We start from the raw sequence: 144,179 nt of genomic DNA, 5'->3' as shown, positions 1-144,179 counted from the left end.
CACACAGACAGACATGCACATACTACTACTTTTTTTAGGTATATACATAAACACGCAATACAGCCAAATTGCTCCACGACATTTATTTTTGTGGAAAGCCAGTGCAGGCCTGAGCGGCGGTCATATTTTGTACTGCCATGCGGTACATCTAGTTATATAGGTCACACATATTTTAAATTACGTAAAGTATCTTTGTAGGTTTAAACATGCACAAACAGCTGAATCTGTGCAAGCTCTTTTCTTAACTGATTTTTATAACATATATAAGATCTCATTCATGATCTTAAAAAAACACACTTGAGTTTGATGTTAATTATCAATAATTAAATACCCCAAATAATCAAAAAATCTGAACTGATTAATTAATTACACAGTTAAAGTGAATGCTGTTGATTAAACATAATTCATTCTCAGCTGGTAACTGTACTTTTGCAACATGGAGTCTATTTGAAATTGTGGTTGCATATTATACATGTAAAATACAGTCTATTTGACTGTGACTTTGAATTCAGTAAAAAACATATCTTATTCATTATTTTATTTATTTTTTTATTCCATAACATTCTCTTTTAAAGAACATTAATGCATCAAACTAGATCTATAGTTCCCTTTCGTCAGCAGGGAACTCCGACGCCTCGTCGGGGGAGTTCCCCTGACGAATTGGGATCACGCTAGGGAGACCAATTGCCTTCGAGTGAATTAAAACGAGCCAATGAACATTGGCATGCAACATTTGCATTCCGCAGCCCGCCTACCAGCGCGGGTATAAAGCCCGGAAGCAAACATTGCATCATCGCTTATTGCTTCGGAGCCGACCGTTTGTGTCCTCTTTGAGTGAATGAGCTTAAGATTGTATCTTTCTTACGCTCTACGAGTCTGCTGTTTCAGGAGGGGATCTTTCTGTGTTGGTGAGACGGCGCTTCAGCGACCACGCGATTCCTGTCTGCCGGCTGCGTCTACACTGTTAATTCAAAAGCTGTTTTCACAGCTGGTAAACGGTTGAGTGCGCACAGCGGGCTTGCAGTTTCCCCGCTGTGTCGCCGCGTTGGATCCCTGTGTGCTTCAGCACAATAAAGAGAGTACTTTCTTCCTGAAAGAGCAACACGAGTGAAGATCGCGTCCTTTTCAGGATGACGTTTCACTCGTGTGTTTCTGGATGCGATCGTTTCCTGTCCTCATTGACGGCCACGACCGCTGTTTCACATGCCTATTCGGTGTGTTGAAGCTGCGTTCGTGGGTGGTTCATGCTCTCTCATGAGTGCATGACCACGTCGGCACGTTGTTCGTCTCCCCTTTTTAAAGGATCGAGCCGTTCAATGTGCCGTGTGCCGTCGAGCGCCGGCTGACAGCGCGGGTTGTCACGGCAACTCAGCGCGCGTCATTCGGCGCTCTAGATGCGCGGCCGAGACTCGTGTGCCTCTACGAGGTTGAGTCCCATTTGCTTGTTCCCCAATTTAGTTCCTTTTCTAAAAAGAGGACTACTTTGGTTAATGAGCATTTGGTGGTCTGAGGGTTACAGTACGGAATGTCTCGCCAGGTGAAAGATCCTCACGAGCTTCCTACTCCTCTAGCGCATCGCAAACATGCTGAGACTGTGTTCGTGGGTGGTTTATGCTTTCTTATGAGAGCATGACCACGTCGGCACGTTGTTCGCCTTGCCTGCAGGCTTGAGCGCTCAGCGTGCCGTGTGTCATCAAGGCGATGGCCACGTTCACTGTCTTGCATGCCTGGTTGACGGCCATGATCACTGTTTCACATGCCTAATCAGTGTGTTGAGACTGTGTTTGTGGGTGGTTATGTTCTCTCATGAGTGCATAACCACGTCGGCACGTTGTTCGTCTCCCCTTTCTCGTAAAGGCTTGAGCCGCTCAGCATGCCGTGTGCCGTCGAGGCTTTCGGATGGGATTCTGGTCTTTCTCATGAGGGACCAAGCATTTCATTCGGGGCCCCAGGGGAGGGCAGATGTCGATTGCTACATCGGAGAGAGGGCTGTTATACTCTGAAAATAATGCTGAGTTCCTTCTATAATGGTGTGTTCTCATGCTGAAGATTCAGACTTGACAGCCACACTTTCCTGGGCTATTCTAAAGTGCCTGGATGTGTGTGAAAAATTTTGGCAGTATGGAAGCTTTTTGGTGCCAATATGGCAAGCCAAACATGCCTAAATCTGCAGAAGTTTTTCCTCTCTCACTACCCCTGCACTTTCACTGCACGTGGGTAGTTCTGACTCGGGGTGGAGCTGCGCTTAGTGACTGACCGTGATTAGTCACAACGCTGGCCCTCGGTCAGACGATGTCCACACTTGTGGTCCAGGAGCGCCTCAAAACCAGCCCGCTCAGAGTTGTTTCCCCCTAGCAAAAGGAAGGGAAATAACTCTGAGAGAAGCGACCAGAGTATGTGACATTCTGCTCTTCGAGAGTGCGTGTCATCACCACTCCTTCCCCCGGGAGAGGGCCGGGTGGAGAATTTTGTTTCTGTTCCGCTGCTGGTCATCCAGTCAGTGGTACCCAAAGTTTGAGCAGTCCACTTCCTCTAAGTCGCTCACGGGCCCCAGCGCTCAGATGGCAGTGAGGGCTTCGGCCTCGTCACTCTCGTCTCTCGCTGGGTGAGGCGGAAACCAGGACTCGATGCCCCCGGGCCTCGCTCCTCGTTTCCCCTCACGGTCGAGACTGGCAGTAAAATAAGACCAGTCTCCTCCGTCTGAGAGGGTCAGAATGGCAGTGTGCGCCGCCCCCGAGCTGCGCCGCTCTCGTTCCCCTCTCCCCAGCTCTCAGATAGCAGTGGCGCCACCTCGGTCACGCCGCTCCTGTCTGTCGCTGGACCGGCACAGTGCTCAGATGACAGTGATGCCGCCTCGGCCTCATCGCTCTCATCTCCCACTGGCCAGGGAGGTGCGGATACTTGGACTCGATCCCCACGGGCGTCGTTCCTCGTCTCCCCTCCCTCCTTCGCCTCCGGGCAACGAACAGCTGAACGCCTCCGGGCCTTCCCTGTCGATTGCCCCCTCGTGGAAGCAGGTTGGTGTCGTATGCCACGCCCAGACTCCACTTCTGGCCGCCTCAGGGCCTCCGGAGTCGAGTCCCTGCCTCCACCTCGCTGCCCCTCCGCGGGTACGCCGGTCGTGCGGGTGGGCTCGTTGCGCCGGTTTCTCGGAGCCTGGTTAGAGCTCCCGAGTCCGTCGCGCTGGCTCATCCGCACCATCCGGCTCGGCTATGCAATTCAATTTGCACGCCGGCCCCCCAAGTTCAGGGGCATCCACTTCACCCATGTGCGTACAGTGGATGCTCCGGTCTTGCGGAAAGAGATCGATGTCCTGCTGGCGAAGGACGCGATCGAGCCGGTCCCTCCAGCCGATATGAGGTCAGGGTTTTACAGCCCTTACTTCATTGTACCCAAGAAAGGCGGTGGGTTACGGCCAATCCTGGATCTGCGAGTATTGAATCGGGCCCTGCACAAGCTCCCGTTCAAGATGCTCACGCAGAAACGCATTTTCGAATGCATCCGTCCCCAGGATTGGTTTGCAGCGATCGACCTGAAGGACGTGTACTTTCATGTCTCGATTCTTCCCCGACACAGACCATTTCTTCGGTTTGCTTTCGAGGGTCGAGCATATCAGTACAAGGTCCTACCCTTCGGGCTGGCCCTGTCGCCCCGTGTCTTCACGAAAGTCGTGGAGGCGGCCATTGTTCCCATGAGAGAGCAAGGCGTTCGCATTCTCAACTATCTCGACGACTGGCTCATTCTAGCTCACTCGCGAGATGTGTTGTGCGATCACAGGGACATGGTGCTCCGTCACCTCAGTCAGTTGGGGCTTCAGGTCAACTGGGAGAAGAGCAAACTCTGCCCCGTGCAGAGGATCTCTTATCTCGGTATGGAGCTGGACTCGGTCGCTCAGACTGCGCGCCTCACAGAGGAGCGCGTCCAGTCGGTGCTCACCTGCCTCAAGTCCTTTCGAGGCAGGACAGCGGTCCCACTGAAACAGTTTCAGAGGCTCCTGGGGCATATGGCAGCCGCAGCCGCAGTAACGCCGCTCGGCCTGTTGCATATGAGACCGCTCCAGCACTGGCTTCACGATCGAGTCCCGAGGTGGGCGTGGCAGAGCGGCACGTTCCGGGTCAAAGTCACCCCGAACTGTCGCCAAACCTTCAACCCTTGGTCGGATCCTGGGTTTCTACGGGCCGGAGTGCCCCTAGTCCAGGTTTCCAGGCATGCTGTGGTTTTCACAGATGCTTCTGCCAAGGGCTGGGGGGCCACGTACAAAGGGCATGCAGTCTTGGGTCTGTGGACGGGGCCCCAGCTGCATTGGCACATCAACTGCCTAGAGTTGCAAGCAGTACGCTTAGCCTTGTGTCGCCTCAAGGGCCTTCTCAAACACAAGCACGTACTGGTCCGTACGGACAGCACTGCGACCGTTGCGTACATCAACCGACAAGGTGGTCTGCGCTCCCGTCGTATGTCGCGACTCGCCTCCCACCTCCTCCTATGGAGTCAGAAGCATCTGAGGTCGCTTCGTGCCGTTCATGTCCCTGGGGAGTTCAATCATGTGGCCGACGAGCTTTCACGTCAGCCTCCCCTTCCGGGAGAATGGCGACTCCATCCCCAGGTGGTCCAGCTGATTTGGCGAGTCTTCGGAGCCGCACAGGTAGACCTGTTTGCCTCTCCGGACACGACCCATTGCCAGTGGTATTACTCCCTGACCGAGGGAACTCTCGGTACGGATGCTCTGGCACACAGCTGGCCCCGGGACTTACGCAAATATGCGTTTCCCCCAGTGAGCCTTCTTGCACAGACTCTGTGCAAGGTCAGGGAGGACGAGGAGCAGGTCCTTTTGGTGGCCCCGTATTGGCCAACCCGGACTTGGTTCCCAGAACTCATGCTCCTCGCGACAGCCCCTCCTTGGCCGATTCCTCTGAGGAACGATCTACTTTCTCAGAGACGGGGCACTCTATGGCACCCGCGCCCAGACCTCTGGAAACTCCATGTCTGGTCCCTGGACGGGACGCGGAGGTTCTAGATGGCCTGCCACAGGCAGTGGTAGATACTATCTCTTCAGCTAGAGCCCCCTCTACGAGGCGCCTCTATGCTCTGAAGTGGAACCTGTTCGTCGGCTGGTGTTCTTCCCACGGGGAGAACCCACGAACTTGCCCGATCAGAGTCGTGCTCTCCTTCCTACAAGACGGGTTGGAGCGAAGGCTGTCTCCCTCCACCCTCAAAGTGTATGTTGCCGCAATAGCCGTACATCACGATGTAGTTGAAGGTAAGTCCGTGGGGAAGCACGACCTGGTCATCAGATTCCTCAAGGGTACTAGGAGGCTAAATCCACCTCGCAATTTGCACCCTGTACCCTCTTGGGACCTAGCTTTAGTGCTTAGAGCACTCCAAGGTCCTCCTTTTGAGCCTTTGACGACAGTGGAGCTTAATATCCTGTCCATCAAGACAGCGCTCCTGTTAGCATTGGCTTCCTTCAAGAGGGTAGGGGATCTGCAGGCTTTTTCGGTCGACGAATCGTGCCTAGAGTTCGGGCCTGGCCTTTCTCATGTTATATTGAGACCCCGGCTCGGATATGTGCCCAAGGTTCCTACCACTCCTTTTGTGGACCAGGTAGTGAACCTGCAAGCGCTGCCCCAGGAGGAGGCAGACCCAGCCCTAGCTTTTCTCTGTCCCGTCCGGGCCCTCCGGGTTTATATAGACAGAACGCAAAGCTTCAGGACCTCAGATCAGCTCTTTGTTTGTTACGGAGGCCAGCAGAAGGGGAAGGCTGTCTCCAAGCAGAGGTTAGCCCACTGGCTAGTGGACGCTATCACCAGGGCTTATGAGTCCCAAGGTGAGCCCTGCCCGCCCAGGTTGCGAGCTCACTCCACTAGGGGTGTTGCCGCTTCCTGGGCTCTGGCACAAGGCGCCTCGCTAACAGACATTTGTAGAGCTGCGGGCTGGGCGACACCGAACACGTTCGCTAGGTTTTATAGCCTACGTGTGGAACCGGTTTCCTCCCGAGTACTCGCTACGGCCAGTAATTAGAGGGAATAGGTGTGTCGGCTTGCGACGCCATTCCGTGAGCGGATACGTGCGTCTTTTTGCTCCGTTGGTTACCCAACAAACGGCTAACCTTGTGAGTTCCTCCATCACCCCTCCGGTGCCAGGCGTTGCGGACCGCCCGGCACCAGGTCTGCTACCTTCAGTAAGGAGTTGCTAGTAGACTGGGTGCTTTTCCAGTGGTCCCTGCGGTGACCCATGATTGCCACGTGCAGTTCAGCCGTGTCTTCCCCTTGACAGACTCATTCTGTCGTCCCTGTTGAGTACGCTCCACACTCCTCCGGACTGGGACTACCTTCAAGGACTGCCATATGTTTCACTACCCTACGTGGTTAGTACATGTGTGTATTTGAGGGCCTTCCTCTAGGCTGCCTCAGCTTCCGCAGCGTTCCCCCCCATTATTATTTTCCTTGGGGACGGGCACGCTTTCCCAGTGTTATCCAATATCCACTGATTGGGTCTTGTGGAACAGCAGTGTGATTCCCTAGCTAGCTCCCGCAAAATTTCTGGAAACTGCTGCAGGGCTGTAGCTTAGCTGGGCGCTGGAAGGGGCCAGCACCATGGCGTTTTGGTAGGGATCCCAATTCGTCAGGGGAACTCCCCCGACGAGGCGTCGGAGTTCCCTGCTGACGAAAGGGAACGTCTCGGTTACGTATGGTAACCCTCGTTCCCTGAGTCCAGGGAACGGAGACGCCTCGTCCCGTCGCCATGTTGCTGTACCTTCGCGGAGGGCTGGACACTGTTCGGCTCCTCAGCGAAAAGCGATGATGCAATGTTTGCTTCCGGGCTTTATACCCGCGCTGGTAGGCGGGCTGCGGAATGCAAATGTTGCATGCCAATGTTCATTGGCTCGTTTTAATTCACTCGAAGGCAATTGGTCTCCCTAGCGTGATCCCAATTCGTCAGGGGAACTCCCCCGACGAGGCGTCTCCGTTCCCTGGACTCAGGGAACGAGGGTTACCATACGTAACCGAGACGTTTTCAGTTGGACGTAACAGTGAGATCATTAGGAGCCAACTTGGCCTGACAAACATGTTGTGTTCTTGGCGGCTAGTCTCTGAAATTATATGATGTGCGTTTACACTGACAATGACATAAGGAAAATCAGATAAGAAACAGTTACATAACTTCCTGTGTATTATGTGTCCTGTACCTTCAAAAACATTCTCTGTGAGCAGTTTATCTTCCCATCTTATTAATACTATCATTCAGACACATTTATCAGCCACTAAATTCTTACTCTTTCCTTAGTATTTTTCTCCTTTTTGAATTTTATTCAGCTGCTTGATGTTAATTTGCCTTCCAGGTACAAGAAATGCAAAATTATAAAGCATTAACTGAATAGGAGCACATCTTTCACAGCATTAAAGAGAGTACAATACCACAGGATTCAATGTTGAACTATATTATTATATTAAAGGGGACCTATTATGCCCCATTTCACAAGATGTAAAATAAGTCTCTGATGTCAGGACACTCTGAAAATGTCAAACTCCCAGTAGCAGCGTTCAGTTCGAACTGAAGTCTGACAATAACGCCTACCGAGCCAGAGAATATTATGCTATAGAACAGGTGAGTAAAATGTGTTTTCTTTACCAAGAAAGTGGCAAGATGAAAACCACAATTTTCTGTTTGAAACTTTCACATAGCATCTTTAAGTTATAATAACTTAAAAAATTCAAATCCAGATTTTGTTTTTCAAAGATTTATTATAAAAACTGTTTATTTTGCAATAATCCCCAAAATGCAATAAATTCATGACACTTTTTTTTTCAAAATGCAGTTAATCCATTGAATCAATATAAAATCAATATTATTTGTCATATTTTAACTGTTGAAAATACACAACAAAGTAAGTTATTCCACATGGCAGCCTCTGAACTTGGTCAATACTAATCTTATAGGCTACAGGTAATGGACTAAAAATACATTAAATCAGCCATGGCTAGGAAATACCTCCTGAACTTTTTTTGATGATGATCAGATGTAAAATGGCTTGGTCCTGCTCGGTTTTCGTTGACTTTGAGTAAAACAATTGAAAGTTTTTCAAAAGATCCCCATGGGTCAATTTGTCAGCGTGAAAGAAGTTTGATGCTGTCATGTGAGAACAAGCAACAGTCGGCATTTTTCCTCCATTTTCTTAATGGAATGCTCCATTTTCCTCCATTTTCTCCTCACGTAAATGATTACATTTCGATGGCTTACGTTTCTTCCCCACCCAGAAATCACCACAGGGTCATCAATGCCGTCAAAATGATTCAGTTTTTTTTTGTTTGTTTGTTGATCACGAGGTACAAAGTAGATAAGGAAAACTAGGATGCCGGTATACAAAGAAAGAAAAGAAAAGAAAGGGAGAAAACATGACAGAATAAAGGTCCTTGCCTTAACACGGCGGATATCACATTTTACGTAAAATTAAAAATTGACTCTTCATTACCAACCAGATACAATGCTGATTTTTGCAGGAACTTTTAAAACGTTTAAATGGCGTTTATCGCGTTTTGCAACCAAACTCTTCAGGTATAGTTTAGTTTAATTACAGTTATAACTTATGCTGTCATCTTGTCAGTATGCTAATGCATATGGGAAAATACAATACAGGTTTTGCTAAAAAGTTGTTACTCAGATGGATCAGTAACAACTTATGCTGTCATCCTGTTACATCCAACAACAGAACACCAGGATTGCTACGAGACATTGTTGTCGCAACAGCTGATCAAGCGCGGAGAAAATGGTGGATAGCATACAACTTGCTGAGGGCAGAAACTATGGTAATGCAGGACTGTCAGTCAGCAGCTGTGGGCGGGGCTGAGCAGTATGATGTCACACTGCGTAGAAAATCAAACCGGAATGGCAACGTTCACACACTGCCAACACACATTTATGTCCAAACTGAACTGGTTATTATATCATTATGTTTTCATAATACATAACAAACTCTGTTATCACAAAATATCAAGGTAGAAAGATAACATCTGACTCATGCTCTATTCGATACTTTCAGTTCATTCATCCATAACAACATTTCATAACAGCTGGCACAATTATTCTTTTATGGATTTTTTTTCAGTGGTTTCCAAACCACTGAACCGAGTCAAGCTCATTTTTAATTCACAAAAACACATTTGGTAATGTATACTGTCGAATGTATGACGTGATAATCACAGTTACAACAATTACCACTGGGGAATTTTAAGCTCACACATGCAATTACTGTCAGTGTCACAAATTGACAGTTCAGTCACTGCACGGATACTTCAGATGAACTGTAATTTAACAGGCATCGACTCCATGTATTCATGGACTGAGAAAAAAAAAGCTATTATTTTTCTAATGTTAACAGAAAAGTACACGACACGTCCAATACACTGACACAAGTGCAGAAGCCCTTAGAATGGTAAACATACTAAGACCAAAGAAATGGACAGAAGCAAAACCAAACAACTTCCTACAAGCAATTTAAAACGTCTAATCCTCATTATGCATCAGCATTCTAAGCAATAACACAAGATCATACTTTAAACACCTAGTTTGATTCAAACTTTCCTCCTGACTACACGATAATTGCAAGCCACGCTGTGGTGACTCAGTTGCTGTAGCAACACTCCATTAATCGCATGTGCAAGAAGTTGTTTGTTGGTGGAGGAGCTGCCATCTCTCCTCTCTTTTGTGCTTGTTGTTTTGCATTGGTGTTGTTCTCCTGCAATTAGTATAGAGCTGATTATGATCATACTGATAATGATATGTGGGCCTCGGATCAAGAACAAGGGTGTGGAGATGTTCTTTTGTAAGCACTGTAGTATGCTTTACTACAATTTAATTACATCTAAAATATACTTAGTACAAAATGAATTGTTTCAAAATAGCACACTTCAAGTTAACTAATTATTAACACACTTATACTGATAAGTATACTTAGCATATTTTGTTTTTCACCAGGGTTAAGACAACCAACCAACCTTCAACCAGGTGGTAGTAGCTACTAATAATTGATAGCCTAGGTAACTTATATGTTTAAAGAACCTATGGAATTATAAGTACAGTTGTTGTTGTTGTTTTACCCTTCTGAAAGAACACAAACATTTAAACCAGCCTGGCCAAGCTCTGTTTAGCTGGATGGTCAGCTGGTCTCCCTGCTTGAACAGTTTAAAAGTGGCTAAAACCCATCCAAAACCAGCCAACAGACCCACATAGCTTAGTTGGTTAGGAGAGAATCGGCTTAGGCTGGTTTAAGATGTGTTTTAGTTTGTTTGCAAAGGCATCAATTGTGTGTGGCAACACAAACAAACACAAGCTAAACTATAATCCTTAAGGCGAAACGACTAGCTGGCATCACAACTCAGCTCTGATTGATTGATCCGTGATTTTTTCTTCTAATATATTTTTTATATGCATGAATAACGTGAACAGTTTTGTCGGTATTGAATTGTATTGGAAATGTCTGTGTTCTTTCATCTTGATGAAAAAGTGAAAATCATTTCATTATTAGCAAACAAAGAACGCAAAAGCGTCTGCTTACGTCAGGGATGCGCAGCTTCGGTCCTGGAGGGCCACTGTCCTGCAGAGTTTAGCTCCAACCCTGAAAAAAACTCACCTGTCTGTAGCTTTCTAGTTATACCCTGATTAACATGTTCATGTGTGTTTTATTAGGGTTGAGGCTAAACTGTACATTCTCGTCAACAGACAAGACGACTTTTACCGCCACGTCACAATGGTGCAAGCCATCAAAGACCCATGTAGACTAACCACCCGGACTAGAGTTGCTCTCCAATACTTCCCACTCCAGCAGCGGCACCAAGAACCTGTGCTGCACAACGTCTGAATCATAGCTACTGTACCTGATTTTCTTACATTATTCACTGTAATTTCTTTTGTCCGTTTTCCTGGAAAAGAAGGACTGTAATTATAATTGTGTGCATATGCTAAATGGAAATGTGTCATTATTATCAGCTAAATGTCATAATTACTCAGCATTCTTTCCATCTATTATGTGTATCTCTGTCCATTACATTTTTGTAAAATTATTTATTTACTTATCCATTTGTTGTGTCCAAATGGCCTGAAAATGCATGACCATGATTTCCCATGCCATTAGCAGAGCTGCATGTTTGACTGTTCAGGTGATGCTGTGCCCTAAAACACTGCATCTCAGAGCCAGGCTCATGACAGGTGCTCCTATGACAATGATGTACAACAGCACCCTGGTGAAGAGAAGGGCCATAAAAATGTTTTAGGTAATGCATATATTCCCAGAGGCCTAAATCACCAAGACTTAATCATGCACATGCAGGCTCCTAAAGAGAGAAAAGAGGAAAGGAAAAAATGAATAACAAACAAACAATAAAATAGAAGTGAATGCCTTGACATTAAATTTCATCAAAGTAAATGTCGAAGCAACATGCGCAAGCTTATTTTTTGCCAAGGGTTTATTCATGATGTTTCACAATGAATTTCAGATTAATCTGTTCACAAATCAGTCCATCCTTTACTTTTAAAAAATAAAAGTAACAAAAACTTAAAAAAAAAATCAATATAAAGACAGTAAGGATAATTACTTAATAATTTAAGCACAGTTAACATCAAAGAACTGTTTTGAAAATATAGGTTGAATTTGGCAATGGTCAGAATAAAAATGTATTTGCTTTTACTTTTTAGTGTATCGTTTAATTTATATTCTAGTCTTGGTCAAGACCCACTGGAGTGCCTCTCAGTGCTCTGATAAGAATCTCACATGAACACCACACTTCAGCATTTTCAGATAATTTGCTCACGGACTCCAGCTTTTGCCTGAGAGAGTGGACACAGAGTAGCTCAAACGCACACTAATCTGTTATCACGAATCAAACAGCAACTCCTGCTAATGAAGTGTCAGTCCATTCAGAAAGACCTGACTCCAGTCCAGTCAAAATAGACATTGAAAATGTAGTAAATCCTTCTCTACAAGATTTTACTACAAGATAGGGACAAGTCTTGCAGTACCACTGATCAAAGAGTATGTTTTGGAATAAAAACATCACTGGCTGAAATGAAATGGCTTCAATTTTTCATCTTAGGGTGCATGATTTCCATAGGAAAGAAAAACAAATGAGATTCCTTTTATATTTAAATGATTTCTCCAACAGCAATATGATTAAAAAGAGAGCATTTTGCAGCTCACATTTTTTCCTCTGAGAAAAAGTCCCTTCACATCGCATATCGCTCTGATTCAATAATAAGTTACCAAAATGTCAAAAGTCCAAGAAAGCTAAAGTGTAGTCAGAATGTTGTTGAAATTCTAAAAAAAAAAAAAAAAAAAAAAATTCTAAAAAACTAAAATATTGTAATAACTACCTAAAACTAGATGTACCGCATCGCGGTACAAAATATGACCGCCGCTCAGGCCTGCACTGGCTTTCCACAAAAATAAATGACGTGGAGTAATTTGGCTGTATTGCGTGTTTATGTATATACCTAAAAAAAGTAGTAGTATGTGCATGTGTGTGTGTGTGTGTGTGTGTGTGTGTGTGTGTGTGTGTGTGTGTGTGTGTGTGTGTGTGTGTGTGTGTGTGTGTGTGTGTATGTGTGTGTGTATGTGTGTGTGTATGTGTGTGTGTTTGTGTATGTGTGTGTCTGTGTGTGTGTGTGTGTGTGTGTGTGTGTGTCTGTGCGTGTATGTATGTGTGCGTACATGTGTGCGCGTGTGTGTTTGTGTGTCTGTGCATGTGGATTTGTATGTGTGTGTATGGGTGTGTGTCTGTGCGTGTGGATGTCAGTGTGTGTGCATGCTTGCGTTTGTTTGTATTCCTGCATGTGTGTGTGTGACAGTATCATCCTAAACCAGCAACCCTTCGCTCAACAGCACCATCTACAGGCCGATGAGTGTACAGTCACTAAATGTGCACATAAATGAATTTATTTTATACCCCCCCATGGATGAAATTCTACGAAACTTAGCAGAGGATACCCCCAGAGGATGTCAAGTTAATCATACACATGAAATATGGTGCAGTTCTGAACATCTCCACTGAAGATAGGGGCGATTAAAGCAGAATAATATTGCATTTTCATTTTTTATGGGAGGGGCGCAAATCACAAATGAGTGATTATGGGCTAGGTTGATGTGGGCCCTTAAGAGCAACATACCATAAAAATTTCCCGAGTGGCCCCCGGGGACCAAACGAAATTTTTCCGTAGAAGTGTAGTGGGGCTACATGCCCACCAAATTTCATGTTCCCCGGTGCTTCGGTGTCCCTGGTATCGTTGACGAAAAATTTACGGGGGCCCCAGCGCAGGGGGGGAAGTGGCCCCCGGGGACCAAACGAAATTTTTCCGTAAAAGTATAGTAGACCAACATACCATAAAAATGTCTTCATCCTCGGTGCCACGGTTCGGGTAGTTATTTAGGAAAAACTGCATTTTTTTGGGTTTGGGGGAGCCCAGCGCGGGGGGGGAGTGGCCCCCGGGGACCAAACGAAATTTTTCCGTAGAAGTGTAGTGGGGCTACATGCCCACCAAATTTCATGTTCCCCGGTGTTTCGGGGTCCCTGGTATCGTTGACGAAAAATTTACGGGGGCCCCAGCGTGGGGGGGGGGGAGTGGCCCCCGGGGACCAAACGAAATTTTTCCCTAAAAGTCTAGTAGACCAACATACCATAAAAATTTCTTCATACTCGGTGCCACGGTTCAGGTAGTTATTTAGGAAAAACTGCATTTTTTTGGTTTTGGGGGGGCCCAGCGCGGGGGGGGAGTGGCCCCCGGGGACCAAACAAAATTTTTCCGTAGAAGTCTAGTGGGGCTACATGCCCACCAAATTTCATGTTCCCCGGTGCTTCGGTGTCCCTGGTATCGTTGACGAAAAATTTACGGGGGCCCCAGCGCGGGGGGGGAGTGGCCCCCGGGGACCAAACGAAATTTTTCCGTAAAAGTCTAGTAGACCAACATACCATAAAAATTTCTTCATCCTCGGTGCCACGGTTCAGGTAGTTATTTAGGAAAAACTGCATTTTTTTGGGTTTGGGGGTGCCCAGCGCGGGGGGGGAGTGGCCCCCGGGGACCAAACGAAATTTTTCCGTAGAAGTATAGTGGGGCTACATGCCCACCAAATTTCATGTTCCCCGGTGTTTCGGTGTCCCTGGTATCGTTGACGAAAAATTTACGGGGGCCCCAGCGCGGGGGGGGAAGTGGCCCCCGGGGACCAAACGAAATTTTTCCTTAGAAGTCTAGTGGGGCTACATGCCCACCAAATTTCATGTTCCCCGGTGCTTCGGTGTCCCTGGTATTGTTGACGAAAAATTTACGGGGGCCCCAGCGCGGGGGGGGGAGGGGCCCCCGGGGACCAAACGAAATTTTTCCGTAAAAGTCTAGTAGACCAACATACCATAAAAATTTCTTCATCCTCGGTGCCACGGTTCAGGTAGTTATTTAGGAAAAACTGCATTTTTTTGGGTTTGGGGGTGCCCAGCGCGGGGGGGGGGGGTGGCCCCCAGGGACCAAACGAAATTTTTCCGTAGAAGTGTAGTGGGGCTACATGCCCACCAAATTTCATGTTCCCCGGTGTTTCGGTGTCCCTGGTCTCGTTGACGAAAAATTTACGGGGGCCCCAGCGCTGGGGGGGAAGTGGCCCCCGGGGACCAAACGAAATTTTTCCTTAGAAGTCTAGTGGGGCTACATGCCCACCAAATTTCATGTTCCCCGGTGCTTCGGTGTCCCTGGTATCGTTGACGAAAAATTTACGGGGGCCCCAGCGCGGGGGGGGGGAGGGGCCCCCGGGGACCAAACGAAATTTTTCCGTAAAAGTCTAGTAGACCAACATACCATAAAAATTTCTTCATCCTCGGTGCCACGGTTCAGGTAGTTATTTAGGAAAAACTGCATTTTTTTGGGTTTGGGGGTGCCCAGCGCGGGGGGGGGGGGTGGCCCCCAGGGACCAAACGAAATTTTTCCGTAGAAGTGTAGTGGGGCTACATGCCCACCAAATTTCATGTTCCCCGGTGTTTCGGTGTCCCTGGTCTCGTTGACGAAAAATTTACGGGGGCCCCAGCGCTGGGGGGGAAGTGGCCCCCGGGGACCAAACGAAATTTTTCCCTAAAAGTCTAGTAGACCAACATACTATAAAAATTTCTTCATCCTCGGTGCCACGGTTCAGGTAGTTATTTAGGAAAAACTGCATTTTTTTGGTTTTGGGGGGGCCCAGCGCGGGGGGGCAGTGGCCCCCGGGGACCAAACAAAATTTTTCCTTAGAAGTCTAGTGGGGCTACATGCCCACCAAATTTCATGTTCCCCGGTGCTTCGGTGTCCCTGGTATCGTTGACGAAAAATTCAGTAAGGTGACGAAAAAAAAAAAAAAAACTTTGACAATCCCTATATGACCGCTTTCGCTAGCTACGCTAGCGGCGGTCATAATAATAAACACGTTTGGAGAAACTGTATTTGAAGAGTAGGCTAGTGTCACTTTTATGAAAAGCGCGGGACTTATGACCTGTAGCCATAATAGCCAGCCACTAGGGGGCTCACTTTGACTGAATGTCATGTCATCACTCTCATCACGAAACTCTACAGTTTCTCCAAACGTGTTTATTATTTTAGGTAGTTATTATCGTTATATTATAGTTATTATTATGAAATGGTTTTTATTCGTTATTTGACACTATAAACCATGCTATAAACACAGACTGACCACCTCGAGCTTTTATTTTGGCACTTCCTGCTACCGGCATTTTGAATTTGCATATTAGTTAAATATTTAGTTTCACCCGAAACATTTAGATTCAACATTTAGATTTAGATTTAACATTTAGATTTAGATTCAACATTTAGATTTAGATTTAGATACAACATTTAGATTTAGATTTAGATTTAACATTTAGATTTAGATTTAACATTTAGATTTAATATTCAGATTTAGATTTAACATTTAGATTTAACATTTAGATTTAGATTCAGATTTATATTTAACATTTAGATTTAACATTTAACATTTAGGTGCATTTAATATTTAGATTTAACTATTTAAAATATCTGTAAGTTGACAAATATTGTTGTAAATGTGGTAAAAAGTGACCGTCAAAAATTCATACCAGTTTTTTAAACATTGTTTGAAGCTAAATGTGACAAAATGTTGCTGTTATTTTCAGCGTGAGCCGCTTTACAAACGGCGCCCCATAGTACACGACTAATGGACCTGGCTATGCTTTAGGACTGTTGAATGAAATGGAAGTAATCAAACCCCAATGTGCAGCAGATTTATTTTAACTGTATACAGATATAAAGTAATTATATTTATTATTATTTTATTAGGCTATTATCCACATTTTGAGTTAAAGTCAGCCTCTCTCCAGGTATTAGGAACAAAATGACTAACTGCCAGATCAGGTAGGCCTAGTTCTAGAGAACGGATCATGGAAGAGTTCGGTATGATCTCAGTAATCAGAGTAGATTGCTGGAGTTATTTCACTGGTTCACCCAGAACATACAAAATGGCATTTGATGGGAAAAGACAACCACATGAATTTTTTTATGTGTGTACCTATGTGATATTTATACAACTGGCTGGGTTTTCTTTTTTAAAAAATGAATACTGCACGCCATCTAGTGGTAACACTTGATTAGTTATTGGAGCACAGCAAATGTTTGTGTTGTTGATGGTCTGTTTGGATGGTCTGTTTTGTTGATGGTTTGTCTTAATAAGGCTACATTACTTTTACAGAGGTTTACTTTGACTTGTTTTTACTTAATTTGACTTTTTGAAAGGAATTGAAAGAATAAAATATAAAATGTATTTAGCAAGGATGCTTGGAAATGATTAAAAGTGTCAGTAAAGGCATTTATAATCTTACAAAAAGACTTCTGTGCAAAAATGCATCACAGTTTATACATTTTGATCAAATAAATTACAAAAAGTCAGTTTGCACTTTTGATGAGCACAAAAACAAACCAATTACTCTCCATTGTAATCGTTTTAATTTATCCAGATGGGCCTTGTGTCTAATTTATTTTATCCATTTACTTGATCTCAATACAAATGAGAAAACAAGAGACCTTGAGGAAGAACCTTTGTTTGACTACTGCAAACAGATTTTACATGCAATGAACTGAAGTTGAAGTCCTTCTGTTTTTTTCTTTGTCCTCCTGTTTCCTCATACCAGGTGAATTCAAGAACTTCCCAGTTCAATCCATAAAACTTAATCTAATGGTGCTTTATCAATACATGTAGACCTAATACGTATCTTACTTTGTTATTTATTTTTACAAAGAAAAATACTGCTAGCTGCAAGCAGAAACTGTTAGCTGTAGTCATCTCCGATCTGAACTTGTGACTTTTGGTATCAGATGTATGTCAAACTCATGCAATAGTAGTTCTTTTCAAACAAGGACTGCACATATTTGTTCACTGGACAAGACATGCAGGTGTATGTCTGTAAGAAATGTTGAGAACTGCAGTTTTGTGAAATGATTAATCACAGACCTTCCACTGCCAGTATGTTTGTATGTGGGCTATAAAGACTTTTTCTAATAAAATGTTTCGGGAAATGTGTCTGTATCAGGAAATTATTACAGGAAATGTTAAATAGTAACTCAAGGGATAATGCCCACTGCTGTGGACAAGCTGACTCATTTCACGCGCATGTGTTTCTTGGAAGTGAAGCCAGACAATACAAAAACACAGATGACACTTTATAGACAACCACAAATCACTGAAACTCTGCTGATGACTGTGTGTGTTGATACTGCATTAAAGATTGAACAACTTGAGGAGAAAGCGAGCACTTCATCATGGTGAGTGAATATTAATGCAAAATGCCTTATGTTGAAAACATTCAAAATGTATAGGTTAATGATTTAGACTTACAAAAAAGAACCAGGAAATGATTTTTTTTTTTTATGGTACAGTATACCATAATATCATGGTAAAACATGACACAATGGCAATGCTGCCATAGTTTTTGGACAGCTCATCGGCTCGTCTTTCTGTTTGCCTCAAATTTGATTATGCTATAGGCTATTCTGAGAATATTAGTGATTTAGTCCACGACCAAATCTGAAAAAAATTGTTCTGATTCACTTGTAATGATGTTTTTCATTTATTAGTGTTAAACTTTTTAAAGTGACTGTTTTCCTGAAAAGTAGGCTATTGCAAATTTTTTACATTTAATTATATATCTCGTTCATTAAGAAACATGTTGTTCAGTTCGTCACGTGAATCGGTTGTGTAAATGATTCACTGAGTCATTTTTAACAAGCAAAAGGCCATTCAACTTCGTCGAGTAAGTGAATGAATCTGAACAAATCTTTTTGGTGAATGGATTCAAAAGATTATATCTATACATTTAATACAAGATAATAGAAAAACAGTCACCTCTGTGTATTTGTTTTTGAAAAGCAACAGAAAGCAATGGCAGGCCTGGAACTGAATTCAACTGACTGTCCTCCCATTGATGACTACATAAAGAGTTATTATCTGCCAGTGATGTATAGCATCATTTCTGTATTTGGATTTATGGGAAACTTCCTGGCATTAATCATTTACCTGGCAAAGCTCCGACCCTGGAAGAGCAGCAGCATTATAATGGTGAACCTGGCAGTAGCTGATCTGCTGTATGCTTTGAGTTTACCTATGCTGGTCCAATTTTACATTACCGGAAACTGGATCTTAGGGGAGTTCATGTGTCGTTTCATTCGCTTCTGCTTCTACTATAACCTCTACGGCAGCATCCTCTTCCTCACCTGCCTCAGCATCTTCCGTTACGTCGCAGTTGTGCATCCATTGAAGGCTGCTGAGATCCGGAGGAAAAGATGGGGCATCTTGGCTTGTCTGGCTGTCTGGGCCGTTTCGCTGGTGGAGATCGGCCCAATGTTGGAGATGATTACTTTACGGCAAAAAAACAACATGACGCAATGCGTTGACTTCGCCAGTAATGATCCATTGGTGGTATGGTGGTACGGTTGGATACTTACGATGCTTGGATATGTGTTGCCATTACTGGTGGTGTGCTGGAGCTACACTCACATTGCAGGTGCTCTGGGAAGCAGCATATCCAGAAACAGGCCGAGTCGTTCCCGAGTTCGCATGCTTACCATTCTGATTCTGGTGGTGTTTGTGGTGTGCTTCTTGCCATATCATATCATGCGTGTACTGAGGGTGGATAGCCTGCGCAGCGCTGGTGTGTCGTGCATGCAGAGAAGAGGCATCCATGCAGCCTACATCTTGTCAAGACCCCTGGCGGGCCTCAACACCTTCTTCAACCTAGCGCTTTATACACTGGCAGGAGACAGGTTTCAACAGGCTCTCTGGAGTTTTGTGCACAGGGAACGTACGAGCAGCACCATATCTGTGATCCACACACCAAACAACATGTCAAAGACAGACCTCTTGAGGATCTGATACACTGTGTCCTACATATTGTATGCTATACATTAGGTGTGTGTGTGTGCTGTATTTACACACACTATGTATTTACACACACTATGTTTCAAAAGTTTGGGTTCAGTAATTTCCCATTACGTCTTCACTGTCACATGTTCCTTCAGAAATCATTCTAACATGCTGATTTGGTGCTTAAGAAACATTTCTTGACATTATTAATATTTTTGTTAAAAATGTAATGCATTTTTTTTCAAGATTCTTTGAAAAAATACAAAGCTCAAAACACCAGCATTTATTTGAAATATATTTTGTAACATAAATGATTTTTTCTGTCACTTTTGATCAATTCCATCCTTCCTAAAAAAAATTTTTTTATCTTACTGACCCCAAACTTTTGAACAGTAAGTGTATATATGTTTATTAGCATCTTAGTACATAGACTTGAACAACATTTTAAATAGTGGGTAATAGTGTTTTAACTATATTACAGCTTCTTTGTGTATCTTGTGATGTAAATATTAAGAAATGTTTAAATGAACATATACACTGTATATATTACTGTCAAACAATAAGGTAACATGTATGCAAAAACCTATTTATTAAAATTTACACTTTTTGATTTTTTGATTTTTGGTATGAGGTTCAAACTCAACAATATAAGGACACAAAATATGTGAACTATAATACGACAGATACACATAATATAGAAATTATTCTGGGTCATTTGGGTCAGATGCTTTCTATTAATTAAAAAAGTTTCTCCACTCGTCCATGAGCATTCATCCACTCTTGCTGGGAAATCTCCACTGACAAACACTCACATAAAACAAAACATCCTTGAATGACTAATAATCTTCACAGACAAGGAAACACAACAGTATTTATAGGCAGCTATTTGGCTCCCAGAAGTATGTCAGTTCAGTAGGCATGAGATTTGCAATAAGGAACTGTAAGCCTAACATTTCTTTCAGTTCAATCAAAACATTGCTCTCTGTTTTCTTCAGTTGTGTTGCTCCATTATGATGTCTATAAGGATTGTCATAACTAACTCTTAAATGAGCTAAACATTTTTTTTTTTTTCATTTTTCCAATGCCAAATACAGTAGACTCCATCAGAACACAGACAGAAGACATCATACTGTAAAAGAACAACTAGTGTGCATATGTCTAGTACTACTTTCTTTCATAAACTACTGTTTTATAAACATTGTGAATTTGGACATTCTACTTTTTTTCTTACTATTTTTACTATTACTATTTTTTCTTAAAAGTAGGAAAGTAAACATATTCGGAAGCAGCCTATCACTTGTAACCCATGCAGAAAGGGACACTGAACTAAACTTTTATAAAAGATTTGATTCACAAAGATGAAGAAAATTTGTTCCACTGTTATCACAGTAAATCAAACTAACAAAACAAACCTCTGCACCAAAACACACGAACACAAATGCCAGGTGTCACTAAAACTGTCACTAAAAAGACACTAAAAAACCTGTGTTCTGAATATATATTTCTGACAGTTAGCCTACCTAACAATTAGATGACACCATTTCTATTAAACATTTTGAAGGCACACAGAAGATATGTCACTGCAGACCATGAGAGAAAAATGGTTTTCAGGAGACCGGTGGATGAATCAGGCATTGTCTAATAATATGACATCTTTTCATTCTGCCAAATTACATGAAATGCCTCATTTCCTAGTGCAGGTGAAAAATCATGACCTTTCTTTAGGACTAGGTCACCCCAACTCTTTCTTTTAAAGGTGCACTCAGTTTCTCAGTTGCCGATTTCATTTTAAAAATAGGCCTAAAATTTGTATTGGTCAAAAAAGATTGTGTATTTTAAGTTTATGCAGTGTTAAATTAGATAAACCCACATTTTATGAGTAATCAATGCAGAAATGCACTTTTAAAGGGTTCAAGCACAGTAGTCTTCATTATAACATTGGTGGAGCATCTCTGCCCTCTAGTGGTTGAATCACAAAGACAGAGAATATGGCACCTTTGAGATTTTACCCACAGTTGCCCCAACATGTATTTAAATGCCACACTTTCTATGAAACACATTTACATTACAATATATACAAAATATCACACAAAATGGCACCTGCAACCAAATTATGCCAGAGTTAAAACTTCACTGAAAATCTTATTGTGCTTCAGCCCCGGGTCAATATAATTATGCATTTGAGAAAAATATGATATATTTATCTGAGCATCACTGTTAAATAAGGGGTCATAAGGGGTTATTTTTAATATCATATTGCACTTAAGTGAACAAAGCAATTAAAATACATTGCAACACTGATATTTCAGAACACACACACATACACACAAAAACTTGCATTGGTATGCAAACCTCTTTTGGCCACACAATAAAGGCTAAGATAATAAAACAAAAAATACAAATAGCAGCACAGATTCAAGTTTTTAAAAAATAAATATGGAACAGCATATACAAAGAAAACAAAACATTCCACTTTACAGTCTTTTTCTCTCTTTTTTGGTCTAAAATCATATATTTCTGGTAATGCATTCCAAAACTTTAAATTGTAAATGTTGCATTCCTATGTTCTCCATAACCACAATGAGCAATACAGACAGTTTATTTGCTTTTATGTATAGAAAAATAAAAAAAATGTGAATGTGTTTACATCTTTTATTCATTTGCACACAGCATCTGTGGATATATATTTTAAAAGGTGCTACAAAGTACAGACCAGAAAAGTTTTTTTTTTTTTTCTTACTGCCAGTGGTTCAAGGATTTAAAGAGCATTTCATTCCAGGTGACTTGGAAGTTCTGGCTTCAGAAATATTCTCCCAGACAGTAAAAGTTTTAATGAGGACTACAGAAATGTGTGAAACAGCACCAGGGACGAAACAAATACTGACCCATTGATTTAATCTTCCTGAAACTCTTTCGCAGCATAATGCAGTTCCATACTGGATTTATCTATTGTACAAACATTCCCAAAATCTTTATATTGCTCCATTCCAAGTCAAACATGAGCTGAAGTATTATAACCATCATAATTAGACAAGCAATTGAAGTATGAACAAATGGGTGCAATTTTGTGACTTTTTTTTTGTGATGTGATTTTTATTTCACCATTAGCCTAAAAATGTGATGTGTTTTCACATTTCATCTGTTCATTCATATTTGCATGGCCTCTCATGTTATTAGCATTGTGTTTTTAAGTTAATTTTCCCTTTTAACACACAATCTCAATCTCAAAAAGAGTTTTAAAACAATTAATTAATCTGAAAATCATTAAGCTGAAGTCCACTTCTTACAGTTATGGCTTAGGGAACAGGATGGGTTTATTTAGTTTTGTTCACACTTTTATTTGCAATTATAAAACATGGAGAATACCACTCTCACTGTCTTTTTTTGTATAAAAAACAGTTGTGCAACTCATTCTCAAATAAATCATGTGACAAGAAAGAAAACAATGAAGGAAATATATATTTTTAAATATCTTAAACATTTCTCTGCTCCTATGTCACAGATGAGGCTCTTGTTGTGGTGGTGTCTGCTAACCCTGAATTGCAAAACATATCATTGAGAAACTACCAGAGACGACAGATTCTCAGTACAGACTGTCTCCGTGCTGTAAGTTTGATTCTTGAAAAAAAGAAAAGAACAAAAAAGAGAGCTCAGAGAATGTCTTCTGAGAATATCTACTGGCAACAGGCCTGGGCATTAACAACTTGTCTGCATTTTTTTCCCATTTACTATCTCTAGCTGTTTTTGAATGCAAGAACACAGTTTGAGTGTACACCCCTCACACTGTAGTGTTGTACCTATATAATACTCTGTTGGTGTAGGGTTTGTTCCTTCACGACAATGTTGCTTGGCGAATAAGCACAGATCCACCTTTTCAGCTTTAGGATTGCAGTCTATGTACATTGCAGTCTTGATTTCAAATTGCAAAAGAATCGGACGAAATCTTGAGAAACCACACTGTAAAAAAAAATTCTCAGTCAGTATTTTTGTCATGTTTTACAATTAAAATATTTAGACTCTCAAAACAAAACAAAAATGCAAAAAGTGTTTGCTTACTGTAATGAATAAATATGAAAATGTTAGTTGCTAAAAAGCTGCTGCATTTCATTGGCTCTGGGCTTGTACTCTGCACAATGACAGTAAGTTGAACCTATAACCAACACTACCGTTGAAAAGTTTGGGGAAAGTACGATTTTGAATTAATTTTTTTAAAGAAACTTTTATTCAACAAGTACATAATTCATTGATCAAAAGTGAGAGTAAACATTTATAATGTTACAAAAGCAAATGGCTTCCTATTCATCACAGAATCTATCATGTTTTTGTTTTGTTTTTTCGAAATTAAACATTTAAATAATTACATCAATCCTTCTTTCAAAATGCGTTTTTGTCTTACCCTGACTCACTATGGTAAGCCTGTTATATAAGTGTTTCTATTTTAGACCGGGCGGAATGGTTTTCGCAGGAAATTGTGTACGTAGATAGAGAAAAGTTTCTCCAGCTATGGTGTGAGAGTGGCATAGGTAAGTTGTCGCAACGAGCGTGAAAGGGTGACATGGACAAAGCTAAATCTCCAACTTCCGGGGAAACACCCTTTAAAAAAAAAAAAAAAAAAACACAGAACAGAGAGTCGACAGCTGGCAAAAAGAGAACGTTCGTCATAAAACGAGAATCAAGACTGGCTTGGCTTTTGGAGATGACCTGGGGATTTTACAGTAAATGCTGTAAAAATTACTCAACAGGCGAGTTATAAGAGCCAGAGCCGAAGCACAACCAAAACAATGTTCTTTTGCAAAATACATGCGGTTAAAGGGATAGTTCACCCAAAAGTGAAAATTAACCCATGATTTACTCACACTGAAGTCATTCTAGGTGTATATGACATTCTTCTTTCAGACAAATACAATCAGAGTTATATTAAAAAAATGTCCTTGCTCTTCCAATCTTTATAATGGCAATGAATGGCTATTTCTGTTTTGAAGCCCATCAAAGTGCATCTATCCATCATAAAAGTGCTCCACATGGCTCCGGGGGGTTAATAAAGGCCTTCTGAAGCATGCGTTTGTGTAAGGAAAATACCTATATTTAAAACTTTATCAATTATAATCACTAGCTTCCGATAGACGTCCGTAAGCATCGATTTACGATGGAAGACTAACCCCTGACCCGACGTACAACGTAATGACGAACGTGAAAGCTCAGAGGAAGAGCAAAACAAAACACCAGTCGCATATTAGAAAATTTGAAGAGGAATGTCAGAGGATTTCTATATAGTAGAAGAGGAGCTTCAGTTTGTTGCACTGCCCTATTTGTTTAAACCGGGAGAGGCGTCTAAGCTTACGATACTTCTACATCCTACGTCATATATGCGTCACGGGTTACTCTTGTGGTGCAAGTCGACTTGCGTAGTATGCAGTACGTCTGGCGGAAGCTAGTTATTTTAGATTATAGTTATAAATATGGGTATTTTTATAACAAAAACCCATGGCTTCGAAGGCCTTTATGAACCGGAGCCGTGTGGAGCACTTTTATGATGGACAGATGCACTTTTATGGACTTCAAAACAGAAACGGCAATTCACTGCTATTATAAGGCTTGGAAGAGCCAGGACATTTTTTTTTTATAACTATCATATACACCTATAGGATGACTTGATGGTGAGTAAATCACAGGCTAATTTTAATTTTTGGGTGAACTATCCCTTTACTATGTGTGTATATATATATATATATATATATATATATATTTATATTAAAAATCTTACCAACCCCAAACTTTTGAATGGCAAATTTAGATTTTTTTTTTTTTATTCAGCTGTGCCATCACAGGAATAAATTACATTTTAAAATATATTAAAATAGACAACAATTGCAGGTATGTATCTTCAAATTAAAGTTTTCTCAACCAATTTTTGCTTTGTCGATTTAAGCATAAATTATCACTCAATTTTATTTGATTCTATGCTAAAAACTAGAAAATTGATTAATTCTAAATATATTCTTTAAAAAGAACTCTTTAGATAATATTTACTATATAACACAAGACAAAAATACTGCTCAAGGCAATGATTTTTTTGCAGTGCAACAGGCTTCACGATAAAAGAAACTCATTTGAATGCAAAGTTCAAAATGTGACCTACTCTTCCTCAAGTGGTCCATTATGTATTAGCCAATGTAGTGCATGTTTTCAAGAGATATCACCAACGGACCACTTGGCTGGCATAGTCCTCAGTTGTGGTGACCTGAGGTTGGTTTTCCCCACTGGGCTGTTTGCTCTGGTTGACTCGGCGCTCCCTAAGCCAGCGTCTCTCTACCCGCCTCTTCAATCTCTCCTCCTGCCGCTCACGTTGGCGGATGAACTGGTATCTCTGCAGGAAGAGGTCCTTGGCAAACTCGTACAACTGCATATCCAGGAAATTCAGTTGCTCTATGCGGCTTCGCATGTCATCGCGCAGCTCCACGTTGGCGGCGCGGGTGCTGTTGATCTGTGTAAAGGCTGAAATGAACCGCAGACGGAAAGTGCGCTCGAACAGGTACTGCGTCTTGCGCTGGAACTCCGTCAGGCCATAGAAGGCCATGTTCTTCAGGTTACTCTTAGCGCTGGCCAAGAGAATGGGGTTCCGTTCGCTCTCGTTCATGGTGGAGAGGTTGTAGCAGCCCACCAGGCTGAGATCGGCCAGCATGCGCACCTGCCGGTTGTTGGCCAGGTTTGAAGGGCAGTCCATGAACTCGTTTAAAGTGACCCCTGACCAGTCGTCTCCGTTATAACAGGTGGGCAGCTCGTCCTGTGTGGGAGAGCGGCCATCACACATATGAAGGGAAGTCTTCCAGGTGGCACCGCGCTGCACGTGCTTCCATTCGCTCAGGTAACGTGACACAGGGTCTCGCAGCATGGTGATATAGTAGAAGTTCCTGGAATGATAATCACAACGTTACTTCAATAAAGTTAAGTTTATTTTCTCTTTTACAATTTAATTTGTAATTAATGTTGTAGAAAATGGCATTAAAGTCTCTGAGTAATGTTAAAGGTGCAGTCTGTAACAATGTCGAAATAGGTAGCCTACTGCAGTCCAAATTCAAAATATCGGAGATCATTGTTTCTCCCGCCACCTGCTCCTCCTCAGACTCCTCAGACTGGACGGTGCTCACACAGGTTGCCAGTTTGAGCACACGCAACAGGAACGAGCGCAAATGAAATTGTCAAATTGGCAAACAGTCACACAGACCAAAACAAAAACAAACATTCCAGCCTGGAAAGGCACATTTCAAAGTAAAATAACTGCTGTAGAAGTGTTTTTCAGAGAAACGAGTATGTGAACTTATAGTATGTTTCCTCAATATATGCAAACATATTATGGTATTTGTATGCTTTAGTTGAGTGAAAAAAGTTACACACAGCACCTTTAACTTAACTACAGGTTAGGCCTCAGGCATACACTTGGATCATTGTGGTATTTCAAGTCCTTTTAGCAACTTGCTAGCAATTTATGTTGTTGAACAAAAGTTTCTTCAAGTACCATAAAAAACAGACTTTGTGTTACTCATTACTGAAAACTAAAATAGAAAAATGAGTATTAAAAAAACTACTCTAAAAACCCACAGGAAATTCCAGTGGTTATCAATAGAGAATTAGCCTTTCTGGTAAGCAAATTATAGCATAAGGAATAAATAGCTCTATTCTGCAGAGCTTTGTGTGTTATTATTTTTAATGAAAATGATAAAACGTTATCAACCTGTCATCTAACCTCAACATTTCAGTCATGCAATGTAGGCTAATCCGATAGCATTTTCAGCACAGAGCGGCTGCAAAATGGAATATATTCTTTTTACACGCATCACTGCATCTCTTACAGAGAAAGACCATCTTCTCAATCCTTGTAAGCCAGTGGACAGCCACAGAAGAGTGAAAAAAAAATTAAACATGTCTCAATTAATTCGTTTTCAGCAGTGCAGCGTGGAGGACATTTGTAGGTTAAATAGTGATATACAGAATAAATTACTTCAAATTTAAGAAAGAAAAACAATGTGAATACACTACTCACACTATTTATACAACAAAAAGGCATAAGTATGCAAATTAGGACATACATAATAGCTTATCCTACTATTTTAGCATAGCACAAAATATTCCATTCCCAACCCATTTTACGGGGACCACAATTGGCCAGATAGGCAACAACTTAACGGACGTACCCACAACTTATTCATTTGTACCCTTCATTTTAGGAAAATTGTGGCAACGTTTTAGTTTAGTTAAATCATGGCCACGATTTAAATAAAATGAGGGAGCAAGTTAGTACAATGTGGGCACAATTTAACAAGAACAAGGAAACAAATTAATAAAATGTAGCCATGAATATAAAAGTTGAGTGAACATTCTTAATTTGGTTTTCACAGACACATTCTGGGGACAATTGAGACTTATATTACATCTTGTAAAAAGGGGCATAACAGGTGCCCTTTAAAGATTATGAAGACAACTTTCTTTATTTGGAATAACATCCACAGTGAATCATTCACAATACACCATGAAAGTGCATTAAAAAGTAAATAGGGTCAATTTTTATTTGTTTGATTTATCTAGGCTAAATGTAAAAATTTCTATTAAAGGTCTATTAAAGTCATCATATACTCACCCTCATGTTGTTTCAAACCTGTATGAATTTCTTTCTTCTGCTGAACAGAAAGGAAGATATTTAGAAGAATGTCAGTAACCAGACAGTTTCTGGTACCATTGACTTCCATAGTAGGAAAAAATATATACAATGGAAGTCAATGGCACCAGAAACTGTCTGGTTACTGCCATTCTTCTAAATATCTTCCTTTCTGTTCAGCAGAAGAGAGAAATTCATACAGGTTTGAAACAACATGAGGGTGAGTATATGATGACAGAATTTCCATTTTAAAGTGGAGTATCCCTTTAACAGAAGTTACAGCTGTATTTGATGCTGTAAAGAACAGACAAAGGTATAGCCAAAGATTCAGTAAATTAGATCACAACTGTAATATTTTGCGCTTACATTTGAAAAACACGTGAGGGAACAGATGCCACCAAAGTGTTATTAGCAGCAGGCCGATGCGTTAATGAAGAGAGATGAACTAGGCACAGTCATGGTCTGATGGAGAATGGGACTGAAGCAGGTGGCAACTGCCTCTGTGCTGGGATGAATAGTGAATGAGGCAGTTCTGATGTTCCCCCAGAGATGACAGACGCCTGGGATAGAGAACGCAGCTTCTCTCTCACCTTCTCTGAGCTTTCAAGGGCTTTTGACTGAAGTACTACTGACCAGATAGTTTGTGTTTTCTAGTAATCTGGAACTCATTTAATACCCGTCCATGTCAGTCAATGATCTGCAAGATTTATATTACAGTTTACAGTTTTCTGTAGGTTCCAAAACAAAATCACCTAGCAACCATATCTTAAAATCCCTGGTAATAGCACTAAATTTGGCACACATTTGGCACACCAAGTCAAAACCAAATATCTATAGGAAAAATATATTCAACTTTTTTTCCCCATGATACCACAATTTTTTGATTAACATTAATGAAACAGACCGCCTATATATTAAGACCTACTGTTCCACACGTATATAATATAATGTTATACATCAGATGTTTTCCCCAACAGTTAACCAAACGTTCACTTAAGACATAAAAGATGATGTCTGTGTATACTCGCCAGGACAGATCTTTTGAAATACTGTAATTCTGTGTAGGCTATATGTGTATATCTGGATCGTCAGTTCGGACAGTCAGTTTTGTTTACATCAGCATGAGTTTGAAAATCACATTTCATTGGTTCAGACTCATGCCATCAAGAATTCGATATGAATATTCACAAAGTTGGAATGCTGCGCTTTAAATCGATACCAAACTTGTGCTGCAGAGGGGAAGTGCCAGTTGTCGAGCAAGCAGAGAAGTTGTTTTAGTTAAGGATAACGGTAACACTTTACAATAAGGTTCATTAGTTAACAATCTTAGTTAACATGAACTAACAATGAACAATACTTCTTCAGCATTTATTAATCTTATTTAATATTAATCTCAACATTTACTAATATATTATTAAAATCAAAGGTTGTATTTGTTAACATTAGTTAATGTGTGAACGTCTCTGTTACACATGGCGACCGAGTCGATTTCCATACCGAGAAAAGAGATCCTCTGCATGGGGGAGAGTTTGCTCTTTTCCCAGTTGACCTGAAGGCCCAGGCGGGCTAGGTGCCGGAGCACCAGGTCCATGTGTTCACAAACCTGGTCTCGAGAGTGAGCTAGGATCAGCCAGTCGTTGAGATAGTTCAGGATGCAAACCCTGTGTTGCCGTAGTGGCACAAGGGCTGCCTCGACGACTTTCGCGAAGACACGCGGAGAAGGCTAGCCCGAATGGGAGAACCGCATACTGATATGCCCGCCCCTCGAAGCAAACCAAAGGAACGGTCTGTGTCGAGGCAGAATGGAGACATGGAAGTAGGCGTCCTTCAGGTCGATCGCTGCAAACCAATCCAAGGGACGAACGCATTCGAAAAGGCGTTTCGCTGTTAACATCCCGAACGGAAGCCTGTGAAGGGATCGGTTCAGGATGGGCAGGTCCAGGATGGCCATAACCCACCAGTTTTCTTGGGTACAATGAAGTAGGGGCTGTAGAACCCGGACTTCATTTCGGCTGGAGGGACAGTCTCGATCGCACCCTTCGCCAGTAGGGTGGCGATCTCCGTACGCATGATCTGGGCGTTGGGATGCTCTAGCCAGGCTCCCATGAGAACTGTACCAGCGGAGTCACACAAACCACGGTGTGGGGACACAGTCATAAGCCGCATCCTGACAGAGGAGGCCAGGGAAGGACCAGCATTCCACGGGGGCCTGCTCTGACAGGGGTCTGGCGACAGAGGGGGACGAGAGTGGTGAGGCAATCCATGGCCTCTTGGGGCTTGGAGGAAGGGGCATCAGTTCTTAGAAGACAAAATATTCTCCCCTGGCCCTCCACCGGGGGAAGGAGTGGTCCTGCTACCAGCTCCTGAGAAGAACTGAGCCCTAACTCCAAGCTGCCCATCTCAGGAGTGCAGCTGCTTAGCCTGGCATTTGGCCGGCTTAGGGGTGGAGATGGGTGGTGCCACCCTCCTGTGACTTCCTCCTGCTCGGGGCTGGTGAAGGCTCGAGGGGAGGAGCTGCAGGGAGGCAGCCTCGGCGGGAAGCAGACTAAGGAAACCGCACGTACGGATGACCGTCGGTGCAGAAGTGCCTCAGTATGCTACTGGGGGTTCGAAGACTGTTCTTTGGCACACTCCAACCGATGCTTTCAGCTGCCCGGGAAAGCATGGCCGTTAGCTCTGTATCTGACTCGGCTAATGCTGGCACTCCCGAGGGAGGCAACGCAGTCGAATTCTCATTCCAGTGGAATTGAGCCCGTCTTGTGATGCTGTGAGTGACATGACATCATCCGCCGGAGCCCCGAATGAAAACACTGGGTCTCCGAGAGGAACCAGGCACAAACGGAAGCTCCACGGTTTGCGATGTGGAGGGGTGCGTGGCCCAAGGAATGACTCGTCGGTTATTGTGCACACCGTAACCCTCAGATCACCCTGGCCACCTGCCAAAGTATCCCCTCTCAAGGAAGAGACAGATTGGGGTGTGGAAGAGGGGACTCTACCCACACGGAGATCGAGTCTCGATCTAAACACCGCGATGGTCATGTTCCCGGAATAAAAACATGACTCATCCACGAGTGCTACCAAGCGTGATTAAGCCCAACACGCCAAACAGCGCTCGTGATCGTTAGGGCAGATGGATCACGCGTCCACATCCAGAAAACACACGGGCGAACCGTCTTGAAAAAGATGTGCCGCTCTTTTAGAGAGAGATAAAAGCTCAGAAGAGTGCTGAAGCGCCCAGGGAGAAGCACACACACTGTCGGCAGATCACTGCACAGATCAGCAGCAGGCAATGTGATCTTGCTGGAACATGCCGTTGCACCAACACAATGGAGAGCAGCTCGTCTCGTAGAGTAAAGATAATTCAGAATGGCTTGTGGGAGTGAAGAAAACTTTTGGCTCTGAAGCGAAAACATAACTACATGTTGCCAGTGTACTTCCTTATATACCCACGAGGGTGCTATGCAAATTCTGCAGACCCATGGCATTTTCTTGCCATTGGCTTGTTTTGTATACTCGAAGGTGAGAGGCTTTCTAAGCGAAACCCCATTCGTCGTCACGACGTAACTCGTAGTGACCACGAAAGGGAACTAACTCACATGAACAAACAATGAACGGCTGTATTTTTATAAACTAATATTAACAAAGATTAATAAATACTGTAACAAATGTATTGCTCATTGTTAGTACATGTTAGGTAATACATTAACTAATGTTAACTAATGAACCTTATTGTAAAGTGTTACCACAATAACAACTGATTTAGCCCATTTGAGGAGTTTAAATGTCTGTGTGAACCGGAAGTTGTGATTTTACACGAGTATTGTGACGTATTTTGGAATGAAATGCTGAATAGAAGGCAAGCTTGATTTTATGTTCACAATTTTTTTACCGTCAATCTCACATCCAGAGAGGAGCACATTTTTTTATTTTGACTAAATAGTACGAAGACCTTTTTTTTTTCTGTGGATAGATTTTCATGTGGGTTAGTGTTGAAACCAATTTTGATTTAATTCAGACTTTATTGGTGAAATATGTAATTTCTTAGCTACCCCTTCTTCCCTGTTTCTTCTTTTGTTCAGACAAACAGGAAAACTCACACCGTTGGTGGAACCAGTTGACATGCCGCACCATGCAAAAAATAAACAAGTTCTTATTTGTAAATTAATCTGGATTGGAGAAATTATACTTAAAAGAAAGATATTAGATGCATCCGTTTTAAATTCATATGTGAGAATACATTAAACTATAAAGAATGGTGAGGAAGTATACATAGAAGTGTTGCTCGTATTTGTAACTGTATCAGTGGAAAATCAGTAGCTAGCATTACACGATGATGTTGTTGTGTGGGAGAGGAGACGTATCAGGGTTTAGCACACACACATAAAGTATAGAGGGGTGTCGGGCTTTAGGGAGTGATTAGAACCCTGCCAGCAGCAGCTGTATTCAGCTCGTCTTTCAGAGTGGGTGGAGTGCAGACACTCCCTCATTAGCCTGTCCCAGGGACACAAGCACATGCAGGAAGTGGTGTCAGAACAAGCCGACTGCAAAAAAGGTCATAGTGAGCGCCATCAGTGTCACAGTATATTAGCCTCAAACGGCTCCAGCCTGGCCCTTTACCTCAGCCAATCAAAGCCCAGGCGCAATTGTGGTGAGCCGTGCTTATTACTTTCTGCTCGATAATACGCATTTGAGTCATAGCCCACAAACATTCCACGAAGCACCCATTTCTGCCCATAAAATGTAACTGAATAACTGGGAAATGTCTTCGAATATACTGCCTGTCTCTCTTGACTTATAGTAGGAATAATTGAAAAAAAAAAAAGTGATATTAATTTAAAATTAAATAAATAACTGACACTTATGTTGTCACTGTATTACAGCCAAACAAAATTATCATATTACAGAAATGTTAGGAAAATACTTTTAATTCAAATAATTATTAATCATTTAAATGTATATGTATAGCACTTTTCACATTAAACATTAATATTAAATAATATATTTAAATATATATATATAAAATATAAAAAAAATATATATATATTAAATCCCCTTGAGATCCTCGGAACCAAGTTTGACCCCCCTGCACTAATAGTTTTTAAATCTCCTTTATGAATACATGTTGGATGCATATGGACTCTTTCATTATACACTATACCGTTCAAAGGTTTGTGGTCATTAAGATTTTTCTTTAAGTCCCTATGAAATCAAAATTGAAGTTTTTTGGCTTTTAGTATGAATATGCTAGTTTTACTGTTATCTATAAGCTAGTGTGCTCAAAACCAATGATAAAATTCACATATAAAAGATATAAGCATTCAAAACGTACAGTCTCTCGCTTCCGCCGATATGGATCAATGCTTTTGATGACATCACTCTGCACTTCAGCTTCTCATCAGATTCTCTGTCCAATCAAATGCTCTAAAGCATCCCACCTCCAAACAGACGCTAAAGCTACGGTTAAAATCGGCCAGTTGTTCACACATTTACTATTTTCTACATGGTGAAGGGCATATGGAACAATTCAGACAGTGTAAATGTTTTCTTTACTTTTAAGAAATAAAAGTTTTATTTCTTAAAAATGTTTAAACAATACTGTATGTAAATGTAAAAACAAAAACAAATCTTGACTTTTCTGGAAGAAACAAAAGTCATTCAGGTTTAGAATTAACATGAGGTTATATAGTTTTGAGTGAATTATTTCTTTAAGGAAAGTTTGCAGCAAACAAGTAAAAATAGCCCAGTCGTTCATCTAAAGTAGACCCAGTCAAATGTGTTTAGAGATTACTTGAGGTTTACCAAATGTCTGAAATCAGAAGCCGAGTGAAGCTCTTTAAATCCAGGGAGAGCAATCGTGGAGTGGAAAAATGTGTCTCAATAACACTCGGTTGTCAATTGACTAGAGGCGACCTGCCAAACACAGCTCAGCACAGCAGATTTCAGAGTGCAGTAACTACAGGAAGCATGACAACAGGTGAGACTGAAGAGATGAAATGTCACAGAGCATTAATGAGTGACTCCTATGAGGATCTGCAAATAGACACGCAATGTTCAAACTAATGTGGACCCTTGGTTTAAAATGAAAACACCAAAAGTGCTACACATGGGGAAAAATAACATCATTAATATCTCAATTGTCTCCTATACAGTACTGAGATTAAACTGAGAGCAAATGGAGCGTTTCGCTTGCATCTTCTGCCTCTCAGATTGTTCTATGCACCATCATTTTAAAGCTTTATATTGTAATTAAATAACTCAATTAAATCTCCTGAACTATGAAAGAGCAAGTCTTATACTACTTAACTGTGCAATCAACCAAATAAAGTACAGCACCAAACAGGAACAAAAAAGTACTTTCAAATAGCATTTTGCTAACTGAAACAGTCCAGATAGAGATCTCCATTCTCTAGCTGTGTCAGTTTCCGAACTATGTGTTTTAAAAGCCTGTAATTAGCCACAATGGTGCAATCACGCTCTGCTATTGTCTATCCAATTACATGCTACCAAAGAGAGCCGAATATATGTAGCCAAACTATATGCTTAATACTAACAGAGGGTTTAACTTTCTCTTTTGACCTGGCAAACGCCTGCTGATGAGGGAAATGGATTGAAAAAGCCCAGTCTTTTGTCTGTTGCTTGAAGTGTTGTGACTTTTTAAGTGGCCATTTCAGCTAAGAGAGAGAGAGAAAAATACCATTTTCTTTAGTTTTCCTTACAAGAGGCATTTCGTAGCTTATTACTTTTTGTATGATACAGCAGTTTGATTCAGCTGCAAAGCACCTGTTTCTCTGCAGTAAAATCTCCTCAAACTCAGATGTGCACATCTTTTTATGTCTGGCCTTGCTGCATCAGATGCAGTGAAGTTCACAGCCATCACACACATATGAACACAAGCAGAACACAAAAATACACACACAAAACATCTGTAGGGCCTAAATAGGGTGAGGTTTCAAAGAGCAATGTATCCTACCAAAAACTGACTATTTTCACTTTTTGTACTGTTGAATTATTGAAAATGCATGTGCACAAAAGGTGGTAATATTATGGTCATGGCTTGGAGCAGACTGGTCATTACACTTTGGGTATAGGAAATTGGCTTAATAATTCAAGGGTCTGTCTTATTCTTTATTAATGTTATGATGAAAACTAATATGTTGGCCAATATCATAAATCAATGCAGTTTTTATATAAACATATTCAATGTTTTACATGCTGCAAATCAGACATCAAAATAGTAGAGTACAATGGACAAACACAAAGTTCTGTCATGAAACTGTAGATGGCGCAGGCTGATAGGTCCTTAACTCAATTTGCTTTCAATCACATAATTCTCTATAGGGCACAGCTGATTGGTTCCTGCTGTATCAGTAGGCAATGAACTCACGTGCTCAACCTTCAAATGCTTTGTCAGCGTTTGCTATAGCAGTTTGCAGCACGCTTTCAGAAGCCTTACCCAGCTCCACCTGTATAGATCTGCTACAGGTATTCATGTATGCTATTGTGCAGCAACAGTCTTGCAAAAAAAAAATTAGTATATATATATATATATATATATATATACAATGTTTCAAATATGCTGTATTTTGCAGTCAAAACCTTTGAACCTTTGAACACAGTTTGTCCAAAGACTTTTCAGTCGATTGTCTGTTGACAAAAGTATCTGACACATCCGTTGCAATTGTGACAGTAAAGATTTTTGCTTAGGGTGATGTGTCTTCTCCAGTCACCTAGGAAAGCTGATGTTTTTACAGTGCACACAGAGACAGCATTATGATTGAGGCTGAGAACGCACTCAGCACCTCTGTTGACTTTTGCCCTTTCCTCATTCAGTTTTCTTCCTGTGTCTCACAGCCATCAGTTATCCCGTGGGACCTCAGACCTTTCCTCTAAAGGTTGCTGGATTAATCACGCCTCTGATTCTGCTGTATTACGCACAAATCTGAACCCCCTCCACTTCTATCTCTTTTCCTCCGCTCTGCATCCATCTATCACTTATTCTGCCACTGTCCCCGTCTCCGGTTCTTTTGCCTTAATTATTGGTATCAGATATGACATTTTGTCTCAGTACAAGGATATTTTCTGTGAAATTATATTGGACCTGAGGATAAACCTACGGATAAGGAGGATATTTCAGTGCTGTCTGAGGCAAAGAACAGAGGATAATAACTTTACTGAAAATAAAAAATGACTTTCCTTGTAAATAAACTTGAGCTCAGATCTGTATCAGTAATGAAGACAAGCAGAAAAAGATATGCATTTTCACGACAAAAAATAATAATAATCTGTAGGCTATATCCATTTTGTCAGTGATATCTTTCCTGTCTCCTTTTCAGGTTTGAAGACCAAAAGAACTAGGAAAAGTAAAAAAAAAAACACTTATTGTGTTGGGTTTGTATTCAATAGATATTGAACAATCTATCAATTCTGCAGGTCAGTATGGAAACTCATCATGCAAAAAGTTCTGCAGACTGTTTCAAAATCGGAAGGCCTGCCATTAACAAAGTTCCCTTAAAAGTCTGCATGAAACAGAAATTGTGATAGTCTTTTATTCCCTATTGTGACATATCCGAGTGAAACAGCTTCTCGAACAAGAAAAAAATGTATAAGGCGTGACTTAATATTGTCCATTGAAAATTGATTGGATGGTTGAATGGTTGTGGTTTGTTACTGCTGTGATCTCATGTGACTGACAGGTTATCCCGCCTTCGCGCCAGTAAACATGTCATCAGAGAACAGATTTCGTTGCAAGAGGCTGGGGAAATTATTTTTATCAAAGATTACAAGGGAATAAAATAATTTAAAAAAATGTGCATGGATAAATTATTCATAATAAATAATGCATTAAAAACAATTCATGGTGACTTTAACCATTCTTTAATTCATATTTTAGCTCAGTTATGTTTTCAGATATCAATAGAGTATCTGTATCTGTTTATCAAATCAAAGCAAAAAAAAGGAGACAAAAAAAATTGTTTTCTGTTATCTTTTATATTTCACTACCAACAAAATGGCCCAAAAGCATAAAAAATAGGAAATGGGAACACTAAATTATCTTTAAATCATAGTATAAACAAATATAGTAAAAATATTTAATAAAATATTTCTTGTACACCACCAAGCTACAAACATCTGACTGAAGAAATTTCCCAGATAACTTAAAGGGATACTCCACCGTTTTTTCATATTAAACTATGTTATTCCCTTAACTAAGACGAGTTGATACATACCTCTCTCGTCTCAGTGCGTGCACTCAATCGCTCTGGCGCGTGGTGACATTTTGAAAGCCCTTAGCTTAGCCCAGTTCATTCATCAGGGACCAAACAGAGATGAAGCTAGAAGCGACCAAACACCTCCACGGTTTCCCTATTTAAATACAGTTACACGAGTAGTTACACGACCAAGTATGGTGACACAAAATAAAACGTGGTGCTTTTCTAAGCCGATTCGAAGTGCTCCCAAGTGCTATTCCACCATACATTATAGTTATCCTTTTTAGCTTAGAAAAGCGCCACGTTTTATTTTGTGTCACCATACTTGGTCGTGTAACTGTATTTAAATAGGGAAAACGTGGAGGTGTATGGTCGCTTCTAGCTTCATCTCTGTTTGGATCCTAATGAATGAACTGGGCTAAGCTAAGTGCTATCAAAGTGTCGCCGCGCGCCAGAGCGATTGAGTGCACGCACTGAGACGAGAGAGGTATGTATCAACTCGTCTTAGTTAAGGGAATAACATAGTTTAATATGAAAAAACGGTGGAGTATCCCTTTAAGATAGCTTCCACAACTACAAAAAAGAATAATTTCCAGTCCAGTTTGTCAACTATACATCTTTGTGCTTTGCCTTCGTCAAATGGTTTAGGGCTGTTGAATTTTCATTGTTCTTCTAAATGTTGTGTTAAGCAGTCAAAAGGTTTTTATTCGGTAGATCTGCGCTTGCCTCTGGTGGATCCTCAGGCCGAACAGCAGCTGTAATCCCAATACAGTTCCCCAGCACTCCTTCCCTCCGGCCAGAAACTGCATTAACATCTACAGTACATGCTCAGCGAAGTTCAAATGATGAAGAAAACATAGTCCGAAGCAAACGAGGGCATACGAGGTATAGAGTCAACATAACATGGCCATTGTAACCCATTTGACTTACACAATGTGACATATTTAGTGAAACACGATATACAACAACAAAAAATGACTGCATCATGAAAATTTATATAACGTGGTCAGAGGGGATTGATGACATCAGCCGAAACAGAAAATAGTTTAAGAGGAAGAGCAAGTTATATCTAAATAAAGATTTTTTACTACAAAAACAAAGATTTTTTTTCTTTAGCATAACATGCAGCACAATCGCCCTCAACACAATCAAGACATGAAAATGATTTTTAGACTTAAGTGTAAGGATGATGGATACAAGGGGTAAGGCAAAAGTAATGCATATTAAAGAAGTCATTGCACTTAAGATTTCACATTCTGCAGTGACATTATAATAGACATGCTGCCCTAACAGCAGAAATGACATTCACAATCCTGTCTCAATATCATTAGTGCTCTTTCTGGAACGCAGATACAAAGGGAACCATATAAAAAAGAAATCTGACAGCATTTTTCCTTTCACAATAAAGTTTGTATATATTGTAATGTCTCCTAAAAGCTCCAATTAACAGTTTCAGGAAATCTTGACAAAACGGTTCTTCTTTTAGTGCATTTGAATTATGTTTATAATATATGGTTACTGCTGAGAGCTTCTATCAGGTTTTACTGGGATAAAGTGAATATATATACTAAAAGTTTGGGGTAAGTAAGATATTTTTTAAGAAAATAATACTTTTATTTATCAAGGATGCATTAAATTGGTCAAAAGTGATTTCTATTTCAAATAAATGCTGTACTTTTAAACTTTCTATTCATCAAAGAATCCTGAAAAAAGGCATCATGGATGTATCACAAAAATATTAAGCAGCATAACTGTTTTCAACATTAATAATAATAAGCAGGACCATGTGATACTGAAGTAATGGCTGCTGAAAAAGACCTGTTTTGCCATCGCAGGGGTAAACATTTGAAAAGATATTACACTGTGTTAGGTAAGTTATTCTAAATTACTTTCTCTAAAAAAGTATTGCATTACTTATTACTATAATTACTTTCTAAATCCCATATCAACCACGACCAGTTGAACATTACAAGGATAGACATCAAACTGCTCTTTTAATTCTTCCAAATAAATAATATAAAATTGCATAAATTATTCTTGAACTGATCAAAGTATTTAAAGGAAGAAGGCCACATTAAAAACATCCATTTTAACATGAAATTACATTTTGATGTTAAATCCACTATTGTTCAAAAAAGAATTGTTCAATCTATACAGTATTTAATGCAATTACATCAGAAGTAACTATATAAAATTACAGAAAAATTAAGAAAATTCCTTACTTTGCTTTTTAACATAGAAAACAGTTATTTTTAAATTGTAATATTGCATTAGAGACTTCTATCAAAAACATAAAAAGATAAATAAATAAAAAATCTTACCCCAAGACCCCAAACTTTTGAACATGTAATAATAAATATGTATGTTAGGCAATGATCATATTTTAATCTTTGTGCAAATAATTCTATGAAATCATCCAATTAAGTATGTGAGTTTATGATGAGAGGATCTAATATGAAGGATACCCCTTATCCATCATATTACATCAGAACTGCATCATGTGTGCATATGTTGGCCAAGATATAGTTCTGGCAGGTCACATTAGTCAGGCTTGCATCAGCTGACTCTCAGCTGATCCACGTCTACATTAGGAATATACGTATCACAGCATCCCCATATATATATATATATATATAAGGTCCATTAAGTATTATCAGTAACAGGTACATTTATCAAAGAAATATTCTGTTTTTATTTGAAATATTGTTTTATTAGGCTGCCAACTTACCCCAGTTATCAGGGAATTGTTTATTACACTATTTCAAAAGCAATTTAGCCCTACCATTAAATTCTCATAAATGTCTTGAAAAACCAAATGGTATTTAATAACCAAAAGAGAGTTACATTTTGCTATTAAACTTTCAAACTGACTGAAGGTGTTTTATTTTCTTCTCGTACTTATCCTCTTTATTGCAGTTTAAAAAGGCATAACAAATCTAATGAGCCATCTGGCAAATGGAAAATGACACATACATGAGAAAAATGGAATCTGTGCCCATCTGCAAAATAAAGGTTGATCCCATGATGCAGTCCCTAAGTAAAAGTTTCCCAAAATAAAAATACTCTGATAAACTACAGACACTTAAAATATTTTGTTACGTACAGTAACAAAGTAAAAAATACTTTGTAATTGTTCACCACTGCTAAATATTCAACATTTTAATTAGTCATCTGTACATCTTTGCTACTTAAATCATGACACAAGTCAGATGGAACTAACCTGACACATTCAGATCGACTGAATTGTGGATACAAATGTACTCAACATGCGCTCATCAGTTTCTTCTCTATAGTCTTACACTGAAACAGTAATGCGCTCGTTTCTGCTGCTCTGCAATCTTCTCCCGTTGTCGCTCTTGACAGAATGGAGTGAGAGCCTGGAAACATGCATTATTTGTAACGGATATCATTCCCTAATGGTGCCTGTACTCCCTCTGGCAGACCATAATGGACCGTTTTCCAGACTCTCTGAATCTCCTTCTGTCTCTTTGATAGTGACGGAATGGGGACGGCATGTCACCTGGGAAGAAACAAGAGGAACGAGGGGTCCTTCATTTAATTGTCAGGAAGCTGGCATTAAGGTTAGTTGACATGGTGCGCATACTGAAAATGGCACTCGCTGGCAGTTACAATGCAGCAAGAAAAACCTGCCCTTCGGCCCAAGAGCATCACGACAACCGCATCACTGTTCAGAGCACATAAAGGTGGACCGGCTGAAAAAAAACAACCTAAATATGTCTAAGCTTGCTATTCTTAGCGGATATCCTAGTCTGTTATGGTTTGATGGTTTTTGGGCACTAGACCAGCTGGTTGACCAACTTCCACCAGCCGGACCATCAAGACCACAGCAGGGCTGAAAGTCCATGTTCTTTGACTCATCCTGCCTATTTAAGTCATAATTAAAGAAATAGTTCCGTTAAAATGTTTAAATTGTGTCATTAGTTACTCATCCATGTCATCTCAAACCTATATGACTTTCTTCTTACAAAAGTAGATATTAAAGTAAACAATAAAGTAATGCATACAATAAAAGTAAACAGGGCCCAATCAATGTTGTTTTGAACCCCTGTTTTCATATGTACAAAAACCTTTGAAATCTTGGTGAGCAAAAAATGACAGATTTTTGTATTTTTCGGTAAATGTCACTTTAAAGTGTCTTTTAAAGCAATTAGGGCTGCACAATATATCGAAATATTGGGGTCATGAACAAAAGAAAAAGAGAAAATCACTCACTGCTCTTGGCTGAATAACTTTTGTAGCTTTAATAAGAATCAGTATATATTTAATTAATACGGTGAAAACTAAGAAGTGTTTTATTTTTACATTTTGATTATTCAGTTTCTGTTGTTAAATAAACCTAATGTAGGCCTACCTGAAACCCTAAACCCTGTGGTTTACACTGATGTTAAAATAACACTTCTTATGCTTCAGTAAAACACTGCTGTTCACTTTCAGGTGTAGGGATGGTTTCTTGTCACAAAAATAATGTGAAACATGTATGTAGGTTATATAATTTTAAATATATTTGAAAGATAATTTAAGTTTATTTTACACACTTTAAGCATTATCATATCGCATATCGAATATCGCATTATTTAATGAGTTATCGCATTTTCTTCAATATCGTGCAGCCCTAAAAGCAATTGCATGTTTGTCAGCGAAGACGGTTCAGGTTTGTATTCTCCAAATCGTAGGAGCACAGAGAAAATAAGACAATGTGAATGCCTTCAGTACATACATACAGTATTGTGCTTCCTTTGAGAGGAAATAACAAGTCTGCTTTTGTGTGAAACACAGGAAAGCACTCAATACGGTGATGACATACTTTTGGTTCTGGAGGCTCTCAACACCACCAATCCGTTTTTAGAGACTCAAATCATCTCGAGTTTTCAAAAGAACTGGAAATGGATCAGACATAAATCAAGTCAAGTGGGTCCTTGTTTGTATTACCATTACCCAATTAGCACATTACATGTTAATTGTGAGGGGTGTCACACCCAGTTCCAGTTGTAATAATCCACCAAATCAAGTTCCTTAATCTACTTTGATCCACCATGAATGAAAAACAGGCATTTCTGTCATCACTACCGAGTAGTATAAAATAATTTAGATACAAAAAACTGTGCATATTACTTATAAATGGCGGAATAAGTCCCGCCTTCAAACTAAAAGAGCCAAAGTCATCGCGTCACTGCAGCTGCCGTAAGTCAATGGGTGCTTCTCATTTCTAATGTGTGCATCCTCATTTCCTTTCCTCGCTTCCTCTCCTTGCGTCTTAGCTCCACCCCCTTAGGATGCGAGGGAAGGCTGCAAGGAAAGAAAATGAGGATGTAGGAATCGAAGGAAAGCTTATTTGTATATTGGAATATTCTAGATCAATCAAGCGTCACTTCATAGCGTCATCAGCTGCGCTCAGAGGATCTGCCCTTATGCTGTTACGGTTTGGATATTTAAGAAATTCTTAATAAATAATAATAACACAAGATGTTGAAATATGAGAGATGTGTGGTTTATTTAAACTGCAAAGGAAAGGAAAAGCATAAATGAAAATCATTGTGACAGATGTGAAGGGAGAGGAAATTTTATACGTGCATCAGGTTTGTATGTGCAACTTTGATCGGTTTCCGGGTCACAGGCTGGAGGACGGTGAATAAGGAAGATCAATTTGAGTATTTAGAAGCACCCAGTGTTTTGAGACGCTAGCTTAGGCCTGCACATGCACATTTGTTGTTTTACAATAAATTTTAACATGAATAAAACAAAACATAGTGAAAACACAAAATAAAACATAAAGAAATAATGCATGAAGCTTTTTTTAAAAGCAGAGGGTCTGTTCTTTCTTCTGATATTTTGCATGTTCAAATATTTATACAACAAAATATTCTGGTGGCCATGAAGTTTTTGTGAAAATGATCAAAAATGCTAGCGGTGGCTGGCAACTTTTTTTATAAACCGCTGGCGGGGAAAGAGTTAATCAAATTTTATGTCTCCCCATTGTTTAAAGAGATAGTTCACCCAAAAATGAAAATTCTGTCAGTAATTACTCACCCTCATGTTGTTCCAACCCCGTAAGACCTTCGTTCATCTTCGGAACACAAATTAAGATATTTTTGATTAAATCTGAGCGCTGTCTCACTTCTCTGGGGGACTGAAACTTGCTGGCCCAGAAAAGTTATTAAAGAGATCGTTAATATAGTCCAAGTGACTACAGTGGCTTAATCTTAAGTTTATCAAGCGACAAGAATACTTTGTGTGCGCTAAAACAAACAAAAATAACGACTTTATTCCACTTTTTTATTTCCTTCTCTCTGGGCGTCGAGTCTTGGCCGACGCTGGTAATGTGTGTGATACGTGGTGACGTGCAACAGACGTATAAAAATGTAATAAAAAATATTTTAATTTGTGTTCCGAAGATGAACGAAGGACTTACGGAGTTGGAACAACATGAGGGTGAGTAATTACTGACAGAATTTTCATTTTTGGGTAAACTATCCCTTTAAGACATCATTATGACCTTAAATCACAGCTGATATTTGCGCATTTTACCAGAAAAGACTGTCCGTTTTAAATGTGTATATCTGATTAAGGTTGATTTTGTTGAATTTTAGACTAGCATATAGAAAGAAAATAATCATATTTAGACACCTCAAAGCTAACAGACATGGAACATCCACAAGAATTACAATTTTAATTTCATAGGGTTCTTAATGATGTCTCAAACCCATTCTTTGTTGTGCGGAAACATGAATGTAATGACCTCACTGATCATAGGTCCACTGAGGTCAAGGCAGGAAAATTAATTTGGCACATTTCACAGAGCAGCAGGTACTTCCTCTGATTAAGTTTAGCTTCTCTCAGCATCACCAAAAAGCCAAGTATTTGCAAGCATTGTATTTGAAGCATTCCTTCTGCGCGAGAATCAATATCTTTGCTCAGAGAGAGAGAGAGAGAGAGAGAGAAAAGGATTAAAGAGGTTTAATCTGAGATCTGCGGCTCAGCCGCATGTCTCTGTTTCCTGCCAAATCTGTGGAACAGCAGAGCGCATGGAAGGGGCTAATCTCCATCCTACCGTTAGGGAGGGGGTGTCTGTGCGTGTGGCTTTATTATAGCTACAGTTTGGGATTCCTCAGAAGTTGGGTAAATCTGACCAAACCTCTATCTTTGACATCTTTAATTGAAAAAAAATTAAGAAAGAAAGAAAGAAAGTATATGTCACATTGGGTGGCTGTAATGAAAGCGCACGATGATGAAGATATTCAAACAGACTTTTAATCTAAGAATCAAAACAATAAACAGGAGAATTACTCAACCCAACCACGTTCACATTGACATTAAACAATCCCATGAATGTCTGGGTTACTAATGTAACCCCCGTTCCCTGAAGGAGGGAACAGAGATGTTACGTCGGACTGATGTCATGGGGTCATGACACCTCCAAGTGGTTACTAAACAAGCCAATGAACATTGGTCAGTGAGATTTGCATGCCGAGTCACACCCACCCGGCATACGGGTATAAATAAGATTTATACGGGTACTTCATTCATGTTTTGCTGAGGAGCCGAGACAGGAGACATTCAGCGGTGGTTCAGGGCTGTGGCTGGGGGGACGTAACATCTCTGTTCCCTCCTTCATGGAACAGGGGTTACATTAACAACCTAGACCAGGGGTGCCCAATCCTGCTCAATATTTTTACACACTGACAAGTTTTGCTAGCTAAACAAAACGAAAACTTGCTGCATCTAATTCTGTTTTTAAGAATTTGTTTACGTTTGGTATTGTAGTGTTACTAACTGTACTGTAAAGTTTTCTCAGTGGTAAATAACACATGATGTATTGCTGTAACGTTGTCTCCAGCCTTCTTGGCTGTGCATGTGCGGAGGGTGGGACGTATGCTTTTACTGCTATCAGGCTAAAGTTAGCATTTTACCAGATATACTACAGCACCTTTAAGTGTAACGGTATCAAACTTTGAGTACACAACTAGTTTATGTCCGGATCGAATTCAGAACGATGATCAAAACATAGATGGAATAGTTTGAGTCCATCAACACCAAGGGGGTAATCCATCAGCCGGGAAACCGAAGCTTCCCCGGGGGCCGCCATTGATTAGTGGACCCCAGGGTTGCCAACTCTCACGCATCTGGCGTGACAGTCACGCATTCAGCCTCAATCTCACGCTCTCACGCTTAACAAAGAAATCTCACGCTAAATAAGACATTCTTCTGTGCTGTATTTTTTTTCACTCATGTGCACTAAATTTCAGAATTACTAAAACAATTCAGGCTCTTAACTACTGGATGGACCACTATTTATGGCGCAAATTAGTTAAAATCTCCCGGAATCTAGAGCGAGCACGCATGCGAGACAGAAGCCGTTTCTCAATATGCGTTCTTGTCTGTACTTGTGTTCTTGTGGACTTGTGAAACGTCATCAGTCGCTGCCCTAGTACTGTGCCAATTCAAAGTTCACATCTAGCCAAATCCAGTTCGAATCCCCGGATGTGTTCTTGATCTGCCCCTTTTACCAAGGATGCATCAAGAGGAGACTTGTGCGGACTTGACAAGCCAGGTATCCCAGAATGCATCTCACACCACCAACCAGCAAGCGTCAATAGCAGAGGAGAAACCCCGCGTAATTTAAAAATACTGCTATAAATGTGTCACGAAATGTAGTTTTAAGACTATTTCCGGCCGAGAATGTAGTTGTTTAAAGCTCAAATCTTTGGTTTATTTATAAAGATAGCGCCTATTTGAAAATTTGATCTGACGTTTTCAGAGTTGTGAGAACCAGGCAATCGGACGCTCGGCGCTCGAACCCCGCCGAGAACAGCCTTTCCTCGGCTAGTGCTGCTGACTTGCCGTTGGCTCGGATGTCTCTAGTCTAGTGGTATAACCTTTGCCTCGACGTCCTCCCGATTGCCCGCGAGCTTCTCCTCCTGTCCATACGGTAATTTCCTACTGTGCGACAGAGAGTCGCGTGGCTGTGACGCAATCGTTAGCCTACTTTTACAAAAACTGCTTCTACAGGGCCATAACGTAAGCTACAAGGTAATGGAGCCTTTTATACATTTTCGTGTTTCTTTAGAAATAAATAATGGACAAATGGAGTCTTTAAACACCTCAGATGTGAAGTTATTCACTGTCAAAGTGACGCCAAAAGGAATGGGAGTCAATGGGATGCTAACTGCAGGTGGGGGTCCGCTAGCCAATGGCGGCGCCCGGGGGTACCTTCAAAATAATACAAATCCCTGCCCCCCCTGTGCGGTGCGAAAAAAATCGTGTCCGTTGGCCATCCAGATGAGTTCAAAAAATTGAACTCTTGCGAAAGGCTACGGACGGTTTCTATCCGAAAATCCCAAAGGAAGTTAGCGTTGCTATGGTACTGATAAACAAACCTGGATTCTTAACTTTTAATAAAATAAATAATGATTTTATAACGATTAGATGTCATGTCATTTTTTTATTTTCATGATGTTTTAACGTTATTAGGGCAGTTAATACAATTAAATAATTCAATATTTAAATATACTCGCTTCGAGGCTTCCGCCCACTGATCTATATAATGACATATATATATATATATATATATATATATATATATATATATATATATATATATATATATATATATATATATATATATATATATATATATATATCCGCTGGGGGCGTATTGCGTATTACGGAGCTGATTTCAACTGCCAGTGAAGGCGGCGTTAACCGTAGCGCACGCACGGCGTACGGCAGCGTTGAGCATTGTAGCCAATCACTGACATGTCTGTTGAACGCATTGGCCAATCAGAGGCGTTTAAATGAGTCGCTGTCCTGAAGATGTGTTTTGCGCGAGCTCACCGAGTTCAACACTTTCGCAAACCTGTCATTATTATTGCCTATAAACTTAAGATGCAAATAAAAGATTCACTGCAATGTATTTGATATTCTTGATGCTGTTCTGATGCGCTCCATTACGCACCGCTCTGTTTGGTGTTAGGATGACTAGCGGTCATCAGCGGTCTAGCTCTTCAATGTCAGAATGATTAAAGAAGTGAACGAATGCCTGGCAAAATGTAAGTGGAAAACATTTAATATTTGACTGTTTTACAATAGAAATGTTCAACTACCGACAGTATCCGGTGACGCGAATTACTCAACTTTTTTATTTATTTACTAAATTTAGCCTTTTTGAATTGAAAATATGCTTTAATTTCTTTGATTCATTTAGAGAGAATGCATGCATAATTAAAAATAAAATATTATTTGCAAATAGTTACAATTATTTCACTAATACAATAAGCTTTTTTTTTTCTTTATTCCCTTAAATCGCTTTTATAGTTAATTATTTTAAATAAAAATACCCAAAAAATTTTGGGTTGGATTAACCCCCCCCCCCCCCCCCCCACCCCCCGAGCTAAACTTAAAAGTTGGCAACCCTGGGACCCCCACATGCTGTTAGCATTCCATTAACTCCCATTCATTTTGGCGTCACTTTGACAGTGAATAACTTTACATCTGAGGTGTTTAAAGAGTCCATTTGTGCATTATTTATTGCTAAAGAAACACGAAAATGTATAAAAGGCTCCATTACCTTGTATCTTGCGTTAACTTATATGCTGTTCAATGTTTGATTATTTGTGTTATTTTACATTTGCATAAGCAATCTTCTAATACTTGTTTCCACTTCTCCACTTGTGTTTTGATCTGGAGATTCTGTACTATTTCAGAGGATGCATAATAGCGCCACCTACCGTATAACAGTGAAAACCATGGATAGCTGCAAAAGTCAGTCAATGGCGGGGAAAGAGTAGATTTGAAGTCAATTTTTATGTACACTACACGTGGACACAAAAATTCAGATACTCAGAATTAGGAACATATCTGTTTTCTTTATAAATCAATATTTTCAAACAATGCAAGTCAATAAGACAGTATGTAAAATTATGTGAAAAAAAGTATTTAATAGGCTACTCAATCAAAAGAGTAAACACAACTCTATGCCAAGTATACTTAGGATACTTAATTATACTTTTAAGTATATCTCGATCAAAAGATTGAGTACAAGAGAATAGGCCAAATATACATAGACTTTTCTTTCAGTATAAGTCAAGTACTTAATTTTAAGTATATTTCTGAGAAGGACATAAAGTACAGTATATTTCTGAGAAGTACTGTAGACTGAAGTAGTAGTAATACAATGAAAGAATAAACTTCTTTTTCGTAAGGGTGAACAAACAGATTGATTCCTGAATATAATTTCATTTTATTACACTTTATTCATTGGAAACAGCCTTTAGTGCTAGTGGTGATACTTTTGATTACTCTTTACATCTGATATGATAACCACATACAGTATTTATAATTCATAAGTCCCCATTCTCTGACATGCACATGTAACCCCTCTCCGTGCGGGTCTCGAACCCGGGTCTCCGGCATGAGAGTCAGCCGCTCTAACAAGGAGGCTAAAGACTGCAGCCTCTAGAGTCTGTCGCTAGAGCGCCTATTGAGATCAGAGGAGTGAGGTTTATTCGCACAGCAACTACTAGCTGGCCTCCGTTACACACACTTTCAGCATTTTATTATAGATGATATGCAGCTCATGTTTTCCAACAAACTCACATTTGTAGTCCAAACAAAGAAAAGTTGAATTGTATGTCCTTCCCAGAAGGAAGCCTCAAGCAAATGTGGTAAAACCCAACTTTCTCTGCTCATAATTTCAAGTTGCTACCCTCTCTCTGACCCTTATAATTAAATGGGCACTCAGGTAGTTACTTGCATAACCAAAATGCTCCGCACAAAAAAAACATCAACAAAAAAAAAACAAATCCACCCAACATAATAATAATTAGCAGAATATAACTTCAGGGCTATAAAAAGAGATGTTCACATGTAGCTGTCAAAACCATGCAGAAAAATAATGTTCCTAACAGTACACACCCACTTCCTCAATCTCCCTGCTGAAAATAACAGCTTAAACCAGCCCAAGATATAGTTAGCTGGTCTCCAAGCCAGGCAAAGCTGGTCTGGCTGGCCCCGTTGGTGGGTTTTAGAGAGGTTTTGAGCAATTGTCAGCTGATCAGACAGACTATCTTAAACTAACAGATAAACAGAAGAACAACCTTTAGTAGTTACAAAGTGAAAACAACATACATCTCCCATCTGGGCTTAGACTCAAAATTCCTATGGCAAGAAAAAAAATATATACAAAAAAAGAGTTTGTTCCAATGGAAACCATCTCTTTCAACCATTTCTTTTTCACTTAAGACTCTCAAACATCATTAAAAATTTAGTGAAGGTTTTATTATATCCATGTGAGAACATTTCTGATGGCAGGACAAATGGATTTGGAATTTGGTATAAAAATTGGTGAGAAAAAATATTTCTGGTGTTTAAACTACAAACTAAACATATTTGTGTAGGATACGCCAAAAGTTAAAATGTGCCTCTGTTAAAGTTGCCGACCCTGCATGAGTGAATTCCAAAAGACCTCAAACAAGTGAAACATGCTCTCAGAGATAAAGAGTCCTAGACTGTGGCTCACAACACAAGTCATTGATAATGAGATGCTATGTTAAACACTGCAGTTATTGATGTTGTGTGGAGCTGTTGGGATTCAGGGATAAGCGATTTGTCCCCGCGAGCTTGTCGCCCTGACTGCACACACAGAATACAAAAGGCATGAGTGGGGCCAAAAATCTGATTGTGACAAATGAAGGCGGTTTCAGGGTGTTCGCTGACTTTCCCTTTGGAGCACTCAGATGTGCCCGGGCTGGCCCTTGCTGTATGCTCTCTGAATGACGATCTGCATCTGTATGGCTGAATTCAAATGAAGAAACAACTTCTTAAATGGCTGAGCGGATCTATGCCCACCCTGTTGATTAGATCTCTGTATTAGAGCTGCATGATAAAAACAAAACTTGATATGGCTTAGAGTGATTATCTAATCGCTGTGATTTAATAAATATATGCACTGCATGTTTTAAAGTAAAGCGCAGCACTGTGTTCTTTTACACGTAAGCAGCTCATGATACTGCGTTTTCAGTGTCTCAGAGCGTTCGCAGTAAATGCTGCTCTACAAACTAATTTCTTCATCTAGTTTGGGTTTGCTCAACATGCATTTGCGAACGCAACAGGCAATCATCTTCCCAAATCTGTAATGAGAAGAGCTTATAAATGAGCTGTTGTCTAAGAGAAGCCTTTAAGGGTTATGCGATTTTCCATCAAACTAAAACCTTGATGGTTTAATGTTTGAAAATGAAGAAATTAAGACAGCCATAGATATTAGTAGCATAATTTTACAGTATGTACTGTAGAGTTATATTATTATTTTTAGTACTCACTGTAAAAAATATTTTTGCAATTTAGTTATTTCAACTTATTTTTGTGAGTAGAGATAACTAGATTGTCCAGACAACAAAAAATTGTAAGTTTTCTTGTCCTCAACTAGACTGAAAGTTGAATGAACGACTTAAATTGTTATTTTAACTCAAAAATGTATGTTTAAACAACTGCACTAGATTTTCTGTTGAATTAACAAGTATAATTGTTATTTTAACTTATAAATGTAAGTTGAAACAACTGCACAAAATTTTCTGCTGGTTTTACTTCAATTATACTCTAATGCTTTATTAGAAGTAAATTTGTAAACTAAACTTAGTAAACTAAACTTAATTTATCTATATATCTTGCTGTCTGGTAGACTGCATAAAAACCTAAACTTCAATTTTATTAGTGTGTACATTAAAAACATTACACTGTAAACCCCAATGTTGTCGTTAATAAAGAAATCAAGTTGTCATAACTTAACATTACTTACAAGTTTTTGCATCAAAAATTAAACATTTGATTTTAATGTACTCATCTGGCAGCAAAAATCTTTCAGATTAAGATTTTAAGTGTTATGCACTCAAAATGTCAAGTAATTTAAATGATTCCCTATGTGTCTGTTTAATATGATTGTGCCTGAAATTCTGCCTTGACAACACGCTGATTGGTCGATGCACAAGGCAGTAGTTTTTTTGTTAATCGTGAATTTGCTGATGCAGGCAGCAGGCCAGAGGCACTGACACTGCATAAAAACAGTAATTTCGGGGTTAAAACGGAGCCGGCCCGTCCATCACGTAGCCTACGGACATTTCAGGCTTCGCATTTGGAACTGAATCACACAAGACCATAGACAGTATATAAACACAAGACCATGACGCAGGCTGTAAATGGAATCTTTTTTTGAACCGACTCTCGAGCCTCTTCTCCCCCTCCCCCGCTGACTCACTGCAGTTCTTGCGCGCGCAGCCGCAGAGAGCGTCCGGTATTTTCTGAGAAAACGTATGGTAAGTGTGAATTCATAAAACTATTTTAAATAACATGTTTGCCAGAACATAACGTCAACATTTGTTCAATGTTCTAACGTTTTTATTTTTACTGTATTTTCTAGACCGACATTGTTTTCGAGCCGTTAATTCCCGCTCCTGCTCCATTCAAATCTTGCGCGCTGATAACGTCCGGTATTTTCTGTGAGATTTACATCAGACGAAGGTAAGTTTGAATTCATAAAATCATTGTAAATAACATGTTTACCATAAAACAACGGCAAAGTTTTTCAATGCCATATTTTATCTGAACCGTATTTTATAGCCCACTGCCTTCGTTACTGCGTACGCTGACATCGTCCAGTGTTTTCAGACGTTTAGCCTATATCAGACGAGGGTAAGTGCAAATTCATGAAACCTTTTTAAATAGAGTATTTACCAAAACATAAGATTTGGTGTTGATTTAAATTGAGTGTGTTTATGTTGTAAAATAAGTCTAGCTATCTTAGTTAGTCTAACTTAGTTAGGTACGTTAACTGCTAACTGATGTTACTTAACTTAGCATCTGCAACTGTAACTACACACATTTCTAAGTTAGTCATTAGTTAAATATTCACGTTTATTAATTAATTAACTGTTAATTAATTAGCTAGTGTGCTTGAGTTGTTAACGTATTCTCCTTTGACAAATTAGTAGACACTTTCTTCTCAACTGTCCTCAGAGGCTTCAGAAACAGCACTGAAGGAAGCTGACTTTTGATTGATGTGAGGCAGACAAGGCCGAAAAGGTTTTAGCTATGTGCTTAAAAATATATCATATTTGTTAAAGTGCAGTGTATCACTCCATTTGTTTGTTTTAATGTTCTAGTAAGTGTAGAAATCTACCATCATGTACTTAGTTTTATTATGATGTAATGTACTGTGCAAGTTATATATATGATTGTTTTCAGGCCAGTTGGTAAATGCTGCCATTCTTCTCAAATACTGCTGCTCTTCAAAGAACAGAGTCATTCATCAGGTAACACACACAAAAATAGTTTTTGTTTGAATACCATTTAGTTTCCCAAGTTATCTTGTATTTTATTTAGTTAATGAAACGGCAAGAAAGCACTTTGACTTGCTTTATTTCCATTCTTGTTGCTGTCCAACTAATAAAATTGCTTTGTATTGTTACATTTTTATTATTATATCACTCTAACCTGTTATTTACAATTATGAGCACAGATTAATTAAATTACACTAAAAAATTCGCCTTTGGCTAAGCCACACCCTAGAATGTAGATTGACCAATCACAGCGCAGCCAAGAACGAGCTCCGACAGAGGTCCGACACTTTTTCACAAAAGTGCTTGTGTGTGCTCTAAGGTAAATTTTGCTTTTAACCTTACTGTGAAGTTATACTAGTTAGACAGTTTTAAGCTGTTTGTTTTAGCTAACTTTGTTATTCAAGATACGTTGTTATTCAAGATAGGATAACGTTAACGTTATGTGTTTGTATCTTGAATAACAAAGTTAGCTAACATCCAGCCGCTAGTTAAAACATACAATCCTTACTTAACTTACGTGATAACTAAACTATCGCTAAGCTTGCTTGCTACTAGGACCTTGATTCTTCATTAATTAGGTAGAGAACCGAAATCATAACCTAAAACTGTTTAACTAGTATAGTTAAAAGCAAAATTTACCTTAGAGCACACAAAAGTGCGCTTGTTGATCCTTGAGGGGTTTAGCTGACTGTGAGGACGTCCACACACACAGTTTAATCCAAAAACGACACTTGTCAGGATTTGACTTCGGTTTTGGGAAGGGAAAAAAACGGACACCCCCCTCCAACCTCTCTGGGAAACGCGTATCTGTGTTACAAATGCCCCAGGCAGTGCCAGGCACAACGTTTAACCATATTTTTGATAAAACTACGACGGTAATAGCCTGCCGAGACCAAAAATATGAGACGCCTGCGTTAAAGTCAATGGAGCGCTGTGAAAAAGTGTCGGACCTCTGTCGGAGTTCGTTCTTGGCTGCGCTGTGATTGGTCAATCTACATTCTAGGGTGTGGCTTAGCCAAAGGCGAATTGTCTAGCAGTTTTTATTCATGGTCAGATTCAATCCATCATGGATGGATTTGAGCACATAGACGATTCACTGATTTTTTTACTTCCTTGTGTTCAAGCTTCAGTCAAGTTGATTAAAAGCTGCTTGTTCACCAACCGGACCAAACAGGATTTTTTCTTTTACCTCAGTTTCATCTCAGTTGCAGAGCTCTACCAGATATAGGTAAGTCTTCACCACAATCTTTGAATTAAAAAAAAAGTTATTGTCAAATTGAATCGTTATGGGTGATATAAATAGCAAGTAATACGTCTGTGGTTTGAAATGTCACGGTTTTCATTATTACTATTCAGTGTTTGGATTTTGCCTCGCGCCATTTCAATGCGCTTTTGTTCATGTTTTAAGAAATCTTGATAATAGGGTGAATTATTCACAATGTTGTCACAAATTTAAAGGGGTCATATAATGCCATTTTTGCACAAGCTAATATGAGTCTTTTTTTCTTTCTTTTTTACCTCAGTCACTTCAATTCAACTCAGTTGCAGAGCGCCAGATATACGTAAGTTTTGACCACAATCTTTGAATTACAAAAGTAAATGTCATATTGAATCGAAATGGGTGATGTACAATTAATACGTCTGTGGTTTGAATGTTTTCATTATTTCTATTCGTAGTTTGGATCTTGCGCCATGTCATCACGCTTTGTTCATGTTTTAAGAAATCTTGATAATAGGGTGAATTAGTCATGATATTGTCACAAATTTAAGATTATTGAGTGTATTTCAAATCAGAGTGTTTTGCACATAGAAGATTCGCTCATTGTATTTCCTCGTGTTGACTCACAGGTTCCGTCAAGTTGACTAAAAGCTTGTTCACCAACCGGATTTATTACCTCAGTCACTACATAAGTTGCAGAGCACCAGATACAGGTGAGTTTTCACTGCAATCTTTGGCAATCATTAAAATTAACTATCAATTTGAATTGATGTGTGTAAAATAAGTAACTTATTATATCTGTACTTATAAATGTTACTGTTTTTATTGATATTGGAAATGGTTGTGGCGCTCTCGTGAACTCATTTTGAGGCCCACACAGAAGAAAAAGAATAGTTGAAAAAAGTATTTTTTCTTTTCTTTTTTTTACGAAGTATTCTCGTTGCTTGATAAACTTAAGGTTGAGCCACTGTAGTCACTTGGACTATTGTAACAATGTTTTTACAATTTATTCTGGGCTGGCAGATATCGATTACCCAGCAGTCTATGAAGGAGTGAGCCAGTTCTCAGATTTCATCAAAAATATCTTAATTTGTGTTCCGAAGATGAACGAAAGTCTTACAGGGTTGGAACAACACCTTTAATGCTTTTCATAGTTTCTTTTTGAAAGGAATGTTGTGAACAGGATGTTTCATGTGTTGGTATGTTGTGGGAGTGGCATTTTAGAGTGTTTAGTTTAATTGTTGAATTTGTTGAAGCTTGAGAGCATAAATAATTGGTAACTTAGTTGATATTAAAATGGCATTTAAGCCAATTCATAGGTCTTTAATGTGTTAAACAATGTTTAAACGGTATCTTTTGGAACAAAGGATGTTTCTATATTGAATGCTGTGGGTTGATCTTGTTTAATGTAACAGATTAATCCACAAGACATGCATTGAGACAGGTGTAAAACACCTTTTCACAAGGTTGTTTTCTGCAATTTCATTGCAGTTCATTGCAAAAAAAATTGAATTGTATATAACACCTGATGTACTTGTTACATCATAAGAAGAATGGCATCTACGCTAATGTTAGTCTTTTTGTTTATTCCAAGGTTTACTGAAGTCAGCCGGATCCGGGCCGTATCCAGATCAGGTGGTGGACCTGCACCTGGACACGTCCACAACGCATCCCTGAAGTGCCAGCCTCATCAGCCCTGTGAAGGCCTCATCGACACTACAGCCATCAGCACTGATCCTCAACAAACTCGTCTCCATACCGGCGTGACTCTGACTTCCAGTCAGATGAAACTGGATAATATTCTGAATGTTCTGATCCAATCTGACTTCTGACCTGTAATGCTGCCTGAATCATAATCATACACTGTTCGTTCTTTGCCCAGAGGTGAACTGAGTGACTGAGCCTGGGTTCTCCCAAGGGTTTTTTTCTCCATTCTGTCACCTGATGGAGTTTTGGTTCCTTGCTACTGTTGCCTTGGCTTTTGGCTTGCTTAGTTAGGGACATTTAATATTCAACAATATTATTGATTTGCCTTACTTAAGGTGAAAGATGACGCAATTTTCTCCTAGAAACAAACTTTGTTGTATTATTTTCATGTTATCACTGTGCTGCTTTGATACAATCTGTATTGTAAAAAGTGCTATATAAATAAAGGTGACTTAACTAATTAACTTATTGTAAATTGTATCAGTGATCGTCAATTTTACATATTTTTTTTAAATCAAATGTATTTTACAAATTAATGTTCTAGTAGTAATTCATTATTTGGTACTGCTGCAGTTTTTAAAACACCACTTTAGTTGGCTGAACTTATTGGGTGTAGTTTAGAAAACTAATCTTTAGTTTGCTGAACTTATTGGGTGTAGTTTAGAAAACTTAACTTTAGTTGACTGAACTTATTGGGTGTAGTTTAGAAAACTAATCTTTAGTTTGCTGAACTTATTGGATGTAGTTTAGAAAACTTAGCTTTAGTTGACTGAACTTAAATTCAAAGTTTACTTAACTAAATTAAATCAGTTCATTGTACTTTATAACTTGTCAGGTAAACTAATCCAAATTTGTCAGGTACACTTTTATAAATAAGTTAGTAAAACTCAAAAAAATCCATGCAAAAAGATAACAAAAAATAATGAGTTAAGTCAACAAAAGATTTTTTTACATACTTTTATACATTTAGCTGACGCTTTTAACCAAAGCGACTTACAATTGCTATACATGTCAGAGGTCGCACGCCTCTGGAGCAACTAGGGGTTAAGTGTCTTGCTCAGGGACACATTGGTGTCTCACAGTGGATTTGAACCCAGGTCTCTCACACCAAAGGCATGTGTCTTATCCACTGCACCATCATATTATTTTTAATTGTAATATTATTTTACTTTAATTAGGGCCCGAGCACCGATGGTGAGAGGACCCTATTGTTTTTGCTCCGTTTATTATTATTCTTCTTCTTCTCCAAAGTGAATCGCTTTTTAGAGGGCCTAAACATGCTCGAAAACTCATGAAACTTTGCACACGCTTCAGAAGTGGTGAAAATTTACGTGTGATATGGTTTTCAGAATTGGGGGGGGCAAATTCGGTAAATTATTGCCCCCACATTTTGCCCCGGCTCCTGGTTTCACGTACAGGTATGAAATTTGGTACATACATGTAATGACCCAATACCTACAGAAAAGTCTCTTGGAGCATAGCCCTAAACACAACAGGAAGTGAGCTATTTTGAACTTCCTCCTAGATTTTGGGCATTTTTCGTAATTTCCTGATGTTGTACTTTAACGAACTCCTCCTACAGATTTGATCTGATCCTCTTCAAATTTGGTGAGTGTAATCTTAAGGCCTTTGTGACGTTAAATTGCGAAGATCTAGAGTTTTCGTCGAAGGGTGTGCCCTCGGCGGCCTGACAAACGTTCACCCAATTTCGGCCTTCTGGTGATATATGCATGATCAGATAAGTTCAATATTAATGTTGAATGCAGTTCCGATGTTGCTAGGCAACCACAGACAGCCTGCAGTAACTCAGCCATACAATTTCCAATCTGTCCCAAACTTCACATGTTTGATAAGAGTCCTGTCCTGAACACATGACCATGCTCATATTTGGTTATAGCAATAGCGCCACCTGCTGGTAGCAGGAAGTGTGGCAAATACAAAACATGCTCGAAAAATCATGAAACTTTGCACACGCCTCAGAAGTGGTGAAAATTTACGTGTGATATGGTTTTCAGAATTGGGGGGGGCAAATTCGGTAAATTATTGCCCCCACATTTTGCCCCGGCTCCTGGTTTCACGTACAGGTATGAAATTTGGTACATGCATGTATTGACCCAATACCTACAGAAAAGTCTCTTGGAGCATAGCCCTAAACACAACAGGAAGTGATCTATTTTGAACTTCCTCCTAGATTTTGGACATTTTTCGTAATTTCCCGATGTTGTACTTTAACGTACTCCTCCTACAGTTTTGATCTGATCCTCTTCAAATTTGGTGAGTGTAATCTTAAGGCATTTCCTAAAGGCGCCGGGTGGCGGTGGCAGGGGTGCGAGGGCCCTTTTCATCGCTGCTTGCAGCTTTAATTATTATATTACATTTATTATTATTATTAGTATATAGTCTTATTTGATAAATAATCACAAAATCTCTGGCCAAATTGTGCAGTCATTGAGACCGAGAAAAAAAATAAAATATTATTTTTTAATTTTAAAGGGCACCTATTATGCAAAATTCACTTTTACATGGTGTTTGAACATAAATGTGTGTTGGCAGTGTGTGAGCAAAACCACCCTAGAATGATAAAAATCCACCCAGTAGTTTTTTTACTATCTCAATAAATCATAAGCACTGTCTCAGAACACCCCGTTCTAGATTTCTCTCACTGTGACATAGAAATGAGCTAAGCCCCACCGACGTGATTTGATTGACATCTGGTTTTGGCATAGACCCCGCCCTCGGTGATCTGCATCCTCCATCAACGACAGCCGGTAATGTCTCCTAAGAAGTGTAGGTGTTCTGTTGTGGGATGTAAGAATGGACATACTAGGCTTCACTGACATCAGAGCCACCGAAAACGCAGCGGATGGATTTTATTTATGAAGAAAAGGCACCACTTAAACTTCCTAAATACGAGATTCATTTTCTGACTGACTGTTTATAGTGAACGAGGGTCAAAGTTAATCCTCAAGTGTGGATCGTTGCCTACAGTTCGCGATCCAATATCACCTCCAGAAGTAAGTGTATTTTATGATTTTTGAGCAAATAGTCATTTCAATCGATGTCAGCCAGTTCAACAACAAATGCGTCTAAAGCTATTTATTGTCGTCGTCAACTCGTCATAGGATGTCTCAACAAACAACGTCAGACAGTTTTATGTCACATAGGCATTTTTTTGCAGCATTTACTAATGTAAATAAATTAAGGTCTGCTCTATCTCCATAGACAGTAGGCTATATAAACGTCTATCTCCCTCCCCTTAATAAATTAATAAATAAATCGTTTGTACTTAGCAAACGTTATCACAGTAGTGTGTGTGTGTGTGTGTGTGTGTGTGTGTGTGTGTAACGTTACTAGTTTCAAAAAATTGCGCGAACGTTATCACAGTTCGTGTGTGTGTGTGTGTGTGTGTGTGTGTGTGTGTTGCACATCCATAATGGCAAAGGGGACGCGATTAAAACTTTGTAAGTACATAAATGTATCAAATAACCATTCCGAGACGTTTAGTCCATTCTCATTCGTGTTTATTCTGTGCCGGACTCTCTTCATCATCTAGGTCCAGTGTTGCCAACTATTTTCAATGGAAAGTAGCTAACGCCTCCCCTAAAAGTAGCTAAATGTCGCTAAATGACGTAATACGTCAATTAGCATATTTATGACGTCATCGCGGCGTACTTGCGTTCTGCCTGCCTAATGTTTTTTCTCATTAAAATCATGCTCACATACTGTATTTTAATATAATATAATATAATATAATATAATATAATATAATATAATATAATATAATATAATATAGGCTATAGCCGAATGTCCAATAAAGCTGTTCTCATTTACTTTTTTTTTTTTTTTTTTTGTCAGACAATAGAACGAGTAGCTATTGAATGACTGTTTTTTTTATATATGTGTAAAATTATCTGAATTGAGAGAGTTCGGGAACTGGGTGAACTAAAGCACTGTGATAGTGAGTAATACAAGTAATAAGCACAAGAAAAGAAAGGAAAATAAAATGGTCAAACTAAATTCTTTAACTATAAAACAAAAGATAAGTGATAAGTCCGTCCGTGGAAACAACACTGCTCATTCACGTCTGTTAGCTGCCGTGCTGCTGCCCTCAGCCATTCACAGAACAGGGAAGACGCAGAGAGAGGTGTGTGACGGCAAGGAGAAAGCAAATCTCGCGCTCGCAGGACTCATGCTGGCAACATTTGGAGGTTACTGAGGTTTGTTCAAAAAGTAGCTAGATTAGTCGCTAGTCGCTTTTTTGAAAAATTGTCGCTGACGGGGTCTGAAAAGTCGCTAAAAATAGCGACAAAGGCGCTAAGTTGGCAACACTGTCTAGGTCCAGCAGCAGGGCGGGGATATGCAGCTCATTTACATTTAAAGTGGTAGGCGCCAAAACAGCTCTTTTTAAAACAGGCCCCAAAAATGACATTTTCAAATGGTTATAATAAATTAACTGTGGGGTATTTTGTGCTGAAACTTCACAAATGCATTCTGGGGACACCCAAGACCAATATTACATCTTCTAAAAAGGGGCATAATAGGTGCCCTTTAATAATTCTTTTTTTTTGGGCAATCACTAATTTGATCAGAAAGCTGATAGCAGATTTTTCCCCAAATCATGCAGTCCTACACTGTATAATGATACATTAAATGGTTACAGGATTGATTGCATGGTTGAGATATGATACGATTCTTTGTAAAGATAAAATGTAAACAAAACAAAAGGGATTTACTAAATCACTGTAAAAAACAAAATCCTAAACCAAGTTAAACCCCACCCCCACCCCACCCCACCCACATGACACATGCCAACACACAACCCCTAAAATAAACACGTCTTCCTCACTGTCCTCTCCTCCGTGAGCAGAACTTTCAGTGGCAGCCTGCAGGAGGAAATGATGTCTGTGCAGCTCGACTGTGTCCTTGAGCCATACTGGATCTGACTCCTCTGAGCCTAATTACCTCAGAACATCCCATGCTGCAGAGCACTTCTTTAACCGCCCTCTCCTCTGTCTTTCTCCTATAGCACTCTCTGTTTTGCTTTGCTATTATTTTCTTGTCTTGACTAAGCTATTGTAATCTGTTCCTATGGGAGAGGTAAATGTTGTTTATCACCACTGCGCAAATCCACAGCCGCACAAATGAATGTTTTGTGAAAGGACTTATTTTGTGAAAGTTTACATATTAATAACCTCCACATCTGAGCTGTCTGTTTATCTTTTGCTTTGTTTCTTTTTGTGTCGTGACTTGTGCGCGTTTCCCGTCTATTTACTATTTTTAATTAAACAAATGTCCAGTTTTCATCGAAGACATATAAATTTGGCAAAATGTGCAGTATGGAGCAGAGCACATTGCAAGGAATACTGTCTCCCTCAATGCACTGCGCTTAACTTGACCATTTCCAGAGTGAAAAATAAACTAAAGTAACCCACCATGATTTTTACCATTATTCTTCAGGACACATTATGCGATCAGACTGCTAGTTGCAAAGTTTTAAATTTTTTAAATGTATTTTTTTTTTATCCACAATCAGCATCTTCATTTCTGAGATGATAACAGTGCCACTCACAGAAATAAACTAAACAAACAGTTTTTTAAGGTTTTTTCTTTGTGCAAAACTTTTTTAACGAGAAAAACTTTACTGAGTGCACCTTTATTTAGGAAATGATTGTGTTAAATTAAGGCTCTGGAGACAAATCTTGTGATCCAGTAAACAAAACCCTAGCAGGAACAATGTATATACCCTATTCAGCTGTTAAGTATAATTAAAAACTTTATTAATAGTGGGATTACTGCGGAAGCTTCAGCAGACCTAATTACAATTCTTGTAACCCCAAATGAGTTTATCGTCCCTGACACAATTCAGTACACCGTCAACAGTTCATTCAGGGAGCCAAACATTTACTCCCTGATGCAATGGAGTTGCTCCTTTTCTTCACAATGATGCAAAACTTCATACAAATTAGCAGCAATGCAGTAACTAACTACCAGTGGGAGTGCATTTTTGGGTGAACTTTGAAATGGATGTATGACACAATTTAAAACTATGACTTTTTTTCTATTTTAATATATTTTAAATCAATGTAATTAAATCCTGCTAAGGCAAAGCTGAATTTTTTTAAACAACCCACAACTTTTCAAACAGTACATATAAATGCTCAAAGGCAAGTGATGTGAGCATCAGACAAAACCAGATATCTCTGGAAAACCCTACCTGAGCCACATGCAGACACCAGTTTCAGCCCACGCTGCCATGTATTAAGAATTAATACGGCTCATCTGTCTATTGATTTGCTGGCCGTAAATTACTGGTCCAGCTTTGATGTCATTCTAATGCCACTGTATGAAAGATTCCAGATAAAATTATGGAAGCTTTAGTACATAAGCTCGTTATTTCAGGGGATTACTGAGACCGAAGCTGTACGATCGTTTTCATTCTCTGTTGCAAAAACTGGATTACCTCTCTACGATTCTCCCCCCTTGCCTGGCAAAATCTAGAACTCATATTTGATTTCCTATTGCGGTCGTGAACTCTCTTCAGTCTACAAAAAAGAGAAAGCTGAAGCGTGCGTGTGAGTGAAACTAGGATTTCCCAACTAACAAATAACACAAACAACTTCTTCATCATAATTAAAAAATCATGTCAGAATATTTACCACCAGTTATATCACAGATATGTACTTAAGAAGTGACATTGTTTTCTTGTGAATAATGAAACACCTTCCTCATCTGATGTTGTTGATTTACAAGACGTGGATTTAAAGAGGCTATCATGAAATTTTTTGTATTCTGGAAAAGATAATGACATGCCCAATTCCACACAATCTAACACACATTTTTCAGTCCTCTTCCTTTTTCAAAGATCAGCCTTAATGGTTGTCAAAGTATGAATCATTAACTCTAGCCGCCTCACATTTTAATTAGTTAGTTCCAATTAATGATGAAACAGCCCAGTCTCACAAGGGAAACTTTGCTGTAGGGATATTTAACTGCAAACCCGTCAAAACGACACTTGTATTTGGATGTATTGGATAAAATTGATTGTACAAAACATCGTTTTACTGTTAATTTAATTTTAGTGTAATAAAAAAAAGTACACTCAAAGTAGGACAAAGCACATAAACTTAGTTGCTCATCATAATTCCAAAACAAAAATCCCTTTTTTGGGAAAAGTTCCAACATTCCATCAAACTCTGAACGTTCACTTTTTAGGAGTCGTTAAAAGGATCAACTTTGCCACTCAGCTGATGTGTTGAAATGCAGAAGTGTGAACGCAGAATGCATAAATATACATAATTTGCAGCTCATCTGTATATTTGTGTACAGTGATGACAGAGGATGGTGCGCTGCATGCAAGTAAGGTTTGACGGCCTTGGGCAGTGCAGAGAACTGTGACGCCGATCCCCTCTCCTGTGAGCGGGAGATAATCCTGATGCATGCTGGAGACCTGGATGATTCCACAGCCCTGCAGAGCTGGACCGCAGCCCAAACACAAACTCACACTCAAACACACCATCAAGAATGCAAATAAATACACAGCTAAACTGTACACACAGTTTTTCACCTGCATGCTCACACCAATAAAAAATAAATCACATAAACAAACAAAATGGTCCCACAAGCACACAATCTTGCACTTCACTAATCATGCCATAAGGGTAAAATACTCGCCATTTGAGTGGGAATATAACACCGCTGTCTGTGCATCTGCCATGTGTTTCCATTGCCGCCACATGAGGTGTGATTCTCATGAGAGAGATTTGTGTGTGTGGGAAGCCGAGAGCCAACAGTGATGGTTCCTCCTTACCTCATTACACAAAAACAACATCTCAGCTAACAGTCAGCAAGACAACAATGCCACTGCTGATATATTCTCCTATTTTCAGCTCTAACCTGCATCCCTCGTTCCTTCATATATTTATTTCCATTTTATGGCCTAGGTGACATTTACTTTCCAGCTCCTGCCTGGTATGATTGTGATTTGTGTGTAATTATAGAAAATATGTGGGCCGAAATTGGTCTTTTCCACAAAAGTAACTTAAAACGGGAGATCTTTCTCTGATATTAATAGTTTAATCTGATTACTTCCCTCGAATGTTCCGGTAATTGGTTTGAAACGTAATATCTTGCATCAAATTGATCCGTGCTCAGTCCCCATGATGATGCTCTCCAGAAATTGTGTGTCAGTGCTGTCCTCAAAAAACATAATCAATACCAGAGAGGAATTTAATCCATCGATCTATAAAACATCTTGAGCAGGGCTGGAATCTATAGTCCTTCAGTTACGTTAGAGGTTATACCACAGAACGGTCCCAAACCGCTAAAATGAATGCCAGTGAACAAGGACCAGAACAATCAACTGCATCAATCAACCAATTAAGTAATCAATCAACCTGTTACATATCCGAGGCAAAAGAAATTAAATCGTCACACTGCAACAACCAGGCAAACTATTCGCCAGTGGTCGTGAATGTGATTGTTTCCTCAGGACAAACGTGACTGGATGGATGCAATAAGAAACAGTAACCATAGAAACTGAAGAAATGCTCTGTAAAATGCTAATTACTAACTGGCACCTGGGTTTGGCTGATCTATGATTTATCTCTAATTAACATTGTTCAGAAGTCAAAAAAGCTGGGGCGTCCTATTCAGGAAGTGTCTCACTAATTTTCAATTAATTTTCATTTACACGACAACGGTATTTTGGGGGCCTGAAAAGACAAGCTTTTAAAAACAGGCTTCAAAGTGCAAGGTTTAAAAATGATACCGTTAGGGCCGGTACATAGTCAACGCATCGGTACGCATACGCGTCCACAAGGCTACACGTCGCTACGCTTCGGCCGCCATTAGCCTATGCGTCGATGCGTAGCCAAATGTGTCGTCCTAGTTTTTGATACGCGACGCGCCGATGCACGCAATACTATGCGTCGTCGGCGGGGGCGACATTGCAAGTATTGTACATTAATTCAAGTATATTATGTTTACAGAAGAAGGTTTGAATACAATGGGGGGCGAAGAGAAAAAATTATGCGAGCTTATGCGCATACATCTCGTCTACAATGTGTGTGTGTGATTTTGGTTGGGTGACAGTTGTAGGTTACAGTTTGACAAAAGCACAATGTTGTGTTTTACATAAATATAAGTAGGCTAAACACTTTGCAGTTTTAATGATGTCCAGTATGAACAAAATGTGCGCGCACACACACACACACACACACACATATTCCAGCATTGCAATCTTGACATCGGAGCCTGTTATTAAACTGCGTCCAAAACGCAAATAGAGCATCGAATTCGCGTTTATCGCGTCTAGTTCGACGTTTGGACATTTTGAATCCATTCGCGCGTCCAAAGCGAAAGCGAGCGTTTGAAGCGAAATAGACGTGCGTTCAGAACTATGACTCTACTACCCCCCTGAGCGGTGTATTGCATTTCATGTCGACTGTTTTGACTATGAAAGGGAGCGCGTCGCGGCCTTATCGTCTGCACGTAAACAAAAATGCAAATTTGTGAAAACGGTGACATGCGCGTTTTTCTTGACAAAGTGACATCCAACTACTAGCCTGGCATGCATAGCACTGCATTTTTAGTTGGATCCGTGTGAAGGGGGATCGTTTTGATAATGTTGTCGTCTGTACGCAAAAAAAGCAGTTACTTTAGTACATCAGTCTTGTGTAGCCTAAACTTACCTTTAGTGTCCCATTTGATAATTTTAGAAACAATCCAATGGGGAGATTTACTAAAAATGAATCACACCCACTATTATAGTGATGGGAATATATATTTATTCATGGTGATTGTTTGTAAACCATGTTTGGACTGTTTTTTCGGTTATTATATTTAATATGTATTGTGCACATTATGTTTTTGATGTTTCTATATTGTTATTTTACTCTACGTGACCTTGTAAATTTACACTTATAATAAAGTGTTTGAATTGTATTGAACTGAATTGAATTGGGAAGATCAGATCATTTTCCATGAACAAATCTTTATTCAATTCATTTCTTTGATCAGAATTAAATTACAATGTTACATTTTCAATAGCTCAAATTCCCCCAAACAAGTCTATGCATGTCAGCTTTGATCATATTAGGAAATAATGATAATTCCAGCCAAAGACAAAAATATCAATAATTAATTCACGACTCAACTGTGTCTTCTTGTCTGAGTCATTTGTTCATTTGTACTGTAATTTGACAACCAGATGCATGTACAAGAAATATAAATGATCAGTTCACCTCTAGAGTCGTGACTTCTATCCTAGTGAATCATTCTTTTAATATGTGACAGCTGCATTGGCTCTGATAAGGAGAATGTATTATAGTTGACCAGAATGTCTTGGAGCTTGTTTTCCTCAACTTGAACTTGCCTCAAAGGGATAGTTCACCCAAAAATGAAAATTCTGTCAGTAATTACTCACCCTCTTGTTGTGTTCCAATCTTCGGAACACAAATTAAGATATTTTTGATGAAATCTGAGAGGTGGCTCACTCCATCATAGGCTGCTAGGGAATCGATATCTGCCATCCCAGAAAAGTTAGTAAAGACATTGTTAAAATAGTCCAAGTGACTACAGTGGCTCAACCTTAAGTTTATCAAGTGACGAGAATACTTTTTGTGCGAAAAACAAAACAAAAATAACGACTTTATTCAACTATTAATTTTCTTGGTTGAGCCACTGTAGTCACTTGGACTATTTTAACCATGTCTTTACTAACTTTTCTGTGTTCCGAAGATGAACGAAAGTCTTACTATTCGCCTGATTCCAAAGAGATGTAAATCAGGTAACTCAAATGTTTTAGGAGGTGTTTTATGAATAAGGTGCCGTCCATAAAGAGCTTAATTTTTACATATTAAAAAAGTATGACATGTATGACAGTTACTTTACAAAACAGCTTTGGAAACACAAACGACCATTGTAATAAATATGTAAGCATGCAATTTGGAAGATAATCTGCTTTTTCTACAAATACAACCAAGTGCCCAATAAACCTAATACAGATGCAATACAAGCTAGTTAAAATAAACCAGGCACAATATAACATTTTTAATGCTGAAATAGGTGAATTAAGACTTTTTAAAGATAGATTATGAAAGATTTTTGTTTTGCATGTCACTAACTCGTGTTTTGAAAGTTGAGTTTTATCTTTGTGTGTCCTCAATCATTAAATATTAAAGTTTTTGTTTTGAGCCAAATTAACCTGCCAAGTGTAAGCCATCACACCAGATGGACACAGACGGATCCTGCAGCGTTTGGTGCATCTGCTCAATTGAGCTTCAGACGGAACGTCACACTGAGGTCGTTCATTACTCACACTCGTCACTCATGTATCCAGAACCCAGATTTAGACTGCTTGTTTGGCCCGAGATGACAGATCTGACGTACATAGGCAGATGACTGGCCATAAAATTGGAGAAACTGGACAACTCTCCACATGTCTGTCCCTCAACATGGCTAGGCCTTAACAAACGTTCTTCATGTTCATTTTCACAAGCTGTCAAGAACGCTGAGGGGAGCAACAGTACCTCTCTCATAGCAAAATGTTGATGTGAACCATGAGTCCCTGCTTGTCTGAAGCCGTGTTACACCTATCAGATGTGAAAACTTAAGCATGTGAAGAGTAGAACTTGCTCAAGCAGAACGTCTGCAGGCATTACTCCTGTAAAAGCTGATGAGCTAGTGCTGATTAAAAACCTTTGCTATGTTTAAAAATCTGGAAATAAATTAGTTCATAAAGGGAGAGAATGAATCATCATCATCGCTCCCTTTCTCTTCCACTTATCATACCAGATAACATGACATGACAAACGACACGAAAAAACAAAGCAACAAGTGATAAAAGCTTTCTGTTCCATGTTTCTGTTTCTTCATGTAATCCCAGATGGACTCGATGATGATGAGATCAGATCATACCGGCTGTTTTCAGACTGGAGCTGTTTGGGGGGAAAAATCTCGCAACAAGCGATCTCATGTAATGCATATGTAAAATAATGCAACCATCAACATTAACGGCATATAAATCAAAACTGCCTAATGTTACTGAATGAAATGTGTACAACTGGCAACTTTTTGGTTTTTTAAACGCTGGCTGGGAAAGAGTTTAAAAAAATGTGAACGTTATTTCACAAATAATATATATTGTTTAAATTGTTAATGCCTTTAGTTATCATTTTGGAATAAATAAAAAAAAAGTTTTTTTATAAATACAACGTTACATAGTGTAAAATACGAAATCAACACTGCACACCACTGAGGATTATAAATATAACACACATAACTGCTTGCAATTAAGTAATCCAAAGGGATAAATTATACATGTATATATGGGCAGGATAAATGAGCTGACTTGCGCTGAGAGGAACTGTCATAATTACTGTCCTCATCAGTGCAGGATATTGATCACAAGTTGTGAAGAGAAGCTTCAGCATTGCATTTTGCAGATTAGTTAATTATATCTAATGCATTAAAGGGGCCATATCACACTTTTAAGGACCCATATAAGAGCAAAAAATAAATAAAATAGGACTGCATTCAATGAGACCATCACCTAATTGAGGTACTACTACTAACTCTGGCCTAATCAGACTTTGCATATTTCTAATAGTGCATGCTAACAATATACATGTGAGCTCCTGAAGCTTTACATTTTTCATATTAAGCAGGGCTAAGCATTAATGACATTTTAATTTTATGATTTTTCTTGATACATTACACTGAAGCAAACTTAAAAAAAAGTGAGGTGGGGGAGCATCAATTCAAACACCGGAGATGCAATACAATTTTAATCTCCCATCAATTATCACCATCCAATTTTCATCTCTGACACTGTACAGATTCACAGTCTCAGCTGCTTTATGAAATGTTTTAATTATGTTGCATCTATGTATTTATGCTGTTATTTGTAACTCATATATTTTCAATTTCAGCTGTTTTATAATCATTTCCCCCCGCTATACGCAAGACTAAAGAGGAAATTGCATTTTTAATGCCTGTGAAGGCCAAGTCTTAATATTAATGTAGAGGAGAATAGACATATGAGATTGAAAATAAGGTCTTTGTGGAGATGCTGCTGCCGCAGAAGACATTAAAACTTCATCAAACACTCAAGTGGAGAGGATAGACTTCTTGCAGGTTTGTTGTGATGTCTTCTGAAAACTCAATGTCTCTAATGATCTTAACAGACATGACAGGTTGTGATATATAAATGCATGTGATCCTAAGCATTTATCGGTAAGATAAACATTCCTCTGAAGGAATGTGTCACGGTTGATGGATTCATTGACCTCTCCCTGTGTGTGTGTGCTTGTGGGGGTGTCTGCTGATTGTGGCTGATCAGCTCATTAGCGCCAGCTGTGACTCGTCAGCTCGGCTATTTAATGTCTGTGTATTCCATCCTGTGTTGTCAAATCGTTTTTGGTTTTCCTATGGTCAAGTCCTGTCCCGTCTGTGTTCCTTGGATACTACTCTTCGTTCTCTACTGGTTCTCTACTAGTTCTCGGTTCCTGGCTTCCTGAGGAGGAACAGATGATGGCCACGGGTCGTGCGGTACAGGCCTTAGTAGCGCAGGTGTCCGAACTCACCGACCAACTCCTACAAATGAGAGCTCCCACTGCGCCAGCCCCGCAGCCAGTTCCCCCTACTCCCACGAACACCGGCCATCAGCATGAGCCGCGCCTTCCCACACCTGAATTCTACACGGGTGAGCCCAACTGTGGAACATTTTTGATTAAGTGTTCTTTATGTTTTTCTCTCCAGCCATTAACGTTTTCCACAGTTAGCATTGGAGGAATGGCGTCATTGGCTAGAGGGTTTGGGGGTACCTTTAATCGTTTGGACCGATCATAAGAATTTGAATATAATCAGGTCAGCTAAACAACTCAACTCCAGGCAGGCTCAGTGGGCACTTTTTGAGTTTTCCCTTTCTTATCGTCCGGGTTCCAAAACATCAAACCCGAGTCTGGTGTTTTTGACCATTCCAAACGACCCGTCCACTCCCGAGTGCATTATACCTGAGAGACTCATTGTCTCCACACTCACATGGGAGATCGAGTCGAAGGTCCGCACCGCCTTAGAAGGGGTAATGCCTCCGCCCGAGTGTCCACCAGGTCATTTATTTGTGCGGGAGGGATCATGGTCCAACGTCATTCGGTCATTCGACCCCGAGATGGGTTTATCCAACCGCTGTCTGTCCCTTCGAGACCCTGGTCCCACATCGCGCTCGATTTTGTTACTGCCCTCCCACCCTCCCAGGGTAATACGGTCGTTTTGACCGTAGTGGACCGGTTCTCAAAGGTGGCTCACTTTATTCCCTTGCCCAAATTACCTTCTGCCAAGGAGACAGCGGTTGCTGTCATGAACCACGTCTTTCGTTTACATGGCCTCCCAATGGACGTGGTCTCTGACAGGGGGCCCCAATTTATTTCCAAATTTTGGAAGGAGTTTTGTCGCTTACTGGGGGTGAGTGTCAGTCTGTCTTCGGGGTTTCATCCTCAGAGCAACGGCCAGACTGAGCGGGCCAACCTAGACTTGTTGCGATGTTGCGATATTTGGTTCCCCATTATCCTTCCTCATGGAGCCAGAAACTCTCATGGGTTGAGTACGCACATAACTCGTTACCAGTGTAATCTGCGGGCCTCTTTCCATTTGAGTGTAGTTTAGGGTACCAGCCACCCATTTTTTCCAGTCTGGAATCTGAAGTCGCGGCCCCCTCTCCCCATGCCTTTGTCCAGAGGTGCCGCCACACTTGAAGAAGAGCCTGTGTGACTCTCCTCCAGGTAGGAGCGCGCACTAAGGCTCAGGCCGATCGCCACTGGTCGAAGCCTCCCATCTGCGTGTGGGTTTCTTCCAAGAACATTCCTCTCTGCTCCGTCTGTAACAAATTAGCTCCCAAATTCATCGGCCCATTCACTGTCACCAAGATTCTTAGTCCGGTGGCAGTCCGCCTTAAACTTCTCTGAGTCTGTTTCCTGCCATCCTACTGATCTGACTCTTTCTATCATTGTTTATTCAATGTTCACTCGCTACTGAATCTGCCTCTACTTCCTGACACAATGTTACAATTTCCAATCAGGTTTTTCAGAGAACAATTTCAAAAGCCCTTTAAATTGCCTTTACTGGTGCTTGGCAGTATATTGTCTACATACTTATCGTCAGTGTTTTATTCCTCAAATATTTCACCAGAGAGCCACTCTATTCTACAAAACTGTCTTCAAGAAATGAACAGCAAATGGATGAAAAGTGTTAAAAAGAAGATGGTTTTATTTCCTGAGAGGAAGCTAGATTTGCTGAATTTGTCTGGTGGCTTGGTGGTCTTCGAGCAAGGAATGTTCCCGGCCAACAAAAATAGTGTCAGAGAAAGTTCATCCAGCCATGAAATTGATTCTGTAATAACAAACAAGGGGGATCTGTTTCTCTCTACTGTTAATCAAATCATTTCAGAGATGATGAAAGTAAAATCATTAGCTTCCAGCAATACATTTCATTCACTACCAACCTGTTGTCCCATTAACCCTGAAAACTGTTCAATAGCTAATTAAGGCAATTACTCTTGAGCATGACACAGCACTTAATCATGAGTGACGGAACCATCTATATCGGTGGCTTCATTATCGTCGTTAGCTTTCAGTTGGAGCCACAATACAAAGACTATGAAAAAACGAAGAGAAATGAATCCTTCTTAGCTTTAGGCCAAACAAGCAGTAGATGAAATTTTGGAACGTATCTGAATATGCATCCAATAAGATGTAACCTAATTTTCTAGCTGCCAGTGTATAATCTGAACATAATTACTTTAAATTCCTCAACTGGGACATCAAGAGCTGTATTTGCAAAGAAAATGCATCTAAATCAAGTTCAAACATCCCTCTCCTTGGTCCTGAAGAATCTGATGCCGTCTTTGTATCTTTCTACTATCTTACTATCTAGTATGCCTGCTGTGGTCTGACACCTATATGGTCAGCACTTCCTCTGAGAGCACAGTGTGACAGACACCACTCAGGGAGGCCCTGTTACAAACCATTCACAGTAAGAGTATTGATTTTTTTCTTCTCTCCCTCTGTCTCATCAAGTCGTTCTCGCCATGACTTGAACTCAGCATTGCCCTTTATACAACAGCCCAGTGCACAACAAACCAAATGTGTGCTACAATACCAGTACAATATATATTTTTAAATACCAGTGCTAACCAGCAAGTACTTTTGTTTTTTGCTCATTTTAATGCTATAACTGGGTTGACAAATTTCTCGATTTTAAACGATCTTCATTGGTTTTGACGAACCAATTGATCTTTCTGTTTATGCGGTTTTCAATTGAAGCGTAAACAAAACTTCACTAAACATTATTTGTACCGCACCTCCCATCCACTAATCGCAATTAGCTTTGTGCTTTGTACTTGAAAACCCTGCTGAAATATCATTGTCATAAATTCAATGCTGTTCCAGATTATAGTGCTGGATATTGCTGGTCAAGCTGAAAGACCAGCATAGTCATGCAGGGTTTGATTGTGAGTAGGCCTGTTGTCTGTAAGCAAGCAGTGTTTTGAGGACAAATATTGTTTTTGCTAGCACATTTCTCTGTTTAACACATTAATGATGTAAAGGAAAAACAATATAAGATTAAAACATGATTTATCGTAATATGATTATAACTTTGTAATTTCTTTTGTTCCCCCTCTTTTGAAAGTAGAACTGAATATTTTAATTGTTTTAGCTATGATTGTATTAATAATCAATGTCATCTGAATTTTAAATAAAGAAAAAATTCAAACTGGTAAAACATTTCAAAGGATTTGTCTCCTGTTTCAAAGTATCTGAACACAAATCAGGTAAAAAGAGTGTACATTGCAAAAAAATAAAAAAATAAATAATTTTTATATAGAGATATATATGGCAAAAGATAAATGCCAAATAAAGCGATAGTCATAAGCAGTTTGTTCAATAAAAGGGGTATGAGAAGAGCTCATTCAATAGGCTACAGTTAATTACAACAATGAAAGTTCAAAATTTTAAGTTTGACCACTCACATCACATGTATCAAAATCCAGCTGTCATTCAAGATTCCAAAAAGTGCACATAGTAAAAGGTATGTAATTACATTCAGGAGAATTACATCAACAGTGACAGCATGCACTTTCAACAATAATTTGTGAAATAATTAATTTAACCAATGTCAACGGCCAAGTGCCCAACTTAAAGGGAACACTAATCTCACTAATGGTGACTATAATGACTTGAATTGTGCATGTACCATAAGAAATCAAGACAAACTGGTTTGTAATAAGTGAACATATTATTTCAGTTTTTTGGAGTTGTTTAAGCATCCTCTGGTGAGATAATGATTTTATTTCAATTCAATTATCAATTGTATAGTGAATCTACTTTATTTCACTATCTGCAACACCAGCAAGTACCTTTCCATAGATTAGTACCAGAAACATTGAGGATTTTGCTGTGTACAAGTAAACTATTAAATTATTTATTCAAATTAATTGGGAATTCACTAAGAAATATGATATGTAATTTAACATGTACGGTATGTAACTTTTGTTGTGGTCTTGTTGAGATTATTCCAGCACTCAAAAGACAACATATGCTTGTCCAACAGCACACCCGCTTCCCATGTTAGGGACCAGCAAACCAGCAACCAGTACCCCATGCTGGTCCCAGCATGCAAAACATACCTTTGGTGACTAGCAATGCTGGATTCAGCAGGAAATGTCTCAGCTGTCAATTTGATCACAAAATTCAAACAATAAATGTTGTTTTGGTGCTCATTAATGTGGTGGGACAGATTTCAATAAGGAATTGGAGTAGAAACATGTATATCATTAAAAAGTATAAAAACTGCTGTTGCATAAAACTCTTAATTAATTTTATAGTAATGTGCCAAGTGAAAGGGTTCCCTGTATAGATTTCAGCATTAGTTGAGAGATTTTGTTCCTTGAAAAAAATTACCATGTATTGTACCTGATATATATCCAAAAGAATCAATATCAAATCAAGATTGGAATCATATCAAGAGCTCGTGAATGAAAATCAAAATTTTTGCCAATACTTGAAGTACCTTGGACCAACATGCAAATATAAATATCATTCAGTACTACATAGTGTCATGGGTGGTTGCAGGAAGGCAGACGAGGATATATTTTCCAAAACAAAGGTTTAATGTAATCAAACACAAGACAGCAGAACAGGTAGGTTAACAGGTTAACAGAACTTAAATACAAACACAGATTACACTGATTAAAAGAACACAGGTGATACAGATGACGATGATAGACTAAACAGGAGATACAACTGAACTGATAATGACAGTAACCATGGAAACAAAGGAGTGACAGGAAAAGAACAAAGGAAAACAGGAACCAATCAAAACACAAACTGAAAGTTCAAACTGACACGTGACACATAGTAGTACTACAACTACTGTACCCTAATATCACCACAGTACATTTTTGCGGCATGAGCTGTTTACTATATCCCTGCCATGGATGTCAACTAACATTCAGGAATTATTTGTAATTTAATTAGTTTGATATGTACAAAAAGTATGAACATGGGGGAGCTGACATCCTAAAAAGGATCTTGAGAACAGTCAGGCATCATTTCATAAATAAAAATTATCATCAATAAATATATAATTTGCTATAGAACACATTTCTCTGATTCTCATCTCCACTGGTAACCCATGAATGCAAATTTTGGGGACAAAAACATCTATTTGTCATTTCAGTAGGCCTGAGTGACAGTGGACACGGACAATAAATATTTCCGACAGCTCCCTTACGAGCTGCATTAGCAGAAGGGAAGAAAGCCGTGCTGGACAGCTTTAACTTTGATCTGCCTTCATTAAACTGGAGCGCTGGACAGGTTTATTGCTGTGATTGCAAGTGCTGTGCAGTAATTAAACGCAGCAGTAGTGTTATCCTCCTCTGCATGTTGTTTGTTTTCTTTACATAGAGCAAGAAACCATTTATCAAAGTCAAATATAAACAAGTGTCTGTACTCTGTCTATGTTCATTTCGAGTTTCAAAACTCATAGGAACCATCTTACAATACCAAAGCTGATGAAAAAAAGTGTTAATGCTGGTGGAAAAACAGACAACAGAGTGAAAACAAACTCATTTCCTTCATTTTAAAAGTAATGTTTATTATTTTATGATGTTAAATTAAAATCCAAAGCCTAGAAAAGCTGTCCATCAGCATAAACTATTTTAATATTCATCAGATAATGTATGACTTTGCATCACTTCTCTGGAAGTGGAAAAAATGTAAATTGTTTATTAAATTAAAGGCACAATATGTTTTCACCAGCAGAGGTGCATTTTCAAAGCAATAACATAGGCGAAGCTTGATGACGCTATGAAGAAGAGTGGAAGATGTGAGATGTTGTTTTCACCATGAAATGTAATGCTATATTGTGTGACTGACTATTTTTCAAATGATTGGTGGGTTAAAGGAGAACTCCGGTCAATTTTAACATTGAGCTCATTTTTTTGTACATTTGGAGTGCTGTCAATACAGAGAACAACGACAAAAATCGGTGTTCCCTACACCGAGTTATTCTATTTTTAAAATTTGCACCCCGAGCAAGTACTAAACCTGCTTTTAGCCTCTTAGCCTCTTTGCGGAGTTCACGCGCGTGGTCATAGGTAACTAAACCTATGCGCGTGAACTCGGCAATCGACTACTTTGGGCTTCAACCGAAAACAGGATGTAAACACAGGTATTTGCGCTGGCTTAAATAACATCATTTTTATACATATCTTTCACATCTACTGCAGTCAGATTCACTCGTGTTCACTCTGAAGGAATCACTCACATTTTCTGTGCACTTGTAATGACACATCAAGGATGTTAAGAGCCTAAAAGCAGGTTTAGTACTTGCCCCATTGAAGTCAACAGGGTGCAAATTTTAAAAATAGAATAACTCGGTGTAGGCAACATCGATTTTTGTCGTTGTTCTCTGTATTGACAGCACTCCAAATGTACAAAAAAATGAGCTTAATGTTAAAATTGACCGGAGTTCTCCTTTAATGCAGTTTTACGTGTTTGAAACAATCATACAAAAAGTACATTTGAACAAACCCACAGTATTTGCAAGCAATTGCTAAATATGTTTGTGCAACACATACAAGTCCAAGTTTGTCGTGAAGCTCTCTACATCTCAAACACTTGCTTGCCTTATTTGATCTACATTTAGGGTTTTTTTTTTGTTGTACTCGCCAATGAATAATTGTGATCGTGCTAGATGCGGTATAACAAACATTCCGCATTTGTCTGCAGGTGTTGCCATGGTTTCTACAAGTGGGAACCAAAGATAGCGCGGATATTACGTCATTGATAAGCGACAATGACAAGGGATGAGCCATTATTTAAAACTGGAATTTCTGTGGATTTAAAAATCCTTGGGAACTTTTGGAATAATGCAAATACACAACTGCATCTGTCACGCTTAGATCCAAGGAAGACAGAGATGATTGAAATGTAACACGGTTGTTTAATAAAACTCAGAAACATAGACAGCAGCCAAGACAGCATGCAACACACACACACACAATAAAAAACACTAGACAGAACACAGGCAGGAACTTAAATACACAGTGGCAATTAACTAAACGATTTGCAGCTGTGATGAATGTGATTAGTGTCCATGATGACTGATCAAGAAACACATGTGAGGACTGAAAACAAAGTCTATGAACTGTATAGACTATATAGAATATAATAATGGTGACAGCATCACACTGTGCAAAAGTGTCACGTTTTGGGTTTTGTTTCTTGTTCTTGTCATTGTCATGTTTCTGTGTCTTGTCATGTGATCCTGCCATGTGTCTTGTCATTGGTTAATCGTCTGATAATTGTTCACAGGTGTTCCTTGTCTTGTAATTAGTCTGTGTATTTAAGCCCTCATGTTTGCCCTGTGTCTTTGTTGAGTATTGATTGTTTCATGTATTACTGTTGGTTGCCCTTTCGTTGTTCTTGTTCTCACTTTTAGTTTTGAGTTCCATACCTTGTCATGCCTTTGTTTTATGTTTGATCAAGTTTTGGAATTAAAGTTGCACTTGGGTTCTCACATCAACTTGCCTCAGTAGGATTCATTACAGCAAGTGGTTTTTGATTATTTTATTACAAATATCTTACATATTTTGCCTTTAAAAATAAATCCTTTGTAACATTATAAATATATTTACTGTCACTTTTGATCAGTTTAATCCATCCTTGCTTAAATTCTTACTAACCCCAAATGGTTGAACAGTGTATACTACATCTGAAAAAAGAGAAAAAAACTGATACTTAAACATGATTATGAATTCTCCCGAGCTATTAAAAAGCTGAAACAGTATTAGAGATCTCCATAACAATTGCATAACCTGTTATACAGCTTCAAATCTAGTCACTTGCCCACTGAACACAAGCTCTGATATCTTAAAATTATGATTTTTATTTTGTTTATGATAACGAAGCAATTTTTGAAGGGCTTCTTTATTTTCATGCTACTTATAAAGAAAGCAGCCTAATTTTGACACCTCCTATATCAATGTGGCAAACCTCAGGTGGCCATCTGCAGTCTTTCATGTATACCTGGAAAGAAGTCTATCTGTATTTGAGTCAAACTGGAATTCTATGCACGTCTGCTGAGCTAAAGAATGAATTCATCACACAATTAAAAACAACACATTTTGCAAGACTGACCATGCAGCAGGAAAGTGGCTTTTAACCGGTTCCCTACAGGACCCTGACACTCCCTTACTGAGGTATAGAGCCACACACACACAAAATATTTTCTTATCAGGCTGAATGTCTGTACACCAGACTACACTTCCTTTGTGATTAGTCCACAACACTGTATATTCCATGATAATGAGGAAGATTTGCATTGCTCTGCAATGTTATAAATTAACTGGTACTTTTTAATCCATCAGGCTGTCGTTTTTTTATGACATTAGCCTAGTTTCATTCTCAGATGCCACAGCCACACTGCTCATCTAGCATCTGATGTAAATTCCCAGATTAATGGTGGGAATTGTGGGAATCAGTTCACCAAAAAGATTTGCTCAGTGGCCCTTTCTGCAAGTTCAGATTCATTCCCAAATTAAACATTCCATGAATGGATTCAAATTGGTGCAGATCCAGAAATACTCTGTCATTCATAATCTTACAAAATACTCAAACGATCTGTTCAAGCACACGATGAGGTTTCAAGCACACAATGATGAAGTTTAATTTGTCATATTCTCAAGTTCCAGAAGTACTATGATAAAAGTGTACCACTACCATTCATATAGTATGTATTATGTATAGTGTCAACATAATTGAACACGGTTAACTGACATGCATCGCCATGTCTTTTTACTATACATAAGTCAAGCCACATAGCATGTTACACAGGAATTAGAAAAAAACAGGAAAATAACTTTCATTTAGCAAAATTTATCAATTATATACAAATTCAATTTCAGCTGCAAAGAAGCTCTGCCGAAGACAATTGTGTTGAGCTCAGGGCTGTGTTTCCCAAAAGCATTGTAAGCCTAAGTTTATCATAGAGACCATTGGTGGCAATTGTTCAACGATCAACTTAGGCTTATGATGCTTTTGGGAAACGCAGCCCAGTTTAGTTCAGTTCAGTTCAGTTCAGTTCAGTTCAGTACAATAATAGTGTCATTGTTGCATAGAGACAGTCAATCATTTTTATACAAACAGCAAGTCAAACTGTATTTGCAAGAACATATCATCTTTATGTCACAGAGTCAGACAATAAATTGATCACAAAAGTACTATATGACAATATTTTACAGTTGCTGGACATATAATGTCGTAAAACATTCAAACTTTTGATTTTGCATTATTTCACAAATAATTCACCGAATGTACTAAGCTGAAAGCCAAAAGTCTGTGTCCGAGGTTTCATTTCTTACCACAGCAAATCAGTCAACCAACGAAGGAATCACCAACCAAGCAGTAAACCTTAGCAACTGCAAAGCAACATGCTTAAAAACACTTGATAACCACCCACAAACCTGGTCTCATCCTATATATATACAGTTATACAGGTATACAGTTGGCCACACCACAAATGTTGCCATCATTTTATTAAATAAAGTCTTATATTGTAGGCTAACTAAAATTCCAAGCAAACCTTTGAAGCTCCCAAATGAGGGCATACAGTAGCCTTGATAAAAAGCTGGAAAAAAGAAAAACACACTTAATTCCAAAAATAAAAATGATCAAAAAGCTCATTTTATTTTTCAAATAGAACATTTCCACTAATTATTATTAGGCAGAGATAAAAGTAAACAGATCCCAGAATACCATGAGCAGGAATTTAGCTATTGATAGTGCAAGGCTCTTAACCGGCGCTGCACAGACCAATCGGTTTATGACATCAAAGTACCACGAGAGCAATTCAAAAGCATTAGGAGCCGTCTACTTTCTATTCGCTCTCGCGGTACTTTGATGTCATTCACCGATCGGTCTGTGCAGCGCCGGTTCAAGTCGAACAAGCCTATTGACTTTCTTTTTTTTTTTACTCAGTTTGTGATATGGATGGTCATGTGATGACAACATATCAATTCCAAAGTGGGGACAACCCATTCCAGGGGTGCATTTCCCAAAAGCAACTATGGTCGCAAGTTCCATCATTACCAATACAGTTCAACAGAACTTGCGACCACAGTTGGCTAAAGATGCTTTTGAGAAATACACTCCAGAATGATATATCATGTGATTGCTGATATATCATGTAAGTGATCTTACTTTTGTCACATCTTGTTTTGGTTCATGTTTCATGTCAGTCATGTTTCATGTCTTGTCATGTGATTCCCTGTGTTAGTCATGTGATCTTGCCATGTGTTTCCCATGTGATTGTATCATGTCATTGGTTCATTGTTTCATTGTTCATGTGTCCCGTTGTCTTGTCTTTAGTCTTGTGTATTTAAGCCCTCATGTTTGCCACGTATCTTGGTCAAGTGTTCTGTAATGAGGAGTCCACAGGAGGCAAGTTGCATAACCCAAATGCAGTATTTATTTAAAAAAATAAGGTCAGACCTTAAACAAAGGCATGGCATGGTGTGGTATGGTATGAAACTCAAGACTTAAACATAAACATGGACTTTCCAACAATGGTTACACAAACAATACTTGACTAAGACACGTGGCAAACATGAGGGCTTAAATACAAACCGATGACATGATACAATCACATGGGGAACACATGGCAGAATCAGGACTAATACAGGGAATAACATAACATGACAAGACATGAAACACGACTGACATGAAACATGAACCAAAACAAGACGTGACAGCTTTCTCTATGTGCATTTTTTTTTTTTGCAACAAATTTCTGAGTTGCCAAACAAAGTTATTGATAAAGTTATCCTATATAATCCAAATTGCATTTCCTTAAATTCTTAGTTGTGAAAAAGTTGTGCATGAAAGTTTGTGGACTTCATTGATCAGACTATCAAACAACTGACACAAACTCAAAGATACAAACCAGATACATTTGAAGAAGTGCTGTGCTTAGTTCAGACAAACATATCAAAAAGTCATGCAAATGTAAACTGTCACATAAAGTTGCGTATTTATAAACATGCAAATTTAAGATGCAATCTGGATGGAAATCTGCTTACTCAGATCATACCCCGTTGTCAAGCTCTCAGCTTTTAACACCACTCAACACACATCATGAAAATATTCAAACACACCAAAGATATTTTAGAACAACCTTGACAGTCCCACATTCAGGTGACAGAGCTTCCAGATGTGAATCAGAAAAGGAGAGAGCCCTATAGGAAACCAAAAAGGAGATCTCTTTAATATCTCATACATTTCTCCTAGACACCTGAGATTATATTGAAAGCAAATGGAGACTGAAAGCTTCTGCTCCTCACACTTCTCTATAAGGCCATTGTAAGACTTGAGAAATTATAAAATGCCGGGCAGTCTAGTTGAGGAATGACCACTCCACGAGAAGATAAAGGACGTTTCAGGATATTAACATTTGAACTCTCTCTTGTGAAATTAGCATCACCATTCGAGACGCAAGTCTCACCTCAGTATCCTCCTAATCTACATCTCTTTCCCTAGTCTTCCACCGTTCCACCATTCCTTCTCTCCCTCATGCTGAGGTAACCTGAATTCACCCAAAAATCTATATGGTTTAATGTGAACAATTATCATACAGTATTATACATGTTTGGTATGATTTGAAATGTCTCAGTGTGACTTGTACAAAGGTCTCATTCCCACGGAAGTAAACCAAAAAGGTAATAAGGTGTGGAAAGTTTAAAGATATCTTGTTAATTGCTGTGGGTGTGCCACTTCTGTTTCCAGTATGTCCGGGACAGTGATTAATGCAAATTTTCATTGTGAACTCATTTTTACATTTGAAAAGAGGTTTCTGCCTTGGTCTGAGTATTTAGGGAGATGCTGAAGAGGGTTCAGGGTGCAATTTGTAGTTCAAATCAGCCCGTGATGCTCAAGACACTCAGCATCATGTATTTTCTAATGTCAGGTTCACATCATTTCTCTTCATTCCAGAGCATTGGATGTTTTGTATTAATTATCTTTGAACTGATTATGTAATTGGCATGATACATTTACCTGACATAATAAATTGTTACATTTGGAATTGTTCTGACTTACTCTGAAATTATTAACTTTAGTTGACTTCATTGTATCCATTGCTACTGCAAATCTGCGTCAGATTAGTAACGGACTAACGTCCAGTTTTGAGTGGAGCATTGGGCACACCAACTGCAATTTTAGAGTTCCGGATAATATTTGGCACTAATTTAAGTGTACTTGGGATGTAAAGACAAAAAGGGAATTTCCGTTTAGGACAGCAAAATGCTGCTCGACCAACCTAAATAGGGTGAGTCTTACCTCTTTTTAACGTAATGTTAGTTAAGTGTACGTGGGAAACCATGGCTTGACCAAACTAAAGCTACTATCAGAGAAGTAATATTGGTCGGTAGTAGTGGCCATGACCTCTGTCTAAAGAAAACATTACTTTAATTCAAGTGTATACAACCAAGGGGGCTATACAAAAATATCTTAGAGTAAGCGTGAATGCGACCGTCTAAGGCAGGGGTGCCCAATCCTGCTCCTGCCGATCGACTGTCCTGGGGTGCGTTCTCCGAAGCTACCTTAACGCTACGTCGTTCTTAAGTTGTACCTTAAGAAGTACCTTATCGTTAATACATGGTTTCCGAAACCTTCTTAGTTAAGTATACCTTCTGTAAGTCATACGTTCGTAAGGTTGGTCTGGAGCGCTCTTAGCTATACCTTATCGCTGCTGACGGTTCATACCGCTAGTGGTCACCACTACGCAAAAAGCTTTTTTACATCGCAGTTTAATTACACATAGAAAATTTTATATGAACATTTAATATAAAATCTGATTTAGTATTAAAATTACATTTTTACTTTACTTTAAAATTTTACACATAAAATACTTAAGTTGTTATAGCCTACACCCAGTGTATGGAAGTGTTTTCATTAATAAAGTTTCCATACACTAATGGTTGTTAGCTTTTTTAATTACTATCCTAAGGCACATCAGCTGGCGAACCATTTGACAGAAAAGGCTTAGGAGTCTATATAAAGAAAGATGAGTTGCACAAACTTTATAGCTATGGCAGCGAGACAGCGAGTACTTGTTTTAAATCAAAGACGGCGCCGTCCGCGGAGCCAGTTAGTGTATGTCAACTACATGGCTGGTGGATAATCAGCATACGTTGTGGAGAAAATTAACACACTTATGGCCGTGAGGGTTTGGGATTGCACACTTGCTAAATTATAAACACATACTCATATTTATTTCTGCATTTACATATTTCAATGAGCCCCGATAAATGCAGTTTGTACTATTTCTAAAACGCTTCTTTATAACTAACATTGTTTTCTCAATACTTTACCTATACCGCTGTGAAGGAAAGAGCGCACAATCGATCATCGAGGCATCGATATCAACCTATTTAGCGCCTCCACCATGGACAGCGCCTGCTAAGGTCGAACTTAAGAAGGTTTACCTTAAGCAACATCCTAAAGTATAGTTCGGAGAACACACGTAGGAAAGGTATACCTGTAGTTAAGGTGTACCTTTTGAGTCTTCGTAGCGCGCTAAGAGACAACGTTATCGGAGAACGCACCCCTGCACAGTTCATCTCCAACCCTAATCAAACACACCTGCCTTTAATTTTCAAGTGATCCTGAAGACCTTAATTGGTTGCTTCAGGTGTGTTTGATATCATATTTAAATAAAAGAGGAAAGGTTAATAAGGATTTGGGCATTTGGCATATTTGTTAGGTTATGATTTTAATAGAGATAGAGTAGGATACAGAATGTTAATAGAATACATATATACTACAGGATTAAGTGAAAGGATTTAATATAAGGATGCTTTGGTCTATTCCAGATTTCATAGGCCGGTCTGGAGGAGCTGAACACGCTAGGGGAGACCGGGGATGGTTGTAACAGTTTTAACCTTTCTGTCTATATCTTGTAGTACTTTGAAGTCAGTGTGTTCAAAATGTGATCCAAACTAGTTACAAGTGTCTGCTATTAAATGACATAGCTATTATCTTTGCAACACAAACAGAAAATGCATGGTTTAGTTTCAAACACGAGGAGTGAAATGTTACAATTCACCCCATAGTCTGGGTTAGTTGTAACATACCCTGGGGTGAGATGTAACATTATGATATCCACCGGGGTGATATGTAACATAATGAAATAAGGATTTTGACAAAAAAAAATATTTTGAAAGGTTTTTATTCAACACTGACTTTTCAATATAACTGATGTGTGTGTGTCACTCTGTCTCAGTGTGTTTGTCACTCTCAGTCATAGTAATTGACCATTATAAATTGATAAAATTATAATAAATAATAAATAAAATAATTATAATAAATTGAATAATAAAATTGTAAATTTTAAATAATAATAATTAATAAAATTGAACACTTGAACATTGTGTGTGTGTGTGAGTGCGCGCGCGCATGTGTGTGCGCACATATGTGTGTGTGTGTGTGTGTGTGTGTGTGTGTGTGTGTGTGACTCTGGTGTTACTCTGTCATAGTAATTGACCATAATAAATTGAACTTGAACACTTGAACATTCTATTTGTGTAAGCATGGTTGTTACTGTCAGTCTATAGTATTGGCCATAATAAAATTTAATGTTTCATTGTTGTTACAACTAACCCAGAGTCATGTAGCCATGAACTAGCTCACCTTACAGCTAACAGGCAAAACATTAGCACTAACAACTTGCATGGAAAATATCTACACAGACACACAATAAACATAATAAAAGTTTGATGAGTTTAACTACAAAGCAGAAATTACCATAACAAAAACAAAAAAAGTAAAAAAAAGTAACTTTCTTATCTCAAAATTGTTTTTTCCACTCTAACATGTGCTGTGTCTGCCACAGGGCTCTATTTTATCACGTGGAATAAGAACTAAACTGAGCATGTGCGAAGTGAATCAGGTGATTTGTAACTAGTTCCTGATTGGACATATTGGAATTGTTACAACTGACCCGTGTTACAACCATCCCCGGTCTCCCCTACTTTAAGGCAGATCGGATATGAGAGATCGGATATGGGAGATGGAATGAGATGGAGCATCAAATAATTATATGTAAGGATTGATATGTGAGGAAGAGTCAAGTGAGAATGAAAAAAAGAAGAAAAAAAAAAAGAAAAAACAAGTAATAAAAACTCAGTGAGTGTTTTAGCGTAATTTTCTCACGTCATGGGATCACAACACTAAGAGATAGTAAATCTTTTCCTGGATTTTTTTTGTGCGTTCCCGAGATTAGACCTTCCTTAACATAATGCCGAAAACCTGAAGTCTCTAGGTGGTCTGGTTGTGGAGTAGATAGAAGTGCAAGATTGGTGCGCACAGACAGAACAGAAATTATGAGTTAACAATCGCAATTTTGTCCGGTGGAAAATTGCGCTAAAAAAAGAAAAAAGAAAAAAAAAAGGAAAAACTGATCATAAGAAATCATGACTGCATAACAGCAAAGGTAGGTGGCGGTATGCACTGAAAATGCAATGCGCCAAAACACGAAAGAAGAAGGTGTGTTTGATTAGGGTTGGAGATGAACTGTGCAGGACATAGTGATGGGCATTCCGGCTCTTTTCCGTGAGCCGGCTCGTTTGTCTCGGCTCACTGAAAAGAGCCGGCTCTTTTTGACTCACAAACGGCTCTTTAAAAAATATGTTTTAACTCGCTGAAGGTCCACCACACAACTGTGCAACGTGAATATTCGCATTTTTAATTGTCCATAACAACCCAAAAACTAGCCTGCTTGCCTTGCACATCTAATTAATGGGCAAAGTTATGACTGACTATTTTTCTTACCTTCTTTTTTTACTTTTTAATGTGTATATTATTGAGCTTGTAGAATTTAGCTCTTGCGTTCTTCTGAACATATTGCGCTGTAATTGCCCAATGTCATTTCTGAGTCATATTAGACCATAATCTGTCTCTCTTTTAAATGCATATTCCACAGTGTTAGTAGGCTACGATTGGCTGTTTTAAAATATAATTAGCCTAATATCGAAACAAAACAACAAAATAACCCAGGCGGTCTCATCTAAGAGACGTTTAGGCCGCCTCCTCCAATAGTACTGACAGCTGGGCATAGCTTGCAGGTTTGCTTAGTGGCAAACTTTTTTCATTTGATTGGTTCAACCGCCACCCGCCCGAATTTAATTAAAATATTATTTTTCGTCACGTCATCCGCCTGATCCGCGTTTTATCCGCATCTCTAGTGTGTGTTTGTGAGTTAGCTCGGCCCTCCCTCATGCAGTTTAATTGGTTGACATCGCATGTATGATTGACAGGAACAGAATGTGAGGCTGATCAGACAGTCAAAACAAATGTGTGTGCGCCTTTAGGCCTATATAATTATGTTTTTGTTGGTTTTTGAATTAGTCAAATATTTTAAATGCAATTAAAATCATTCATTATTTCATTATTAGCCTACATAATGATTTAATTTCTATAGGCTATATTTTTAAAAATAGAGTCGGCTCTTCAGATATGCGAGCCGGCTCCCGTCGTTCACCTACAAGAGCCGGCTCTTAGATCCGGCTCATTCGCGAACGACCCATCACTAGCAGGACAGTCGATTGGCAGGAGCAGGATTGGGCACCCCTGGTCTAAGGTATTAGCCAATTACCTCTGTTTAGTGACCCAAAACTGATGAGATTGTGATCGTGGGCCCACATAGTATGAACGGCCGGTGTGAAGACCCTGTGCGACTTTGGCCCTCGAGTGAATGAGGATAATAAGAGTAAAGAGTTAAATAGAATAGGCCTAATCAAATGTGCTGCTAAACTATTATATAAATGACCAATAACTAATTGGCATTCTAACCTAAATTTGAGGTCGAGATAAAATGGAGTCAGATAAAAGCTTAATTGGAATCAAATTACTTTTCCACGCGGAAAAGACAGTAACACGCAGTAAACTTTCACCAGCCTATCGGAAACTGTCGTTGGACCGATTAGACAGGCCTTACACTATAAATTATAAAATGTCCCTACCATGCAAATATCACCAAAATAGGTTTCCTGAGAAATCACACCTGTCTCTGTGACAGGGACGTTGATGTTTATTCAATCAGAAGACTTTGAGATGCTCTCGGTCTGTCAGTCATTTAAGGTGTCCTGCTTTTTTGACATATCTTTGGATAGCAGGATTTTGAAGAAAGGGTGGTCTAATTCATTGGCTCACTTAAGTTAGTGCAACAGCTAACATTCACTTGCAGCACCATTAAATGAAACATAATGAGAATTAATCTTCTTGTTGTTCCAAACCTTTCCTTTTAAAGTATTATCAGTGTTTGTGTGGTTTTTTTTATTTTTATTAAAATAGGTTTTACACATAAATTAACAGACTGCACTTTTGACAAATACTGTATGATTAAAAAAGTATGTTCACTCAGATTAAGTAAAAAAAAATATTTCAGCCACCAAGTAATCACCTATCTAAAAGAAGCTATTTTAATCAGTTTGGAGCAGGTTGCCACTTCATGGGAGCCACCATGTTGAGATCCCATGACTAATAGCTGTGTCTTGAAATTCGACTAAGTTACCTAATATTCTTTGCCAAAGTATAATACACATGAATAATATGATGTTCCCATGAACCAAACAGCATTTCATAATAAGTACACAAATCTTTGGGACTGATCAGTAAGGTACATCCAAATTGTCAGATGAGCTGAACAGCATGTCGGTCATCTATAATTCTGCTGATCAGATTAGGTGTTATGAAGGGGACTCTATTTTGGACCCTTCCCTACAGCCGCCCGCCCACTCACCACATCATTTACCTGTCAGCGGGGCCACGCCAAATAAGGAAATATGACATTTCACCGTGTGGCGGTGATTAATCACGCTTGTAGTGACTTACTTTGTACAGATACCTTTGGTCAGGCCTGACTGATCACAGTTGAAAAATAACACGCAGGAAGTCTCTGAGCTGGCATTTTCTCTGTCACAGTTTGATTTGTCAATCTGTCAAATAAATAGTGCTTCAGGAGAGTGGTGGAGAGTGAAACACTAAATTTGCACTACACTGGGGTCCATCCAAAATAAAAGAAGATAAAAATAAGACTGACTCGTATAGATTTATGGTTACCACGCAAATTGAGTTATTATCGTCTGACTATACTGATTATACTGACTTGAAGAAAAGATTTTTCCTCTAGCATCAAGTCATAATCACCACTGAACGAGTACTGGTTCTTTACCATGTCTGAACTATTGCTAGAAAGATATCTCAGATCTTGTGTAAAACATTTGAGACTCTTGTAAGCAGTTCTGGTAGATCCCAGGAATAGACTCGGAATCTAATAACTAGACAGCTCTGAGAAATCTTTTGGCTTCAAAATACGCCTTTTAACACAGGAAATAATTTTAACCCACAAGGATACCAGAAAGGGACAGTTTCACAGAGAAAAATCCACCCACAAGATTTATGCTGGTAATACAAAACCAGACATTTATCCGCCTAGAATAGCAGTCCCAACACAAACAAACAAAATTGCATAAATATCACTTTTGAATGTTTTTCCCCATAGTCTTCCATTGTAAGTGTGTTTTACTGTTAACACAACTTTTGCTTGTTTTTAAAAAAGGAACAAGCCGCAAATAATTTTCAGTGGTAATCGGCAGCAGAATCTACAAAACCGTATGACAAAACAAGTATGACAAACCTGGGGAGTGCAGAACAGTAATTACTGGGGGTACATGGTCTTCTAACAAATAGCAGTAATTGCAGCTTACGGTATAAAGGCTGCCACAGTACAAATATACATATAGTCTATAGTCCAAAGGGTTCAGATTCAGAAGTAAACAGTGTGATTCCCAGCAGGCTTCACCTTCATGTGTGACTCATCTGTTATCAAATGAATGTCTATCACTCTGTGCTCAGCTTGATCCTGCAGAAAGCCTGCAATAAAACTTCAACTTCTGCTACATAATTATGAGAACAGTTAAACATTCACTTTCATTAAGCTAACATATAAACCATGGCTTATTCCAACTGATATGACCCACGCTAAGTTGTGAAACAAATAAATGATTGAACTTGCCACAATGCCGCCAAATTAACAGGTAGCTACAGTACAATCATTTAAGATTTCTCTTTTAAAGGGGTCCTATTATGCCCTTTTACAAAGCCTTGATTTTGTTTTTGGGGCGTACTATGTTTTCATGCTTGATTTTACATTATTACAGCACCTCTCTCCCCAGTCTGTCTCGAACGCTCCGTCTAGGTCATGTTTTGATGAAGCCCCTGCGGAATACGTAATGTGCAGTGATTGGTTAGCTGGCCCAGTGTGTCATGATTGGCAGGGAAATGACCCGCCCCTCTACAACTGCGAGTTCTGCTCTAGTGTAAATATTAAGGATGGCGTCATTTTCAAACCAATTCAAGCCCGATTCAGACCCTGACAATGTTAATGAACAAGAGGATCGTGCAAAATGGATTTCTTTGCAAGCATGGATTTCACAGGACGTTTCAGAGTGGTATGTTTTTTGAACGAGCCGTAACTGTACTTCTTGAAAAGTGGATTCTGTTATAAATAAAATATCTCTCTTTGGAGTGGACTTTGAGCTTTGTAACCTTGCAGATCTTTGTTATATTTGTCTGAATCAATTTACAAATCATTCACAGTTCAGTCATGCAGTTTGAAGCAGTTTTTTCAGTATCAGTAAACAACAGAATATTTTGAAACACAGGAAATAAAATATAGCTGGATGAATTTACCTAAAATCCATTTAAACAAAATCTGTCTGTCATTCTGTTATTTGATAGCGACAATGAAGGTATACTTTCAACACCTGCTCGTGCGATTGTTGGTAAAAAGACTTCACGACATAAAATATATCTAATAATTAAAGTGTACTCATTTTACGTGTCCAATAAACTAAAATAATGTTTCTTTATAGTCTCTCTAGACATCATTTATAAGTCGAGGCTAAAGTTATGACTGGAGCCAATAAAATGCCAAGACTAGACTATTGGAGAGTCATATTTGCTATAGCAGCATTTTTTTTGACAGCGGTGTCAAAAGAGCTAAGCGTCTGCTCTGGCAAGACCTGTCTCATTACACTGAGTAGTTTTCACAGTGCAAGCCTCCCAAGATTTAGGCCTTTACAGATTTTTATCAACATTAGGAGATGCAGCTACACTTCCTGTCCTGAGGACTGGTGTCAGATCTGACTTAGGAGGTAACAAAACGGTAAACCTAGTTTGTTAACCATTTTATGGGAAGAAATTAGGCTAGTATGACCTTTGTTTAAAGGGGTCATATAATGCCATTTTTGTACAAGCTAATATGATTCTTTAGGGTCTAAATTAAAAGTTTGTAATATACTTTAATTAAAAATTATCATTAGTATTGTAAGAAAACACTAATTTTACCTGGTCAAAAACAGCTCTGTTTTCAGCACGCCGTTTCAGTGCATGTGTCTTTAAATGATAATGAGCTTTGCTCACCCCGCCCCTCTGTTCTGTGCGTACACCGCTTCTAACACAATAACCACGCGTTGTTCATTATAAACGTGGGATTATGAATTATATTGAGAAGGTCGTACATAGAAAACATGCCGTAATGTACCCTGAGTGTAAACCTTAGATGCATTCATTGTGAAGCCTGCAGCAAGGTTTGCAAATTTCGCATAGATTATTATAAATACTAATATAAAGGTTAATAAAACATTACACTCACATTTTCTGGAGGTTCAGCAGGAACACGTTGGTACCGATCCGTTTTTTCTCGTTTGTAAAGCTGTCTGGTGTGAAATGATTCGTGCAAACATGAAAGCATGGACGATCGTGGGGAATCCCCGTGAGGGAATCCCCTCGTCAATCCTTTGGGCATATCGCTTCAAAAACAAAACTCTTCAACGGCTCGGATTTAGGAACATCCAAATGACTGCTGTGTTCCTTATTTCATCTAAGAACAGAACACCACAATCGCTTAGACGCCATTCTGCTCCAGCATATCAACAATGGTGGACTACTATGACGGCTGTCACAGCTCACTCAGGGCGGGTCTTGTGTTGCAACACAGCTGTCAATCACAATCGCGGGAGGGGCGTTGGATATTATGACGTCACAATATCGAACGGCTTGATTTCAGAGAGGGTCAAACATATAAGGAGATTAAAACAAAACCACTGGATGGATTTTTATCATGATAGGATGGTTGTGTATAGGCACTGCCAACAGACATTTCAGTGCAATCAACTTGTAAAAGTGCATGTACCATTATATGACCCCTTTAACAGAAGGCACACAGTGAAGTACACTTTTAAAATCATTCTCACCTGAGCTGCTTGACTAATGATGAAAATTCAGTCTTTCTCTATATGAATTAAATATACATTGATTCTTATTAAAGCTACTAAAAATATTCAGTTAAGAACAGTGGAGGATTTTCTCTTTGTCTTTTGTTGTTTGATTAATTAGGCTACTATCACTTTAAGACCTAATGCACAGATTTTCTCCCTGCTGTTTGCATTCACTAAGAAATAACCGACTGTGTTTACGTAAATATTCGCCATGCCTGGCATTTTGACATAATTTTCTTAGTATTTGACAGTTTTGGCGCATACCTGATGATGCAGGCTACTTTCCTTGTCCATGTGTTCTGCTCCATCTCGGAGCGAGCGCACAGAAAGCCACCTGGAGAACGGTGCGTTCGCTTGCAGCAAAATCGTTTTAGCAAGATTATTGTGTTTTCACAATAGTTGGAATTTTTTTTTACTAAAAATCGATTTATCACACAGCCCTACTACAGTTTTTGGCAAAGGGATAGTATGGTCTGTCCTTTAGTGGTGGGTATTTCAGTAACTCTGAAAATCTGAAAAGTCTGAGTCATTAAATCATTGGCTAAATTAGAAATCGCATACTTCCCTACTATATAATAAGCGAAAAACTATAGGCCACTGTGGCAAAAAATTCATAGTACTCATAAAAGAGTAGGCGAAAAGTACCCGGATGACTACTTCTGGCGAGATTCTGAAGTATGCATGCACCATGGATAATTTACTATCCCATGAGGCCACAGGAGAGGATTTGTGAATGGCAGTGAAGCGATATAGTAACTGACACTGGTAGGTCACATGATAATGACAGCATGGGAAATATAGTACGTCCAGATTACATTCATTCTACACACACATTTCAAACTAGGTCATGAAGTACTTATTCATGTATGTGGTATGTGATTTCAGACACAGCCATTAAATGAGCTGGTTTGTTCAATAACACTAATTCGTTCAGAAGCGATACAAGTTGCTATTTATAGCTGTGTCCCAGTTCAGAGGCTGCATCCTTCGAAGGATGCGAAAAAGCTGCACCTTTGAAGGCCATGAAGGAGTGTTGTTAAATTGGAAGGTTTAGCCTGTGGAGTGCTGTTCTTGTCACCTTGCAACTGTGACAGCTGCCATTGATGAGTTGAAAGCTAAAAAAACAGGGTTCACAAACTGTCTATAGATATTTGTTCACCATTGTCCATTTCTGTATATAATAAAATATAAACTATATATAATAATAATCACATCTTAGTAAGATATGTCAACATTTGAAATGCTTAAAAGTTTTTTTTGTTTTACATTTTACATTTGTATAATTAGATATTTGAGAAAGCGAAACTCAGTACTTATGTTTAAAAGTGTAATTCGGCAATTTCTTTCAAAAAAATCATTTGTAACCGGAGTGCAATGAAGGCAAGGCTGCGAAGGATCCATCTGCCACATTTGAAGGAGCCTTTGAATTGGGGCAGCCTTCGTCACGCAATGGTGACACAATCGGCCTTCAAATGCGTCATTCGAAGGATGCAGCCTCTGAATTGGGACACAACTAATTTGTGAGTCTTTTAATCGTTTATTCAAACAATTCATCAAAATAACAATTGAATGAATGAATGAAACACCACGCGCTTTGCTTTTGCTTTTTGTTGACAGAGTTGCTTTTTGTTATTGCACTTGTATGAAAACTATATCACACTAATAATCATGCTGTTTATATCAGCATGGATTTGAAATAGCAGCCCTTTTGCCTGTGTGATTTAAATATGGCATAGTCTACTGTATTTTCGAAATAAAATAATTTTAACAATATGCTGCTTTGAACACCACATTGTATTTCAAAGGGCCTTTAGCCATTTTTATTCACTTTTTAGACTCTAGCTCAAACAGAAGCAGTAAACTCAAAAGATGCACCAACTTTCCCTTCCCTGTTAGCACATAATTATCATACCAACTGGATTACAGCTTTTGCTCCAGAGAATATGGCGACCTGGATTAATGACACGTGAAAGCAATCTCCAAACCCAACCGCGTCTAACCCACAAGGGCATGCTCAGCCCTGCACCTAATAAACATCCCATACCAATGAGGATGCACAGGGCTTGAGCAAGTCCCTTCAGGCTGTAAATCCAACAAATTTAGTTCCTGCAGTCCCATGCCTGCTCACAGAGAACCTGCAAGAGCTGACAAATCTAGCTGATAGCATCTGAACATGACAACAGAAGCCATCTAGCAAGTGCAGTGATGTGTGGAACATACAAGGAGGAATAGGAAGAAGAATTTCAAAGGTGACCAGAAAAAGCGTTTTACACTTTGCGAAAGATGGGCGATGGCATCTCAGTATTGATCTGAGCCCATGCAGATGCTGACAGTAATTGTATGTCTCTGTGTTGACTATAATGAATAAATATAATGCAAAAGGGTGTTATTGTGCCAAGAGGATGTCATCACTTTCTTCGTGTGAGTAATAATGGCCCATTAGTGCAGCTGCAGGTTACTCATTACTGTGATTGTCTGGGAAATGAGGAGCTTGTGAATCTATTTGTACTCTAATTGTTGAGGGGAAGCGGAGGACCTCGGCTGTTCCGAGCACTGAATGTTTGTCCTTCCATAAGAACAATTGGAGATTTTTCTAGGTCTCATTACATTAGCTTGAAAACCCTAACCACAACTTAACACACATTCAGGCACACACGCAAATGGACTGTTTTAATATAGATGATGTGATGTGTTAATAGAAAATGCGACTCTGTTTCACCATATGCAGAGGACAATATTAGTAAAAACAAACAAAAAAATGTTACAAAGAAAAATTACCTAATTGTACCTAATTACCTAAAAGTACCTAATTAGCGTAAATGCTTCATTGTTTTCCCCCTGTGGTAAAAATCAAGTTTTTAATGTTGTTTATATGTCTGTGTGGTGTTTTTAATATGCTTTAAGACAAACCATGTGCAAATGCATAAGTCAGCACCATTGCTGAGTATTTTCTTTTTAAAACTGCGGTGAACCAAAGGCAGTCTCAAAAACGCGGTTTGAAATCGATGTGAGTCATAACCTATGCGCGTGAACTCGACAATCGACTACTGTGGACTTCGACCGAAAACAGGAAGAAAATACAGGTATGTGCGCTGGCTGAATTAACATCATTTTTATTCATATCTTTCACATCTACTGCAGTCAGATTCACTCGTGTTCACTCTAAAGGAATCACTCACATGGCTGTGCACTTGTAATGACACATCAAGGATGTTAAGAGGCTAAAAGCAGGTTTAAAACTTGCCCCATTGAAGTCAACAGGGTGCAAATTTTAAAAAGAGGATAACACGGTGTAGGCAACACCGATTTTTGTCGTTGTTCTCTGTACTGTACTACAGCACTCCAAATTTACAAAAAATTAGCTCAATGTTAAAATTGACCGGAGTTCTCCTTTAACTGTTCCCACAACATTTGTGCTACACTTAATATTCGACAATATTATTGATTTGACTGCACTGACACTATTGAATGAGAACTTAACTGAGGTGGACAATGATGGCATCACTGTTGTCTGCAGAACTACTTTATAGATTAAATGAATTGATGATTTTTACAACGAAACTGAATCAACACTGAACAGACTTCAGCTGAACAATAACATTATTTTCTTTTAGAGCTGCTGTACAGCTGAAATAAACTCTGTTCAAATCATTGAATGATCTTCCAGTTGATCACTGTAAAGCTGCTGAAACAATCTGTATTGTATAAAGCGCTATATATATAAAGGTAACTTGACAGACCAGGGCCGAGTGCTTTTTCAATAAATTGAAATTTAAAGTAATTTAAACAGTGTAACTAATTTAGAAAAGCATTTTTACCAACATCATGTTGGTTTGACAAAGCATTGTTTGAAAGTTTTGAAAAGAAAATTGGATGGTTGGTTGGATGGATGGATGGATGGATGGAAGGATGGATGGTAGATATAGATAGATCCTAAATTCTGCAAAACCTCGCTACAAACATGAATGTTACACTTCGATACTGTTGAAAACAATTAGATTTCAATTTTGGATCTTACAGTATGTAAGGAATATTACAATGCCAAAATAGACCCTCCTCCATAATGTGCACTAAACTTTGTAAAATGTCTTTTTACCTTTATGCCAGTAAGCGACAACACTATGAAATCAGTGTTGGGCAGAAAAACAGAAAATCGTTTTAATGCTTTTGTGTTCCTAATTATAAACTAGCTGTCTAGGTGTTTTGTGTTTTTTTTTCGTTTTTTTTTAAACTGCAAACTAAGAGTCTGTTTCTGTAAACATGTGCAGATCGTTTGCGGTGACTTTAATCTCAGAACCTGTGTGCAGTTGGTTTAGTTAATTGCATCTCATTTCACAGATTGCACATCCGTGACTGCCCAGAAACTCCATTTGGTTATAATGTCAGGGGACTTGGCAACTTTAATTAGTGCTAAAATAAAAAGAGGCAGAGAGAGGTCCTGTAGAGAGGCAGAGCAATGAAAGAACAAGGAAGGATGGTGAAAAGAACGAGTCAGGTTTTTTTTCCATATCAGGGGGCTTTATCATCTGAACAACATCATTTAAAAGTATGTGATGCCTTTGGGTAGGCCTATAAAAACCGTGAGGATTGCACCCAAATAAAACCCTGTTGAGTCTGAAATTGATCTTAATTGTGGAGTTTTATGGTTGGTCAGTTATCATAAGATTAGCATCTTTAATTAAAAACAACCCATTTTACTTACGCAATAGGTTGTTTTCCTGAGTGAAATAGCATATTCAATGTGGAAAAATTGAGTGGGACTTGATTTAACTAATTGGAATTGATTGGCTCTTGAAAAGTGGCCATTACATACCATCTGGAATAAAGGTGCATTCACACCATTATGAGATTGCGATTGACCGTTGAAGACAATCAATCCAGAGTGAGAGACAGAAGAAGAGAAGACTTTCTCTCCCCATCGACTCTTACAGTGTCTGTTGTTCCACTCTGATATGATTGACCTTTCAGGCTCCTGCAATGTGCCCGCACTGCTCCATGCCATGCTGAAAAGGCCACACCATGCCCGAGAAACCAGGCTGCCACATTACCAACCAATATCAACTGCATGCTCACTATACAAAAATTGCACAATTTCTTTGCGCTACTGCACTAATCTGGATGATTCGATTATGGAATACTGTGAGTGCAGCAAGTTTCAAGTGTGAAGGTGGCATTTAAACACAGCAAAAAATGAGGATTGTTTGTCCGTGAAAAACCTCGTCCAAGCACACAGTGATCCATCTTAACTGAAATAAACAGAGCTGGGTATCAGGATGAAATTTTCATACAGTCACCACTTAGCACATGCGCTTCAGAGAGCAAAAGCTTCTGTTGTCAGAAGAGATTTATTTGCGTCTCATGGTGTATCTTTAGAGAAGAAATGCGAAGCAGCATTTTGAAAGCACAGAGAGAGCGAGCCAGCGATGGATTTATGTTTCATTTGGGCATTGGTTCTCTGTCACATACAGGCTGCGAACTCCCAGAATGAGCTGGCTTATTCTGCAGAGATGAATCATATACATATACATACATAGTCTTGCAGGTTTGGGGTACAAGTCTGAATTTCTGAATGTTTCCTCTTTCAAAACTTTCTTCAGCTGTTCCTCACATTCAGTATTAATTGTTTTTCTCAGAAATTGGCCATTTTCATTCATTACAATAGATTGAACCATATAAACAGACCAAGCACCTAATTAACTTGATCCATTTGCTTGGCAACTGCTTAATGAATGCCTGCCAAATTGAGATTTTTATGATAACAGAGCAAAACAGATATGGACACAGTCAGTTGTGTTAAAGATAATTAATGGACTAACGTAAGATCAGCAAGTAGCCGAAGGTGACGACAAAGCTGTTTTATATGCCATTTACAAGAACAGCATTCGCAGGCTCTAAAAAGACATGTGTCTTTTATTCACATGCACTTATAAAAGTGAAAGTCTGCATTTTTCACCATATTAAGCCATAATTATACTTAGTAAACAACTAAAATAACTTTTTAATAGCTTGCTTGTCCAGACTGGCACTGTCAGATTTATAGATGCATGCTCGACGGCTCGGCTCGGCTTTATGATACCTCATTTAAAGTTCATTACAGCGCAGCTTCTACATCATTTAAACGGGAATACAGAATCTGAAAAAAGAGAGCTGTGGTCACAGAGACTGTTCAAAATGGCATTTCAGGCTTGTCATTTTGTAATATTGACAATATCTTTGTGCATTTTAATGTGTATAAAACATAAACCATGTTGGGTGATGATAAGTTAATAATATCACTGTCACATTAATGATATCACTGAGTGACACGCAGAGGGGCCACAGGCAATGAAACCCAATTAGTGCATTTTCTAAAAGAGTAAATATACCTATTTAAAATCGTATGTGAAGTATGTTAATCTTTACAGGTATAGAGATGGCTAAAATACCTTCTAAAAATATCCTAACGTCTATATAAAAAAAACTGCATTTCAGACAGGAGTAAGGGCATAATGGATTTCTAGGAGTCTAGTAAATTACAAGGGACTTAGATTTAGTAAAGGCACCACAGAATTCATAATGCACAGATCTCTTTTGTAGACACTGTATTCTCACAGTGGATCATAACCATTGGAGTGATTGATTGGCTTCTGTGGTTAAAATAATGTCTTATTCAACTGGTCCAGAATTAGTAACACATCAGTATTATGTCAGAGGAAAAATATTACTTTTTAGTTTATCTTTAAGTATTGTTTCAGGGGTCCACGATTGGTTGGCACAAATGTCAGCTTGTATGTGAATGCTCCAATTGAACTCAAACCACTTTAAATCAAACCGGACTGAGAACCTGACTCTCTGAAGGGAGTCTGAGTGCATTGTGGACAAAAACTTTATCATTTCGCAGTAATATTCACCTAATAATGATGATTGTAGATCCCCAAAGCAAGTTTTTTAAAGAAAGTAAACTGAGAACTCATCACAAAATGGACAAAAATAGGATTTGAGTCTGGGCAGGGGCATTTTGAGTGCAAATAGAACTGGGTTCACGTTTTAGAGCTACTTAAAGGGGTCTCAAACTATATTGCTCAAAGACTTAAAGAAATAATATGTCTGAAAAAAATAATGTACTTTTTCGAAGTAAATAAAACAAACATTATTGGAGTATTTATTGGAATCTATTTTCGTCTTTCTTCAAAATGTCTTCTTTAATTCAAATGTAGGCTACTTGCCATTTCTTTGTAATTGTGACATTAGCGATTTCTAAGTAAACAATGTTTCTACACCATTTTTTCCAGTTCATTTCAACATATTTACATTGATAATTATTAGAAGTAGTAGTAGTAGTAGCAGCAGTAGCAGTATAGTATTATTAGTTAGATCTGAGCCCACTTTTTGAAGAGTGTGAAAACAGTTTTGGTCTAGGCTACTTAAAGAGGTCTGAGTGGACTCAAGTGTGAAAACACCCTCAGACTACGTGTTACACTTCATCATTACCTTCATTAGAAGCAACAGAGCGGCAAATGAATTCCCCGAATTAGTTTATGAGAGAGAGAGAGAGAGAGGCGCGTTACCTCTTGCGCTTTGGAGACTGCTTTTTGTCCATAATCACCGGCACGCAGTTGGTCAGTTCAGTCCAGTCTGCGTGCAAACCGCAACTCCAGCCCGTGGAGAACCTTGAGAAGAGCCAGGACTCCTGCTTACCGGGCCGGTGGCACGTGCATTTCTTCTGTCCCGCTTTACAGTCGCACGGCTGCTCCAAGCGAATATTCCTGACCAGGTGCCTGCCAAAGGTGGTTCCTCCTGTCTTTTGAATGTGCAGAAACACTATCACATCATCTCCCCTGATGTTGAAATCGACATCGCGTGTCAGATCGCGCTCTGTGAAGTTGAATTTGGACGCACATTTAGGTGGGCTGTCTTCCTCCGGGTCCAACTCCCGGTACAGATCATCGGTGGTCGGGTCTGGAGTGGGCAGGGCACCGATCCTCACGAGTTTCTCTCCTGTCCTGAAATGGCAAGCATGACCGCCTGCCGGACAAATATACTGGTACCCAATCATGACAAAAAGAATGGCTAAAATTGGGATGAAAATCCATTTGTTGGGTTTATCATTCATTTTAACACAAGGAAATGGTTCATGCAGTTAGTGTGAATCATGATCTGCTCTCCAGGTCTTCTCCCAGGACGTTCGTGTGGGATCCAGCCCAAAAGCCCCATGCCACATGTTGATATGGTAAAAAGATGCGCGAAAGTGTGTCATCCAAGTCTTCACATCAAACTCTCACAAAGTTGTGAAGATAGTGTAAGTCACCAAACATAGGCTAATAAATTGCATACCCAAATGCTATTCAAGAACCGAACATCGTGGTATTAAGTGTAAGACTAAACTAACGTCTGGTCGCTCTGTGCAAATGAAACGATTCGATGTGTCTCGTTGGTCTGTTTTATTCTGCGGAATCTCCACGCACTCGCGACGAGTCTGTGTTTCCCATCCATCCCGCGACGCGCATCAGCGGGATGATGCGAATGATGTCAACGAGACGCGAGCGCCTGTCGCGCCAGTAGACTATAGCACGAGCTCTTTCGTAGCACACGAACAATTTCATCTGCACCTGGTCCCACTCCAGTGCTCAGGTATATTTAGCAATAAAGTGTCACCAGTACTGAGAGATTTTACTGTGCACATTTTATTATTTTCTTCACAGTTCTTTGCACTGTGCAATCTTTGTGCCATCTTTGGGGAGAATAGACTACTAAAGGAATGCTACGGGAATTTAATCATAATTTGAAGCCAATCCTATTTGATCGAGAAGCATGTATATAATCAAACAGATTCTATTGTCTATACTTAATTTTTTTTTTTTTTTTTTTTTTATAAAAATAATTTGATCTTGTTTTGAGCATGTTCTACCTCAGTAGTCTACATATTGTCAGCGTTTATTGTTAATTTGTACTAGAATCTCTTGGTCTGTACATCCAGGAAGGAAAATTACGATGAACCAGCATTGCATGTGCATGTCTGTGAGTAATTGTCAAATTCGATTTTGGTCCTATATCTTTGCAGATTAATGTAATATTTAGATTTATCTACCAACATTTAATTTTTTGTCATTTCATTTTTAACAATAGTTATTATTTGGTAATAACTGGAGTACATTGATTCTTCATACATCACCTAGGCTATGTAATTTAAAACGTTTTTTTCCTTCTTACAGCATATTTCACCTTTTTTTCCCTACAAATTTGCTATAGGCATGCAGTATTTTATAGTCTATTTTTTAAGATTAATTGTATTTTACATGTTGGTTTAACCATTTACTTTTGCCAGGAATATATATCTGTACTATTTTTCTTATACAGCGCCCCCTTTGGTTTATTAATGACAGTACGAGCTGAATACTATTGTTGAGATCTGAAGAAGAAAATATTGCAAAATATGTTTGCACACACAATGAATTTGTTTCGGAGAGAGAAGAAACCTCCAGTACACAGAGACACCAACACAGATAGTAAAAATAAAAAATAAAGATAGGCCTATGTGAATTATATTTTATTGTTTATAGGCTATGTAAACAATATAGGCTATAATTTTGTAGCCATTCTATTCTATTCTATTTGTATATAGCACACTGTGTATACACAATTGTCTATTTTGTTTATTTATAGCCTATAAATAAACAAAATAGACAAATGTGTATACACAGTGTGCTATATACAAATAGAATATAATATAATTAACAGGGAATGGAATCAGAAGAGGTATAGGGTATAAGTCATGTTCTCCATATTTTACCCCAAATGTGCAACTACCACTTTCTATAAAGTAATTGTTTTCCATGAATATAGGCTTAAATTAGTAGCATATTAATATTAGGCTAAATTGGTATCTAATGCAATAGGCTAAAATGCAATAAAATGTATATAATAGGCCTATATGCAGTAATTTAACATTAAAGCACTTTATGTTGTAGGCCTCTAGCAACATAAAAAAAAAATCTAATGATAGCCTATCTATAATGTTGATCTAAAGTATCAGTAATCTCTTCAATAAGACAATAAATGTTAACAACATTAAATGAACAAATTAAAAATGAACTATTCAAAAATATTTACCCATAGGCTTCATGTAAATACTATTTATAATTTATATCTGCAATCCCAAGCAGTATATTGCATACTACAAACTAAAATCTAACAGTAATTCCAATCGAAACATTGTTTTCTTAAAGGAGAACTCCGGTCAATTTTAACATTGAGCTCATTTTTTTTGTACATTTGGAGTGCTGTCAATACAGAGAACAACGACAAAAATCGGTGTTGCCTACACCGAGTTATTCTATTTTTAAAATTTGCACCCTGTTGACTTCAATGGGGCAAGTACTAAACCTGCTTTTAGCCTCTTAACATCCTTGATGTGTCATTACAAGTGCACAGAAAATGTGAGTGATTCCTTCTGAGTGAACACGAGTGGATCTGACTGCAGTAGATGTGAAAGATATGTATAAAAATTATGTTATGTAAACCAGCGCAAATACCTGTTTACATCCTGTTTTTCGGTTGAAGTTCAAAGTAGTCGATTGCCGAGTTCACGCGCATAGGTTTATCACGCGCGTGAACTCGGCAATCGACTACTTTGGACTTCAACCGAAAAGCAGGATGTAAACAGGTATTTGCGCTGGCTTAAATGACATCATTTTTATACATATCTTTTACATCTATTGCAGTCAGATCCACTCGTGTTCACTCAGAAGGAATCACTCACATTGTCTGTGCACTTGTAATGACACATCAAGGATGTTAAGAGCCTAAAAGCAGGTTTAGTACTTGCCCCATTGAAGTCAACAGGGTGCACATTTTAAAAATAGAATAACTCGGTGTAGGCAACACCGATTTTTGTCGTTGTTCTCTGTATTGACAGCACTCCAAATGTACAAAAAAATGAGCTCAATGTTAAAATTGACCGGAGTTCTCCTTTAATCCTTACAATTAAGGCTATATCTGAAAGTTGTAGCCAAATGGGCTTTGTGATTTGTTTTAAAACAAATGAATGAGATGTAACATGTAACTATATCAATATTTTAGGTTAAATTAATCAAACCGGGGAAAAACATCAACATGAACTTCACATCCAGGAGCTCTGCCGTTACATCCTTCCTTTTACTGTCTATGGTTACATCCCATTGCTAGTTGTCCATGAAAATGCCTGAACAACCAACTCCTGCATACAACTTCTAAAACATGCTAATGCTGTAAGATAATTTACTGCTATAATAACTAAGATTCACTTTTTTTTAGAATATTAAGCCTATCAGTCGCTGAAATGTTGACGCGTTTTTACTCAAGCGGAATGAATGTGTCGCTTTCCCATATGTGGAAGAGGGAATTAAAGATGCAGGACCCCCTCAATGGCGGCGTCCTGTGAAACAGACGGGTAATACAGCGGCTCAGTGTCCTATGAATTAGGTGTGTTTTTAAAATATATTCATTGTGTATATCACAGAGGCATGTCGCGGTTTATTGTTGTTGAAAAATATGTTGTTTTTAGTCCAGAAAGAAACGCTAATAGTGGTTGAACAGTTTTTGATGCATGTCTTTATGCTTCCCCCCATCTTTATTGTTTCTTCATTCGTAAGAATGACCAGTCACAATCAAAGTCTATTACATCTGATTTGCATAAATTGTATGAAACGGGCAGTGATGCTGATGTCTGTGAAAGAATGCAACAATTATGCATCTAACTGACACATAACGTTACATTGTAGGTATACGTGGCGTTTTACTGGACAGATTAGACTTGCTGTGTCTTCTTTAACTGAAAAATGATAATTTCCCATTTTTTGCTCCAGTGAATATGGAATTTATTTTCTATTGAGACATTTTATTGTCTGTTGTCACGTTATCTTGTCATGTTTAAGGGGGAAAAAATATTTTGTTTAACCAACATTTACTATAGTAAGGGTTTGTTGTCTTATTAGATATTATAGAGTTGTTAAAATTGGAACCTGCAGTGATTTGAAAAGATCTGAAATTTTAAATTTAGAAATTTGAAGCACTAAATAATTAATTAATAGTAGCTCTTATGACATTTTTTCCTTAATTTTATGATGTAGGCTATTTACATTTCTAGCTATTCTGAAATGTATGCAAATTATCCATCAATCATTGTGTAATGGACCAATGTATCTTAATGTTATTGATTAAAGTTATAATAGTGTTATCTTTAATGTACTTTTAGCATTGTCTGATCATGAGGGTGGTCTTTATTGTGCTGGTCTTGCTGAGGTTCCAGCATGTGCACTCAGCATCTAAAGGTGTCATCGCCAGTCTTCAGGCCAAATGGGCCATGACCCCTCTCCTGCTGGAAACAAGGTGGGCTGGAATTGTAATTGTTATCCTGTAATTCAGTATCTCATTTAGCTACTCTTCCTTTTTAAATGGCTGACTTCATGCATAAAAAACATTGTCTGTTTATTGAATTTTGTTCAATGTCAAGATTTTAGCTTAAAATTATCTTATGGAAAGTGAATATTTTAGCTCCTTTAACTAGTTACCAATTCTTCTTGTTGGACAAAATGTGACAAATGCATTTTCAATATAAATATTCCATGTGGTCTCTCAATTATTAAGGAATTATAACGATTGTAGGTATAAGAATTATACAAAATTAGAATATATTTTTAAAAATTGTTTTAGATTGTGCTATAAGTCAGCATGAAACGTAAGGTGTAATAGTCTTTTCTTCCCTATTGGGATGTATATGCACATAAAAATGGCTTCTCGAATAAGATAAAAGCTAAGGCAGGTCTTGATTTTGTCCATTGGCATTTGAATGGATTGTTGGATGATGGATGGTTGTGGTTTGCCATTGCTGTGATCTCATGTGAGTGACAGGTTGTCCCGCCTTCACGCTAGTAAACACGTGATTAAAGAATACGAGGGCTCATAAATTTAAACTAAATGATGTGCATGGATAAATCATTTATATTATAAATGCTGAAACATTCCATAAAAAATAAGAATTGTCCATTTTGATTTCTTGGTGACTTTAATAGCTTTGAATTAGATCAACCCAGAGCATTTTTAATCTTGCTACGATCTCTTTGTCAGAAAACATTTATTTACTTTAGTATGCATCTCTTTGTGCTTCATGCTTGTCTTGTGTCTTAGTTGTTTTGTAAACCTAATTTTGTGCAGCGAGTTCATCCGAGAGGATGGTGACGAGAAGTTCTGGCAGTTTGTCGATACTGTGAAGGAGTTAATTGTTTACAAAAACGGAGGTAATGACTGACTTTTTATCTTCTCTGCAATGATTCATATTTCACTGAGTGGTTGGTATGCATGATGGTGTTTTGTTGAATTACACAAGGATTGGAAATAATGCAGATATTTACTTTCCTGTCTTTAGAGTCTGTCCGGTCATATTACAACCTGATCATCAAGAAAGCTGGACAATTTTTGACGGATCTTCAGGTCAACCTGCTGAAGCTGTCTCTGTCTCTCAGGACTTACTCACCAGCTGTACATGCTTTCCAACAAGTGAGTTCTTTTCTGGATATAATAATGATTTCAGACAAATACAATTGCTTGACACCGTGACACATCTGTTTTACCACCAACGTATCTAATCGTTTTTTATTTATTTTTATTAACATTTTTGGTACATTTGAAATGACTGTCACTATGTGGTTAACATCATAGACAGTATTGTTAACTCTTTCTTTTCATTCTATAGATCGCAAGTGATGAACCTCCTCCAGATGGATGCTCTGCTTTCATAGTTGTCCATGGTCAAAAAGCCTGTAGCACCAAGGATATGAAGAAGCTCTTGAAGACAGCAGCAAGCAGGTAACGTTAACCAACAATATGTTGTATTCAGAGATATTTGGTGATAATTTAAGTCCATACATGGTTTCATGAAAATAAACCAATTGGTTTCTCATAACATTTTTACACACTTTTGTGTGTCCTATGCAGGCCAAGACCTTACCTATACAAGTCTGACCACCAATACCCAGGACTCAATGAGACAGACCTGCCTGTAGCTGTTCTTTATGCTGAAATTGGCACCAAGGAGTTCAACACTTTTCATAAGGTTCTGTCAGAGCGGGCACAGGAGGGTAAACTCATCTATGTGCTACGACACTTTGTGTCTGTGAGTATTAGCAGTGTAGTGTGACTTGTATACATGTCTTATTGTCACCTGTGCAATGGAAAACTTTATCTTGATTTTATGTATTATATAGTTTATATGCTATTTATGAATTTATTAAAGTCTGTGCCATATTATCAATATTTGTTGCCCCACACTGATTTGTCACCACAGGAGCCGAAAAATGAAAGGATGCTGTTGTCTGGATATGGTGTTGAACTGGCAATTAAAAACACAGAGTACAAAGCCGTTGATGACACACAGGTTAAAGGTATTGTTCTATGTCAAATTGCCTTTTTTGTAACAGAATGGATAGGTTAAGGTAATAAATGGCTGAACTCAGTAACAGTTTTAGGTTACACTTTATTTTAAGGTGTCATTGTTACAGTGTAATTATATATTTAAGTACTGAGTAATATTAAGCAACTACATGTACTGTATTTACTATAGGGTTAGGGTAGGATTAGGGTTTGGTTGAGGGTTAGTTGCATGTAATTATGCATAATTTACTGTTATTACTATGGTAAGTACATGTAACATATGTAACAAGGACACTGTAAAATAAAGTGTTACCCAGTTTTATTATAATAACAATTGTCAGTGTCAGGAAATAGGCTTTAAATTATGAGTAGCTTGACAAACTATGCTACGGTTCAAAACTTTGGGGTCAGTAAGAATATTTTTTTGGGAAGAAATGAATATACTTTTATTCAGCAACGACACTTAAATCAAAAGTGACAGTAAAGACTTTTCATATGCTGTTCTTTTGAACTTTCTAATCATAAAAAGATCCTGAAAAAATCTATCACAGTTTACAAAAAATATTAAGCAGCACAACTGCTTTCAACATTGATGATAATAACAAATGTTTCTTGAGCACCAAATCAGCATATTAGAATGATTTCGGATTTGATCATAAAATCAAGCCTTGGTGAACATTAGGAACTTCTTTCAATAACATTGAAAAATCGCTACTTAATTGAGAAAGCAGTTAGCTATAAACAAAAGTAGCTAGCAATATTGAAACGAATAAATTGAAACTGACGTGACCTGCATTTGTTTGCAGAATCCAAATCAGTCACCACCGATAATGAGGATGAAAATGATGAAGTCCAAGGATTTCTGTTTGGGAAATTGAAGTAAGCACGCTGATTATTTTTTTCTCTCTCTCGTACCTATATCTAGCCATAGATTAAAACGAATATTGTGTTGCGTTGTGCTTACTCACAAAAAAGTACCATGGTGCTGTAGTGCACATTATGTGAAAAAGTGTCCTCCTTCACCTCCAGAAAGTCCCACCCAGAGCTTCAGGAGGAACTTGGAGAGCTGAGGAAGCATCTACTGGAGAGCACCAATGACATGACTCCTCTCAAAGTGTGGGAGCTCCAAGGTGGGCTGGCTTCTGTTATTGATGGTTTTCTCTTACGGTGTTCTGGACTCTGTGCTGCGTCACCCAGTGCGATTAAACCGATCCACATGGTTCCTGGAGAGAACTGTCTACTTGATGAATTGGGAAGCAGTGGAAAGGTTGCAGTTTGTACCCTTTGCTTGCTGCAGCGATCTGTCCTACTCCTGTTCGGACTTCTGAACAGATGCTCATGTCCACAGCCAAGTTCGATTTTGCCCTGTGAGATCTCGAGCAAAAATGGCTAAATAAGAGCTGTTTTAGTTTTGTGCTGATAGATAAATGAAGCAATTTATTTTACTTGATGTGAAGAGCTCTCCATGATGGCTATTGAAACGGACGGTTGAATTTTGTAATAACTTTGGAGTGGAATTGTAAAATCCGGTGGAATTTTTTTTCGCTTTTTGTCCAGACTCTTTAGACTAGTTTAAAAATGGTGCTGTGTGGCATAATACTTTAACTCATCAAACATACATCAAACACTTTCTTAATTGTCTTACCCAAAAATCTAAATGAACACATTTGTACTCATCCTGATGTGTTTCCAAACCTGTATGATGTTTGTTTTTTGTTGTAACACGAAAAGAAATGTGGAGTCTCTGTTTTCTATGCCATAGCAATGGATCTTAATTATTGTAATTATTACAATTGTTATTAATTATAATGGAGCTCGATTATTATTAATTATTCAATGGTAATCTTAGAATTTGAGATCCAGATTCATTCACAAATCAAGAATTGCTGCTGCAGGTAGGGCAAAGTTTTTTTAGGGCATCCCTTAAATTCGATACGTTTCTCACAAAAATTCATAGTCATATGGACTGCTTTTTTTATGATGCCTTTGCATTGTGAAGCTTGAAAGCTCCTGTCCCCATTCAGTGTAATTGAATGGAGGAGAACAATTGGTGTAAGTAAATCACCATTTAGATTTAAATTTTATGTATAAATAGTTTTAACTTAAAGGGTAACTAAACCCTAAAACAACTTTTTTTAGTTAATGATCTGTAAGACTGGGGCTTTATTAATGCTGTTCATTGATTCAAGTAATTTTTTTGACATTTGGGTTTAAAGTGTTTTAATTCTACAATATATGGTGTAAAAACGTCTGAGTGCTGCCCACTTCAGGTTGAACGGTGGCTACTGCAGTTTAATTTTCCTATTGGAAGTTGTGGTACCAGCTAACCACGCCCTTGCCTACAGAGAGACGTCTCAGATGCACTACCTCCCCCACCCCCCTCCGCTGGCCTCTGCCCACTTTTCCAGCATTTTTCAAATATTGCCAGTGGGTGGAGTCAGGCTCTGACCAGGGGTTTAGTTACCCTTTAATCTTATATTGCAGACATTCTTCGTGGATAATTGGCTTTGAAATGCCTTCTCTGTCTTTCCAATAGACCTCAGTTTCCAGGCAGCTTCTCGGATCATGACTGTGCCAAAGTTTGATTCTCTCAAATTGATGCAAGACCTCAGCCAAAATTTCCCCAGCAGAGCAAGGTAAAAAGTCTGAAATTCAGTCTTGGTGTCTTGGTCTTAGAATCCTAGGCAGAAATCATCACCTTTGTTACAATACCCTCCATCAGAACTCAAAAAAAGAAAGGAAATATATTTCAACAAATGGTTGTATTCTTAAAGGGTAATCTTAAAAGGGTTAGTACACCAAAAAATGTACTCACCCTCAAGCCATCCTAGGTGTATATTACTTTTTTCTTTCAGCCAAACACAGAGTTATTTTAAAAAAGATATCCTGGCCGAGCTTTATAATGGGAGTGAATGGTACCTCTTTTTTTTAAGCCCAAAAAAGCGCATCCATCCATCATAAAATTAATCCATACAGCCCCAGGGGGTTAATAAAGGCCTTCTTAAAAGTGATGCGTTTTCTTAAGAAAAATATCCATATTTATAACTTTATAAACTATAATCACCGGCTTCCGGTAACAGCCGTATGCGAGTCTAGTTCCGGCGGAAGAGTGACCTCTAACCCGACACATGACATATTGATGAACGCGTAAGTGCAGAGGTCAGAGTTCACTCTTCTGCCAGAACCATAGACAGTAAAAGAAATGGACACAGCGACCCCATTGGATTCAACAGAGACAAAGTGAAGCCAATTAGAAACTCTTACTTCCTGGGGGTCGAGCGTACTGCGCAGACTCAAACTGAGCTTGACTACGTAGATGTGACGTGAGCAAACCGTCTGTCTTCTAGTAGCTGTGCCAAGAGAAATCTGAATCATTCCCTTCCGAGACTTGCAGAGACGGAGAGCGTGAGTAGGAGGTGTCCTTTGTCATTTTGTCTCCACGTCCTCGATCACCCGTGAGCTTCTCCTCCTGTCCATACGGTAATTTCCTACTGTGCGACAGAGAGTCGCGTGGCTATGACGCAATCGTTAGCCTATTTTTACAAAAACTGCTTCTACGGGGGCGTAACGTAAGCTACAAGGTAATGAAGCCTTTTATACATTTTCGTGTTTCTTTAGAAATAAATAATGGACAAATGGAGTCTTTAAACGCCTCAGATGTGAAGTTATTCGCTGTCAAAGTGACGCCAAAATGAATGAGAGTCAATGGGATGCTAACAGCAGGTGGGGGTCCGCTAGTCAATGGCGGCGCCCGGGGGTACCTTCAACATAATAGAAATCCATGCCCCCCTGGCCAGAACTCACCTTGCATACGGCCGTCACCGGAAGCCAGTGATTATAGTTTATAAAGAATTATTATTGTTTAATAATAAACAATAATCATAAATAGACATATAGAATAGACCTAATAATAAACAACAATTATCATTTGGATGATATATCCAAATAAAGTAATTGGGGGGCCTTTATGGAGCCGTATGGATCCGTATGGAGCTCCCCATGGAGCCGTATGGATTACTTTTGTGATGGATGGATGTGCTTAAAAAAACCACTATTCACTCCCATTCCATTCACTCCCATTATAAAGCTGGGAAAAGCCAGCATATTTTGTAATATAACTCTGATTGTGTTTTGTTGAAAGAAGAATGCCATATACATCTAGGATGGCTTGAGGGTAAGTAAATTATGGGATAATTTTCAATTTTGGGTGAACCCCTAAATGAGTCCAATAATTTAACATTTTTAAATATTTTTTTACAATGCTTCCATTTAGCCATATTAAAGAACCTTGGGAACAGGAGTATCTGTAACAGTTATTGCTGTAGAATATTCCACTATGCATTTTTTGCATGTATAAGGGCACAGAATGCATGCATATGCATTATGTCTAGGTCGTTTTTAATGTGTGACTGTGACTTTCGTTCACTGCTGCTCTAGACAGCTTTATGTGCAGTGTTCAGAATTTGCTGAGTCAGACTTACTGTGGTTTACTGTTTGTCAGCATAGCCGATATGGCATCTAAGAGAGAACAGGTTTTCTGAGATTAAAATGGGTTTTTATGACTGTTCTGGGATGTTGGCTAGGGCTGATACTCACTGTACATGTTTTACTGTCCCCACAGATCACTGACAAGAGTGGCCGTAAACCAGAACATGAAAAAGGAAATAGAAGATAACCAAAAGGTAAGGTTTTTTCAACAACTTTTCTGATGAGCACTGTAAAAACAGTTCCAAGCGCAGCCAAATGGACCCCAAATCTTCTGATTTATTTTTAGAAAATGAAATGGGTCCACACTCAGGAGTGTCTTGAGTCTTTCAGATGATATATCCATTACAACAATTTTAGGAGAGTTTCAGCATATCATATGTCCATAATAAAAAATTGAAAATGAAGTCCATAAAGTGGTGGTGTAGATTAAGGCTTGCTGATTCAAACCACATAAGAAGCGAGCCATGACCCTTGATCAAGACACCCAACCATAGGTTACTTCAGAGGGACTGAACCTTCAATGTATAAACAGGAAGCTGCTTTGGATAAAAGCTAAATGCCACAAAAGCCCACTGAATTCAAGGTCACGGTATAGCTGTCGTCATCTGACCTGATATTTACTTTACAGAGTCTGAGTGAGTCGATGGGGATCCATCCTGGAGATGCCAGTCTTTTCATAAATGGAATACATGTTGACCTGGACATTCATAACCCTTTCAGGTATCATCCCACGACAAGATTCTCTTACTGACTGGTTTCTGTCTGCTGTTCAAAGTAGTAGTGTGTAATTGGCACCACTAACATTTCCCAACATGTTTTATGAGTGTTAATCACATACTGTACATTCTCAACTGCTCTGTAGCATCCTGGACATTCTCAGAGGTGAGGCTAAGATTCTTGAAGGTCTTCATAACCTTGGCATCAGAGGAAGCAGCATTAGTAAGTTCCTGCATTTACCCACATCAACCACTGTAGAAGACAGCTACGCTCTGGACATCCGCCACTCATCCATTATGGTGAGACGCTAATTATTTAAATGTAGTTGTAGAGCTCAAAAGTTGAGTTCTGGAAGTAAATGCTATTCCAAGTCTATATAGCGAAATTGGTTATAAAAGTAAAAACCAATTCAACAAAATTCAACTTCGAATCAAATGTCGTAATACATCTTGGTTGTTTTGTTACATTTTTTTCTAATGCAGAAAATAGATGGAAAAGTACTTCTGGAACCCAATTTGCTGAAAAAATAAGCTTTTACTGTTCACATGAAGGCTTTTTTATAATTTAACAAATGCCTGTTGTTGTCTGGTTTCTAGTGGGTTAATGATATTGAGAAGGACTCCATGTATCGTCACTGGCCCTCAAGTCTACAGGAGCTCCTCAGAGCAACATTTCCTGGTGTTATTCGACAAATACGCCGTAATTTCTTTAACCTGGTGAGTCAACTTGCCTGTGAGTTGATTATAGTCTAAGCTCAAATCTAGCTGTGTGCACAGGTTTATGCAGGGATGCTTTTTATCCTCTGATATCCCCTTTTTTTAGGACTGCAGCAGACTTATCTTACTAAATAATGTTAATGAAATTGTATTTATTTTAGAATAAAAGTTTTTTTTTTTTTAAGTATATTATTTGAAAGATTGAAATATGTTTTTCTTTGCTGTTTGCAGGTTCTGTTACTTGACCCAACACAAGAAGAGAGCGTTGAGCTGGTCAAATTAGCAGAACTCTTTTACAAACATAACATTCCCCTCAGGTATGTGTACTCAACAATAGCATTTAATACATTTTACCTGAGCCTTTATATTTTTTTTAATTATGTGGCTTTCTGAACTATGTGATTCTGATATAATGAACTGCATAATGGACCATTGTCACAGGCAAGTCTTTACATAGCTGTGCTAGTTTCATATCTCTTCATAGTTTCTTACTTATCAAATACAATTTACTCAAATCAATATTTGATGTCCATTTCTATTTGGTAAGTAACTGTGTAATAAGCAGCTGACATTATACCTACTTAACATTCAGCAAACAAACCTTATTATCTTATCATGAGCCTACTGTTCATTTATGTTTGTTGATATGTTAATTGTAAATAAGAATGGATGTCAGTTTTGATATGCATTTATGTTTCTATGTTTCATAGGATTGGGTTTGTACTGGTTGTCAGTGTAGAAGATAAAGTGGATGGATATTTGGATGCAGGTGTTGCTCTCTTTAGGATGTTAAACTACATCTCAGAGGAGTATGACGAAGCACAGGCTTTCACGTCCATGGTGTCAGTGAGTATCTTTGTGTTTGCTGTGATGCTCTTTTAAATCAAAATGACTTAAATGTTATTTTAGGGTTCTCCTTCACTTTAAGTATAATATTTGAAAGCTTGGCCCATATCATGTACTATAACAGATATATGTAAGGGATAATGTAGAGCAAGGCGGTTGTTATAGCGAATACAACCCCGACAGGCTGATCAGGACACTGACGCAAAGCGGAGGGGTCTTGAATCAGCCTGAAGGGGTTGTATTCGCTATAACAACCGCCTCGCTCTACATAATCCCGCTTATTACATGGCTACCTACCAAATAAATCAATAATTTGACACAAAATATTGATTTAAAAAGGAGTTTATTGATTTAAAAACAATTGTATTGCTTCCACTAAAGAAAATAATCCGTTCCGTCTCTACGGTTAGAATACTGCATCCATAGCAACGCTCTGTTTTTCATGGCAACGGTGTGTTATACTTAGCAGCATTCTACATTAGAATTCAACCAAGCCATGTAATAATCAGTTATAACGTACAGGTTTTTTTTTCAAGATATACGTTTTATGGATGAGAGAGGAAGGATATCCAGAGACTTTAGATTCCTCTTGTTCTAAGACTGAATGACAGTGTTCTGTAAATATAATGCACTATTTTTCCCATTATATACTAGTGAGCTTTTTTGTCACATGCAGATATATAACAGGGTGGAAGTTGGGGAGACTCTTTCTGTGGATACAATAACTGCATATCTGAAAAAGAAATTTCCAAAAGCAAATGCTGCCAGAATTCTTGGAGTGGACTCAAGCTATGATGACAACAGAAAGGTAATGCTAATACATAGTGTTATGTGCTCCATAACATAGATGGCAGGTAAAATTACAGTATGTACTTTTTTTGTTAAATGTCTCAGTTTAATTAGCAGAGAATTATATACAAAATAATTACAGTGCACATTGCATTTTTGTCATTTAAAATGGAAAAATATGGAAAATCACAGATGCTTTTCATAGCATTTGTAAATGTAAACTGCTGCTTACTGAATATTCCTAGGCACACATGGACAGAGACTTAATTTTGAAAAGCCAGATGTATGCGTCTTTATGAACATTTGATATTATGTGTTTTTTCAGGCTGGAGGAGTGTTTTACAGGAAGAGTGGATTAGGAGCCCTACCAGTGGGTTTGTTTAATGGTGTTCCACTCAGTAGTGAGGAGATGGACCCAGAGGAGCTCGAGACTGTTCTGCTGCAGAGAATCATGGAAGCTACCAACTTCTTCCAGAAATCTGTCTTTATGGTGCGGTATTATTTTTGCTTGCCAACTATTACTTTTAAGGCTTTTCTTTAAGTTAATTGTTTTCAAATCTGGCACAAAGGCAGTGAAGGCCCTCCTGACTGTACATGTGTCTGTAATCTGGTTAGTTAGCAAATTCTAAGGAGATTCCTGTCATATACAGGGTCAAATCACTGAGAGTGGCGATGTGGTGGACTTCCTGATGGAGCAGGCCAATGTAGTTCCCCGTATCAACCCACTGATTCTTAGCTCTGAGAGACGATATCTGGATTTCACTGCCTCACCAGGTAGCCCTTTAATGATCACCTGACCCAAACCCATTGTTAATCTTAGTCACCTCACCATCATCACTGTCACAATCACACTGCAATCTCCATCTCAATAACATTGTCAAAATACTATCAACATTTCATTACCAATATCTTCTCAATGTTCCTTATTAACTGCCTTAATAAATTTCTGTTATAATTAAACAAATAGTTGCAGATGACTGGGATGACACAACTATGTTTGCATACTTGGACTCTAGAGACAAAACGGCAGTTGTCTCTAAGAGAATGAAGTATTTAACCAGAGATGGTGAGTCATCTTTTTCACATAGATTCTTTGGTGGGGCGATTTTATAGTTTATAATGTGTGTGTTTTTTTTAATATAATTTTATAATGGATTTTCATTCAGATTACTTTATTTTATAAAATAGAGTACGAGTGGCCATCAGTGAAGTGTTTGACAATGCACTGCCAGTATTGTTAGTATAATTAACATCGCATGTTGGTTTAATAAATGGTACTTTCAATAATGTAAAGCACATTACAAGTACACTTCTTAGCTCAAAAACTATCTAAACTGTGTTTTCCTAAAAAGCATTATTCTTAAGTAACATTTTTTTCATCTCTCATAGAGGAGATGTTGTACGGAGTGACTGTGTGGATTGTAGCGGATATTGAACAGCCCTCTGGGAGGCAATTGCTCCGGAATGCCTTGAAACATATGGTGAACTACTGCAGTTTTTATTTCCAATTAGTTGTATCCACAGGAATCACATCTTCAGAGAGCAGAAGCACACGAGCATCTTACATATTAATCTGAGAACAATTAATCTTTGAAAGCATTCTTGTGGTCTTGGTTAATTAACAAAATCCAGTGGGAACGGACCAATTATATTTATGTGTATATATATATATATATATGTATATATATATGTATATATATATATAGTGCTATGCATAAGTTTAGACACCCATGCTTTGACTAAAAAGAGGAATAAAAAATCATCTTTTGGAAATTGAACTTAATGCCTTAATTTAAAAAAAAATTGGAAAAATCCAACCTTTAAGGACACCAATTTTCTTTGTGAATGAATAATGTATCGTAAATAAATAAATGTTCTTCCTTAAAATACAGGGTGCATAAGTCTGGACACCCTTATGTTAAATTCCCATAGAGGCAGGCAGATTTTTATTTTTAAAGGCCAGTTACTTCATGGATCCAGGATACTATGCATCCTGATAAAGTTCCCTTGGCCTTTGGAATTAAAATAGCCCCACATCATCACATAGCCTTCCCCATACCTAGAGATCGGCATGGAGTACTTTCCATAAGATCATCTCTCAATACAAATCAAACCAGCTATTAGGCTAACTGAAATAAAACCATGCCAATTGGCCTTTAAAAATAAAAATCTGCCTGCCTCTATGGGAATTTAACATAAGGGTGTCCAGACTTATGCACCCTGTATTTTAAGAAAGAACATTTATTTATTTACGATACATTATTCATTCACAAAGAAAATTGGTGTCCTTAAAGGTTGAATATTTTCCTAATTTTTTTAATTAAGGCATTAAGTTCAATTTCCAAAAGATGATTTTTTTATTCCTCTTTTTAGTCAACTTTAGCATGGGTATCTAAAATTATGCATAGCACTGTATGTATATATATATATATATATATATGTTATTATATAATGCTTATATTAATATATTTGGGATAAAGGAGAGACCACCATTAAGAGCAAGCTGAAGGCAGAACATTATTTACACGTTATTTATATTTGACCGAAATCTAATCTCAGAATAATCTGAGAAAATAATTTCAAAGTACAATGCAGATTACATGTTATCGCAGTTTTGAATAACAGTACATTTTACAAATTAAAGTGTTATTGTATCAAGACCCAGATATTGATCTAGTTTATCTCTCAAATCATTCTTTGAGTTCACAAATCTGTTCTTATGTTTTATATAGCTGAATAACTGTAATAACATACTAGTAACGTAAAGAATATCATAAATCTTACTCCCAAAATCTGTGTATGACGATCATTGCTTTTGATTATTATTTAATTTAGTAATCTGGCCCAGGTCCTTTACAAAATTCAGAATGACATAATGTGATTTGCTATCATCTTATTTGCTATAATCTCCTGTTCAGGAGAGTCTCTGATCCACAGTGTTTGTTTGCAGAAATCCAGCAGCTCCAGCTGTCGTGTCGGGGTGATCAATAACCCCATTGGAAAGCCCATGGAGGACAACAGCGGTCTGTACCGAGCCGTCTGGGCTTCTCTCCTCACCCAAAGCAACAAGAACACGCTCGACTTCACCCTAAAACTCCTCAAAGAAGAAAATGTTGAGCTCTTCAAACAAGGCACCAAGATTAAACACTTACTTAAACAGGTCAGTGGAGTGTGAAATACTGTGTCTGGGTAATGGGGAATTGTGTGTACAGTTGGATTTATCTTTACAGACCCGTTCTTTTCTCGCCTGTCTGTCTTTTTTTATTTTTTTTTTCTGTTAATTTATGTCACTTGAGTTCAGTTGGCAGACAATGGCCACGTACACACTGCAGCTAAATTCGATTGTCAATTCACCTTTTAGTGCTTAATCCTGTTCTGTACATACACAGTTCAGTAATTTACAGGAGTGACAACTGAATTAACTCCCAAAAAATGCAGGTAGTGACAACCACATTTACAAAAGTTCTATGAAGTGTGTACGAAACCAAACTGAACAACTAGTGGTGAATGACATATTTTAACGTGCATCAGAGATGATTCTCTATTCTATATGTGCGGTGCACTAAATCACAGGGAAAGTGGTACAAGCCTGGACTCATTTGTGTTGCCAGATTTTGCTATAAAAAAAGAAAATAAGAACAAGCTCATAATAAACCGAAATAAATCCAAATGCTTTGCTGAAAAAAGACCAAAATATCACGACCCGCACCTACTCACTTTAATAACTCCATAAACTCAATCCCTTTATGAGCCAAGCTTAAACAAGCCCAAAAACACTTTAATAAGTGGACATGGCAACACTGCAAGAGTGCGCTCTGTAAAGCAGCCTTACAAACATAAACAAAACACGATGCCTCCTTTGACATAATTACAGCTGATCATAAGTCTTTTCTCGCTGTAATATTACTTTAGTTAGAATAGTGGATACCAAACATGTGAGATGCCCAACCGTTGCTATGGTGACCGTTTTGTCAATCATCGCAGTTTCGGGAGTGAGTCGTTTTCCTTACACACTGAACAACAAATTAGGGGACTCACTCCCGCATTGAAATGCGGTTGTCACTCCTGAAACTTTACAGTGTGTTTGTGGCCAATATGTCTTCCGCTCCTGTCAGTCTGTATATTTATATAAAGCGTTAGCACCCTTTTATTGTTAAAATCATAGTAATGCACTGGCCCTTGTGGCTTATTGCTTTCATTTAAAGAATTTTCTTACCATATAGTAGCTTGTCACTTATTCCTGAGTTTTTGGGGGGGGGTTTGTTGAAAATGGTTGGAGAGAGAGTTTTTTTGGTTCCCTGAGAGCTTGTGCCTGAGACCTGTAATGGCTCTATTATTGGATGGAAAGGAGAGGTGTTGTGCTGATATTAGCATTTCCTTCCTTTTCATAAGGTCCAAATGATGGAAACACTAATAATCTGACTCTATGCAGCTGAAACACCCGAGATTTGTTATCGGCACTGAAGCCATTTTTTAATTGCATGTCGGATAAATGAAAATGTTTAATGATTGATTCGTGAGACATGGTCTCCAATGGCAGCACATTTTTCATTGATCTAGCCAATTTAATATTCCTCTCAAAATACTCTAATGACTGCACTTGCACAAATGTGCCCCCCTTAGCTGTCAATAACACGTTGATTAACTATTTCCTCCTTGCAGTGTAATCAAAAAAGCGAAATAATGAGCCAATCAGTTTGTTCTCTCCACATTTTTTACTACAGTTCAAATAAGTATCGTAAATAAATATTTATGATGAAAAGGATAATTCCTTATTCTGTGACTATGAAGATTCTCTCTCTCTCTCTTTCCCTCTCTCTCTCTCTCTCTCTCTCTCTCTCACACTCACTCACTCACTCACTCACTCACACACTCACACACTCACACACACACACACATACACACACACACATATATATGTGTATGTGTGTGTGTATATATATGTGTGTGTGTGTGTATATATATATATATATATATATATATGAAGAGTTCAGATGCAAAAGCCTCTAAGTGCCATCTGAAATTTTCTTCTAGAATGATCATTTTTATCAAGCTTGTATGTTTATGTTCAGTAATTTCACTTTAATGGCAATGAGAATTATCCATTAATTGTCATTAAAGTGAAATTACTGAACTTAAATATACGAGCTTGATAAAAATGCTCATTTTAGAAGAAAATTTCAGATGGCACTTAGAGGCTTTTGCATCTGAAGTCTTCATATATATACTGTATATATATATATATATGTATGTATATGCACTATGTATAAGTGTTTGTGTTACGAAATGTTTCTTAAGTATATTAGAATTAATTCTGAAGGATCATGTGAGACTGGAGTAATGACTGCTGAAAATTATACCTTTACTCCTGTAGGGTATGGATCATGATGCCTTTGAGAAGAAGTTCAACACAATGGAGGTGGGCTTCCTGCACAGCCAGCAGAAGTACTGTAAGGAAGTTCTGAAGCTGAAAGCTGGACAAGGAGCTGTGGTCAGCAACGGCAGGGTGAGATTCACAAACACCCCCTCCACCTTTAGACACCTCAAGACAAATTCCATAGGCATTATGAAATCATTTACATCCTAATGACCTACGGTACAGACTGCTGATTTGGATGATAAATAGTCTGAACCGTAAGGTCTCACCAGTTGGTCTCTCTGATGGGGCCGCTTTTTTTGTTGACTCAGTATTAAGCCATTTGCTTGGCCTGTCCTAACCTGTGAGGAGAGGAGGAGAGAGATGAAGCCTGGCGTTAATTCACCAGCGTCCACTCAGCAACCTCTGCTGCAGGGGTCATGGGTTATATGGAACCGCCGAACTGTCATATTGCTGTGCTTTCTCAGCAGAGTCTTTGTTGACAGACAAGCACAAAATGGGCCACAGCCCGAAACAGCAGTGACACATCCCATCATTCTCCAACACACCAAAGTGATCCCCAGAATTTATTCTTGTCTAGAAAGAGCTATGGTTTCATAATTTCTGCTCTTTTGTTGCCTTTGGTTTTATAAGATAATACATGTATTATAAAACAGGACTAATTATATATATTTGGAATTCATGCATAAAAATCAGAAGCGTGCGCACAGATATCTGTGTCTCAGACAGCATGTGAATACTGAATTGAGCTCTCTTTCACATCTTCTTGCACTTGAACATATATATTCAAACAAAATTGTCAAAATGCCCATCTTGGCAAATATCCTTGTAAACATAGTCAGTTATGTTTCAACTAAACGTAAACTTGTGAGAAATAAAATGCATGTGTAACAGTATATTCATAAGATTTGTGCATTAGCTCTTAAAGTGACGGCGGCCTACTATTTCCGCTGTTTGTTTTTAATGCTGATTAAACAACAAAAGACAAAGGACAATCACTCATTGCTCTTGACTGAATAACTTTAGTAACTTAATTAAGGATTAATCTATGTTTGATGACTGGTAAAAAATATTGGTTACACTTTATTTCAAGGTGACGTAGTTATATTGTACTTACTCAAATAAGTACTGAGTAATATTAATAAACTACGTGTACTGTAGTTAGGGTTTGTTACCTGTAAGTATGCATGCTTTACTGTTATTACTATAGTAGGTACATGTAGTAACGTAACCACGTCACCTTAAAATAAAGTGTTACTTCAGTCTTCAGTGTCACATGATCTTTCAAAAATCATATTATTATCAATGTTGAAAACAGTTTTAGCTGCTTCTTTTTTTTAGGAAATCATGATACACTGCCATTTAAAAGTTTGGGGTAAGTAAGATTTAAAACAAATAAAGGGGGGAAAAGAAATGAATAGTTTTATTTAGCAAAGGCACATTAAATTGATAAAAAGGACATGTATGAAATATTACAAAAAAGTTGTAAAAGCGCATAAGCATTGAACATCTAAGTAATGTTCACCTTTTTTTATATAAGACAATATATTACAGTAGTATTTTATAAATAATATATTCATATTAGATTTTTATGATAATATAATGTATTTATATTCGCTTTTAACAAGAAGTATTTATAATTCATTTCTTTTAGCTGGAGCTTAATTGGCTTTCAACTGCAAAAGGGTAAATGTAACTCTGAAAAATGACATGGTCTGCTAGCCAAATGAAAAATGAAAAGATGCAAAACAAAATAAGCAAGAAATGGAAAACTGGTTAAATACAGATTGTGTGTTAAAAAATCAAGAGTACTTTCAGGGTGATTACACATTGATATTAAAAGCCAGAATGACAGTCTGGCAGTCGGCCTTGTTTTGATTAGCTTTAAAAAGGTTTTGCCATTGGCATGCCGCATGCATATAAAATAATGACTGTCTCTCTCATATGGAAATGGGGGGTTTATAAGGATTCTGGGTGTAGAAGTTTGAGGTGGTAAGCACACATGAACTGACACTTTGGAGTTGTGGCCTGTGATGTGAACCGAACGTACAATTGTAACTAACAATGTGGTTAACGTCTACACTAGATCCTGGGCCTATCGGTTGAAGAAGACTTCAGTTTGGAAGATTTTCATCTGCTAGAGAAGATCACACTGCGAAGTTCAGCAGAAAAGATTAAATCCAAGATCAAGCAGATGAACTTGAATGCCCAGAAGTATGCCCTGATTTTGTTTGTTGTCCTAAGCTGATATGTCTGTAGATTTAAAATTATTTGTTTGTGAGAGGAAAACAGAATCCTGTTATTTCTCTTCACAGGGCCAGTGATCTAATCATGAAAGTAGATGCTCTTCTCACTGCATCACCTAAAGGAGAGTCCAGAAAAGATGTCAAATTTCTGAAGGACAAACACAGGTGCAGTACTGCTAACGCTAAAGATTTTCTTTACAGTGTTTTGATCGAAAAACAAAGGATACATTGCACCAGACCCTCTTGCTGCTTTTCTGACTGCAAACCATAGAAAATAAAACATTGCATAAATAAGCTGTATATAAGTATCTCCGTAATGGTGGTGTCTGCTATTGTACCTTTGAGTAATTTTTTTTTTTTTAATGAATCATTCTAACATGAATGGGTCTAAAATGAAATGGCAAGTTGTCTGTCCAAATTGGTCCGACAACTCACTCAATGAAAGTGAGTCATCTGCATATCCAAACATCCCATCCATTCTCATTAATGCAACCCTTATTTTCACTACCAATGTATTAAGCTGACCAGATGTGTCTTTCAACAGCGTTCTTCAACTGGCACAGCGTGAAGATGAGGTGTTCTATGACGTGGTTGCCATTGTGGATCCTCTCACCAGGGATGCACAGAAGCTGGCTCCTTTATTAGCTGTATGTACAACTTTGGTCACATCTAAGAGCTTATTGTACCTCAGGCATGTGTGTGCTGTGATTCAGCTGAGTGACTGTGTGCTTATGCTTTTAATACAGTCATAGTACGTCATTGCCAGGCCTTCCTGCATCTACACCAACATCAACTGGACAGCAAGAGTTACAAGCAAATAACCATTTCATATGAGAAAAAGTAGTGGCACTTGATGTCTCAGAAAGCTGAATGTTCCATTGAGACTCTTTTAAATTACAATGTTTTTTTTGTTGATTATTGAAATCTGCAGTGGCGACTGGCAGCAAGAAGACAATATAAACATAATTTCACTCACCTAGTCCTAGCCTATCATTCGAAGCAAAAATTCATCCTTCTGTCCTTTTAAATGTCCGAGTTAAAAGAGCACGTTTAGTGAAGCTGATTGCTGTAGCCTATATGCAACTTAGACATGGCATGTGAAATACTCGATGGTGATTGGCAAAAAAAAAAATTTTTACCAACGGAGGCACAATTCTCCAGAAATTCTGATATGGCAATAGACTTACATACTACTACTACTACTACACAAGTCTCTGGCTATGGATTTGCCTCCCGCTCCCTTTCTCTATCCCCTCAGACTCACGTTTCGCAGATTTGGCACGTTCTGGGAAGCAGCGCGCGGTGGTTACACTTACAGTGGTGAAATTACAAACAAGAAATATACATTCTGAGATAACATGATAAAATGAATAACTGGGGATTTTATTAACATTAAATCGCCTTTCTCCCATTTTCACCTCAAAATTTTGGGTAGGCTGTGCCTCCCCTGATGAGCCACCACTGGAAATCTGTTAATTCCAATGATTAGTTCCTGGCATGAAAATGGAAATCTGCCCCTGGAATCACTATAAAAGGAGTTTCTAAGCCATGCCTATTTTTAGATTTCTTTAACTAAGTGCAGCGTTCTCTTTACATTTATATTTTACTTTTATGCATTTGCCTGACGCAAAGCGGCTTGCATTGCATTCAAGGTTAACAAAGTTATTAGAACATTTATTAGGCAAATAACAAACTGAAACCATCAGCTAAATAGTCTTTATTCACAAATAATAACCAAAAAACTTAATATATTGTATGATGTCCTTTGGCCTTGAATGACAGCTTGCATTCTTGCTGGCATTGTTTTTATGTACACTACTTTTCCACAGTCTCTGTTGTTTTATTGACTTCCTTGCACAGTCTCTGTTATTGACTTCTTGCTTTTTATGAAACCTTTGTGCAATCTATCTTTGAATCCACTAAATCCCAAATTTGTTCAATAGGATTCAAGTCCGGACTTTGACTTGGGCCAACTGTGACTAAAGAGCTTACACATACTGGTGGATTAATCATTACAGATGCATAAAAAAATATTTTGGTAATCACCGATACTGTTAGTTTAGGGCAGCTGTGGCACAAACCTTACATCGGGTGGTGGTGTAATAAATTTAAGCACTGTACATATTATCAGTTCAAGCATTCTCTGGGAATCAAACTCATGACTTTGGTGTTGCTGTCACCATGATCTACTCATTAGGCTACAGGAATGCACAGGAATCTTTTCATGTAAACCCTCGTATTGGTTTCAATATTGTTCTATGGTCTCTGGATCTTTAAAGAGTGTTTTTATATCCATAACCATTGTATTACGTCCTCTAAAGTCATAAAGAACTTGAAACGTGCTCATCTGTATGTGGTTCTGTAGACCGTGACCTTGAACATTCCCTCCTGAATCCTGTTGTTTGTGAGTGGGTAATAACCTGGCCGTCTCCTCTCTGTGTGCTGCAGGTGCTTGGTCAAGTGGTCAATATGAAAGTGCAGGTGTTCATGAACTGTCGAGCCAAGCTGTCTGAGATGCCCCTGAAGAGGTGAGAGCAAAAGCTTAATTAAACTTCATCTCTGAGAGATGACACACACACACACACACACACACACACTCATACAACAGCCTAGTGCTGTTCTGCTGATATCACCTTGTTTTGTTTTTCCTCAAACTCAACAGAGTTTGATAGTAAAAAATGTCAGAATAATGGAAAAAAACATGCTTTTTATATTGGCAGAAATGGGTGCAGTAATGTACATAATAATCAATGACAGTAAATTTGTTAGCCTATACTTCAAAATCAGCATGTACATTCCATGTTCTGTAGTTATATTTTATTTATTTATCTCTCTTTAGCAGTATATCAAATATTTCATTTTCAAACATTATTTGATTTAATTTCCCCCAAAAAAGGGCAGGATTTTAATTATTTTGTTATAGGATTCCTAGCTATTCCCACCTTAAAATGGCAAATTACAACAGACCACCAGTTTATTTAACAAGTGATTTATTAAACTTTTATTTTATTTTCTGGCAGCTTTTATCAATATGTTTTGGAGCCGGATGTTTCCTTCTTTGGTAACAACTCCATTTCCCCCGGCCCTATGGCTCGATTTACGGAAATCCCAGAATCCCCTCTGCTCACTCTTAATATGATCACCCCAGAGAGCTGGATGGTAGAGGCGGTCAGGAGCCCATATGATCTAGACAACATCCACTTACAGGAGGTATGAGTTCTAACTCTGAGTTCAGTATTTATATATTTACCAAAGCTGAGTTGTGCACTTGATCAGTTTTTTCAGTATTTCATACAGCACAATAGCCACAGTAGTGCTTTGAAATGTTCACATTTTTATGATACATAGCTGCATTTGCTACACCAAGTATTTTGTTCGTTCATGTTTCACTAACAAACTTTATTTGTTACTTTTAACAGGTTGAGTTGTCATGCTCAGCCAGGCCTCTCTGGAAAGAGATGTTTAGCGTCAGTATTACGGATCTTGATGAATAAATGAGTCTTCTCTTACTGTATGTTTGTCAGGTCAGCGGTATAGTGAATGCTGAGTATGAGCTTGAGTATCTACTGTTGGAGGGCCACTGTTTTGACCTATCCACAGGTCAGCCTCCCCGAGGACTTCAGTTTACACTGGGCATGAGACAGAAACCTCTCATGCATGACACCATCGTCATGGCCAACCTGGTGAGTTTGTCCCTCTTCTTGGCTTTGTCCAAATATGTATTGTATTTGTTATTTTTAAATCTCTTAAAGGAATTTTACTGGTATAGCAAGTGTTACATGGACCCAAAATGAGAATTCTTTTATTATTTACTCACCCTCGTGTCATTCCAAACCTGTATGACTTTCTTTCTTTTGTGGAATATTAAAGCAAATACTAACCCACTGCATTGTACAGGGCTATTTCCAGTTGAAGGCCAACCCCGGCGCATGGATCCTGAGGCTGCGCGAGGGCCGCTCAGAGGATATCTATCAAATACAGGCGTGAGTGTTTTCACTTCACTGATTTACATTTACACACCACCATTCAAAAGTTTGGGGATGTTTTTGAAAGAAGTCTCTCATGCTTGCCCAGGCTGCATTTGTTTGATCAAAAAATACTATCACAAAATATTATATCATATTATTAAAAATGTTATTTTAATATTGGTTTCCATTATAAAATGTAATTTATTTTTGTAATGGGAAAAGCTGAATTTTCAGCATCTTCACTCCAGTGTCTTCAGTGTCACATGATGCTTTAAAAATCATTCTAAAGGCTGGAATACACTACATGACTTTTGCCTAGATATATTGACTATATATGTATATGTATATGTATATGTATATATGTGTGTGTGTGTGTGTGTGTGTGTGTGTGTGTGTGTGTGTGTGTGTGTGTGTGTGTGTGTGTGTGTGTGTGTGTGTGTGTGTGTGTGTGTGTGTGTGTGTGTGTGTGTGTGTGTGTGTGTGTGTGTGTGTGTGTGTGTGTGTGTGTATATATATATATACACAGTATATATATTTAGGATTCTTTGTTATAAAGAACAGCATTTATTTGAAATAGATATCTTTTGTAATAGTATAAATGTTACTTTCACTTTTCATCAAGTTAATGCATCATTGCTGAATAAAGGTATTCATTACTTTTTAAAAAAAAACATTGGACCCCAAACTTTTGAATGGTAGTAGTGTAGACTTGTTTCCACGATGATGTAAAATCCTTTCAAGCTATGAATTTTATCAGTTCATGCATTTCCCGGGAGTCAAACCTGCCATCGTGGATTTGTTAGCAATATGCTGCACCTGCACCAGGAATACAGATGCTATCCAAAAAAAGGGCTAAAAGAAACCGCCACACTCAAATTAATGGTAGACATCAAACTCTCCCAAATGTTTGTCCTTTTAATTCCTTTTTCAGATTGTGCATATTTTAGTTGTTCTTTAAGGAAACAGCTGTGGTTTCTTATAGAATTATGGGAGACAGTAAAATATATACCCCATTCGTGCAGGTTAAAGTTAGATTGCAATGTAATTTTTCACCCTGCTAGTGCGATTATTCATACAGTCTGGGGTCTGTCACACAAAGAAACCGAGAGAGAGAAAGAGAGTTTGTGTGAGAGAGAAAAGAAGTATCACACACACACTGCTGACTGCTAAATTAATGGGAAGGTAGTGTTCCTTCAGTGTGTAATTCATTGATATCCTGCTCTGAGGAAGTGCAGCCTAGTGGATCCAGGGTTTCATTTAGGATGCTGAAGCTAACAGCACTCTGTGTCCTGTATCACTGGACATTTATTATGCTTTTAATGTCATTACAACTTCCTACTGAGACAGGAGGAATTTGACAAAAGGAACACTCAAAATAATCTTCTTCTTCTTCTTCTTCCTCCTTCATCCTTCTTGTTGTCTATGGCAGCCGATAGAACCGCATGGTTAAAAGTTGTGAAGTTTGACACAGATAAAGGACAGTCCGAAAATTAACCACAGTGTTTTGGTGTCTCTAACTCAATCCCTCTAGCGCCACCAACTGTCCAAAATTTCACTTAGCGAATCAATCACGATTCTTATAGTGCTTCGATTGCATCCTTTGACGTCATTTTCCGATATTAAAATTGTTCCTCCATTTTGAATTTCTCATCCTAGACGGTTGATCCGATTACCTCCAAAATTGTCTCACATCATCTTCAGACCATGCTGGCAAAAAAGTCAAAAAAGATGTTTGATAAATCAAACCATTCTCGAATAACACGCACACAAATTCAACAAAGTGTACATCAAAATGGATGTATGGCTATATCTACACAACGCAGTAGCGTATTGAGACCAAACATGGTAAATGTCATCACAAGCATGACCTGATGCTACATGCAGCATTTCATCACAGTGCCACCTACTGGTCAGGAGAAATGAAAAATGGCTATTTTTGGTTATAACTTCTGAATGGATTGCTCAAAAATCATAAAACACTTTTAATTCAGTGCAGCATACAGTCTCAAATGATACCCAATTTTCTCAAATTGGCCATTATGGGCTTCAGCCAATTAGATTTTATGAATGCATTAGCGTATTGCTACAAAACTTTGTTTGTGTCATCAGGACCATGCCACCATACCAATTATAACTAAAATAATGTAACTACTCATTGTTACAGTTGATCTGATGCTCTCAGCCATGCTTGCATAACTCTTTATGCCTTTTTTTTGTGCTTGGATCCATTAATTGCTGCTTGCTGCTATATTTTTGTCCTTGTTATTGTCGGTGTTCTAGTCCTTCAGTTTATCTTGTTCTTATTGTTCTTTTGTTTATCTTGTCTTTGTTGTAGTTCTTATTATTTTTATTTCATCCTCTTTTTCTTGTCTTGTTTGTCTTATCACATTTTCCCCATTTATCTTGTCGTTGTTGTTGTTGTTTGTTGTCTTCATTATTTTCTGTAATTTAATTCAACTCAAACTGCAAAACCTATGGACTCTATTCACACTTTTTGTAGATAAAGTAAGCCTTATAGATCTATTGTTACAGGTCTTTAACTTTTAGCATGCTTCATTTGTTGTGTTGTGAGCACTGGTATTTCTTTCAGGGAGTGCAGAAATAGTGTTTATATAGTGTTGTGTATGTTTTAGGCATGATGGAACGGACTCTCCTGTCGATGCTGGTAATGTCATTGTGGTGCTCAACAGCTTCCACAGCAAGATCATCAAAGTTAGAGTAAGTGTTGAGATGTTACTGTAGTAGTTGCAATGTATTAACAAGCATTTACAGACTGTGCCTCCATATAAAATATCAGCTGAAGGGACTAATGAAAAAGTAACATCTGTTCTGATATTAGGTCCAGAAAAAGGCTGACAAACTCAATGAGGATCTTTTAAGTGAAGAACCCGAATCAAAAGGCATTTGGGACTCAATAACCAGGTGAGTCTGATTTTTGAAGCACTAATCTCATTTTGGATCACATCTTTAAAATCCAGAGTTGAACAACATTTTGTATTTCTAAAGACACAAAAATTTCACATCACAAGCAAGATCTTTGTGTACGGCTATACCTGCATAGAATCTGTGGCTGCAGATTTGTACAGAATTTGACCGTCCATCATCAATCGTCTATAAACATCTTGCATGTTTTTTTTGTAAATATATTTTGGCTAATTTGATAACGGACACATTCATCAAATCCACTCTGCGAAATTCTCCAAAATTAGTGTGGGAAAAAAAGGGCAGATCCTGGGTAGGCCTGCCTGTGACTATGTAAATACACACACATCATAATTCAAAAGTTTGGGGTTGGTCAAATTTTTAAATGTCAAGTTTCTTATATTACCTAGACTGCATTTATTTGATAAAGAATACATTAAAAATAGTAATATTGTAAGTTAAAATAACAGTAACAAATTTTCTATTTGAACATATTTTTTAAAATGTACTTTATTCCTGTGAGGGCAAAGTGATGCAAATAACTTTCAGTATCATTACCTCTGTTTTCAGTGTCACATGATCCTTCAGAAATCATTCTTCTGATATGCTGATTTGTTGTTCTTATTAATATCAATGTTGAAAACAGTTGTGCGGCATAGTATTTTTGTGGAAACTGATGCATTTTATGCGGGGCTCTGATGAATATCAAGCATTTATTTGAAATGGAAATCTTTTGTAACATTATAAATGTCTTTGCTGTCGCTTATGACCAATTTAATGTGCCATTGCTGAATGTAAATATTAATTTCTTAAATTGTACTGACCCCAAACTTTTGAATGAATATTTGTGTAGGGCGTTTGCATTTTAACTAACAGCTCTGTTGACTACGTTTTATGATCTGTCTCCTTTGCTCATTGCTGTCTTTGTGAAGTGTGTGGAGTTCTTTGGAGAAAAGGTAGGGAACTTAATCTCTACTTGTTTTCACTCTTCTTTTTATCTAAATTTTTCTTGCGTCAGTAAGTGACACAGCAGAATTTTGATTTGTAAGCGGTAATCTACCTTTTTCATTGAGTTTCTCAACTTAGTTTTCACGCATATCATTCTCCATATTTAGAAATAGTTTGCCTGGTTGTTTTGAAACTCCACCTTGTCTCAGCAGTGTTACATCACCTCCACTCCACTTGATTTAACATTGCCTCACCTTTTTTTTTTTTTTTGTGGAAGTATGTGGCTTGGAAACGGGGGACTGAAATGTTCTTATGGTGTGATGCTTGCTTTTCATTTTTTTTAAATGCTCTAATGTGAATATCTGTTCAGAGGCAGCAGTAGGTGAGATCTTGGCTAGGAAGGTTGTTGAAAGCTACAGATGGCACTTGTTTTATTTTGTGGCAATGATGGTAATTGAGATCTTCAGGAATCTCTTAACCTCGTCAGAACATTCATACTGTGAGTTGCTTAAAAGATCAGCAAATGTTTGTGAAATCTGTGTTCTTTCGTCATTAACTTATTAAAAGAATAACTTGTGCTGTCTCAAAACATTGTAGGCTGAACCAACAGAAGTTAGTGCTGAGAAAAGATCTTGCATCATTTGCTTGCCGATGCCACTTACTTTGGTTTGATGTTTTGTTATGTAATTCAGTGACATTCATACAGTAAATGGGGTTCAGCAATCAGTCAGCATTGAGAGTATACTCAATAAGATTACCTTTTTCGGTCATTTATTTTAACTTAGCATGTTCTGTTTGTCTTTTTTAAGGATCAAGCTAATATCCTGCTTATTATTATTTATTTATTTTTTCTGCAGTATCCACAACTCTGCCATGTCCATGTTTACCAGTGGACTGTTAATAAATTGTATTTTATTTTATTTTATTTTATTAAGCTAGGATGCATTCAATTGATCAAAAGTGACATTAAATACATAATGTTAGAAAATATTTCCATTTTAAATAAATGCTGTTTTTTACTTACTATTCATCAGAGAATCCTGAAGTATCACAGTTACCACAAAATATTAAGCAGCACAACTGTTTTTAACATTGATAATAAGAAATGTTTCTTGTGCACCAAATCAGCATATTAGAATGATTTCTGAAGGATCATGTGACACCAAAGACTGGATAAATGGATGCTGAAAAATCAGCTTTGCCATAACAGGAATGAATTATATGGTAACACTTAAGTTTAGGGTCCAATTCACACTATTAACTAGTTGCTTATTATTAGCATGCTGAAGATATTCTGTTTTTTAATACTTATAAAGCACATATTAATTCCTTATTCTGCTTGACCATATTCTACATCCTACCCAATGCCTAAGCTTAACATCTACCTCACTAACTATTAATAAGCAGTAATTAGGAATTGGACCCTAAACTTATATGTATATGTATGTATGTGTATATATATATATATATATATATATATATATATATATATATATATATATATATATATATATATATATATATATATATATATATATATATATATATATATATATAATACATTGCTATGCATAAGTTTAGACACCCAGTTGAATAAATACCTAGAGATTGGCATGGTTTTATTTCAGTTAGCCTAATAGCTGGTTTGATTTGTATTGAGAGATGATCTTATGGAAAGTACTCCATGCCGATCTCTAGGTATGGGGAAGGCTATGTGATGATGTGGGGCTATTTTAATTCCAAAGGCCAAGGGAACTTTATCATATATCATAGTATCCTGGATCCATGAAGTAACTGGCCTTTAAAAATAAAAATCTGCCTGCCTCTATGGGAATTTAACATAGGGGTGTCCAAACTTATGCACCCTGTATTTTAAGGAAGAACATTTATTTATTTATTTATTTAATTACGATACATTATTCATTCACAAACAAAATTGGTGTCCTTAAAGGTTGGATGTTTCCTAATTTTTTTAATTAAGGCATTAAGTTCAATTTACAAAAGATGATTTTTTTTATTCCTTTTTTTAGTCAACTTTAGCATGGGTGTCTAAACTTATGCATAGCACTGTATATATATATATATACACACACACACAAGTTATTTAAACATTTTGAACAAATCAATTGATGCAGACTTTGATGACTTGGATTTTGGATGTCTTAAAGTTTTGCTGGTGGACCAAGTGTGGATGATGGCGATAAGAAGAAAGACGTTCTCAACATATTCTCAGTGGCCTCTGGACATTTGTATGAGCGCTTCCTGAGGTAGGATCACCACTTGTATGAACGCAACCACATCAGTGTTGTATTGAAATAAGAAACCTCATGTTTCTTCTGCTTCCCCTTTTTCCCTTTATAGAATAATGATGCTATCTGTCCTTCAACACACATCAACCCCTGTTAAGTTCTGGTTCCTCAAAAACTACCTCTCCCCCTCATTTACGGTAAGACTGCTACTATTCCCAGCTTGCTCTCACCTGGCCGTTCACTGACTGACTGATGCATTTTGTACACCATAAATAGCAAGAGCTGGCTCAAATGACTATTTCAAGTCTGATTGGCTGAATACTAGGTTATTTTTGAAAGCCAGGGTGCACAGGTTTATATTTTTAAATGTATATAAACATTGTCAGTCAATTCAGTTGCAAATAAACATTTCTGAGGAATACCTAGTTGCTGGGTTGACCAAATTTACAAAGTTTATAGCATAGTTATGGCATCAGATTATTTTTTTATTTTGTTACATTTTATAAGATATAACAATTTTGTGTGTGCTGCTTTGATCTAAGAGTGAGGTCAGATTTCAGATTTATTTATACATTTTTGTGCTGGTTTGTAGGGCCAATTTGGCTCAAATTGAAATAAATGAAATAAAGAAAATGGCTATTGTAATATTTCACTGTAGAATAAAAATGTATCAGTAAAGAAAATATAATAATAGTAATAATGATAATAATCATTAATCATTAATAATGATAAACTGTAAAATAAAATGAGCAGAGCAGAGCAGATGTCTATGTAATACATGCTCCAACATGAATCATTAAATTAATGTTTTTTCCTAATCTTTACCAAAGAAAATGAGAACAAATTATTGACAAATACATACTTCTATAGTGTATCCTCCTCTATAGTTTATCTTTCATGTTTGCGTGTACAGGACACAATCTCGCACATGGCGAAGGCATATGGTTTCCAGTATGAGCTGGTCCAGTATAAGTGGCCCCGCTGGCTTCACCAGCAGACAGAAAAGCAGCGAATCATCTGGGGTTATAAGATCCTCTTCCTGGATGTGCTTTTTCCCCTGGCCGTGGACAAGATCATCTTTGTTGATGCTGATCAGGTGACCTTACACATGAGAAAAACAACAGTGGTTCTGAATGGAATGCTAGCCCGCTGCATATTTGTAAAAATAGCATGTGAAAATTACAGTTGTTTTGCCTTTTTTTTATCCCATTGTATTTTAAATGTTTAGTTCGCTCAAAAAATTAAATTTTATCATTTTATCATTTGCATATCATGTCGTTCCAAACCCTCAAGACTTTTGTTCATCTTCTTCTGAGTTTTTTTTCTTGCACATCAAGTCAGTACAGTTGAACTTCTGTATTTGATGTGCCTTAAGTATGTGCATTGTATGAAAATAAAAGCCTAAATTGAAACTGTTCATCTTATTAAAAGGAACATGTCTCCTTCATATGATCATATGTTTATACGTTTACAGTGTATTTATGAATACATCAAAAAAGTTTTGGAGAAATGACTTTCAATAGGAGAACCGAAATAACTTCGATTTCATTAAAAATACCTTCCTTTTGTGTTTTAAAGATGAACGAAAGTCTTATGGTTTAGAATGACGTGGATGAGTAAATAATGACAGAATCTTCTTTTTTCGGTGAATATTCACTTTAAAACGTCTTGACTCTTGGCAGTCTATGATATATAATATAGATATACTTGCATAATAAGTCAAGAAAAAATATTAAAAATCATGGCTCATATTACTTCCAGTTTATCCATATCATTTGAATGGCAAATTGAGCATTGCATTGTGAGATATTGTGTTCTGCACTGTGTGCTCTGTTGTATACTGCACATTTTGACAGATTTAGTAGTAAAATAGTGGTATTATGTTAATGCATGGTGATGTGCATCAATTTCCAGACTGTGAATCTGATTTAACAATACGTCTTACATTTTGGCATTTTGCACGTTACACCAGCCAAAAGAATTCACAGGCCAACAATTCATTGTTAGCGCATTAGCAAATGGTGATATCTTCTAATTACAAAACATGACCCTGTGAATGCTTTATATTTAGATTGTCAGGGCAGATTTGAAGGAGCTGAGAGATCTGGATCTAGAGGGCGCCCCGTACGGCTACACGCCATTCTGCGACAGCCGGAAAGAAATGGAAGGCTACCGTTTTTGGAAGACTGGCTACTGGGCCTCCCATCTTGGGCACCGGAAATACCATATCAGGTTAGACTTAGACAAATCACAATACTGTACATTGAAAATAGAGAATATGACTTTCGTCTTCAAAATTCTAGGTACATTCTAGAATGGTATAACATTTTAAAATTTAGTATTGATAGAATATCTGATATTATGAGAGATGTAATATTCAATAAATGTGGCCCTTATCATCCAGTGCATTATATGTGGTGGACTTGAAGAAATTCAGAAAGATTGCTGCTGGAGACCGGCTCAGAGGGCAGTACCAAGCCTTGAGCCAAGATCCCAACAGTCTGTCCAACCTGGACCAGGTATTAGCTTGACATCGCTCAACAGCCATATGTTCACAACTAGGGAAGGACTTTCATGTGATTTGAATGTTTCTCTTTGGGGTTTGATGCTAACAGGACCTTCCCAACAACATGATCCATCAAGTAGCCATCAAGTCCTTACCTCAGGAGTGGATGTGGTGCGAGACCTGGTGTGATGACAATTCCAAAGCTACAGCCAAGACCATAGATCTGGTTAGTATGCATTCACACCACACTATCTTTTAGCACTAGCAACATGCTGCAGCTAAACAAGAATGGGAGACCCATTTGGAAGGTGGGGAGAGTAAATAAAAAAAAACTACGTCAAATACTGTCATGAGCATGTAAGTAAATCCAGGAAACTTTAGCATGGTATGTAAAAGGAAACCAATATAAGAACGCTTTATATAACTATTTTAAATGTGAAGGTGCTGTCATATTGCCGACATTTTGTGGGCAAAAAATGGCAAGAACTCAAGCAGATGGTCGATGTGGTGAATTTACAGGACCAACCTGAACACAAGTGATTGAAAGGGTTAACAAGTTGATGAGTTTGCATGGGTTTTATATACATGTAACAATTCTTATTATAACTTACAATAAGGTCTCATTTGTTAACATTAGTTAATGTGTTAGCAAACAATGAGCAGTATTTTTACAGCATTTAGTCATTGTTAATGTTAATAAATGTTCATGTTCACAGATACAACTTTGGTTACTTTAACTTTTAAGGTGACGTAGTTATATTGTACTTACTCAAATAAGTACTGAGTAATATTAATAAACTACATGTACTTACTATAGAGTTAATGTTAGGGTTTGGTTTAAGGTTAGTTACTTGTAATTATGCGTAATTTACTGTTATTACTATAGTAATTACATGTAGTAATGTGTAACTATGTCACCTTAAAATAAAGTGTTAACACATCTTTTGATTTAAAAAATGTAAATGTTGGAATTAACTAAGATTAATAAATGCTGTAGAAGTATTGTACATTGTTAGTTCACGATAATGAATACAATTAATATAGATGACTAATGTTGCTAAACATAACAAGACCTTATTGTAAAGTGTTACCAATATACATTACAGAGTTTAGATATTTTATATCTTCCAGCATAACCAGCATTTTTTAGGCACCGATTATAATTTTAGCAGTAATGATCAAATTACTTTGTTTCATTTTACGAAAAAATTGCATTGAAAACGACATGCGAGATTATATCATGTTGAAATGCCTGCAGTCTGATCATACCCAGATTTCTTCATTCGCACCACGGCTAACGCACACACACACAGAGCGACAAAAATAGTAGTCTCATTTACACCCTCTTCCTCCCTGCCGGCTGCTCCTGGGAGGTGGAGAGGGAAATGTCTCATTAGAGATGGCAGTGAGGGGAATGTGTGTGAGGGCTGCAGCTCACAGCACAGGCTAGTCTCACTCGCTCAGCTTCAGAAGAGTGTTGACCACTGCTTTCCATTCAGCGCTCTCACCTCATTAATGTATACCAAGTTTTGTTGTGAAAGTCTTTTGCTTCAGTGGCTTGTGGGTTTATTTTTACCAGAGGTGTAATTTGCAGGTGGGAGGAGTTGGATATTTTTTTGCCAGGGTCGATATTGTCCCCACCACATTTTGAATCGTCTCGTGGCACGGATGTACCCAATACAAATGAAACATCTCCACTTGACCAGCAGAGTATTCATTTCCTTGGTTTGGTAAATGATCTGGAAGGCAGCAGTGTTTTCTTGTGGCTGTGTGGCTTCACACAGACGAGCACTTCAATATATCTTGGGGAAATCACAAAACAAAATGCACACAAAAGTGTCCCTGCTCTTGATATGCAATCATGGATGAATATCTTTGGTCTTAATAAGAAAAAACAATATACTAAGGCAAATTAGAGCCCAGAACTTAGGAAACGCTTAACGAACCATTAGGGCTTTCAAATTTTTAGCATCATTAGTCCAGTTTTGAGTGTCACATGATCCTTCAGAAATCATTATAATATGGTGATTTGGTGCTTAAGAAAAGTTTCTTATTATCATCAATATTGAAAACTGTTGTGCTGCTTAATATTTTGGGGGAAACCATGATGATACATCTTTTTTCAGGATGAACCAGAGAAGCATTTATTTGAAATCGAAATCTGTTGCGACATTATAAATGTTTTTGTCAAATTATTCTATATATTGCGCACCTCAAACTTTTGAACAGTAGTGTACGGTTTTACATCAATTCACTGACAATAATTTACTAATATATACTAATATACAGTACATACTATTATAATTAATAATATAATTTGCTGCAGAACTTTAAATAAAATTCAATAGCCCACAGCCCTACCATGTGGACACGTTTGACAATGTATGGTTCTCATAATCTTAACCATTTGAGGATTATGCTTATATGCTAAAAAGTTAAGTAGCCAGTTTGAGCTCAGATGTGGTGTGCTTTTAATTTTGGCATCATTTCTTAGTTTATGTAACTTTTTCTTTTCTTTTTTTACTTTCCATGCCAGTGGCACAACGAAAGTGCCATTATGTTGTAAAAATTTGCTTAATGACTCAAGTCATGAAAGTGTTCATATCAAGCTATATTATAGACGAATGACATTGGCAGTTTTCACTTGAAGTGATCAGGAAATGAAATAAGGCCACTCAAGGAACTGTTGAAAAAGGTGGAAGGGAGTGTTTTACCACCACAATTGACTGTTTTGTTTGGGTTGATTTATTGCAGTGCAATAACCCAAAGACCAAAGAGCCCAAGCTGAGTGCAGCCGTGAGGATCGTTCCAGAATGGTCCGAGTATGATTATAAGATAAAGCAGTTTCTGAAACAGGTGAAGGACCAGGAGGAGAAAATTACCGCGGGTAGACCATCACCACAGCACACAGGTAAGAGTTACTTATCACTAAAATTACGATATTTTATTCAGTAAGCCTTGAGATTAAATAAGTTCATGAACATCATTTGTATTTAAACAGGCACTCGACGTGATGAACTTTAGTACTTGGCGTTTGCACCAAAACTTCCTGTTAATCTTGAACTCTACCATACAGAGATGTTTTCCACAACAGGAACACTGAGGAAATATTATAATGGACTTTTATGCATATAATTTTTTGAATTCTTTCTGACTTCAAGATGTAAACTGTATACATGACATACCTTTTTTTATAAATTGTTGACAAAAAGAAGTAAAGAAATTTCAGTGTTATCTGATATTTTTGACCAGTCTATGAACTTATAATGGCACTGGTGTATATCTGTAGTATTTATAAGAGGAAAAACATGCCAATATTGTGTACATTCCTCCAGAGAAGACTGTAAATGCATTTCTTGTAAACATTTTCAGTAAATATTTCATCACCATAGTTTATCAGTCAGTGTTTGCAAATAAAGGGTACCTGAGATTTCAAATGGTTGCTTTATAACAAAGGTCTCATGATAATTTTTTTAATTACCTTGATATTTTGAAATACTGAATACTGCTAAGTAGAGCTCTTAGATATTTATTTCCTAAATAAACCATACACAATTGTAAACTATAATGGGAGATGTGAATTCAAATTACTGTATTCACTGCTGACAAAGTTTGCCAACTCTACAGATCCAATCCACAAAGCAATCTCTGTATCCCAGGTAATGAAGCAGATCTTTTACATTCCCTATTTTATTTATATTGTTATATCACATCATTGTCTCTGTACATGTTTGTTTCTATGCCTTGATGTTCAAGGATGTGGATTTTCTCAGGAATAAAGTGATATTTTTATGTCAACTTGTCTTTTTTACGTTGTGTCTAAAACCAGGCAAAAAGAACCTATTCATTTAAATAAGCATTCATCTCTCTTTATTTAATTATTTACAGCATTATTCGATTCATAGAAAAATAGTATCATTTTCTATGTACATATTATACTCAAGAATGAAACGTTCAACACGTATAGACATTGCTTGGAGAATAACCTTGCGTTCTGGATTGTAAGATCCCTGAAAGTAGAGGAAGTGCTTCAAAGAACAACAGTTAGCAAGCGGGATCACTTGACAGCCTGTTTCAAGGCGCTTGTCATGTCAGAACCGTGCCTGTGGGAAGGTTCAGAAGGTACCAGATCCTATTGGCTGATTCCAGCACATATTCAGGCCCTAGCTCCTTTTAGCCGAGCCTTAGTTGAAACCGAATTTGAAATTAAATGGCCCAGAGCCGAAAGGATTAAATCCCTGGAAGTTGTCCCAGCCACCGTGGAAGTGGTGATGGTGATGTCCCCCACCCTGCTGACTCTCTGGATCCATGGGATCCTCGCCCTGGTCAAACTTACTCCTCATCTCTGCAGAGAAACGGAAGAACAAGACGTAATTACCACAGAACCGAGCAACAACAGTGTAAAGTACACCGCATGTGGCACTAAAACATACTGTACCTGGGTTGGTGAGAACTTCTTTGGCTTGAGCGATATCTATGAACTTCTTCTCGGCCTTTTTCTTTTCTTCTTCATCCTGGAAGTTGTCTGGATGCCACTGCTGCGCCAACTTTCTGTATGCTTTCAGGATCTCTTTCTTTTGGGCAGTTCTGCAACCACAGCAGTTTAATAAGAATGTTTACTCGTTTCGAAATGAGTGTTAGGCCTCTGCATTGAAAATACATAGTAAAACTCTCCATCATCTGTTTATCTAACCTCTTCACACCCAGGATCTTGTAGTAATCCCTCTTCTTGGACTGTTTGAGGAGCCGGTGTGCTCTCTCCAGACCCTCCTTGATCTGCCGGTCATTCTCACTATGTTCTTTAGCACTCTCAAAGTCCTTAATGGCTGCCAAAAGAACAAATCCGTCACCACACCTGATTATTTTAAGAGCAATCTTGAGAAAGAAGCCAATTTATTGATTCTTTAAACAGTAAAGTAAAAAAATACAATACTGCTGAGCATGAACATACAGCAACCGTAAAAATAAATGAGCTTTTCAAAAGCCTTTACAGTGCCATTATATCTCTGGCGGACAACACTGAAATTTTATTGCCATGTGTAAGGGCAATTCTTCAGATCTTAGTGAAATTACAATCACAGAAAATATTGGTAATTGCTGATAATATGAATGAGTAATGCATTTTATTGTATTTATTTTAATTTAATTAGCAAATGTATTATATTCCATGACTAAGTTATTAATACTCAATTAATACTTCAACTTTTTTAAAGAAGTGTTGTTGTTTTTTTAAGTAAACATGCTACCTTCTTCATATTGGTCATCCTGGAGGAGGGCCTCTGCTCTGTCTTTCAGAGCATTCACATTATGAGGGTCTGCATTCAGAACTTCACTGCACACTGAGATGGCTCTAGCAGTTTGTTGGTCCTGTGGAATAAAACCAAAACATATTCACCTTATTCTATCACTTACACACAGATGCAGTGTATGCTTTGGTAGACGGCGACACCTTGTGGTCGTGGAGCTCAGTCTCACCTTTGACAAACAGTGGCACATGCGCTCTTTGGCATTATGTATGAACTGAGGAACATTTGGTTCAGTCTTCATAACGGACTCATATTTATTAACTGCATCACTGTACCTGTGGATTTAAAAAAACAACCATTTAGTTGTCAATCGATGAATGTGCATTCACAAGTTCAAATAAAGTAACTTTATTCTTTAAATCAAAGAAAAAAAAAAAACTTTTATTTAGCCAGGAGTCAGGACACATTAAATCAAAAATTGACAGTAAAGACTATTCTCTTTCAAATAAATGCTGTTCTTTTCAAAGAATTCTGCAAAACAATATATCAAGTTGTCCACAAATATTAATCAGAACCCTTGATAATAAGAAATGTTACTTGAGAGCCAAATCTGCATATTAGAATGATTTCTAAAGGATCACGTGACACGGAAGACTGGAGTGACTGGAGTTTTGCCATCACAGGACTAAATAACACTTTAAAATATATTACAATAAAAAAGTTGTAATAATATTTCCCAATATTACTGTTTTACTGTCTTTCTATTCAAATAAATTTAGCCTTGAGTGAGCAAAAGAGACATCTTTCAAAACATAAATATTACAGATCCCAGACGTGTGTGCGTGCGTGTAATTAGTCTTATTATTGATGTTAGTTTTATAAATATTGTGAGACATACTTCTGCTCCTGGATCAGTTCTTCAGCACCCTGTATCTGTTTGTTGAGCTTCTTAACTTGCTTGTAGTGACTGAAGCACTGCTTATGATCCGGGTCCAGTTTCAGACACTCCCTCACCTCACTGCAGACAAAAAATAAGCCCTTAAATCTGGATCCAAACATTTATTAGACATTCAAAATAACCAGGATGTCACTCACTTTGGACATACAGCTACAGTATATACATTCATCTTTGCATTTTGCAGTTACTATTATTAAAACAATAATGCTGGAAGTAGGTAGTTTACAGTGTAGGCCTATATTGTGCACTCCAAACTCCCAGACTTAATGCATTAATAACCACATGTTGACTTACTTGAGGGACATCTCATGGTCTCCCAGACTATAATAGATGGTGCTGAGCTTGTAGAAAGCCTGAGTGTTGTCACTTTTGAGTTTTGAAGCGGCCTTGAGGTCACTGATGGCTTTGCCCATTTCACCCAACTGAATGAAACACTCGGCCCGCATCTCTCTGGAGTCCGCATCCCATACACACGTCTGAGAGGAGGACAAGCAAATGTAATCCATTGTTAGCTTTGTATTTTAAATATGAATCCTTTGCTGTTGACATTTAATATGATATTTGTTCTGTTTTCAGTTCATACAAAGCAAATTTTCTGAACAAATAGTGCTCTTATTGAGCACAAACAATCATTTTCTGCACCAAGACAAAACCAGGATGGATCACCTACAGGAACCTCTAGGGCCAATACAAACTATCATGTTTATAAAGGGAGGGACATTATCCAGGTCACTGCTAGTATCATTGTTATACTATTATAATGTTTTGAATATACTGAATGAGATTTTATGTTTATATTTCACTTTAAGTTTAGTTAAAGTTTTAGTAATTTTATTCTGTGTTTTTGTCACTTACTTACTTTTATGGTTTCAGTTTTAGTTACGGATAATAGCTTGATCCAGGTTAACTCACATCAATGATGATGTCAAGGTGTGATGTGGCAGAGCCGTAGTCTTTGCGGTTGAAATCGCTCTGTGCCTGGGCTACCAGTCTCTGAATTTCATCAGATTTCTTCAGTTGGCTCTGCGCCTCCTGCTCTTCCCTACTGCTTGGGTTTGATTTGAGCTGGATGAAAGAAAGAAAAAATATGTCATCCTTAAAAGAGCATGAACAGGTAGTAAGTATCCGAACAGCACAACAGTTCAGGTGTGCACTGTGCAGGTTAAATGAAGCCTTTGGAGTATTAGACTGGTTATATACCCCACTGACTGACCCAACTAAGAATACTTCAGGGCACATCAGTAAACTTAAATTAAATATTATGTTTCCTCATAGGTGATACAATTAATATATTAATATGTGATATAGAATGCAGAGTAATTTTTAAAAAAAAAATTGCAAAGATGAACAAAAATTGATCTCAGAACTTATGTGGCCATGCTTGCTAACTAAACGTGCACTGATCAGAAAATGTTATGCCAAAACCAATAACCTGTATCTTAGCATTATGTTAAAAACTGACCTTATCTGCAATACTTATTTTCAAAGACCCACTTTTATCACAGTTTTACAAATATTAAACCATATGCTGTCTGCAGCAAAATACACCACGCTGTAAAATTACAGAAAACAATTCACATTTTGGTGAAATGTCAACACATATGGCATTATTAATAAAATAGGTGTGACTTCCACAATGTGTGTGAATCCTTGCATGAAGCTATCTTAAAGGGATACTCCACCGTTTTTTCATATTAAACTATGTTATTCCCTTAACTAAGACGAGTTGATGCATACCTCTCTCATCTCAGTGCGTGCACTCTATCGCTCTGGCGCACGCGGTGACACTCTAATAGCACTTAGCTTAGCCCAGTATATTCCCACAGAGGAAGAGGATCAGGCGTGACTTTTTACTGCGCCGAGTCGAAGTACTCCCAAAAGTGCTATTCTGCCATACATTATAGTTATCCTTTTTAACCCACTTAGAAAAGCGCCACGTTTTATTTTGTCTCACCATACTTGGTCTTGTAACTACTCGTGTAACTGTTTTTAAATAGGGAAAACGTTGATGTGTTTGGTCACTTCTAAATTCATTGCTGTTAGATACCATTGAACATACTGGGCTAAGCTAAGTGCTATCAGAGTGTCACCGCGCGCCAGAGCGATTAAGTGCACGCACTGAGATGAGAGAGGTATGTATCAACTCGTCTTAGTTAAGGGAATAACATAGTTTAATATGAAAAAACGGTGGAGTATCCCTTTAAATATACACCCTAAAGCACCACCCTACCCTTCATCACAAATTAAAGATGGCCAATAACGATCAGCTTGTGTCTGATTGGTGCATCTCAAATGCTAACCAAATGTCACTCACCACTCTTTTGAAATCATTTTCTGCTTCATCAAGTTTGCCGTGTTTCAGCAGTAGATTTCCTCTCTGAAGTCTAGCCTGTGGATTAAGAAGAAACACTAGTTAATTTCTGGGTAACAGATTTTGGTAAATCATTTAAAAATACTGTATATATTTTACAGTGTGAAATGATTCTGAAAACCCACCGATGTGAAATCTGGTTTAAATTCAATGACTTTGCTGAGGTCTGGTAGTGCAGATTTTGACTTTCCCATTGCTAGGTAAACAGTTGCTCTCCTATAGTATGCCATGTAATTTTTGGGATCACCGTCTGATAATTAATCAAAATAAATAAATAAATGAAAAAATCTAGACACACTGCTTACATCAAAGTGGCATTTTGTGGAAAACAATGTGACATTGCATCATTACACACAAAATTTCATTTAGGTTGTCATGTAAAAAGATCCAGTACTCACCAACAGCAGCGTGAAAGTGAGATAGAGCATCAGCCAGCTGTCCTGCGGCCAGAAGCTTCTTCCCCATCTCCAGATGATTCTCAACACCACCATCCTTCCCACCATTAACTCCTGCAATACATGTGAAAAGAAAATATGTTGGAAGCCTAGAATGAACCAGACAGTATAACAAGGTATACATGCAATACCTGCATCATGTATTTAGTAGTAGACAGTAGAGTACACTAAAGTAGTGTAGTGCACATTAAAGTTGGTATGGCATAGTATGTCCACTAGAATGGAGTCAAGTTGACTAGATTAAACAACAGTGTCAACTTAATATTGCAGTGGAACCACAGTGTTTCAGCAACAGTTAAATAAAGACTTTAAAGCAGTAAAATAGAAAAAGAAAAAAAAACAGTAAAAATATATATACTATTGAATGAATAACCCACAATAACCATCTTTAAGGTTTAAAAAAAAATGCTTGACAGGTAACTGGATGCTCAGCTGCGTTTCTGGACTAACGTGACAGTTCTCCATATGAATAACACCTAAACAGCTGGGATTTTTCATCTCTCACTGACTTTGTATTGAGTTATGTTTTAAGAACAACGAACAAAGTCACTTTCTCTAAACAAATGTCATGAAGACGAACGTATAGTTCACTATAAACCTGGTTAAAAAACATTTATTATCATTAAGCAGCACTAGCATTGATCACTTACCTTCGTATCGAAGATCGATCAAAACTAGTAAAAAAGGAACGTAGCTTAGCAATTTATGCGCCACTGGGCTTATGGCAACCATGTTTTCTTCTTTTCTCCGTCAAATCACTGATTTAATGTATAAAGTTCCTAAAGACACGCGGGACATTCGCATAGCTGTCAGGCCAGCAGACATCATGCACACTGATCGTGGGTGACTCTGATTGGCTGATATTTCCATAAACCGCGCCCATCAAGTACTGTTCAACGGAGACTAGCCACGGCATCATTATTTTGATTCTGTTTGCGCATGCGCGCGCGACAGTGAGTACGCAGGTTGGTGTGTGGGAGGAATCAAGTTGTGTGATTATAATCAATTTTACTTCTTATGTAGCACTGTATTTTTTTAGAGGACTCTAAATTATTTGCGGTAACTGGATATAACTAGGCAAGTCTTCTCAGCACGATCATTGGAATAAACTGTGGTAGAAAAAAGGGCATAGTTTTGATATATCTAAGCTTGTGATTTTATATAATTTTTCAGTCATAGGCTACATATACCAGTTGAACCAGAAACATAATGACACGTAAGTTACCAGGTCAAATATTTTGTCTAGAAATGATAGACAATTTAAGACACTATCAAAATAATACAGTAACATTGGGTAAATATTATGTGGGGATTTCTCTTTGTCACACAAAACATTTTAGAGAAAATCAGGAAGGGTTTATTTTATTTTTATTTATTTTTTAATAATCAAATAGCCTACAAAGATTAAAAACATATTATGTAATATAGAAGAGACATTTTTGCCATTAGAAATAAATGTATTGACAGAGTTTAATCAGTCTCCTCATGCTTATAATGGCAGAGCGGTTTTCCTATCTGGACAATATAACCACTTTCCCTTTTAAGTGACATGATAGGCTAAAAAGAGGATGATAACCATTAACAGCTCATAATCACTTATTGAGTCTTGTAAGAGGATCCAGAGTCTAATTCCTGGTAAGATTGTCACTTTATGAATGAATAAAATAATTAGATTAATGTTATCTAAAGGCTGACTGCTTGTTTGCTACACTTTGAAGTCTCTGGCTTTCGTTTTGTTTTTTATAGAGCTTATCAAAACTTCTTGTTAAAAAATATTTCACTATCAAGTGAATAAACCATTTACACACACACACAGTATTATAATATTGTGTATAATATTATTGTTCAGTGTATTCTCTATAGAGAAAATAAAAAATGACTTGTAAAAATGACTAGTGTTTGCTAAAACTGAGAATTCACCAGATGTGGTTGATTATATACATTATAATTCAATGTTTTTTTCCATATGGTAAAACAAAACTAAATTATTATTATTATTATTATTATTATTGATAACATAAGTGTTTACAACTAAACATTTAATGATTTGAAAATACTATTGTGCAGTTAAAGTAAAAAAAAAAAAAAAACTGCTAGTAGCCTATATTTATTTAAAAGGAATTTGGGGTATTTATTTTAGGTCATTTTCTGAGATAACTCTCCAAAGTATTGTTTCACTAGTTCATTTTGACTGTTAATATGTCAAGGATGTAATATCATCATCAACGGATGTGCATAATCTGCAGTGGTGTAAGTAGATCTAAAGACTTAAGGTAAGAAAGATTATGTCCAGATCATGTGTGAATTGTCTCTGAAACTGATAAGGCTTGTATTGGACACTAAGTGACAATTTCAGTCAGAAATGAGTTTTGTATGTAAATACCTATTGTTGTTTTTTTCATAGTAAAACTAATGTCCCGTTTATTATTATTTCAGTGCCGACTGACAAGACTTGACACAATTCAACACCACCGGCTCTGTCAGAGCAGAGCATGCAGAATTAGTGTTTATCTGGATTTTATGTATCATTGTGATTCCAGTCGTCCTCTTAACCCTGTTTGCATTTTGTTTTCTCATCAAGT

The 144,179-nt window shown here is 38.2% G+C and overlaps 4 protein-coding genes and 1 long non-coding RNA gene across 6 annotated transcripts; 3 read left to right on the top strand and 2 right to left on the bottom strand.

Moving 5' to 3' along the window:
• Positions 1-18,403: 18,403 nt before the first annotated feature.
• LOC308692237 (2-oxoglutarate receptor 1) lies at positions 18,404-19,393 on the top strand (the record flags this gene model as incomplete). Its single annotated transcript, XM_081368065.1, has 1 exon — positions 18,404-19,393. One exon carries the CDS (start codon positions 18,404-18,406, stop codon positions 19,391-19,393), a length of 990 nt encoding a protein of 329 aa, XP_081224191.1.
• Positions 19,394-25,580: 6,187 nt separating this feature from the next.
• On the bottom strand, positions 25,581-98,502 carry hs6st3b (heparan sulfate 6-O-sulfotransferase 3b; the record flags this gene model as incomplete). The annotated part of the gene is made up of 2 exons (XM_081367918.1): positions 25,581-26,295; positions 97,958-98,502. The coding sequence occupies 2 exons, from the start codon at positions 98,500-98,502 to the stop codon at positions 25,581-25,583; spliced, it is 1,260 nt and encodes a 419-aa protein (XP_081224044.1).
• LOC308692158 lies at positions 51,353-52,541 on the top strand. Its single transcript, XR_014030308.1, has 3 exons — positions 51,353-51,775; positions 51,875-51,946; positions 52,499-52,541. It is a non-coding gene; the product is annotated as an uncharacterized lncRNA (long non-coding RNA).
• Positions 98,503-101,752: 3,250 nt separating the features above from the next.
• Positions 101,753-136,359, top strand: uggt2 (UDP-glucose glycoprotein glucosyltransferase 2). 2 transcript variants are annotated; one of them, XM_081367959.1, is made up of 41 exons: positions 101,753-101,849; positions 102,622-102,755; positions 103,581-103,663; positions 103,792-103,922; positions 104,119-104,231; positions 104,361-104,538; positions 104,710-104,806; positions 105,602-105,674; positions 105,825-105,925; positions 107,332-107,431; positions 109,417-109,477; positions 109,912-110,003; positions 110,146-110,299; positions 110,597-110,716; positions 110,948-111,033; positions 111,427-111,562; positions 112,239-112,370; positions 112,677-112,841; positions 113,002-113,125; positions 113,319-113,417; positions 113,741-113,832; positions 115,302-115,511; positions 117,726-117,857; positions 119,815-119,942; positions 120,044-120,139; positions 120,519-120,621; positions 122,423-122,502; positions 122,995-123,184; positions 123,499-123,657; positions 123,872-123,957; positions 126,576-126,660; positions 126,782-126,864; positions 127,797-127,820; positions 129,981-130,079; positions 130,174-130,258; positions 130,975-131,157; positions 132,133-132,293; positions 132,466-132,580; positions 132,677-132,793; positions 135,322-135,478; positions 135,569-136,359. In XM_081367959.1, exons 2-41 carry the CDS (start codon positions 102,634-102,636, stop codon positions 135,589-135,591), a joined length of 4,575 nt encoding a protein of 1,524 aa, XP_081224085.1. In that variant the 5' UTR covers positions 101,753-101,849; positions 102,622-102,633; the 3' UTR covers positions 135,592-136,359. The 2 variants fall into 2 exon arrangements, with proteins under 2 accessions (XP_081224085.1, XP_081224086.1); XM_081367960.1 differs by lacking the exon at positions 127,797-127,820.
• On the bottom strand, positions 136,357-142,456 carry dnajc3a (DnaJ (Hsp40) homolog, subfamily C, member 3a). Its single transcript, XM_081367961.1, has 12 exons — positions 142,248-142,456; positions 141,541-141,651; positions 141,268-141,392; positions 141,086-141,160; positions 139,684-139,836; positions 139,066-139,247; positions 138,712-138,831; positions 138,043-138,148; positions 137,814-137,934; positions 137,261-137,393; positions 137,006-137,154; positions 136,357-136,912 (listed from the first exon to the last, which is right to left on the bottom strand). The coding sequence occupies exons 1-12, from the start codon at positions 142,327-142,329 to the stop codon at positions 136,752-136,754; spliced, it is 1,518 nt and encodes a 505-aa protein (XP_081224087.1). The 5' UTR covers positions 142,330-142,456; the 3' UTR covers positions 136,357-136,751.
• Between the last annotated feature and the right edge of the window lie 1,723 nt (positions 142,457-144,179).

Source organism: Scardinius erythrophthalmus (assembly GCF_964197995.2).
Source record: "Scardinius erythrophthalmus genome assembly, chromosome: 6".
NCBI lineage: Eukaryota > Metazoa > Chordata > Actinopteri > Cypriniformes > Leuciscidae > Scardinius > Scardinius erythrophthalmus.
Note: the sequence above shows the minus strand (reverse complement) of the source record. Positions and strands in the feature narration are given on the sequence as shown.

What these genes read in the sequence shown, in the direction of transcription:
- uggt2 (XM_081367959.1), top strand. Translation starts at nt 102,634, where the DNA reads ATGAGGGTGGTCTTTATTGTGCTGGTCTTGCTGAGGTTCCAGCATGTG. An exon ending in TTGAAGACAGCAGCAAGCAG is followed by an intron (nt 104,232 to 104,360) that starts GTAACGTTAACC and finishes TGTCCTATGCAG; the next exon opens with GCCAAGACCTTACCTATACA. An exon ending in TGCTACGACACTTTGTGTCT is followed by an intron (nt 104,539 to 104,709) that starts GTGAGTATTAGC and finishes TTGTCACCACAG; the next exon opens with GAGCCGAAAAATGAAAGGAT.
- dnajc3a (XM_081367961.1), bottom strand. Translation starts at nt 142,329, where the DNA reads ATGGTTGCCATAAGCCCAGTGGCGCATAAATTGCTAAGCTACGTTCCT. An exon ending in TCACTTTCACGCTGCTGTTG is followed by an intron (nt 141,393 to 141,540) that starts GTGAGTACTGGA and finishes ATTAATTATCAG; the next exon opens with ACGGTGATCCCAAAAATTAC. An exon ending in GGATGACCAATATGAAGAAG is followed by an intron (nt 137,394 to 137,813) that starts GTAGCATGTTTA and finishes TTCTTTTGGCAG; the next exon opens with CCATTAAGGACTTTGAGAGT.